Below are 144,179 nucleotides of genomic sequence, written 5' to 3'. Positions count from 1 at the left end.
TAAAAATTTTTAAAAATTAAAAAAAAATACATCCATTACTTAATTCAATAGCGTGCATACATTCTAAAGCCTTGACAGGAGGGGTGGGCAGGGAAGAACTTAGAGGTTCACAGCAAGAGCTCTGGAATCAGGATACCTTGGCTGGTTTCCAGTTCTGCCAGTCTCGAGTGACATGGGCTGCATCATATAAGATCCCAGAACTTGTTTCCTCATCTCTGTAATGGGGCTAATATTCTTTTATATAACTGGTATGATAAGTGGCATAATGTATTCAAAACACCTAATGCTGTAGCTGACATTACAGTAAGTGCTTTATAAAATGTGGCTATTGCTATAACTTTAAACTGATTTTAGTTGAAATATTGATTGATTGGTCAAAATGCTTACTGTAACGACTGCGACTTTATCCTGTTCTGTAAAGTCAACTCTTTTATAAAATGAAGTTTTACTTTAGGGACAGTAATAATATCTGGTTTTGCTCTGCAAAGTCCATTATATTTAAAATTTAGATGCTTCTTGAAAAAGATTTTCTTCCCTACTTCAACATGGATCTCAAAAATTAATTGTATCACTGTTTAAAAAATGGTTTATTACTATGTCAACAAACAAAATGTGTCAATACATGACTTAATGCTCTTCGGGGGCTTCCCTGGTGGCGCAGTGGTTGAGAATCTGCCTGCCAATGCAGGGGACACGGGTTCGAGCTCTGGTCTGGGAAGATCCCACATGCCGCGGAGCAACTGGGCCCGCGAGCCACAACTACTGAGTCTGCGCGTCTGGAGCCTGTGCTCTGCAACAAGAGAGGCCGCGATAGTGAGAGTCCCGCGCACCGCGATGAGGAGTGACCCCCGCTTGCCACAACTAGAGAAAGCCCTCGCACAGAAACGAAGACCCAACACAGCCAAAAATAAATAAATAAATTTATAAAAACAAACAAAAACATTTATTAAAAAAAAAAAAATAATGCTCTTCGATTTTTGTTATCTAATACATGCCAGAGGCTCACACATTTGTCTTCATATTCATAATATATTCATGCAGATGGATAAATATGCACATATTTTGATTTGGGAATATCATGTTATCAGTTATAGGAATAAATCAGTGAAACAAAGAGAATGTTTTGCAGGATCAGTCATTTTAAATGTTCAATAAGTAAAAAATAGATTAAAATCTGTTGAATTACAGATACTGACTATAATACTACAGTCAGTGCTCAACTTTTCCCTGGAGACTGTGCTTCAAAGATTGTTCCCTCACCCCAGTGTTTTCCTGGTTTCCATTTGGACCCGTGTGCAGCCCTGCCCCAGTCTGAGCCCTGATCTCCATCACGCCAATGAAGTATTTTGCTGCTGTTTGTTATCTGATTTTCTCCTCCTTCCTCTTCTAAATCCATGCCCCCTATTGTTAATAGAAGGCTAACTGGATTGGAAAATATCAAGGATAGAAGGATTTGTGAATGAGACCAAAGCTCTTGCAGTGTCTGGGCACACAGCTCTCCTGGATTCCTTACTTTTAGCACTTCAACCCGTGGTCTCTTCCCTAGTGAACAGAACTGCACTGGCATAACTTCTTTTTTTTTTTTTAAACTGAAGTATAGTAGATTTACAATGTTGTGTTAGTTTCAGGTGTACAGCAATGTGATTTATATATATATATAATTTTCCTTTATAGGTTGTTACAAGTTATTGAATATAGTTCCCTGTGCTATACAGTAGGCCCTTGTTTTTTATCTGCTTTATATACAGTACTGTGTATCTGTTCATCCCAAACTCCTAACTTATCCCTCTGGCCACCAGTATCTCTCCCCCACCCCCTTTCCCCTTTGGTCACCATAAGTTTGTTTTCTGTGTCTGTGAGTCTGTTTCTGTTTTGTAAATAAGTTCATTTGTATCATTTGTTTAGATTCCACAAATCAGTCATATCAGATTATATTTGTCTTTCTCTGGCTGACTTGCGTGGTCATAATTCTTAACCTGCACTTTCCTCATGGCCCAAAGGTAGAATTTATATAATTGTATATATTTTCTTGCAGACCATTTAGAACTGGAAGTGGAGATGGGGCATGGGCACCAAGATGGCCGCTTAAGTCTCAGTTCTCAGTATGGGGGGTGATGCTGAGCTGGCCAAGTGAGGGGAGCTGAGAGGAAGAGCATGAGTGGGCAGTGGTTCAAATCACAGAGCAGCTCAGCAGTCAAGTGGGCGTGTGATTACAGCCTTGCACTGGGAGGAGGACAGGACATCACTGGAATTCTGGGGCTGATGAAATTATTTGAAATGCTTTGTTCTTGAAATTGGATCTGGACCTGGGCTTTGCTCCTGCTGCTGGTATGAGAGAAATCATTTTCAGGAATCTGCCTTAGAAAACTCTAGGTCCTTCTCTCTGGAGGCTGGGAAAGAGGGACCACTGCTGCCTTAACTGCCCCCCTCAAAGTGGAATTTTCCTTGTATTAGCACAAACACTTCTGTACTGACTTTATTTCCTTTTTTGTTTTTTTAAAGGCATAGATAATTTTATTATGTATGAGCAGTTTGAGAAATAAGGTGAAAGGAACTGAAACATTTAGGACATTTCTTAGAATATATATGAAATATGGACAACATCCTTAAGAATATATTTGACCTTTGATACTCTATTGTCGTCAACTAATAATTATATTGCCATTTTATACTCTTGCACAGATATATCACAAGGCCAGATAATTATTATTTGTATTTTTAAGTTATTTTCTCCCACATAAGTTTATAGAAAAATACAACCCTTGTAACATTTTGAATTTTAAGTTTATACTACTTAACAATGCTACCTTATGGATGTTTTAGGATGAAAATTAAAAACCACTAAATCAATAAAATATTAATTTCAATGAGCAATTTGTAAACCCATCCACCCATTCTTCCCGATCTGTCCTGCATTTTACCCACTCTACTTGTGCAGTGAGGACATACAGTTTCTCAGGTTCTTGACCATATCCATTCTCTATTTTTTTAGTTTATTCTTAACTTTACTTCTTTTCAAGTTTTAACTCCTTGGAATGTCAAGAAAACCACCCTTTTGCTAAAAATCTTAAACACCTGGCCTCCTCATCTTTTCAGAGTATAAATTTACATCACAGCATTGACCACCCACTGCCTTGTTTGCTGTTACAATTTAGCAGCTGAGTGTGAGCAAAGAAAAGCCCACAACCCAGTTGTTCAGAGACCCTAAGATGCTCATAATCCATTGGTTCACTGTGTCATCACCCTCTCCCTTCCATACTCTCTAGAGACTCCTCTAATACCAACCCATACTTCCCTCCAGATTCATTGGTAGGATAAAAGGTATTATCAGCATCTATTGTTTCTGATTGTACATTGCAGTTTCACATCTCTGTGTCTTGTTACAGGTACTCTTTCTTCTTTCAAGTCCCAAAGCAAACGCTCTTCCATGATGCATTTTCTATCCTCCTCAGTAGATGTCAATACTTCTGCTTTGTGTGACTTTTCAAATTCATACATACCATGATATTTACCAAAATCCATTACAGTCACCTCTCCTTCTTCCACAATCTGTTCATTTTGAGAGAACAAAAACTGTTTCTTAATCTTCTTTGTTTCTTTACTACTTAATACAGAAATCACTTAATGTTTGCTGAAGGACTATTGCCATCACAATTTGCCTAGACTGTTCACTGAATGTTTATTCAAAACAAGGTTAGGTATTGAAATTTACTTGGATAATTTTTTTTCTTTAAGACCAGAAGCTCTCCAGACATTCTTGATCCTTTCATTTAATAGTACATACTGAACAAAGTTAGTGTCAGGAGATAGTTTGAAATTCAGATAAAGACACATATGGATTTGGAGACCTATGGAGTCCTTTTGCAATCCTTTTAAGGAGAAATAGGAGCTTATTCACTTTGTGGATACTGTTCTTTTGTACTCCCGAGCCAGTGAAGTAAGCACTTGAAGAGACCTTCGGCACTGAGGTCAGGACGGAACTCTATTCAAATCCCAGCTCCGCTTCCTAAATTGGAAATTTGAGCAAGACAAGGTACTGAGCTCCTGGTAGGGCAAGTCTTGTCGTATGTAAAATGAAAATGACAGTATCAAACTCATAGCACTGCTTTGAGGATTAAATCTAAATTTGTGAAAAATCTGCACCTGGACTAATGAATAAAACTTTAGAATGGAAAATTTATGGCCCATTTCACCTCAGTGAAATGTCTTTTTTTCTCTACATGGGTTTTCCAGTCTAACCTGTATCACACCCTGAAGACCACACCCCAGGGGATTACCTGACCACCAGACCCAGAGCACCTGAGCAGGAATGTGTTAAGACAAATACTGCTCCCCCGATGTCACCATAGTCAACCCTAATACTCTGTGAACATTAGAGAGTCTGGGTGAGGAGACCGGTTGTCTAAGAACATTCTAGAGTATAGCAAGTTCTCCAGAGCAGTTCTACACAACAGAAATATAATGCTAGTTAGAAATAAAAGTTTGTCTAGAGTAGGCACGTTTGAAAAAGTGAAGAGAAACAGGTGAAACTAATTTCAATAATATATTTTATTCAGCACAAAACAACCACAATATTATCATTTCAACATGTAAATAATATTAAAAATGGTTAATGAGATATTTCACATTCTTTTTCTGAGTGCTAATGTAATAGCTAAGAACAAATCTGACCCCATGTTAGATGTGTTTATTTTACTTTAACCTTTGTATTCTATTATTTCTGCTTCGAGTTAAGGATGTTGCCCATAGCCTGAAATATACAGGATAGCCCATTCTCAAGGCTTTGACCTTTAAAGGTATAACACTTTTCCCTTCCTATAGAGATAAAAAATTGCAGAACAGAGAATAACATTGGTCTTGTTGGAGGTTTACAGGAGTATCATGACCTGACCTATGTGGACAGCTGCAAGAACAAAGGATTCGAAACCAAGAAGTTTGTAACAACCAGCCACAGCCTCTCCCCTTTTAGTGTAAAAGTAGCCTGGTTTCTGACTGGGGTAAGATGATTCCTTAGGACACTAGACCACCATCTTCTCGGTCCACTGGTTTTCGGAATACAGTCGTTATCCCTTCTCCCAACAACTTGTCTCCCAGTTTATTGGCCTGTCGTGTAGTAAGCAGAAGGAGATTGGACTCGGTAACGCTAAGTCTTCAAACTATCGTGTGTATGCTATACGCATAGCACATCTTTATTTAGACTCCTGACATTTCAAATGTTCATGGGCCACATGTGGCTACTGCCTACTGAGTTGGACAATGTAGTCTAGAAGGCTAGAAACTGGAGAGTTTCTAGCCTTGCCCAATCTAGGAAAAAGGGCAGGAGAAAATGGGGTGCTTTGTCCCCCATGCCAAGTATCATGGCCCAGCATGCACACGAGGGCAAGTTGGAGGCAGTGCGTGAGTCTCCTCTCTCGTTGCCACCATCCTTGTCTGCTGATTTTCACAAGCTCTCTCTCGCACTATGTATGCTCTCTTGTCAGTGACATCTGGGCACTCATCCTTCAGTGCTGTTTTTCTTTCTTTTCTTTTCTTTTCATGTATCTGATTTGTTCATTTCTCAGCATCATTATATGCCACTGAAGCTCTGTTTTGACAATGAATTCATCTTTGCCTTCTTCAGTAAATTGATCTAAGCTTTTGACATACTCTAGTGCTGGCTCCATATATTTGCCTGATTTTAGTCGATGACCATGGGGAGCTCTATGTTGGGACACAGAATTCCAACAGCTGACCTACTCCTTGGATGTTCCCATCTTCCCCCCCTGGGGATCGGGAGAAGGTTTTAGTAATCTTGACCACATGAATTGCCTAGAAAGGAGAGAAGTAAGAAGCAGGGATACAATGAAACAAGAATGGAAGTAAAACCAGAGACAAGGCTACTGTGGATAAACCCTTGATACAGGCGGTCATATAATCATGGTCATGAACATGATTCCTCCCCAGCATTGGAGGCTCACTGTTCAGCAGGCCCTCTGCTGGCCCCTCATCATCTCCACAGCAACCTTTTGAAGTAATGCTTGTCTTTCTGCTTCTACTTGGGTCAGTCATGGTTACATTTACTAAAACAGGCACTCAGTTTGATGGAACCCATCCGCTCTCACTTCTTTTCTTCTAGCATTGTTTGGAAGCTCTTAGAATTAAATCTGTTTATCTTCTGTGAGGATTTCTTCCAAATGACCATAAGGAGACATATGGAGAGGCCAAATCTTTACCCTAAAGTCATATTTACTCACATTCTTAAAACATGCTGACCATATGTCCAGTATCTGGCTGGCTGTGCCACCAGCTGATGTGAATGTCCTCACCGCCAGTCCTTAAGTGAGCTGGGCCCTGAGGGGACAAAGCAGTGTCCCTACTGCCATGGCCACGGTCCCTTTGCCTGAACAACTCATTTCCTCGAGCCCTGGCATCAGCCCTCTCCTTCACCAGTGCTTCCAAAGGCTTCTCTCTCTCTCTCACCAATTTTACTTTTATAAAAATTATGATAAAAGAAAGGGGAAACCAAAAAGAAAATGGCAAACTCTCTGAGTGCAGTGACTAATGCTGTCAAATGGAGCTAAACTGTGTCTTGATTGTAAAAGAGAAATCAATTTAGAAAGTACTGACTTGGAAGAACTTAATTGCTCATAAAATTAATTTATGGATGACTTTATTTGATGTTTGGAAACAAGAATACAAATGAACCAACTCTGATGTGTATGAATTTCCACACTAGCCAAGAAGAGGTAACTGACAAGAACAGAAAACTGTAACAGATGAGAAGGTAATGGTGGTTTACCCTCCCCTGGAAATATCCCATATTAGGCTGTAAGCAGTGGACAGTTATAAAACAGTTCAAAACTATGAGTTTTAGACAAGTTTAGAATTTTAAAAAATAACTATTTAAATTGAATTATGTTATAAAACTTCTCTGTGACTGATGTCTTAAAATCGGGGTAGGTACATGTGAGTTTATAAACAAAATTAAAGGAAATAGTATCTTCAGAAGAAGTTATAGGATAAATAATAAGAAATTTGTTAAGTCCCCAAGAGCCATCAAAACAGAATATTCCTGCTGAGATAGCAGAACTTTATTGTAAATTATCATGTAAGCAGAGAAGCAAAACCACAGCAACAGAGATTGCAGAATGTGTATACACACACTCACACACACACACACGTATATATATTTCCATCTTTGGCAATGAAAGAATTCACGTGGATATGATGACCAGTCTATAGGAACAAAAAGGAAATAGAAGAGCTTTCTATCACACATATATATATAATATATATAAATAACATTATTTATATTTAAAATTTTCATAATAAAATGTAAATGAAATAATTATTTATTTATCTTGAAAGCTTAGGTCAAATGTCTATTTATATTGGGGGAAAATGAATGATACTGTGGTCGCTCCTTACAACGCATAGATTACAAATAAATAATTGTTAATATTAACCTTGCCTATGGTTGATATTTATTGGACTGATTGGTGCAGTTCTTGTATTGTCTTCTCCCTATCCCAGCTTAAGAAGATTTTTCCATGCCTAATTCGCCCCCATGCTATGATTGGGTGACCTCTCTTCATGATCCCTGAACATGGAGGGCTCATGTGGTCTAGTGTCCTGGGGAGTTTTGAGAACAGCCATCGAAGGGCAGGTGAAGGTTCATGCCCGGGGCATTGTTCCTCTCACGGGTAATTGAAATGCAATGGGCAAGGGTTTGGGGAGCAAATGGTGTGGAGTCGGCAGGCACCTCACTCCTATGAAGCTCCTGGGCATTCCCACAGCATCTTGGCCAGGTTGCTCTGGGTGGAAGTCTTACCTGACACTTCTCTGTGGCAGAGTCCCTCTCAGGCCAGGTCCAGATGAAGCCAGCCACCAGCCCCCATTCTTCACCCTCTATAGGCAAAACCCTCAGGTGCTTCTTTCTTACCACAAGGGCGTGATGTCACTTTAAAAGGTTTTCCCTCTCTCTAGGTGGAGACTAAACCATTCAACTACATATAATGTATCTTCCCATTACTAAACTAGAGAGAAGGAGTGATTTTCAAGAAAAAAGAAGCCTCATACAATACAAACAAATACACAGTTCAACAACACATGCACACATACATACACAATTAAAGTCACACTAAAAAGGAGATTAAAAAATACAACAGAGAAATAACATTTACTCAGCTCCCGCAGTGTGGAAGGCCTCCTATAGACTTTTCCATGTATGTTGCAAACTTGAGTCCTCACAAAAATCCCATGTTATCCCTTCTATTTTACAAATGAGAAAAATAGGATTTTGGAAGTTAACATACTTGGCAGAGTCAGGCTTGAAGATGCTGTGCCTGACCGCATGGAATTCCATGCATGTGTGCTTGTCTGTGTTTCCTGCAGACCACACAGCCTCGGGGAACTACACTGCAGAAAGTAGCATGAACTTGGGTATTTACATCCCTTATCATCCCCTTATCCTTTACAGTACTCCACTCAGGTTGCAAGACTTGTTTGAATAAATGAAACACATCATTTTCTACATGCAAATGAGGCAGTGTGTGTGCCTGTGTGTGTGTAGTGTGTGCACATATACACTTATGCCCATCACAGATAAATCAATACAAGAAGTGAGGGAAGAAGCGAAAGCTATGTTTATTTATGTTTTTTAAAAGAGTATGACTATAAATTCAAATTCTAACTATTGTGAATATCCAGAACTCCAGGTATTTTTTTTTAACTATTAAAGGCTTGATATTTATATTTTGTATGAAATCTGTATAATATTTAAAGTGATATTTGGCCATAGGACATATTCTGTCTTCCAAAATAATAAAACAAGGTATTATTTTAAACCTAGTATGTGTAATTTACCACGTTAGCTATCTTAATACTGCTTAGAAAATAGAATTTTAAAACAGTGATACAGACTTCCCAAATGAACCAAGGTGATTTGAGAAACAGTAAATATGTAACATAATTAAAAACAATCAAGTGAAGAAGAATAAAACAGCAAGAGTCAAGAAGCAAAGGGGAGCTCATGGGATAATTATATTTAAACCCAAGATTAAGGATAGTTTCTATAATTAAGTGAAATTTTATCTCAATCCCTTAGTGCAGCGGTTCCCAAATTTTTTGGCACCAGGGACCGGTTTCGTGGAAGACAATTTTTCCACGGACGGGGGAGGGGGGAATTGTTCAGGCGGTAATGCAAGCGATGGGGGTTGGTTCAGGAAGTAATGTGAGCATTGGTTCAGGTGGTAATGCCAGTGATGGGGAGCCGCAGATGAAGCTTCGCTAGCTTCCCCGCCGCTCACCTCCTGCCGTGCGGCCTTGTTCCTAACAGGCATCAGACCAGTAGCCATCCGTGGCCCGGGGCTAAAAGAGCACCACTCTATTTACAGAGTTTTAAGAGATTAATTAAAGGCCAAATTTTTCAAGGTAAAGGCTCTACAAAATCAGGGAGGGGGAAATCCTTACCATATGTGTCTCTTGGTTGTGTACAGTGCAAGATGTAAATGATTATATCTCATATGGAAATGTTATTTGAAAATCAAAAGATTCCAAATGTCATTATTTATAATATCCAAGGAAATACTGTCTCTATACTCTATCATGCATACTGTAAATACCAGATAAATATCTAACGTTAAGAAGACATTGTCAAATGTTTACTTTAAGCAAAGACTCCAGTACTCTCGTTGCATGTGTCAATGGCATGATCATCGGTTCCCGTGCAGTCAGGTGGAATTGCACATGTGGAGATGAGATGTCTTAAAGGCCCTAATGTAAATCAAAACCACAATAAGATGTCACCTCACACCTCCTAGGATGGCTGTTATCAAAAATATAAAAGATAACAAGTGTTGGCAAGGAGGTGGAGAAAAGGGAACCCATGTACACTGCTGGTGGGAATGCAAATTGGTGCAGGCATTATGGAGAACTGTATGGAAGTTCCTCTAAAATTAAAAATAGAACTATCATATGATCTAGCAATCCTTCTTCTGGGTATATACACAAAGGAAATAAAAGCAGTAGCTCGAAGAGATATCCGTGCTCCCATGTTCATTGCAGCATTATTCACAATAGCCAAGATATGAAAACAACCTAAATGTCTGCTGATTGATGAATGGATAAATGCATATACATATAACAGAATACAATTCAGCCTTAACAAAGGAGATCAACCTGGAGGCCATTAAGATAAGTGAAATAAGCCAGTCACAGAAAGAAATATACTGCTTATCTCACTAGTGGAGTCTAAAGAATTTGAATGCATAGAAGGGGATTAGAATGGTGATTACTAGGAAGGAGGAAGTGGGGGAAATGGGAAGATGTTGGCCAAAGGATACAAAGTTGCAGTTATGAATGATGAATAAATCTAGATAGAATGTATAGCACAATGACTGTAGTTAATGTTACTGGAAATTTGCTAAGAGAATAGGTATCAGATGCTCTCACCACACACACGAAAAATGGTATTTATGTGAGTAGGTGAAATGTGAATTAGCTTGACAGTAGTAATCATTTCACTATGTTTCAGTAAATTAAAATATCATGTTTTGTACCGTAAATATATATAATTTTATTTTAAAAAAGAACAAATATTAATTTCAAGATTCAGTTTTCATGCAAGGGTATGATAGGAATAGACTCAGACTAAAATTCTCTTATTTAATTATCTAAAAACTATCATATCCTTTCATTCTTTTTTGATATATAATTCACTAGTTTGAAACCATTTTAATTACATAAGTATTTAGATAGACAGAATTGAATGTGCAAAAATTAAATTAGCTCTTCTAGTATCTAGTTTTGCATATTATTTATTTCTCTGGTTTATCATAAATATATTTTTGAAATATTCTGGATTCAGTAAATTCGATTTAAAATCCAACCTGCTCCTGACCACCTCTGTGGCTTTGGCAGGCAAGTCAACCTCTCTAAGCTCCAGATGTTTCTTCCGTAAAACAGAAAAAAAAAAGTTAAACAGCCTTGAATAGCCAACACTTTAATAAGAAAAAATGTTCATCAACTTTATAAAACTTAATTGATATAACTACTTCTTCACAAATGAATACATGATTTGTTTTCGTTTTCATCGATTTTGTACTTATATTTCACAGTTAGTAAAATTGTAAATCTAGACATTTTAAGTTTCTCATTTTCTTGAGAAATGAAAGAAATTGCTTGGATAGGGTAGAGTTAAAATATCTATTGGCAAGTTTCTTTCTGAAAGAAAATAGTTATGGTTGAATATTTGATTTTTCAACAAAAATTTACATATAATAGTAATACGCTTTTAATATTTTTTCCTAAGTAATAGAGATGAAAATATTAAATTCTTATTTTAATTTACATGTATTTGGTAATTAATGAAGTAGAATGATTTAAAGCTCTTCTTTTCCCTTTTATTTTTAAACATCACATTAATAATGCATCTTTATTTAAATAATCAACAATACACATGTAAGTGGAGTGAAAATAATGAATGCCCCCTCACTTCACAAATCTATCTACCCAGAGCTAATCAGCTTTGTCTCCATGACAGCATGACATTTTTATTCATTTCAAATTTTTACAACTTGATAAGATATGGTATACTAGGCTATAATAATCAAATATTATAAAATAATTATAAAAATAGAACTATGAAATTTGTGTTCTACAACATATTTTTCTGCAATTTATAAAACATCAACTAGTTTTATATTCAACTTATTATTTTAATAGCTGTTTGTATTTGCAGGATATTACTGTTCCATAATTTTATTCAATGTTATTTTATTTATAGAGATTCAAGTTGTACAGTTGGTAGAAATGCATTTGACTGCGAGAAACAGAGTAATGTATTCATGATGACTTAAACAATAATATACATTATTTTTGTAGAAAATCCAAAAGTGGAGAGTCCAACATTTTCTGCAGAGACTCACCTTTATGTCATGGACTCTAGAAGCAGGTCATCCTAAGATTTGTCCCAGGACAATGTGAAATAGGCTTCGAATACTTCCTGTACCTGGGAGAAGATGTGGGTTCTTAGATTTGCTTTTACCTTCCGACAGACTTCAAACTCCTCTCTCTTGGCACCCAGGACAGAAAATGGTGACCTGATCAAATGTCAGCAGGTTCATTTTGCCAGGTGGTTATTTGCTCAGCGGGCGACAACAGAAAGAAATCAGTATGGATAGTGGAGTAAAGTTTGGTTTTAGTGTGCTGGTTCCGCTGCCTTGCAGACTGAATAGATCTAAAGCTTCTCTTCTGGCATGAATGTTCCAAGAGTTTGTAGATCTTTATCGCCTTGGCAGGCTCATTGTAAAGTTCCTGCTCTGACCTCCCTCAAATGGTTTTGCAGTTGTTGTTTTTGTTGTTTATAAGGAAAAAAAACATTAACTTTAATTTATTCCATATGAAATCATATGAAATGAACTGCTGGGCCAAGAAGATTAATGAATTGGATCATAATTGATTAGTTGAGAATGTAGCTGTCAGTTATGTCCCAGAGGGAAGGCAAGAATCAAGGGTAAACCCAATGGATGTGCTCCCCAAATATACATGTTGGCCATTTATTGTTCTTTTTTATTGATGAAAATAAATGGGAGAATTGAAAATGACCTAACTGAGCTCTTGATGCCTCAAAGAGCGCTGTATTTTCATACAAAGTCTGATTTGCAGAAGGATGCCAGGCAGTTTTGTGTATATAGCAAGACGAAGAAATAGTAGCTTAATCAATCTACCAGATTAACAATCTTTGTTTCCTCTGGAAATCATACTGACTACTGCCCATCAAGGGGATGACTAATAGGATATTCTGTAAATTTCACACATACTTTTCTAGCAACTGGGTTGTCTACTTCCTTAAAGTCAGCTGTATTTATTCCTAAAACTGTTACGCCACTTGTACTTTTAATGATAATTATATAATTTAATTAAGCTGCTAAATGATAATGGGAAAATAGAGTTATGTTTTTATGAAGCCTAATTTAAATAATTTAGAAAGACTTGATAAATGCGACTCACCAAAAATATTTCTCAGTGCCTAAACTATAACAAATTATTTAAATAAAGTAAAACTTTACCTAGATCCTTCACTGAAGTTATTTCAAAAGTGTCATTATGTTCTGGGTAGATTTCTAAAAATATTTTTATTAAAAAAAGAATGAAACATTTATAAAAGTAGAAAAATAATATAATTTACCCAGCTTCACCAATTATCAAATAATGAAAAATATTGTTTCAACTGTATTCCTACAAGTTTCACCAGTAAATATTCCAAAATATATCTCAAAATATGACAATGTTTAACCTACCTAAAATATCTGAATCCCATCTAAAAATTAATAAGTGCTTAATATCATTACATTGTGTTTAACTTTTTTGTTTATTTCATATTTGTTTTTATAGTTTGTTTGAATCAAGAACCTATCAAAATAAGGTCTACATACTGAAATTGGTTGATACATACTCGATCTTTTTGTAATATGAATGATGATGTCTTTTTTTCAAATTATTTTTTAAAGAACCCGAGTATTTTCATCCTATAGCTTTTATTACAGCCTGGATTTTACCGACTGCATCACTGTGGTGCCAATTCTTATGTTCCCCTCTCCTCTGTAGTCGTTTATATTCATGATTGGATCTAGCACCTTACTCAGATTCAAGTTCAGTGTTTTCACAAGAAAATTTTATAGTTGGTATTCTCTCCCTTTCCAAAGGAGACAGTCAATGATTGGTTGTCTCCCTTATGTATATGTAATCATTCATTGATGACCATTGACTAAATCCATTAGTTCAATAGAAGTTGCAAATGGAGATATTCTAATTGCTTCATTCATTCTTCATTTATAAACTAAAATAATTTATAGAAGACACATTTCTTCATCAATTATTTGGTTACCCACATCTCCTCCTCAAGCATTTTGGTTAGTCTGATATAAAATTTGAAAAGGAAAACCAAGATAAATGATATATGCTTGTTTTCCTTTATATAGGTAATGAATTGATTAGCAAAAATCCTTCAAATGGGAAAAATTAAGGTGTAAGCAAGTGGACATGAATGTTAGTCCACTAACATGCAATATGCATGCACACATGCATATTTTTGGATCATTATAAATTAAATTTTTAAACAAATCTAGGAAGTGTCATGCATCACAGTTATTTTCATTGGTCTGTTATTCTGGTTTTGGTCACTGGGAGCCTCATCCAGTTAGCTATTGTTTCCTTTTGGCGTCACTGAAAGATTCCTTGCCTTCTGTCTTCAGATCATGTAGGCTTGTTGTGCACATTTCCTGTACCAGACATGGACTTGGACACTTTCCTACAGAACCCTACTGAATTTTAGTGGAAATGTCATTTAAAAATTGTCACCTAGATGCTGTGGATGCTTTTGCTGTGTTGGTCCTTGCTTGTAAGACTTTTGGTAGAAAATTTGAAGTTGATTTTAACAAAACAAAATAAGAAAGCATAGATACATTAGATTTTTTATACTATTATGAGTTAAACAGATAAAATGTGTCTTACCAAAATATAAAGCTTACCAAAATATAAACTTAAAAATTAATATAAATTGAAATCTGTGATAAGTTTTATGAGAAAAGTTGATGCAAAATTTGACCTTAATATATATGCTTATTTTTTTCAAAATTTTAAGTATACATTATTTATAGCCAATTCAGGAGAATTTCCTTTACTGGAACTTTAGGTGGTTTCTGAATCCCATAAATAACATGTGCAAAATTATGTTAACATAATTACTTTTCTGAAGCTAGATCTCTTTCATTCTATGCTGGAATTCATGACTCAATAATTTAAGAAGAACTCCTCTGTCTCCATTTAATTTCTACTTTATCATCCAATAACTGAAGTAATTATTATATAATAATTCAATTTGACATGGGGATACAGAATTTAGATATTCTTTCATCTATTTCTGGCAGACTTGATTTTGCTTATTTTTTTTAACATATTTATTGGAGTATAATTGCTTTACAATGATGTGTTAGTTTCTGCTGTATAACAAAGTGAATCAGCTGTACATATACATATATCTCCATATCTCCTCCCTTGTGTGTTTCCCTCCCACCCTCCCAATCCCACCCCTCTAGGTGGTCACAAAGCACCGAGCTGATCTCCCTGTGCTATGCGGCTGCTTCCCACTAGCTATCTATTTTACATTTGGTAGTGTATATATGTTCATGACACTCTATCACTTAGTCCCGGCTTACCCTTCCCCCTCCCCGTGTCCTCAAGCTCATTCTCTACGTCTATGTCTTTATTCCTGTCCTGACCCTAGGTTCTTCAGAACCATTTTTTTTTTCAAATTTTTATATTCCATATATATGTGTTAGCATATGGTATTTGTTTTTCTCTTTCTGACTTGCTTCACTCTGTATGACAGACTCTAGGTCCATCCACCTCACTACAAATAACTCAATTTTATTTCTTTCTAGGGCTGAGTAATATTCCATTGTATATATGAGCCACATCTTTTTTTTTTAAACATGTCTATTGGAATATAATTGTTTTACAATGGTGTGTTAGTTTCTGCTTTATAACAAAGTGAATCAGTTATACATATACGTATATCCCCATATCTCTTCCCTCTTGCAACTCCTTCCCTCCCACCCTCCCTATCCCACCCCTCTAGGTGGTCACAAAGCCCCGAGTTGATCTCCCTGTGCTATGTGGCTGCTTCCCACTAGCTAACTATTTTACATTTGGTAGTGTATATATGTCCATACCACTCTCTCGCTTTGTCCCAGTTTACCTTCCCCCTCCCAGTATCCTCAATACATTCCATATATATGTGTTAGCATACGGCACTTGTTTTTCTCTTTCTGACTTACTTCACTCTGGATGACGGACTCTAGGTCCATCCACCTCACTACAAATAACTCAATTTCATTTCTTTTTATGGCTGAGTAATATTCCATTGTATATATGTGCCACATCTTCTTTATCCATTCATATGTTGATGGACACTTAGGTTGCTTCCATTTCCTGGCTATTGTAAATAGAGCTGCAATGAACATTGTGGTACATGATTCTCTTTGAATTCTGGTTTTCTCACAGTATATGCCCAGTAGTGGGATTGCTGGGTCGTATGGTAGTTCTACTTTTAGTTTTTTAAGGAGCCTCCATACTGTTCTCCATAGTGGCTGTATCAATGTACATTCCCACAAACAGTGCAAGAGGGTTCCCTTTTCTCAACACCCTCTCCAGTATTTATTGTTTGTAGATTTTTGATGATGGCCATTCTGACCGGTGTGAGATGATATCTCATTGTAGTTTTGATTTGCATTTCTCTAATGATTAATGACGTTGAGCATTCTTTCATGTGTTTGTTGGTAATCTGTATATCTTCTTTGGAGAAATGTCTATTTAGGTCTTCTACCCATTTTTGGATTGGGTTGTTTGTTTTTTTGATATTGAGCTGCATGAGCTGCTTGTAAATTTTGGAGATTAATCCTTTGTCAGTTGCTTCATTTGCAAATATTTTTTTCCCATTCTAAGGGTTGTCTTTTCGTCTTGTTTATGGTTTCCTTTGCTGTGCAAAAGCTTTTAAATTTCATTAGGTCCCATTTGTTTATTTTTGTTTTTATTTCCATTTCTCTAGGAGATGGGTCAAAATGGATGTTGCTGTGATTTATGTCATAGAGTGTTCTGCCTATGTTTTCCTCTAAGAGTTTCTAGTGTCTGGCCTTACATTTTAGTCTTTAATCCATTTAGAGTTTATTTTTGTGTATGGTGTTAGGGAATGTTCTAATCTCATTCTTTTACATGTAGCTGTCCAGTTTTCCCAGCACCACTTATTGAAGAGGCTGTCTTTTCTCTATTGTATATTCTTGCCACCTTTATCAGAAATAAGGTGACCATATGTGCGTGGGTTTATCTCTGAGCTTTCTATCCTGTTCCATTGATCTATATTTCTGTTTTTGTGCCAGTACCATACTGTCTTGATTACTGTAGCTCTGTAGTATAGTCTGAAGACTGGGAGCCTGGTTCCTCCAGCTCCGTTTTTCTTTCTCAAGATTGCTTTGGCTATTCAGGGTCTTTGGTGTTTCCATACAAATTGTGAAATTTTTTGTTCTAGTTTTGTGAAAAGTGTCAGTCATTGGTAATTTGATAGGGATTGCATTGCATCTGTAGATTGCTTTGGGTAGTATAGTCATTTTCACAATGCTGATTCCTCCAATCCAAGAACATGGTATATCTCTCCATCTGTTTGTATCATCTTTAATTTCTTTCATCAGTGTCTTCTAGTTTTCTGCATACAGGTCTTTTGTCTCCTTAGGTAGGTTTATTCTAGGTATTTTATTCTTTTTGTTGCAATGGTAAATGGGAGTGTTTCCTTCATTTCTTTTCCAGATTTTAAATCATTAATGTATAAGAATGCAAGAGATCTCTGTGCATTAACTTTGATTTCCTGCTACTTTACCAAATTCATTGATTAGCTCTAGTAGTTTTCTGGTAGCATCTTTGAGATTCTCTATGTATAGTATCATGTCATCTGCAAACAGTGACACGTTTACTTCTTCTTTTCTGATTTGGACTCCTTTTATTTCTTTTTCTTTTCTGATTGCTGTGGTTAAACTTCCAAAATTATGTTGAATAATAGCAGTGAGAGTGGTCAACCTTGTCTTGTTACTGATCTTAGTGGAAATGGTTTTAGTTTTTCACCATTGAGAACGATGTTGGCTGTGGGTTTCTCATATATGGCCTTTATTATGTTGAGGTAAGTTCCCTCTATGCCTACTTTCTGGAGGGTTTTTTTCATAAATGGGTGTTGAATTTTGTCTAAAGCTTTTTCTGCATCTCATGAGATGATCATATGGTTTTTATCCTTCAGTTTGTTAATATGGTGTATCACATTGCTTGATTTGCATATGTTGAAGAATCCTTGCATTCCTGGGATAAACCCCAGTTGATCATGGTGTATGATACTTTTAATGTGCTGTTGGATTCTGTTTGCTAATATTTTGTTGAGGATTTTTGCATCTATGTTCATCAGTGATATTGGCCTGTAGTTTTCTTTCTTTGTGACATCTTTGTCTGGTTTTGGTATCAGGGTGATGGTGGCCTCGTAGAATGAGTTGGGGAGTGTTCCTCCCTCTGCTATATTCAGGAAGAGTTTGAGAAGGATAGGTGTTAGCTCTTCTCTAAATGTTTGAGAATTTGCCTGTGAAGCCATCTGGCCCTAGGCTTCTGTTTCTTGGAAGATTTTTAATCACAGTCTCAATTTCAGTGCTTGTGATTTGTCTGTTTATATTTTCTATTTCCTCCTGGTTCAGTCTCGGAATGTTGTGCATTTCTAAGAATCTGTCCATTTCTTCCAGGTTGTCCATTTTATTGCCATATATTTGCTTGTAGTAATCTCTCATGATCCTTTGTATTTCTGCAGTGTCAGTTGTTACTTCTCCTTTTTCATACCTAATTCTATTGATTTCAGTCTCCTCCCTTTCTTTCTTGATGAGTCTGCCTAATGGTTTATCAATTTTTTTTATCTTCTCAAAGAACCAGCTTTTAGTTTTATTGATCTTTGCTATTGTTTCCTTCATTTCTTTTTCAGTTATTTCTGATCTGACATTTATGATTTCTTTCCTTCTGTTAACTTTGGGGATTTTTGTTCTTCTTTCTCTAATTGCTTTAGGTGTAAGTTTAGGTTGTTTATTTGAGATGTTTCTTGTTTCTTGAGGCAGGATTGTATTGCTGTAAACTTCCCTCTTAGAACTGCTTTTGCTGCTTCCCAGGGGTTTGGGTCGTCGTGTTTTCACTGTCATTTGTTTCTAGGTATTTTTTGATTTCCTCTTTGATTTCTTCAGTGATTTCTTGGTTATTTAGTCAATTATTGTTTAGCCTCCATGTGTTTGTATTTTTTACAGATTTTTTCCCTATAATTGATATCTAGTCTCATAGCATTGTGGTCAGAAAAGATACTTAATATGATTTCAAATTTCTCAGATTTACCAAGGCTTGATTTGTGACCCAAGATATGATCTTTCCTGGAGAATGTTCCATGAGCACTTGAGAAGAAAGTGTATTCTGTTTTTTTTGGATGGAATGTCCTATAAATATCAATCAAGTCCATCTTGTTTAATGTATCATTTAAAGCTTGTGTTTCCTTATTTATTTTCATTTTGGATGATCTGTCCATTGGTTGAAGTGGGTTGTTAAAGTCCCCTAGTATGATTGTATTACTGTCGATTTCCCCTTATATGGATTTTAGCATTTGCCTTATGTATTGAGGTGCTCCTTTTTTGGGTGCATAAATATTTACAATTGTTATATCTTCTTCTTGGATTGATCCTGACATTATGTAGTGTCCTTCTTTGTCTCTTGTAATAGTCTTTATTTGAAAGTCTATTTTGTCTGATATGAGAATTGCTACTCCAGCTTTCTTTTGATTTACATTTGAATGGAATATCTTTTTCCATCCCCTCACTTTCAGTCTCTCTGTGTCCCTGGGTCTGCAGTGGATCTCTTGTAGACAGCATATATATGGGTCCTGTTTTTGTATCCATTCAGCCAGTGTATGTCTTTTGGTTTGAACATTTAATCCATTTACATTTAAGGTAATTATCGATATATATGTTCCTATTACCATTTTCTTAATTGTTTTGCGTTTGTTGTGGGTCTTTTCCTTCTCTTGTGTTTCCTCCCTAGAGAAGTTCCTTTAGCATTTGTTGTAAAGTTGGTTTGGTGGTGCTGAATTCTCTTAGCTTTTGCCTGTCTGTAAAGTTTTTAATTTCTCTGTTGAATCTGAGTGAGATCCTTGCTGGGTAGAGTAATCTTGGTTGCAGGGTTTTCCCTTTCATTACTTTAAATATGTCCTGCCACTCCCTTCTGGCTTGCAGAGTTTCTGCTGAAAGTCAGCAGTTAACCTTATGGGGATTCCCTTGAATGTGCTATTTGTTGTTTTTCCATTGCTGTTTTTAGTATTTTTTCTTTGTATTTAATTTTTGATAGTTTGATTAATATCTGCCTTGGCGTGTTTCTCCTTGGATTTATCCTGTATGGGACTCTCTGTGCTTCCTGGACTTGATTAACTATTTCCTTTCCCATATTAGGGAAGTTTTCAACTGTAATCTCTTCAGATATTTTCTCAGTCCCTTTCTTTTTCTCTTCTTCTTCTGGGACCCCTATAATTCGAATGTTGGTGCGTTTAATGTTGTCCCAGAGGGCTGTGAGACAGTCCTCAATTCTTTTCATTCTTTTTTCTTTATTCTGCTCTGCAGTAGTTATTTCCACTATTTTATCTTCCAGGTCACTTCTCTGTTCTTCTGTGTCAGTTATTCTGCTATTTATTCCTTCTAGAGAATTTTTAATTTCATTTATTGTGTTGTTCATCATTGTTTGTTTGCTCTTTAGTTCTTCTAGGTCCTTGTTAAATGTTTCTTGTATTTTCTCCATTCTATTTCTAAGATTTTGGATAATCTTTACTATCATTACTCTGAATTCTTTTTCAGGTAGACTGCCTATTTCCTCTTCATTTGTTTGGTCTGGTGGGTTTTTACCTTGCTCCTTCAACTGCTGTGTGTTTCTTTGTCTTCTCATTTTGCTTAACTTACTGTGTTTGGGTCTCCTTTTCACAGGCTGCAGGTTTGTAGTTCCCATTGTTTTGTTGTCTGCCCCCAGTGGCTATGGTTGGTTCTGTGGGTTGTGTAGACTTCCTGGTGGAAGGGACTAGTGCCTGTGTTCTGGTGGATGAGGCTGGATCTTATCTTTCTGGTTGGCAGGACCATGTCTGGTGGTGTGTTTTGGGGATGTCTGTGACCTTATTATGATTTTAGGCAGCCTCTCTGCTAATGGGTAGGGCTGTGTTCCTGTCTTGCTAGTTGTTTGGCATAGGGAGTCCAGCACTGTAGCTTGCTGGTCGTTGAGTGGAGCTGTGTCTTAGCGTTGAGATGGAGATCTCTGGGAGAACGTTTGCTGTTTGATATTATGTGGAGCTGGGAAGTCTCTGGTGGACCAATGTCCTGAACTCGGCTCTCCCACCTCAGATGCAGAGGCCTGACATCTGGCTGGTGCACCAAGACCCTGTCAGCCACACAGCTCAGAAGATAAAGGGAGAAAAAAAAGAAAGAAAGAAAGAAGTAAAATAAAATTAAGTTATTAACATAAAAATAGAAAATAATTATTAAAAATAAATAAAATTAAAAATTAATAAAAGAAAAGAAGTAAAAAAAAGGAAAGAAGAGAGCAACCAAACCAAAAAACAAATCTATAAATGATAACAAGTGCTAAAAACTATACTAAAAAAAAAAAAAAAACAGACTGAACCCTAGGACAAATGGTAAAAGCAAAGCTATACAGACAAAAGCACACAAAGAAGCATACACACCCACAAAAAGAGAAAAAGGAAAAAAATATATATATCTTTGCTCCCTAAGTCCACTGCCTCAATTTTGTTATGATTCGTTGTCTATTCAGGTATTCAACAGATGCAGGCACATCAGGTTGTTGGTGGAGATTTAATCCGCTGCTCCTGAGGCTGCTGGGAGAGATTTCCCTTTCTCTTCTTTGTTCGCACAGCTCCCGGGGTTCAGCTTTGGATGTGGCCCCGCCTCTGTGTGTAGGTCGCCTGAGGGCATCTGTTCATCGCTCACACAGGACGGGGTTAAAGGAGCAGCTGCTTCGGGGGCTCTGGCTCAGTCAGGCCGCGGGGAGGGAGCGGTATGGAGGAGGCGGGGCGAGCCTGCGGCAGCAGAAGCCGGCGTGACGTTGCAGCAGCCCGAGGAGCGCCGTGCGCTCTCCCGGGGAAGTTGTCCCCGGATTACGGGAGCCTGGCCGTGGCGGGCTGCACAGGCTCCCGGGAGGGGCGGTGTGGAGAGTGACCTGTGCTCGCACACAGGCTTCTTGGTGGCGGCAGCAGCAGCCTTAGCGTCTCATGCCCGTCTCTGGGGTCCGCGCTGATAGCCGCGGCTCGCGCCCGTCTCTGGAGCTCGTTTAGGCGGCGCTCTGAATCCCCTCTCCTCGCGCGCCGCGAAACAAAGAGGCAAGAAAAAGTCTCTTGCCTCTTCGGCAGCTGCAGACTTTTCCCGGACTCCCTCCCGGCTAGCCGTGGCGCACTAGCCCCTTCAGGCTGTGTTCACGCTGCCAACCCCAGTCCTCTCCCTGCGATCCGACCGAAGCCCGAGCCCCAGCTCCCAGGCCCCGCCCGCCCCGGCGGCTGAGCAGACAAGCCTCTGGGGCTGGTGAGTGCTGGTCGGCACCGATCCTCCGTGCGGGAGTCTCTCCGCTTTGCCCTCCGCACCCCTGTGGCTGCGCTCTCCTCCGTGGCTCCGAAGCTTCCCCCCTCCGCCACCCGCAGTCTCCGCCCATGAAGGGGCTCCTAGTGTGTGGAAACCTTTCCTCCTTCACAGCTCCCTCCCACAGGTGCAGGTCCCATCCCTATTCTTTGTCTCTGTTTTTTCTTTTTTCTTCTGCCCTACCCAAGTACGTGGGGAGTTTCTTGCCTTTTGGGAAGTCTGAGGTCTTCTGCCAGCGTTTAGTAGGTGTTCTGTAGGAGTTGTTCCACATGTAGATGTATATCTGATGTATTTGTGGGGAAGAAGGTGATCACGTCTTACTCTTCTGCCATCTTGAAGGTCTCTCTCCTGCTGCAGTTTAATCTAAATGAAAGATTCAGAATTCATCTCTCTTTCATACATTCTAGTTTTCCTGAACACTTAAGTATGAATTGGTGACACATACTGATACTTCTTTCATTTCAGTCAAATTAAGTCACAACTAACCAAGCTGCAAGATTACTTGGTGTCTATGTTTAAACTTTTATGAAGCATAACTACTCTGAAGCATAACTTCCAGTAGTACAGTAGCATAGCTTGTAAACACTTGGGGATGTGTAAAAATATGAACTAAAGTGTATTACATGTCATTATTTCTAAAATCGAATTATAAATTTGTTTCTGTTTTCAAATAAAGGTAAATAAAATCAGGTTCTCTGTGTATGAAGTGGAGCCTTCAGTATAAAATATGCAATTAAAATATATAAAACTTAGGTATAGATGGAGGAGCAGATGAGATACTTTATTTTCTGAAGCCATTATTATTTATTACATGTCATTTCTTTCTCAAGAATGTATCTTGACTCTTTCTCTTCTATCAGGCTGCTTTGGCTGCTTAGTCTTGGCCACGGCCATTTCTTACCTAGATTGCTTCAATAGCTTCTTAAATCTTCACCCTGATTCTTCTCTTGGCTTTCTCATCCAATCAGCCTGCAAACACGTCAGAGTGATATTTGTAAATATAAGTCAAATTAAGCCATATCTGATTCTAGCCCTGCAATATATAAGGGCTTCATGCTGCTGTGCTCTGCTCAACACCCACTATCCACTTCCAATATCTGACTCTATCATAAGTTTAATGTGGTCACTTCCAGACCTCTTTCTATAGTTATTATGTTGCAGCAAATTAGAATAATGGCCACGACTTGTTTTCAAAATGATATTCCAGGATTTTAAGCAGTCTTGTAGAAAGAGACCATGTAGCCCACAGAGACGGTGGAAGAAGTCTACCGAGAAAGCTGGTTTGGTAAACGAAGTTAAGATGGGAGCATATTCTTATGGAAGAAAAGGTAAATGCACGAAGTTAAGATGGGAGCATATTCTTATGGAAGAAAAGGTAAATGCACGAAGTTAAGATGGGAGCATATTCTTATGGAAGAAAAGGTAAATGCAATCAAATTAAGGTGACTGCTAGCGTTCCTGCACCACATCATCTGGGATTTCAGAGTGTGATCTTTCTGTGGCTAATTCATTACAAGGTTTTGGAATTCAGATGAAGAAAATCAAATAAGGAAATAATGAGAGATATGGGTTTAAGTGAATTAAGTGATAACAGAATTAGTCAACACTTGGTTAGTCTTCTCTTCACCCTGTGCCAGGCTTTGCTATAAATGCTCTGTTTGTGTCATGCCAACCCTATGAGATGGACTTGTACCAATGATTTATCTATAGTCTCTCAGCTTTGAGGCCATCTTTCTATATTACATGCTTTGATGCTGCTGCTGGCAGTTTGCAAGCTGCATTGCCCGTCCTCCATGGGCTTTCTGCTGGGTTCTTCCAGTGGGAGGTCCTTTTGTTCCCCCAGTCTTAGTGGGCATAGATGTTTCCTGGGACTATTAGCCTCCAGGTTTCTTTGGTATGCACTTATTGATTTTTCAGCCTTCCAATAATCATGTAACATGTTTTCCATATTAGATTTCCAAAGCTTGAAATACTTAGACTGGTTTCTTCAGTTACAGTATTATTTTCGCTTCTGTTTTATTGCTGAGAAAATTCCAGGACAAGAGGGTTGTCACTTGCCCAAGGTCATATAGCTAGTAAGTGGCAGAGCAAGGATTAGGACCCAGGTAGTCTGGATTCAGAGTTGGTTTTCATAACTCTGAACTATACTGCATCTTTATTTCATGTTTAAAACCATACTGTAGAGCCTCTTAAAACATGGATAATGTAAGGAATAATATGAACAGTATATATAAATTTGTACATATGCATATATAATTTCTTCTCATTAGCAGCAATAAAAAATCAAGTTTTTAAAAACTAGAGAAGTCAGAAAATAACCATGATATATATTTTGGGCAAAAGATTCAGGTTACAAAACAGTATTCATGATGAGATCATAACGTTGTTAAGAGAGTAATATAACGTGTTCATGCATAAAAAGGGTCTTGGTAATAGAGAAAATGGACAGTAATTTAAATTTTAAGTTTCCTTGAATTATGAGATAAAGAAAGACAGTCATGCAGTTGGAACATATTTAGTATCTGGATTGGCATGATTTCAATTTTTTTGTTTTTAATTTAACATTTGATTTTCTTTGTTTTCTAAATTCTTCAATGTAAATATATAACAGATAAAGGGCCAATAATGTTTTTAAGATTATTTCACAGAATTTTATAACAGGGAAATACTGCATAATATAATCATTGAAAAAGGGAGACTCAAAACTGTATATAAGTTTCTCAATTGGCTAAAATGTATAAAACATTTAAAAAAATATAGTAATAAAAATAATATGTCATTAAGGGAGGACTATGTTGAACTATTTTTATATCTTTGTATTTGTCTCTATTGTGCTTTATAATGGTGAACAATGAAAACTTACAGTAATTTTCAATTGTATTTCATAATTTCCCATTTTTTAAAGCAACTCATAATTTACTTAATAGTTACTCTCTTTTAAAAAGTTTAACCACAGCTTTAAATATTTTCCTTCAAATAAATTTTTAATGTAAGAAACCAGCTAGCATGGTTTGGTTACATTTTTTATTCCATGCAGACTTGGCCAATTTTAAATACATAGTCTTCTAATTCCTTATTTTTTTACCACCACCACTTTTAGGCCATAATGATAAGTTCACAAATGGTGCCATTGCAATCGACTGTGGAAGCACAATGTGCAGGGCTTCCAGCCTCCTACAGACCAGTCAGAGGAAGAGGCTGGCTGTCTCTATCCATCCAAACCCCACTGTGCTGGCAGCTGGAGCTGGCTCAAGGGTATCTGATTTCCTGTCTTGTTTCTTCTCCACATCATGAGAAATAAAAAGGGAACGTTGTTATCTCTGCATTACCAGCCTCTCATCTAGGGCTTAAAGCCCTAAATGATATAATATACTTTTTTTTTTTTTTTTTTTTGGCCATGCAGCACAGCATGCAGGATCTTAGTTCCTTAACCAGGGATTGAACCTGTGCCCCCTGCAGTGGAAACACAGAGTCTTAACCACTGGACCACCAGAGAAGTCCCATAAATGATAATATATTCTGAATGAATGAATGGTGAATGAAGAAAAGAACTTTCGGGTAAAATTTACACTTATTCAGGTGGGAAGCATAAGGCTCCTTGGTGAATGAAAGAACACTTCTAGAAAGAGTGAAATAATGAATGTTCTTCAGCCACTGTGACCTTCCTAGGATTATGTATTTCCCTGTAGATGATATTGAACTCAGTTTCAGCTGCTCGCCACTCAAAAACCATAATCGAGGGGCAAGTGTCGGTAGAAAGGAAAGGTGCTTAATTCAGAAAAGCTGGCAATCTGGGGAGAAGGTGGATTCATGTCGAGAGACCAACTCTGAAGGTTCTTCTCAGCCATGACTATTTTTAAAGGCGAAGGGGGAAGTAATCTCAGTTAATCATTGAGGCAGAAGGTTATATTCTCCATCATTTTCTACTGTGTGCAGGCTGATGACTTCGGATCTTTCTTTGGATGTTCTCTTGCCCACGTGGTCTCCATGGGCCCACAGGGTCTGCCTGTAAATTTGCTAAGGGGAAGCTAGGGGTAGAGAGTCAGTCATTCTTTAACTACTTAATTCTTCATTCTTACTCCTTCTAATTCAGGAAAGGAATCAACAGGTTAGACAAGGTATTGTGTACATTCAGTAGAACAGAGATCAGGAGTTAGGTTAAATGTTACCTAGTGATCTTATTTTTATGATTAAGGTTTAAGGAAAACAGAGATGAACAAACAGAAAAAGGGTAAAAGAACTGCTTACGAATCCCCACTGTCAGACATCATTCCATTTCTATGGGATTAAGGGCGAAGGTCCATCTTCTATAACTGCTTCATGCTGAGACAGGGAATCTGTTGAGGCCTTAGAATGAAAGATGTCAACATGGTAATGTAGCATCTCTTTGCTGACGATTTTAGTTGCCTGCTCACCTATATGGGCAGAGCAAGCTACAATTATTCTAATGCCCAAAAGATATAGATTATTATGAGCAATAGAGTTAATCCCATTATTTCATCAGACACTGAGTTCTATGACTCTATTGTTCTAATCATTAACTGCTCATGCCTCTCTTTTGTGACTCTGAGAGGCCTGGGAGACTTCAGCTTTTCTACAAACAAGAGGCAGGAGACATAGAGGGGTTTTGTGCTTGGGAAGGGTGCCCAGCAGTGTTTTGCCTGGTTCCATAGAGCATTTACTCTGGACACAGGCCCCTACCACATCCCATAGTCTCAGACAACACCCTTTTTAAAAATTGAAGTATAGTTAATTTACAATGTCGTATTAGTTTCTGGTGTACAGCAAAGTGATTCATATAAATATATATGTATATATATATATATACATATATATATTATTTCTCATATGCTTTTTCATTGTAGTTTATTCAAGATCTTGAATATAGTTCCCTGTGCTATCCAGTAGGACCTTGTTGTTTACCTATTTTATATATAGTAGTTTGTATCTGCTAATCCCAAACTCCTAGTTTATCTCTCCCCCAATGATGTTTTTAATCTCTAAATTATCTCTCTCAGGTTTCCCTGGTTACTCCAAATAAGACAATATATGCAGAAGCCCTTAAAAAAAACTATGTAAATTTAGGTAATTAGGACATTTGTTTACATGTCAAAGCATTTTTAAAAAATATGAGTGAAAGTCTCTGCAAGGGACCAATCAAACAGAGAGATCACAACTTTTAAACTAGCAGGTTATGCTTCTAGGGCGTAATGTGCAATTTGTCATTTTAATTATAAAACCCTGTCAAATGATTTTAGTCTGTGTCCCATAGCTACATATGTGTGTCTCAGTATAAACTACCCAGCAGAGAATGAACTATAAACTGGATTGAAAATTGCAAAATAGATTACTGTATTTTAGAGAGGTCCTATGCACATGAATTGTAATAATACTTCTCTCAATTAGTTACAGCTTAAAATCAACCTGCTTCATTAGGTTAACTGTAAAGTTGTAAAAAAAAAAAAAAATCCTGCACTATGGCAGAATTAAATTAAAATGTCTTAAAATTGAGGGTAAATCTGTGCAGTTCATGAAGATAATATTAAACTTGCCTGAGTAAGTGCCATCTCAGAAAGATAGTAAATCATCAAAATGTTAGTAAACCAGCTACCTTTGAATATAATGATCAACTTAATTCAAATTTCTGTGCTAATTATCGTTATAACTACAGTCTCTAGGGAGTTTTTTAATATTTGTAAATAAGCTTCCACTTGCTATTAACTAGAAAACATAGTTTACAGAATCAGTGTTATAAAAGTAATAAATTAATATGACTAAGGTTTATTTGGTTAGTGAAATTTTACACTGGTCAAGAAAAAAATTTGTGGAAATGAACCATTCTACTGCATTCATTTTTTAGGGAATAAAGGAAGAAGTAGGACATTTATACTCAAGGTCACTCAGCTAGACTGTGGCAAAGCTGGAACAGAACTACATGTCTCTTTAATCTTCGTTTTACGGCTGCTCAAAGCAAGCTGAGAGTGGTCTTGTCCTCGTGCTATCAGGAATGTTCAGAAGACTGATAAGACATTTGGCCAGAGGCATACAGACATAAGAATCAAAGCAGGGAACAAAGTAATGGTGACGGTCATATTTTAGCAATAGTAAAAGTGACTTTTGCTTAATTTCTCCAAATCTGGTCCCAAGTAATCCTCTCCTCTCATATTTTCTGTCCTCAACACCATCAACCAGGAAAAGGGCATCTCATTCTGTGAAAATGCATGGTGAACATTTATCTTTGCATTATAAATGTAATATATAGATTCTTTGAATTTGGAAATTTCAAAAAGAAAACAATATCCAACCACAGTTCCTTATTAACTCCTCTTTTCCAGCACCACTCTATGGGTTCTATCGTCAATTTTCCCTTTCATATTTTACTAATTCTGTACATTTAAATTTGGACTCATGAGTTTTATTTATCTTCCACATGTCCCTTTATTATTTATTTATTTATGTTTGTTTGATTATTTTTTTCTACTTTTCTGTTCATACTTCGCCTTCAGTCTTCTGTCATTATCTTAAGTTTTAAGGTAAATAACTTATGTAACAACCTACTAACTTGTTAAAATTCAGTTGTTCTCAAATTAAATGGAATTAATTACAGTCCTTAAAATGTGCTTCATTTTTTTACACGAAGAGCCCTACCAATTATTATTGTCACCACTGATTTATAAAAGTAATATGTAGCATATGAGTTTTACTATATCTTATAGAATTTGACATTTTATAATTTTAAAAACTTTTAGTAATATATGGAAATAGTACCATCTTATTTATATTCACTTTACCACTCAATATTATTTTCAATATCTTAAACTATTAAATAGATAATAAGATTTTAGAAAGAATATAATAATAAAGTATTTTCTTTACAAGCTAGCAACTTCTGATAAACTTCTCCTAAATTTCTACTAAAATATCTGTAATTTTCACAAAAAAATGTGAAAACTGACAACCATGAAACAAAGGCATGCAGTCAATCTATTGTCAAAATCTGAAAGAATTGTCTTGTTGCAAATGGCTGATGTAGCTAAAATTAGAAATAATTTGTAGTGAAAACAAGTTTCTCCCCTTAAAGTAGAATGGTAGGAGAAACTATTTTCCCCTCTTGTTAAGTATTGTCTATTATTTTTTGGAGGCTTATAAGGCACATAGAGAAAAGTTCCCAGAACCCAAATGTGCATCCTGATGAACTGAAAGAGGGTGGGCACTGTGTGACCTCCACAGAAATTAGGAAATCCATACTTTGAAGACCTGGCAGGACCCCTTATGCATCTGACATCCACTGCTTGTGCCTCCTTTCAAAGGAACCACTATTTTATTTTTAATCATATGATTCAAATTTTCCTGTTTATGAACTTTATAAAAAAGCTTCCTCACCAATCTTCCTTTGAATTTTTTTTGCAAGTTTATTGTGTCATTGTGTTTATGTTTTGCTTTTAACCCTGGCATAAAGTTTTTTTTTTTTAATGTTATGAATAAAGACAACACGGACATAAGCAACAACATATGTCTCTTCTGCACATTCTCATTTCTCTCGTTTGAGGTATATGCCTAGGGTGGAATTACTGGGTTATAGAGAATACAAATATTCAATCTAGCTTCCAAAGTGATTATACTAATTTACACTCCCACCAGCAATGATGATAATTTCTATTAGTCCAAGTCTTTATCAATATATGCAGTAGTGTCAGAAGTTTATCACTAATTTTAACCATTCTGTTGGGTGAGTAGTAGTTTCTTATTTTGGTTATTCCTAATAAATAATGATGTTGAGCTGCTTTTCAAATATGCATTGAATCCTTGGATATTAATTATCTATCTGTGTGTAAGAAATTATCCCAAATTTAGTGGCTTAAAGCAAAAGACATTTATCATCTCACAGTTGCTTTGTGTCAGGAACAGGGTTGTAGCCTAGCCAGGGTCTTTGGTGGGTCTCTTGGAGAATAAGTAACATGAATCCAGGAACAGGAAGTAGATGAAGATGAATATGCGGTATTCAGAAATAAGAAATGTAGAAAGCCCCACTGACACAAAATTTGGAAGCCCATAAAAGGCATACACTGCTTGCACTACTTGTCAAGAGATGTACTTATTTATGACAATATTTTTAATGTGGAAAAACACACATGACATAAAATTTATCTTTGTATCCATTTTTATGTGTACAGTTCATTGGCATTAAATCTGTTCACATTGTTGTGTAACCATCACCACCGTCCATCTCCAGACCTCTTTCATCTTCTGAAATTAAAACTCTGTACCATTAAGCGATAACTTCCGCCTAGCCCCTGGTAACCATATTACATTATCTGTCTCCATGAATTTGACAGTTCTAGGTACCTATTACAAGTGCAGTTATATATTTGTCCTTTTGCATCTGGCTTACTTCACTTATTAGGCTGAATAATATTCTGTTGTTCATATAGACCACATTTTATGTATCCACTTATCTATTGATAGACATTGGTGCTGTTTCTACTTTTAACTATTTTTGAATAATCATGCTATCACCACTAGTATACAAATACCTGTCCAAGGCTCTGCTTTCAATTTTTCAGAGTATATACCAAGAAATGGAGTTACCGGATGACATGAGAGTTTTGCTTAATTTTTTGAGGAACATCCATACTGTTTATCACAGAGGCTGCACTGTTTTACTTTCCTACCAACAATATGCAATGATTCTAATTTCTCCATATCCTCACCACCATTTGCTATGTTCTATTTGTTTGATTATAGTCATCTTAATGGGTGTGAAATGGTACCTCACTGTGGTTTGATTTATATTGTCCTAACAATTAGTAATGTTGAACATCTTTTCATGCACTTGTTGGCATGTCTATTAGAGTCTTTTGGCCATTTCTTAATTGGGTTGTTTATTTGTTGTTGAACTGTCATAGGAGTTTTTTTTTGGCCGTGCTGTGGGGCATGTGGGATCTTATTTCCCTGACGAGGGGTTGAACCCATGCCCCTTGCAGAGGAAGCGTGGAGTCTTAACTACTGGATCACCAGGGAAGTCCCGGGAAATTTTTAACTGTATCTCGAAATTGCCAATTTTACTGGGTTGCCAGATACATTAATTAAATTCTCAAGAAAATTACTAAGCAGGACATTTTTTTTCCAGAACCCTACATACAGGTTTCTTTTTGTTTGTGATATTAAAACCTATTTATTTTTGGAAAAGAAATTTCTATTTATTTTATTCTAACATCTGTATGTTTTTGTGATGCAGGAGTGTTTGAGCAGTCAAAATAGTTAATTATTCTGCTGGTATACAATTTATGATTTCTTATTCACAGTCAACATTACACACACGAAATGTGGATGTACTGATGATAAAATGTCTCCTTCTTTTTGTTTTGTATGTATTCCTTCTTCAAAAACTTGGCATTTTATGTGAACTAATAAAACGTAGCTAACTGGTTATGGTACTGAGATAAAAGCTGTTAAAATGGCTGAATAAATTCCCAGAGGCTTGCAGTCCTATCCACTACACACCAGTGGTTTAGCGACTTTCTTGTTAAAGGTCACACTTGACACAAACTCAGAGAAAAATGTTTTGTAAGAGTCTCAAGCAACTGTAAGACTGTTGGGATGTAGTTCTTTGTTGTCAGTTTCAATGCTGAGTAGACAAACTTTCAACAAGTATCTATTTGATTTTGACTATTTTTATTCAGGCATGGACAGAGAAGGCCTACTGATGTTAAATTACTAACAACATATATTCTTAGGCGCTGTCACTGTGTCTGGCACACAGGTGTGACCTATGCACAAAGTCTTTATGGAAGCTTGGAGTCTTGCAGGGAAGGAAATTATAAAATAAACACATACATGCATGAATAATTCTAAATATTGCTAAATTATCTGACAGACAAGAAAATGGCTCCGTTAGAATGAGTAGTCAGGCACTACTTTATATTCACTGGAGATACCAGCCTTGTGCAGAAATGAAAAAACTTGGGGACAAAATGATAAAACAATAAAGTAAATTTCAATTTATTAGCCTTGTTAGCATATATTGATTGGTAATATCTTGACATAAAATTCAAACTGAAACATAATAAATATAAGCAGTAGTGTAGTTTTGTTTTCTCGTAACTAATCCTTCATTCTTCCACCAGTAGGAATATCACAGCATGTAAAAGATTTGGAGCATAAATTAATATGTCATGGGGATGATTACCTAAGTAAGTTTATTGTTATTTTTGCATAATCTATTTTTCCCAAAGGAATATTGGAACCAAGGAACCTTTTGAGAGAGATTAATAAGTTATGAGTGTGATGGTGATTACAATTTTCCAAAAAGTATTCAGATGCCACTCTGGCCAGAAATAATTGTTTGCTTTTCTGAAACAAATTATTTTTCTGCAAAACAATCTACTTCACCATAAGTATTATATTACCCAAACGTCTCTGTTTTATTCTTTTTTTAAAAAATAAATTTATTTATTTATTTATTTTTGGCTGTGTTGGGTCTTCATTGCTGCGCGCAGGCTTTCTCTAGTTCCGGCGAGCGGGGACTACTCTTCGTTGCGGTGCGCGGGCTTCTCATTGCGGTGGCTTCTCTTGTTGTGGAGCATGGGCTCTAGGCACAGGGGCTTCAGTAGTTGTGGCACGCAGGCTTAGTTGCATGTGGGATCTTCCTGGATCAGGACTCGAACCCGTGTCCCCTGCATCGGCAGGCGGATTCTTAACCACTGCGCCACCAGGGAAGCTCGTATTCTTTTTTTTAACATTGTGAAATACCACATATACAGACAATAATAAGGTCACGAAAAATCAAGGTGCCTTAATGATTTCTCAAAAAAAGTAAACACCAATGTGACCACCCAGGACAAAATTAAAACACTGCCACTTGTCAGAAGACCTCTCATACCTTCGATGATCAGTATCCCTCTCATCCTTAAATATTCTACGTTTTATTAATCATCCACCATGTAATTTTACTACATAAACTTGTATTCTTGAACCCTAGAGTGTAGTTTCTTGAACTTTTGAAGTAGAATTATAAAACATGTATTTTATACAGACCTTCGTTGACTCAACATTATATTTCTGTGATTTGACCTTGCTACTGCATATGCCTATAAATTATTTGTGTTTATTCCTAGAGGGTAGTCTGTTGAATATGTATACCTTGACTGATTTATCTATTATAACGTTGCTGCAAATCTGATTTGTATCCAGTTTTTGGCTAATGCTGCTCAGCAAATCCTTGTGTATGTCTCCTGGAATACATCACGGAAGTATGTGTCACATTAGATGACCTATAAGTCTCCAAAATGCAAATATCAGTTCACATTCCTACCAAAGGTGTATGAACGTTCTAAGTGTTTGATATCGTCAAAAGTAATACTTGTTTAGATTTTAAAATTTTAACCACTATGGTGTAAATGTAATGGCATCTTAATGTGGCTTTAATTTTCATTTCTGTGATCAGTAATGAGAAGGAGGATATGTTTGTATAGTTATTGGACAATTAGATACCATCTTTTGTAAAGTATGTGTTCTAGTTTCTTGTACACTTGGATATGGTACTTCCTTTATACTGATTTTTAGCTTTTTGTATATAGAATATAATATATTGAATAGAAGATTTTCTTTGGTTATTTATGTGGCAATTATTTTTTCTCCTAGTCTATACCCTTGACATTTAAACTTTTTAACTCTTTTACATTTTTAAAACCACTTTATTGAGACATAAATCATGTACCATAAAATTCACCCATTATAAATGTATCATTCAATGACATTGTAGTAAATTTCATAGAGTTGTGCAACCATCACTAAAATCCAGTTTGGGAACATTTCCAACATCCCCTAAAGTTTCTTTATACTCATTTTCAGTTAATGCCCATATTCACCCAAGTCTGGATTAGTAAATGTTCTACTTCTATGAATTCACCTTTTTGAGATACTTTATATAAATGGAATAATACAATATACAGTCTCTGGCATCTGACTTCCTTCTCTTAAAATGATTTGAGGTTTATCTATGTTGTAGCATGTATGAGTAATTCTTTCCTTTCCAGTGCTAAAGAGCATTCCATTGTATGGATATCTCACATTTGTTTATCAGCTCACCAGTTGATGGGCATTTGAATTATCTCCAGTTTTTTGGATATTATAAATAATGCTGCTATAAACATTTGATTTATGCATGTATTTTTGTGTGGGCATATGTTTTCTTTTCTCTTTGGAAAATTCCTAGAGTAAGATGGCTAAGTAATATGATAAATTTATGTTTAAGTTTATAAGAAACTGAACTCCTTGCTAAAGTGTCTGTACAATTTTACATTCCCACTAGCAATATATCAGTTTTCCATTTTCTCCACATCCTCACCAATACTCATTATTATCTATCATTTTAATTTCATCCAATATAGTGTGTGTGTGTGTGTGTGTGTGTGTGTGTATGTGTAGTGGTATCTTATTGTGGTTTTAATTTGCTTTTCTATAATAACTAATGATGTTGAGCATATTTTTTCATATTTTTTTAGCCATTTATATATGTTCTTTAGTGAAATGCCTATTCAAATATTTGCTCATATGATAATAGAGTTATTTGTCTTATAATCGAGTTGTAAGAGTTTTTTACATGCTCATGACATGGTCATTAATTATGTATATAATATGCAAATATTTTCTCACAATTTTTCTTTTAATTTATTCTATTAATGTTATGTTTGGAGCACAAAAATTCTTTTTAATGAAGTCAAATTTAATGATTTGTTTTTTTACGTCTGTACTTTTGTTGTCATAGTGAAGAAAACTTTGCCTGTCTCAAGAACACCAAAATTTTCTCCTATGTTTTTTCCACAGGTTATTTTTTAAATTTTAGCCTTTACATTTAGGTCTGTGTTCCATTTAAGCTGATCTTTGTGCATAGTGTGAGGTAATGATCTAAGCTACTTTTTTCCCCCCATGTTTCCAATTGTCTCAGTATCATTTTTGCAAAGACTATCCCTTCCCTGTAGGATTTTCTTCACACTTTTGTTAAAATTCAATTAACCATAATAATAATAATAAATTCATTTATAATAATAATAATTTATTTCTGGACTCTCAATTCTGTCTTATTAATCTCTGTCTATGCCTATCCTTGCATCTATACCACACTGTCTTAATTACAGTGCTTTAGAGTAAATTTTGAATTGGATAATTTAAGTCCCCAACTTTATTCTTCATTTTCAAAATTGTTTTGGCTATTCTAGGACCTTTGCATTTCAAATATATTTTAGGATGATTGTCAATTTCTACCAAAAAAAAAGAGCCATTGAGATTTTTTTTTATTGAAGGATAGTTGGTACAGGAAAGTGATTCAGATATATATAGACATAGATATAGATATAGATACAGATATTTTATATTCTTTTCCATTATGGTTTATCACAGGATATAGAATACAGTTTCCAGTAGGACATTGGGATTTCTTTTTTTTTAATTACAATTATATTGATCTTTGGTTAATTTCAACACACACATATGTCATATCTCTCCAATTATTCAGATCTTTGATTTCTCTGAGCAATGTTTGTCTTTTTTATAGTACAAGTCTTGCACTTATTTTTAAAAAAATTATTCCTACATATTTTGTCCTTTTTGATGTTATTTTAAATGAATTTGTTTTCTTAATATTATTTTCCATTTGTTCATTGCTAGTATATAAAATACAATTGATATTTGTATGGTATTATTGTTTTCTGAGACTTTGCCGAACTCATTTATAAGCTCTAATAGCTGTGTGTGTGTGTGTGTGTGTGTGAATTCCTAGGAATTTTCTACTTTCAGGATTCAGAATTATGTTGTTGGCACTGCTCTCAGCCTCACCTTAACTGTGGGTATGCCAGCAATTGACCCTGGAGTCTCTCAGGCATTGTTTTCACCAGGCCACCAGCGTAGAGCCACTGAAGTCAGGTTCCAAGAATTGCAGTAATTATGGATCTGGACCCGCTGTGGGTGCTATGGGGGCAGCTCAGACTCTGGCCTGGCCCAACCCCCATGTGTATGTGACCATAAAGTCTACAGCTGCTAAAGCTAGACCTGTCTTGGCTGAGGGAACATTCATTGTCCGTTCAGATGTTCTGTAGGCACTGAGTTTACAAAGCTGGTCATGGGGGTGTAAATTTGCAGTTTGTGTAACTGTGAGGAGAGATTTCAGCTTTTCTTCCTTAGTTGCATAGCTCCTGGGGCTCAGCAGTGGTTTCAACCCCACCTCTGCGTGTGGACCATCCACTGGGGTCTGTTCCTGAAGCTGCCCTGGAACACACCCTCTACTCCAGCAAGGAGGGGGCATGGAGGCTGTGGCAGCCAGGGTCGCAGGAGCCCCAGTAGGGACGGGGCACGCGGGGTAGCCAGCAGCCATGGGCAGAAGAGAGCCGGCCCTGGTGGAGGTCCTTCCTGGTGCCTCCGGAGGCTGGGGCCAGCACAGGGGGTGAGAGGCTGCAAAGGTGACCCCCACCCGTTATGCATCACTCAACAATGGCGATTTGCTTCTATGGCAGTCGGGGTTTCTTCCACAAGCATTCCCAGTTGCGGATTTCCTCACTCCCATCCCTTCAGGCAGTCCCCTCCCTGGGTTTGCTCTCCAAACCCCACATTCCAGCACCCAGCCCCCGTCCGCACCTGCAGACACACATCTCAGGTTGGGACATTCAGAGCTGTGTCACAGACAATCTGTGTTGGTCTCACTCTGTCCTGCCTGCCACAGGCCGGTTGTTGGTCTCTCCTCCTATAGCCCTGAAGCTCCCATTCTGTCCCAGGTGATCTCCCTGCTGGTGAGGGCGCTTCCCCAGATGCGGGAACATCTCCTCTCCTTTAGCTCGCCCCAAACCAGGGACTCAGTCCCACTTCCTCTCCTCTTTCTTTTCCCTTCTTATTTCATCCTACCCAGTTACTCAGGATCTTTCTTGTCCTTTTAGGTGTCCAAGGTCCCCTGCTAGCGTTCAGCCAGTGCTCTGTGAGAACTGTTCCATTTGTAGATGTAGTCTCGATGCATTTGTGGGGAGAGAGGAACTCCACGTCCTCCTACTGCACCACCTTGATTTATTGGATAATATCTTACGTGTTTTTGAAAGAATGTGCATTCTGTAACTGTTAGGTGGATTGTTCTCTAACCAATTAGAGTTGGTTAATAGCTTTGTTCAAGTCCTGTATATCCATCTTGATTTTCTGCCTGGTTGCTCAATTTATTATTGAAAGTTTTATATTAAAATTTCCAACTGTTATTGGGTAAATCTGATGTCCGTATATGTGTGAGTCTTATTTTGGACTCTTCATTCTATTCTAATTGTTTATTTGTCTATCCTTGGGCTAAGACAATGTCAATCAATGCAATACTTTCTCAAGGACTGTATATATTACATAACAAGCTATGATATTTGGTAGTGCAAGTTCTTCATAAATGTTTTGGCTATTTTGGGCCCTTTGCAGTTCCATATAAGTTTCAATGTATGAGCTTGACAGCATCAAAACCTTTCATTTTGACTTTTATTTGAATAAATTTAATTCAGAATTTTTTGAGAAATAATAAATATCTTTATTGGAAGAATAATCTAATCCACATACTTTGAATATCCCTCAATCTGTTTTAGCTTTATTTAGTTTTTATCAATATTCTTTCATAATTTTCTATTCTAAGTCTTATACATCTACTTAGGTTTTAATCTGGGTATTTGATTGATTCGTTTCTATTTAAATTAATCTTTTAAAACTTTATTTTCTAATTTGCTTGTTGTTTGTTGTCAGTGTGCTCAGGCTGTTGTAACAAAATCAAACAAACTGGGTGGCTTAAACAACAGAAATATGTTTCTCATGCTTCTAGAGGTTGTGTAGTCTAAGGTCAAGTTGTCTGCCAATTTGATTTCTGATGAGAATGCTCTTCCTGGCTTAGAGACTGCCACTTTCTCTCTGTATCCTCACATAGCAGAGAGACACCTTTGTTCTTTTTAAAGGGCATTAATCTCATCATAGGGCTCCACTCTCACCTTCAAATAACATTTGAGATAAGGGCTTCAAAATATGAATTTGGTGGGGGACACACAATTCAGCCCATAACACTTGTATATTGAAATATAATTAATTTTTATATATTGACCTTGTATCCAATACCTTTGGATAAATTCCCTTTGGTTTCTAAAAATTTATCTGTAGGTAATTTTGGATATCTACATAGAAAAAATTCATCTACAACACAACATTTCATCCACAAAAATTAGTTTTTAATTCTTCTTTACTAATTTGTCATACTTTTTGCCCCCCTCACTGTGTTGGCTATGCTGTCTACTACAGTGAGGCATGGAAGTGGGGATGGAAGGCATTTCTGTCTGGTGTTCGATATTACACCATTGAGCATGGCATTTGATATAGGTTTACTGTAGATAGAGGCAGTTCTTTTCTATTGCTCATTTACTAATTATTATTAGCATGGACTGTATGGGATTTTATTAAATCTTGCATCACATCCACTGAAATGGCCATAGAATATCCTATTAAAGTAGTTAAGTTCAAGTGTTACCTTTTAAATTTTTATTAACTCTCCCTTTCTGGAATTAACATAAATTGATAATGAATTTCAGTGAATGTGTTTTGGATATATTTCTTTAAATAGTATATGGGTTGGTTCAGTTTTCTTATCCAGTCTGGTTATTTAGTCCTTAAAAGCAGTCTTTAGTCCATTTACTATTTTTTTTCTTTCTAACAGCATTATCTAAACAGATGTATAATTGACATACAACAAAATGAACATATTTAAAGTTTAAAATTTAGTGAGTTTTGACATATGTTTATATTCATGAAACTATCATGACAATCAAGGTGAAAAATATTAATTATTCCAATAGTTTTCATATGCCCCCTTCATATTCATCCTCTTATATATTCACTGATCTAGGTTCTATAGAGTAGTTAACATTTTCTAGAGTAAATGGAATCATAAAGTATGTACTATTTTGTATGGCTTATTTTGCACAGCATAATTATTTTGAAATCAATCCATGTTATTGTATGTATTAATAACTCAAGATTTTCATGATGTGTAAAGAAAAAACTTTTTTTTTCTAGGTTTTGGCTGTTACACAAGTATAGCTGCTATGAAAACGTCTGCATAGATCTTTGTGTGAAAATATATTTTCATTTCTCTTAGTTAAATACTTAGGAGTAGAATGTTAGGGTTAGATAATAATTTTTTTTTCTTTATTTTTCTGTATTTTGTACCACAATGTACCTTATTGTATTTGGGAACACTAAAAACACTGCAAAACATTTGTCACTTTTAAATTCCAACCAGCAGTTTATGACAGTCTTAGTTGCTTCATATACTTGTCATTCTTAGAATGATTTATCTTACATTGACTTTTCTACTGGATATATATCTTACTGTAATTTTTAATTGGTATTCCTTGATGACTAATAATTTTGAGCATATTTTCATGTGCATATTAGTCATTTCCATGTCTTTGAAGAAATGTCTATTTAAATCTTTTACCCACTTTTTAATTATATTGTCTTTTTACTAAGTCTAAATGTTCTTTATATATTCTACATGCAGGTTCTTTGTAAATACATTCTCTCAATCAGTAGTGGGTTTGGGGAAGAAAAAGAGAGAGAGTTCTCTCTTTATATATATTCTCTCTTTATATGTATGTGTGTGTGTGTGTGTGTGTGTGTGTGTGTGTGTCTGTATGCCCCATCAGAAATTCATTTTTTATTTAATTTTCATGTAAATTTTTCTACATTTTCATTTTTGTCATTTTCTTTATTTCTTAATCTCTGGCCTTCAATCCTGGATCATTTTACTCTACCATGAATAAATTTATGTGTACTTATCTAACTGTGGTTCAGGTGGTGATAAGTTCTCTCAATTTTTGTTAATCTGAAAATGTCAATATTTCAACTTCATTCTGAAAGAATATCTTAACTTGGAATATAATTTTAGATAGACAATTTTCCCCAGGTATTATAAATTTTATTCTATCTATTTCTAATTTCTACCTGTGAAAACGCAGCTATTAGTTTGTTTTACATTTGAAGGTAATCTCTTTTTTCTGTTTTCAATGTTTACTTAGATTTATTCTTGCTTCTTACTTTTCCACAGTTTATACAGTATTAGATAAGTATGTATTTATTTACATTTTCTATCCAGGTTCCAGGTGTTTGATTTTGTATCATTCTTAAATTTTAGAAAGTTACCAGCTCTTCTATTTTCAAAATTGGCTAATATCCCTTACTATCTCTCCTCTTTCTAGGACTCCAGTGAAATGCACAATTCTTACACTATTTCTTGTCTCTTACCCTTTTTCCTCACTTTTTTTATAGCACTAAGCTATATTTGGACAACGTTTTCTGACCTATTTTCCAATTCACTAACTATTGTTTCAGCTGTGTTAAGGCTGCTGTAAAGTGTATCCATTAGTTCTTAATTTTATTTACTTTATATCTAGTTTTATTATTTTTGTGTATAGTTTTATAGTTTGTTTTACTATCTTCCAAAGTCCTCAATCTTATATTTAGTTTTTTAAGCAAATACATTTTAGTCCCTGTTTAATAATTGCATATTTGGAGCCACCAAAGTTTTTGTTTCTGTTATCTGGTTTTTTCTGCTTTCTTGTTTTATTTGTTTTGTTGTTGCTGTCATAACTTCTCATTTACTTCTGACACTCTGTCTTGTCAAATAGACATTGTGTTTGCAAAATTGTTTGTTAAATTAACTTGAAGCCTACATTGACTTTTATTCCCTCCAAAGAAATTTTTCTTTGCTCCTATCAGGCTCCTAAATAACCAATAATCCAGAATTACCTTGATCAAAGTTCAGAAACAGATCATTTAAACTAAGCTACAATCGCTGCAAGCTACAAGGGCCTGCCTTCCCCATGTTGAACACTAAGTCAGAGGTTTTTCACTTTGAGATTTCAGCCCAAAGTGAAGATTTGAAAAACTCTTCATGGTCCTCACTCTTGGTCAGGTTCTAGATTCCAGTCTCTTTCCTCCTGGCCTCCAGAGGCTGTCATTATTTCTATTCAACCTCTTACCCTTGCAGTTGGACATAAAGCAGCACTAAAAGCTGGGCTTATTACCCTTTTCTTAATCCTCTTCCCGAACACATCCAATCAGCTCTCAATACCTTGTTAGCTCTCCAATAAAATCAAGTAGTATTATTTTCCCAAGATTTTTAGTTACCGTGATTGGAAGAATTGGTTTGAATTATCTATTCTTCCCCTATGAGAAAAAAAAATCCAAAAATGCTTAGAAGGTGCTCAATAAACTTATTGGATGGAAGTATAGAATAATTCTGTTAATTCTGAAAGAAAAGGAACATGTGACCAAATTGATATAATTTTAACTATTAGAAAGAGTAATATATTCAACAGGACCTGGAGGGGCTATAGTTTTGTATTCACTTTGCTACATTTGTCAGTTATTTCTAATCCCAAATGATTCTAACAACCAGAAGAATATCGACTGCTAAGTACAGCAAGTTTTGTGTTATGCACAGAAAGTAATATGAAAACACATGAAAATTAAAGACTTTATTAATGAGAATGGGGAGATAGTATAGAAAGAAATAAAAAATAAGTTCAAAACAATATATACATGGTAGGTACATATTCTTCTCTGTTTCCTATTAAAATTCACACTACGATTTCTCATGTCTCTTTTCCTTCTCAACTATTTAAGTCATTACAACTTCTGTCACCACTTTCTTACCCACCCATAACACCTATTACTTTTGTTCCACCTTCTATTGAAAATTTTCTTTGCACTTTATCCTTAACTTTTGAAAGCATAATACAGAAAAGGTTTCAGTTTTAACATGTGTTACTATTGTGCATGTCCTAATGATATTTACTACCTTTTCTTCTTTTATCTTTTTGATGAATTTAATCCTACTGTTTTGGTTTTGGTGCTTTTTTTTAATATTCTGTCTGTACTTCTTCTGTTATGATTGTGTTCATTAACACAAATTAAAATATTGCCTTTATAGTAATGAATTTATACAAAGCTATCTAATCTTGCTTTCTTGCCTAAACCATAGACACAAATTCCAAATTACCTGCAGAACAACAAATACCATGAAATAGATTTTCAATGAGCTTCTCAGCTTCAACATCCCCAAAATGGTACTGTTTATTAACTGCCACTATCTACTTCCATGCCTGTTTTCTTCCTGCACTACCTGATTTATCAATGCCGCAAAGTCAGAAACATTATTAATATGAATTCAGGGAAGAAGTGAGAATTCAAATTAGGAAAGATTTCTAAAAGAAGCTGGCAAAATACTTGAATACAAGTGGAGTTAAACGAGATAGAAAACTCAACAGTAGGTTTCCAGTTCCACATGTAAGGAGCTTGGAAGTTACCACTCTATTCTAACAACAGGCAAAAAAGTTGAAAAGACTGAAAAAAATTAACAAATCTTCTTCGATCTGTAAGAGAGGTGAGGACACAGGGTAAGCCACTGGTACCAAGACTGGAGAGACAGACAGAGGTCATTTTGTTTTTTGCCATTGTGTTGTGAGTTCTTTTTATATATTATAGTTATTAACCCCTTTTCAAATGTATGGTGTGTATATAATTTCTCCAACTTCATAGGTTACCTTTTCATTTTGTTGATGATTCCCTTTGCTATATATAAGCTTTTTAGTTTGATTTTGTCCCATTTGTTTATTTTTGCTTTTGTTACCTTACCTCTTGGTGTCAAATCCAAAAAATCATTGCCAAGTCCAATATCAGAATGCTTATACCCTATGTTTTCTTCTAGGATTTTTAGGGTTTTGCATCTTATGCTTAAGTGTCTAATCAATTTTGAGTTTATTTTTATGTATGCTGTAAGATATGAATCCAGTATCTTTTTTTTTTTTTGCATGTGGATATACAGTTTTCTCAAAACCAATTATTGAAAAGACTATCCAACAGAAGCAAGAAGAACAACAGTACTGCAGCCTGTGGAATGAAAACCACATTCACAGAAAGAGAGACAAAATGAACAGGCAGATGAAGGAACAAGATAAAAACCCCAGAAAAACAATTAAGTGAAGTGGGGATAGGCAACCTTCAAGAAATAATGATACTGAAGATGATCTAGGATCTTGGAAAAAGAATGGAGGCAAAGATTGAGAAGATGAAAGAAATGTTTAACAAAGACCTAGAAGAATTAAAGAACAAACAGAGATGAACAATACAGTAACTGAAATGAAAAATACACTAGAAGGAATCAATAGCAGAATAACTGAGGCAGAGAACGGATAAGTGACCTGGAAGACAGAATGGTGGAATTCACAGCCACAGAACAGAATAAAGAGAAAAGAATGAAAAGAAAAGAAGACAGTCTAAGAGACCTCTGGGACAACACTAAACACACAAACATTCGCATTATAGGGGTCCCAGAAGGAGAAGAGAGAGAGGAAGGACCCAAGAAAATATTTGAAGAGATTACAGTTGAAAACTTCCCTAACATGGGAAAGGAAATGGTCACTCAAGTCCAGGAAGTGCAGAGACTCCCAGGCAGGATAAACCCAAGGAGAAACACGTTGAGACACATAGTAATCAAATTGACAAAAATTGAAGACAAAGAAAAATTATTAAAATCAACAAGGAAAAAATGACAAATAACATACAAGGGAACTCCCATAAGGTAAGCAGCTGATTTCTCAGCAGAAACTCTACAAGCCAGAAGGAAGTGGCATGATATATTTAAAATGATGAAAGGGAAGAACCTACAACCAAGATTACTCTACCTGGCAAGGATCTCATTCAGATTTGATGGAGAAATCAAAAACTTTACAGACAAGCAAAAGCTAAGAGAATTCAGCACCACCACTACAACAAATGCTAAAAAAACTTCTCTAAGTGGGAAACACAGAAAAAGAAAAGGACTTACAAAAACAAATCTAAAACAATTAAGAAAATGGTAATAGGAACATACATATCAATAATTACCTTCAATGTGAATGGATTAAATGCCCCAACAAAAAGACACAGAATGCCTGAATGGATAGAAAAAAAGACCCATATTTATGCCGTCTACAAGAGACCCACTTCAGACCTAGGGACACATACAGACTGTAAGTGAGGGGATGGAAAAAGACATTCCATGCAAATGGAAATCAAAAGAAAGCTGGAGTAGCAATACTCATATCAGATAAAATAGACTTTAAAATAAAGAATGTTACAAGAGAAAAGGAAGGACACTACATATTGATCAAGGGATCATTCCAAGAAGAAGATATAACAATTATAAATATATATGCACCCAACATAGGAGCATCTCAATACATAAGGCAAATGCTAACACTATAGAAGAGGAAATCGACAGTAACACAGTAATGGTGGGGGATTTTAACACCTCACTTACACCAATGGACAGATCATCCAGACAGAAAATTAATAAGGAAACACAAGCTTTAAATGACACAATAGAACAGATAGTTTTAATTGATATTTATAGGACATTGCATCTGAAAATAGCAGATTACATTTTCTTCTCAGGTGCACACGGAGCATACTCCAGGATAGGTCATATCTTGGGTCACAAATCAAGCCTCGGTAAATTTAACAAAATTGAAATCATATCAAGCATCTTTTCTGAGCACAATGCTATGAGATTTTACAGGGAAAAAACATTAAAAAACACAAACACATGAAGGTTAAACAATACATTAGTCATAACCAAAAGATCACTGAAAAAATCAAAGAGGAAATCAAAAAATACCTAGAGACAAATGACAATGAAAACACAACTATCCAAAACCTATGGGATGCAGCAAAAGCAGTTCTAAGAGAGATTATAGCAATAAAATCCTACCTCAAGAAACAAGAAAAATCTCATATAAACAATCTAACCTTACACCTAACAGAATTAGAGAAAGAAGAACAAACAAAACCCACAGTTAGTAGAAGAAAAGAAATCATAAAGATCAGAGCAGAAATAAATACATAGAAACAAATAAAACAACAGCAAAGACCAATAAAACTAAAAGCTGGTTCTTTAAGAAGATAAATAAAATTGATGATCCATTAGCCAGACTCATAAAGAAACAGAGGGAGAGGACTCAAATCAATAAAATTAGAAATGAAAAAGAAGAAGTTACAAAGGACACCGCAGAAATACAAAGCATCCTAAGAGACTACTACAAGCAACTCTATGCCAATAAAATGGACAACCTTGAAGAAATGGACAAATTCTTAGAAAGGTATAACTTTCCAAGACTGAACCAGGAAGAAATAGAAAATATGAACAGACCAATCACAAGTAATGAAATTGTAATCTTGATTAAAAGTCTTCCACAAACAGAAGTCCAGGACCAGATGGCTTCACAGGTGAATTCTATCAAACATTTAGAGAAGAGCTAACATCCATCCTTCTCAAACTCTTCCAAAAAATTGCAGAGGAAGGAACACTCCCAGACTCATTCTACAAGGCCACCATCACCTTGATACCAAAACCAGACAGGGATACTACAAAAAAAAGAAAATTACAGACCAATACCATTGATGAATATAGGTGCAAAAACCCTCAACAAAATACTAGCAAACAGAATCCAACAACACATTAAAAAGATCATACACCATGATCAAAGTGGGATTTATCCCACGGATGCAAGGATTCTTCAATATATGCAAATCAATCAAGGTGATACACCATATTAACAAATTGAAGAATAAAAACCATATGATCATCTCAATAGATGCAGAAAAAGCTTTTGACAAAATTCAACACTGAATTATGATAAAAACTCTCCAGAAAGTGGGCATAGAGTGAACATACCTCAACATAATAAATGCCATATATGACAAGCCCACAGAAAATATCAATGATGAAAAACTGAAAGCATTTCCTCTAATATCCGGAACAAGACAAGGATGTCCACTCTCACCACTATTATTCAACATAGTTTTGGAAGTCCTCGCTATGGCAATCAGAGAAGAAAAGGAAATAATAGGAATCCAAATTGGAAAAGAAGTAAAACTGTCACTGTTTGAAGATAACATGATACTATACATAGATAATCTTAAAGATGCCACCAGAAAACTACTAGAGCTAAGCAATGAATTTGGTAAAGTTGCAGGATACAAAATTAATGCCCAGAAATCTCTTGCATTCTTATATACTAACAATGAAAGATCTAAAAGAGAAATTAAGGAAACAATCCTATTCACCATTGCAACAAAAAGAATAAAATACCCAGGAATAAACCTACCTAAGGAGGTAAAAGACATGTACTCAGAAAACTATAACACACTGATGAAAGAAATCAAAGATGACACAAACAGAGGGAGAGATATACCATGTTCTTGGATTGGAAGAATCAATATTGTGAAAATGACTATACTACCCAAAGCAATCTACAGATTCAATGTAATCCCTATCAAATTACCAATGGCATTTTTTACAGAACTAGAACAAAAAATCTTAAAATTTTTATGGAAACACAAAAGATCCCAAATAGCCAAAGCAATCTTGAGGGAAAAAACGGAGCTGCAGAAATCAGACTCCCTGACTTCAGACTATACTACAAAGCTACGGTAATCAAGACAGTATGGTACTGGCACAAAAACAGAAATACAGATCAATGGGAAAGGATAGAAAGCCCAGAGATAAACCCACACACCTATGGTCAACTAATCTATGACAAAAGAGGCAAGGGTATACAATAGAGAAAAGACAGTCTCTTCAATAAGTGGTACTGCGAACACTGGACAGCTACATGTAAAAGACTGAAATTAGAATACTCCCTAACAGCATACACAAAAATAAACTCAAAATGGATTAAATACCTAAATGTAAGGCCAGACACTATAAAACTCTTAGAGGAAAACATAGGAAAAACACTCTTTGACATAAATCACAGCAAGATCTTTTTTGACCCACCTCCTAAAGTAACAGAAATAAAAACAACAATAAACACATTTGACCTAATGAAACTTAAAAGCTTTTGCACAACAAAGGAAACTATAAACAAGACGAAAAGACAACCCTTATAACAGGAGAAAATATTTGCAAACGAATCAACAGGCAAAGGATTAATCTCCAAAATATATAAACAGCTCATGCAGCTCAATATTAAAAAGAACAAACAACCCAATCAAAAAATGGGCAGAAGTCCTAAATAGACATTCCTCCAAAGAAGACATACAGATGGCCAAGAGGCACATGGAAAGCTGCTCAACATCACTAATTATTAGAAAAATGCAAATCAAAACTAAAATGGGGTGTCACCTCACACCAGTCAGAATGGTCATCATTAAAAAAATCTACAAATAACAAATGCTGGAGAGGGTGTGGAGAAAAGGGTACCCTCCTACACTGTCAGTGGGAATGTAAATTGGTGAGCCAGTATGGAAAACAGTATGGAGATTCCTCAAAAAAACTAAAAATAGAGTTGCCATATGATCCAGCAATCCTACTCCTGGGCATATACCCAGACAAAACTATAATTCAAAAAGATACATGCACCCCTATGCTCATAGCAGCACTATTTACAATAGCCAAGACATGGAAGCAACCTAAATGTCCGTCAACAGATGAATGGATAAAGAAGATGTGGTATATATTTATAATGGAATATTACTCAGCCATAAAAAAGAATGAAATAATGCCATTTGCAGCAACATAGATGGACCTAGAGATTATTATACTAAGTCAAGTAAGTCAGAAAAAGAAAGACAAATACCACATATATCACTTATATGTGGAATCTAAATTACTACACTAATGAACATATCTACAAAAGAGAAACAGACTCACAAACATAAAGAACAGACTTGTGGTTGCCAGCTGTGAGGGTGAGGTGGGGAGGAAGGATTGGGAGTTTGGGATTAGCAGATGCAAACTATTATATATAGGATGGATAAACAACAAGGTACTACTGTATAGCACAGGGAACTATATTCAATATCCTGCGATAAACCATAATGGAAAGAATACAAAAAAGAATGTGTATATATATATATATAACTGAATCACTCTGCTGTACAGCAGAAATTAACACAACATTGTAAATCAACTATACTTCATAAAATTAAAAAAATAAAAAATCAAGAAATATAAACAAACATATTTGTTAGAGACATGAAGGAAACACCAAAAGAAGCTGCAAAGGTAAAGAAAGCAGATCCCTCTAGTGAGAGGGAAACTGGAAATCAGGAACAGACACGGCCTTTTTAAAGACATAAGCCTTATAAAACTCCTTGTGTCTTCAACCAATGTTTATGCATAACTTTGATAACTTTGATAAAAATAAAAACTCTAAAAAAAGATATATCTTGCACTATTAAATGACAAATTTGAAAATATCTCCAATGTTCTGTAGCAATGATTTTCATTTTTCTACATCCCCCTATATTGTCTACTTTGTAGATTATAATCTGCTTTCCCATACATTCTATCCGTGGTAAAATTAATGCTAGTTCAAAATATAGATTTATCACACTTATGAAAAATGGTAATTAACTAGTTCTGTAACCTTGAGCAAGTAATATAATTTCTCTGGACTTTCCTTTCCTCATCTTTAAAATAAAGGTGTTGGAATAGATTATCTTAAATGCCCCTCCCAGTTCTGCCATTCTGTGATACGCTATAAAATAAACTAACTCACTGTCCGTTTAGGTTTGTCTCCAGGAACATGATATATGTGGCTTCCTTTTATGGATGACTATGACCTTTAATGACCTTGAGATAGCTTCCCCAGATTCACATATTACAGCTAATAGAAGTATGTGTATTCAGCTCCAATTGACATTACAGCATCTGGGGAAAGAAGAATTGGACCAGTGATCCAATTGCTATTTTGATATTTTTGATATTTTACAATCTCTGCTTCTAAAAATCTATACCTTGCAATAAAAATGTACTAAATGCTTTTTTTGGTGCCACTCACAGTTAAAAGTTAGTTTTCGATGATGCTGTCTGTAAAAATAAATTTGAAAATAAAACTAAAAAGATCATAGGGAAAATGTCTGTTTGTATTTCCTAGGGGTGAATCTGCCTGGAAGCTGTTCCTTCTCTCTCAAATCTGAAAAAGCAAATAAAACACCCTTCTGTCATGCTGAGAAGAGAAAGTTAGGGGATCCTTGGGATGTGTGAGACAGAGCATCACTTAGATCAGATGTTTTCATCCAGAGTGTCAGAACTCAGCTGGGAGTGTGGATCAGCTGGGAGGAGGGAACTGGGCACTCTATGTAACAAAAACATATTTTTTTTCTAAGATCTAGCCTGACAGGAAAAAAACAATACAAAACAAAACTTGTACACAAGTAAACCTGGGCATCTCTTCAGAAAAAAGATGGACCAGTCTCTGTGAGGGCCATGATGTTAGGCAGGGCTGAGCAATTACAAACCAGCGGATCAAGCAGCAGAGTTGTCAGAGTGACATGAAAAAAGTACTACCAGGAAGAGACTGGCCACATGATCACATGATGAGGGCAAGGGTCCCATCTGGGACTGGGTTGTGTGTGAACTGGCCTTTGTGACTCTACAGTAAAAGAAAGAAATGTGGACCTAAAATTGAAAGTACAATGCAATGCAGAACGATATCATAAAGGCGAATGGATATCCTTATAAGGGGATGCAATTACAAATCTACAAAGGTCAAAGAGAGAGTTACTCAGTACTGGGAGTATATTATCAATAATAACAGCTTTCTATTGTGTTGAGTAGTAAATCTTTACAATGTGATTATTGTGTGCAGAAGAAATGTGAGAACCACTGCAAACTGTTAGAAGGATCAAAATGGAGCCACAGAATGTGACATTTTTAAGAGTGGAATATAACATAAAAACTCTTTCTCATTTTTTAGAATCTTTATTGAGAAAATAAAATAAACAAGACAATGCCTGTATAAGATAGTGGATCATAAATTTTGGTGAGCAGTAGTATTACCTGGGAAATCGTTAAAGACATGATTGCTGAAGCCCCATAATCTTCCCCCTTGGAGATTATGACTCCCTAGGTGAACACTAGGTCCTGGACCTTTATAAGATCTCCAGGTGCCTTACATGCATTCCAGAGTAAGACCTCTATGACCTGTGTTCATGGTCTCATACATTCACATACTATTTGTATATGGTTGGGTTTATTCTCATAGTGGCTACTTTTTTGAAGGTTAAAGGAATGAACACATGCAAGGTGATGAAAACAGTGTTGGACACATTGTAGTCACTCTTAAGTGTTAGCTGTATATGCTCATAGACATGCATCCAGAGACAAATGTGTTTTATGTATGTGTGTGTGTGTTATGTAAATATTTTTGTCTAAGAAAATTAGGTACACATAAATTAAATGAAGCAGAATGTCCTGGATTTCTCTGTCAAGTAGTATTTTGCTGTTCACTAAAGCTGTGAATTCTTAATATCTTGTCCTGAGACGAGAAGCAGATTATAAAGCTAACAGAGGTCACTGTAATGTAGCTCATGCAGGGACCCCAACAAAACAGAGAACTGCCTGTGGTAGATAGACAAATTACATTTTTCTTGCTGTTTAGATTTGGATAAATATACTGAAATATGGGTGAAGACAAGATCAATTTTCAGTAAGAAAAATTGCTTTGGGAAATCGCCTAACTACTATTAGCATATTAGATCTGTCCTTTTAAATTTTTTTCATCAGTTCCAACTACTGCAATAAAATTCTCATGTGCAATTTAACTGCAACATTAATGAAGTTGATTGGTCTATAACATGCAGGGTCAGTTTTATCACCCCTTAAAACTCCAGAATTAAGATATTTTTATCCCAACCACTGAATGAAAGAACTACTTCATTGGGTGTTTCCTAAGGAAAAAAAAAAAAAAAAATGGAGAAAGTTAGCCTAATGTAATTCTTGATAAGATCTTTAAAGCCTGAATGTCACAAAACGTAGTAGAAAGCCTACTTTTTAATTTAATTTCACAGAAGTAACTGTAAAATCTCTGCAAATTTTATTCACTATGAGTATGATTTTTCCAATGCAGAATATTAAACCAGGGGAATAACGTCCTTTGGAGCTACAATAACTCAAGTTGCTAAGGTATTAAAAATTGTGTCCCCATGCAAATTCCCATGGCCAGCAGTGTAGAGGACTCTTGCTGGTATGAGGGAATCTAGGATTTCAGTTGGAAGGTTAAAAAATAATGTATTAGTAACCATATGTTTAGTGACAGGTAAGGAGACTGAGGACATAAAATTGCTTATAAATCAAGGAAAATCTGCACACAACAAATGGTAATAGCTTTAGCAATAGAAAGGCTCTCTCTTAGTTATCCATCCTTCTCTGCTACTGGAGAAATGAATACAGACACCAATGAGACTTCTTGGGTTTTGAACAACTGTATTGAACATGTGACATGTACCAACTCTGAAAATGAAAGCAAAAAAAAATTTAAGCACGTTTAATTCATGCAGTCTCATATCTTTAGGGTCGTATTCTCTTTACAAATTCCGTTTCCATATAAGTGCAAATGTTAAATGATATTGATCTTAAACAAATAGATTGCCAGTTATTTCTTGAGCAAAAGTCGATTTATTGGTTCAACAAAGAATTACAATTTGGGATCTGCAATCATGGTGAATCACATGCAAATCTCCCCACAGCAGAGAGAGGAACTCTTGCAAATAGAGGACGAGGAAGGTGAGAGGGTTAGAGTTTACCAAGAGTCTGTTTAAGGAATCGAGTGTTTGAAGTATAGAGGCTTTTCACTGATTGAGCTGTGACAGTCTCTCATTGGCTGAGCTCTTGCCAGGCAAGAAGAGGAGTCTTTCTCCTTCCTGCTGGCCTCTGCTATTGTCTTAGAGTATAAGAGCTCCCCATCCTTGCCTCTGGACTCTATTTTAACTGGGATTTCTGTTTATTAATTTTTACATTTCTCCCTTTTGATAGAGATCTTTCTCTGAGAGCATCACTCATCACTCAATGCCAGGAAGGACCTTTCAGTGTGTAGTGTCCCACAGTGGAGGGAAAGTGCATGGATTGGAAACTTTTGAGGTCACATTCAAGGAACAAGGAGGGGTAGGAGGGAGAACTCTCAGGCACTTTTTATTTAACGTCCACGTGTTATCAAGACCATAGACACTGGAGATGATCTGAAGCATATGACATCATCAAAAGTTTGGGAACAAACTTCCAACAAACCAGATCTGGATATCTTGGGAAAGCTCTCTCATTAGATGCCGTCTGCTTCAATTCCAGGGAATCTTTATTTTCAGGTCACAGGATGATGTGCAAGTTCAGGGAGTGTTCAGGGCATTTATAGGTGTGTCATGTGAATCCAAGCGTCTATTCCCTGGAGTTTTGTGTCACAAGCGTTGATTAGCAATACCTGATAGGGACCTTTCCAGTGAGGTTGAAGACAGTCCTTCTGGAGGTGTCTTTTCCAATTGACAAAATTTCCAGATTGCAAGGTGGGATGCTTAAGGTCTTCATCTCCCAAGATCATGCTACCTCATCAACATCAAAAGGAGTTGCAATACCCAGCACATTATTTGCCATTGTCATCATCAGTGAGCCATGAGAAGTCAATGTTACCCAATGGAATTTCCTGTAGATCTTTACAAGGAGTCAGGAGGTGTCCCGTCAGCATTAAGCAATCAGTATTGTCAGTGATGGAGGGGAGAAGAGTAGCAGGATTAAGGTAATTACAATGTGAAAGAGTTATGGGAGGGGCTATTAACATAAAGATTTCATAGGAGTGAGACAGCTGGCTGAGAAATGTTGAGTGTAATGACAATTCAGGGGAGCTTCTACTGCATAAGGTACAAAAATCATTAAAGGGGGTCCCACAATGATTTTCCTGGTGGCCTTAACCAAAAGGGCAGTGGTCATAATGGCTCTAAAGCAAGGGGGTATCCTCATGCCACAGGGTCCAGTTGCTGGCTATTATACCCATGGTCAATGGTGGTCCTTGTGTTTTGGGTGAGTACCCTAAGGGCAGTTCATTTCTTTTCATATACAAATAGGAAAAAGGGAAGCCAATCATTGGGATGTCCAGGGGCAGTTAGGTTCATCAAGCTCTCCCTTAAGGCATTGAAGGTTCTGTTGCCAGTTCTTCCCATAAAATTGGGTCAGATTCTTATTGTTGAGTAAAATATACAGAAATTTGGCTACAAGAGAGAAATTTGGAATCCAATTTTGATACTGGAAAACCTCTCAGTAGGTGCTTAGTTTTGGGCTTGTGGAAACTTAGGAAAGCATGAAGTCTATCTGGATCTAAGTGTAGCCCCTGTTCTGATATCAGATACCCTAAACATCAAACCTGGGTTTGGGCACACTGCAATTTTTCTTTGATGATCTTATGTTCCTTTAAGGCTAAAAGCTTTAGGAAGTGGATGCTCTCTTCCTGTGAAGAGGAAGATCATCTAGACCAACCTTCAGCATTTGTGAGAAAAAGGACTCTTAGTATAACCCTGAGGTGTTAGTGTCAAGGTGAATTGTTGTTTTTTTCCAAATGAAGGGAGAAAAGTATTGGCTAGTTCATCAATGGAATACTAAAGAATGCACTGCATAAATCAATTACAGTAAAGGATTTATTTCTGGTGGGAATGGATGCTAGTAAGCCCATGAGGGTTAGGTACAACAGGATGTCAAAAAATAAAAGTTGTTTATTGCTCAGAGGTCCTGGACAAGCTGAAAGAGAACAGCACCCTATGGAGACTTCCCATGTACAAAAGCCTTTCTATGTCCCCTGTATCTTGTTTGCAGTCCTTCCCTGATTTCAAAAGGGCAGATTTAAACAGTTACTAATTAGGGAAGTGAGGGAATGCAGAAACAAAGGAACAGCCACCTCAAATGGTCTTAAAGAAAACAGCAAGGGCTTGAATTCTTAACACATCATATAGACTCTAAGTAAAGAATAACGTGCCTTGACCATTGCTTTTGCTCTATCCTAGAAAGAAGTTAAGGGATCACAAGACCATGATTTACTAGTTGCTTTGTAGAAACACATAGATCAGTCACAAGTACCAATAACACATCAAGTCACAAGACAATGCCAGGAAGTCTGCAACTGAGGTCTTAATCAGGAGCTGAAATCACAAAGACCTCCTTTTCTTTACCCTTTTTGTCTTTAAAATCCTTGCTCCCTAGCCAGCCTGCAAGATGGGTTTGAAAGGAGTCTAGGTCTCCCATCTTCCAGGTTTGCCTATCCTTGACTGATAAACCTTTCTCTGAAACAAACTCCAGTATTTTAGTTTGTTGGCCTCACTGTGCATTGGGTACACAAACTTGGGTTCAACAACAAAACTTCTACCCTCAGCTCTTAGATGTTCTCTCCGGGAAAACAGGAGGGATTAGTACAAGGGAAAATGAGGCCTTGAGCCTTGTAATCTTGTATCAGGGGCTTTCTGCCCAGAAGGGCTTCTTTATTTACAGGGTACTGATTAATTCTGGGGAGAGGATTTGAGGGGTCTATTTGAATCTTGATGGGAGATGCACTGTGAATTTTGCCAGCATTAGTTGGAGATTTTGCCCATAAGGAGGGTGGTAGCTGATTCAAATGATTAGTGCTTCCAGAATCTGCTCTAGTCCCATCAGATATGGAGCAAATGAAAAATGTGGTAGTATCATTTAATTCAGCTGGTGGACTATTTTGATGACTACTGTCAAATTTTAGAATTATTTCCCCCTTTTGGGAGAAAGAAATCCCAGCATGATACTTCTCTAAGAAGTTTCACCCTAATGAACGTATAGGGGCTGAGAAACTAAGAAGAAAATGGTAGGTATCTCTCAAAAGGTCTAAACAAAAGGCAATGGGTTCAGAGACAGAAACCTCTTGAGGTCCACTGGAGATTCCCCACTATCCTAGAGCTGTTTTAGTTCTCTAACGCAGGGGCTGCTTTATAGTAGTGGGGTTGAGCACTGAGAGTGTGGCTCTGGTGTCAATTAGGACGGAAGAGACTCATCCCTCATCTGGAGAAATGTTTCTCTAAGCCAAATAAGAGGGAGGATTGGAAAGAGCTCCCATAGTTCTTCGGAGCCCCATCTTTGAGAATTGGGAAGACTTGGAAAAGCTGGTTAGAAGGCTGCAGGTCCCTGAACAGCTTAGATTTGTAACAATCTCTTTGCCAATGTCCTGGCTCTTTGCAATAATAGCAGAAACTAAAAGGTTTTTAGTTTTGTTTACTAGTCTTTGTTTGCTGGAGTTGAAGATTAAGAACTTTGGTGATCTTCCTTCAAGGAGACTCATCTGGAGTGTGAGAGTTGGTTTGCCAGATTAACCAAACCTGGAGATTACATGGTTTCCCTTTCCATCCTCATCATTTTTACTAGAGTGAAAAGGTCCTGGTTTAGCCCATTAATAAACAGAGAGTTAAAAGCTATTTGGGCGGAATCAACATCTGAGGGAAGACCAGACTAAAAAAAATAATAACATGAAATCAATTATAATATTCATGAACAGTTTCATCAGATTTTTGTGCATAAGACTGAATTTTGTTCCAACCAACAGGTTTTGGAAAAACCCTAGGAATTGCTTGTTGAAGTCACCTAGCAATTGCCTAAGCCTGATCATATAAGTTAGTGGGCTGGTCTCCTGGTTATAATTCTAGAGACCTTTCAGGATCTTCCCAATGAGTGGTTTTCATCTTGTGCTGGGCCTGGTCTTTGCCTATAAACATATGAACCAACTGATATAAGTCAGAGAAACCAGTTGATAAATTTGAGTGACTATACTAAATTCCTCAGCAAATCTGTGAGGATCTTTAGTTACTTAAGGAAAATCTTTTACTATGGCTCACAGTTTACCCTTAGTCCAGGGAATATAAGAAGTTAAAGGTTTAACCTCTGGATCCTCAGAAGGCTGACTTTTAAAGGGACAGGTTCTAATAGTTTTAGAGGAAAAGGGGGTGGAGAATTTTAGAGGAAAAAGGGAAGTTCAGTGAGGGAATTAGTATGGGAAAACTAAGGGTATGGGGGGAGGTATAAAGGGGAAGGAGGAAGATGGCAACAGAGGAGGAGCCTGAGACAAGCAGACAAGGAAGAGGAGCCTGAGGCTTCAGATGCCACTTTTCTTTCTTTAATCATTTCTTGGCCTCAGTTTATCTTAAAATCTTATTTGGCAGAGAGGCAATATTATGCTCCTGATAATATTTGGAAGCCTCAAAATAGCAATCAAAATAAGTGTTCCATTCAGTTTTAGAAATTTTAGAGCCATGGTTGTCCAGTTCAATTTTAAGAAAAGTAAGTTGGAGGATTTCAAGAGTTTCCTGTAATGACTATTGATGTTCTAAATTGCCTTTGGTTAGGTTGGTTCATTTAGTTAGAAATGGCTATAAGGAAGGACTACAGTTTTCAAACATAAAATTGATCAGGGTCTGTACTGGGCGGGGCACCCTCAAAATAGTTAGGTAACTGGGATCCCATTTCTCAGACATTTTTCTCTACAGTAAAAGAATAATTTTCAAATGACCTAAACAACTCAAAATACTTACAGCTCAAACAGCCTGCAGGCCTAATATCAGTCAGTTCTAAAAGAAAAGTCTTGTCTTGAAGGAGTCAGGGCAAAGGCTTAACTGCACAGCCCCAAGGCAACAGCCCCTGTTCCCAAAGGAATGGGCTAAGGTTAGCCAATTCCAGTTGGTACTGATTTCAGAGAAGTCGGGGTGAAGTGACAAACGAGAACTCATATACAGAACAAGGCCTTGATCCAGAAAGGATAAAGCTTTAAAATGGATCCCAAATAAAACCTCAAGAGTTTCAAAATACAAATGGGACAAAATCTGGGATCTAGGAGAAAGACTCATCCTCAAACTCCAGAGTCCTAAGAAAAGCAGGGAGTCCAGTGTGGGTACCGCATCTGTTCCCTCACCATTCTGTTGTCAGGGGTCTTCTCTGGTCCCCATATGCCCAAAACGTTGACCTACAAAATAGATTGCTGGCTATTTCTCCAGCAAAAGTGGATTTATTCAGGATCAACAAATAATTGCAATTGGGGTCAGCAACTGTGATGAGCCACAGGCAAGTCCCCTCCATAGCAAGGAGAGGAGGAGTCTTTTAAAGAGGGGAAGAGGAAGATGGGAGGGCTGTCGTCAATAGAGTCCATTGGAGGAATTGAGAGTTCTAAGTGAAGAGCCTTTTCATTGGCTGGGTTGTGACCATCTCTCATTGGCTCTGCTCTTGCCAGGGAAGAAGTGTCTCTCTTTTTCCTGTTGGGTTTGGCCTTCATCATAGGTCTTGAGAGCTCTCCATACTGGCCTCCTGACTCTGTTTTAATTGAGGTTTCTGTTTATTAACGTTTACAATTATTTTCAAGAATCTAACATTCCAATTATTCTCTGCTTTAGGCATATTATACTGCTTATTTTCCCTGAATGCTTGGGTCTTTTTCCTTTCCTTTTTTTTTTTTTTTTTGTCTTTTGTGGTTCTATTCTTCTTCTTAAATATCTTCTCCCAACTCTTCTTTCTGACAAATGTTCATTTATGCAGAGGTTCCATTCCAGAGTAAATTAACCTCTCTCTTATAAATCAATAGTAATTTGTATAGCTTACATTTAAAAATTTTAGTTATTATTCTTATCACCTTCTTTTCCACTAAATATGACTTCTACAGTACAAAAAGCCTACCTTAAGTATCTTTATAGCTATCAACATTCTAAAATATATTAGATGCTCAAAGATTAAATGGAACATATTTATCTTGATTAAAAGATACTTACACATTAAATATATGTAAAAGTTTATTAAATTTGAAAAATATAATTAACATATAGTAAATGAGTTTGGTAAAATTTTAATATGCCATCTTTTGAAATTAAAGAAACATGATGGATAATATTCACCACTAACGAGAAACATAGCTCAGTATAAACCTGAGTCACAGTATATTATAATGTTAGCACCTTATACAGCAGAACAATTTGGCAGAGATATGAAGCCAGCAGAACTGTTGGAACATTCCTGGGCTAGCTGGTTACTATGGAAATAAAAGCAAAAGTGAAACAGAGCGTTAAGGGGGAAAATCAGCAGGAATTACTTCTAACTTAAGTTTTGGGCAAAGACATTAGCTAAAAATCACCATAAGAAGTCAATCTATCTTACAATGGTGTTGTGGCCAACACATTCTGTAAGTGTTCCTATTTAACATCTTAACACTCATTAAATACTCAACTTCTATGTAACTATCCAACTAGTCAGAACATTAATTATAATTATAATTAAAAAAAATTGAGATTTGGTTGAGTATCAACCTAATACTTATCTTTATTTGAAAAACATGTACAGAGCACTGTAAAGCAATTATTTAAAATATAGTCATTAAATTCATACTAATTCATTTTTACCCATTTGTTTTACTTGTGTAAGAAAAGTTTTCATTTCACTTAACCTCACACAAATTATAACTCAAGAAAAGCTTCCAGAAAATTCAGCCACAAAATACCTGCTATGCACCCTTAAAACAGTTTATTTCTATCAGGTAATTAGACACCAACATAGAGGGTTAGACTGTAACATTTGAAAAATAAGTTCTATAGAAACAGTCTTAAAATAGATAAAATGTAAATGACAAAGACTAAGTTACTGCATTATTAGCTGTATCAGAGGATGATACAAAATGTATGTATGCTAGTTTTTCTGAAAGATTATTACTTTGCTCTAATGCTTTACAGATTTCATCAATACCTTATTTCCGTTTGAGTGAGAAGATACAATCTGAGCATGCTGTTACTGAAGTTCACTATATAATTCTAGAACTTGTTAAAATGTATTTTTATTTAATTTTTAATTTGCTATGGAATAAAATCTTAATGCAACAAACATTATGGCCCACATTGCCATGATTGTGATTTGGTTTAACATAAATTATATTTACAGCTGAGTTAGAATAATTGTGCAGCATAACTTCAACATTCTTTTCTACTCTTACTGCATTAAATGTTGGCTTTGGATTTGAAATGGTGTTAAACTGATTGTCCCAGCTCAATCTCTATCCTTCCCTTAAATCTAACCACTACCTTCCCTCCAAAAAAAAAAAAACAGATTGAAAACGTGTTAAAGTGTGTAACAAAAAGAAGCAACAAAACACCATCAATTAAAATTATAATTTAACCTACTCTGAGAATCCACTACCTATATGATTATGAGAATAAAGGTAAGAATTATAATAAAATAACAGTACTGCCTGAGTCTTGCCCACCTCACAGTTTGTTCCTCACAGTATCCACTGGGACACATGGTCTCTGCCAGCCAAGCCAAAAGCAACAATCTCTCTGCAGCATAAATGTGGCATTTTGAACCCAGTAGACGGCCCCACACAGAAACCATGTCTGAAAGCTGGGAGATTGAGAATCAGTGAAGAGTCACATCTTAACAAATACTTATCAAGGAAACAGAAGAAAAAAAAAAAACCAATAACTGAAGTGGATTATCATGTTTACTGTATGTGTATCAATGTTTGAGTGTGTCAGAGAACCAAGAATAAGCTAAGTCTTACTGTGTGAGAGCATGTCACATAATGAGATTGAAGTAAGTGTTTAAACACAACTGCTTCCTAGCTTTGGATTTAAGAAGATTCTAATAACAACCAAAAAGCAAAAGGCAGGACCCAGCAGAAAGCAATCATCAGTTATGACTAAATAATAAACACTAAATATGTAGACATATTTATTATAGGTTGAATAAATGAAAAGGAAATTATACAAATTTTAAAAATAAACAAGATGTTTTCTAAAACACAAGAGGAATCCAATCCTCATCCTGCAGAGTCAGAGGAAAGGCTTAGTTCTGAATGTTTCCTAGAAAAATGAGAATGAAATTTATAGTGTCCCAGTATATGCAACAAGAAACAAGACAGGGCTTTTGTGAAAGCAGAACTAAGAGACAAGGTTAAAAGAGGATTATAGTACCTACAAAAATGTCAAGGAAATGCAATAGCAAACCTAAAATTCTTATTTGAAACAGAATAAAAATACATGTTGGACAGTATGGAAAATAATCAACACAGTCAAGAACAATTTCTAGAATTTTCTCCCAGAATGATGATGGAGAAGGGAAAAAATTTTTTTTAATTATAGAAGTTGATGGTGTTGAACATGAGCCTGTGCTCTCGGACAGCAGAGACGGTTAAGAAGCCCCATCCCTGTGTTTCGGGAAATAACTCACTACAGGCAAATCTGACCCAATCAGACTTCAGCGGAAGCTCACCCTTCCCAAAGTCCCTGGACTTTGACCTCTCCTTCAGCTTAAGCAGCAATGGAGAGTGGAGCCACCTCTGCCTGAAGACCCCTCCCAAAAATCAAGTGGACTCCGGGGAAGAAATTCCCCTTTCAATTTACTTATCACACCACCTGCTCAGCCCACCCCCCACATCACGTTCTCTTCAGCCTCATCTACTACTTTCTGTAAAGGAAAGCCCTCCCCCCTTGTCCTGTGAGATGTCCTAGATCTTTCATTTGGAGGGGGTCTCCCTATTGCAATATCTCCTTTTCCCTCTCACAGTAATTGCCTCTTCTTATTACAATAGTCTTTTTGAATAAAGTCTCTCTTACCCAAACCCAGATTTGCTTTTTTAAAAAAAGTTAAGAAAGATCAGAGAAAATTCAACCTAAGAAATTTAGATACTCATAAGGTGAGTGTTAAATCACATAAGATGTGGTATAAAAGCAAAACAAAACACTTTTTTTGAGCTAAAAAAGAAGCTGACTTTATAGGTCTACCTACAACAAAAATATACTCTAATTTGGAAAAATGAATTAAAAAGAAAAATCATAAAAGTACTAGAAGAAAATGTGAGTGAGCATCACACAAAGAGGGTTCAGTCTTTACGTCTATTCTCTCTGCTAATACAGCCTCTCTGGAGCATCTCATTTACCCTAGTGGCTTTACATATAATACAAGTACTGACTGATAACAAATGAATGTTCCAGCCCCAGTTACTTCCCTGGATTCAACTCATGTATCCAACTACTTGCTTGATTTATCCATTTAATATCCACAAAGCACCTTCAACTTACCACTTTCAGAGCAGAACTATTCATTTCTGCAGCTCTTTTCCATTTCTCCAGCAGGGTCTCCAACTGGAGAACTTGGGCTAATACTCTTTACAACTGTTGGGGCAAAATATTCCAGGAGAGATTTTCATTTTTATTTTTATTTTGCAACTCAATTCATCAGCAAATTCTGTCATGTCCATATTTAAGACTTATCCTTGTCAGATACCTTCAGTTACCTCTACCCCCAGGACTTGAGGCCAAGTCATCAGGTGTCTCATCTGAACTAACCTATTGACCTGCTTTCTGGGCTCCCTGCTTCTTTGCCAGCCCCTCCCCCAACTCTTTCCTCCATGCAGCAGACAGAATGATCTTTGAACCTGAGCATCAGATCATGTGACTCCTGTCTTCAAAACCCTCTGATGACTCCTCTTCAGTCACAGAACAAAATCCAAAGCCCTTGTCAAGCTCTGCACTGACCCATCTCCTTTTACCCCAACCTCTCTCCAAAAGCAGGACAGCTTCTGCTCCTGAAATTCGCCTGGCTTATTCTTGCCTCCAAGTCTTTATACGTGCTGTGTTGACATTCCATAAATTCCATGTACAGTTTTAAATTCCTGATGTATCATGTTGCGGATCTTGTATGTTTCATATTTAGGGGTTAAACTGGAAGCAATATAAATAAATGGAATGCTCTCATAAGAAGTTTTAATACTTCAGTGATTGCTGAATTGTTATTAATAACTAATGTAATATTAACCTGTGTTTTCTTCAATGAAGTATACTATACTGAAGAAGTATTGAGCCTTTTAGGAGAAGACTTGCAGTTGTCTATCTATAAAGAAGTGACAACCACCATAAACAAACCAAAGAACAGCAGAGAACAAGCAAATCAGATTATTTTTCTAAATGAATTGCAGTCTACCCTTTCTAGTGTCTTTAGAACAACAAATATGAAATATGTATTTGGATGGAACAGCTGAGAGATATATCTTCTGGGAACAGGTAACATTGTCATGGAATAGAACACATCACACAATAATAATACAATTTAAAAAACAATAGAAATGTTAATTACTGAAAAGCCAAAAATAATTTCCTGCCAAGAACTACCTGGTAAAGTTGAAAACTGCCTTGCTGTAGAGTATCCAGTGTCAGGGGTAGGCAACCTCTAAACCAGCCCAGACACTTAGGTAATATGTCAGAATGTCAGCTCCAAAAAGTGAGAGTCAAGAGTAAAATCCTTGAAGAGAAGAATAGAAAACTGAGCGATCTCCAAGTTGCAAACTTACATTGAGGTCTAGGGGAATGCATTTTATATATAATTAAACTGTAACATTAAAACTAACTTTTAAGATAAGGAATGAGGACCTTCCAGTACTTAATTATGCCCTAAGTTTAATTTACACAATTATGGAAGTACATTAAGTTTTTAAGACAATAATATTACTGCATTTAGTACAAAACCAGGTCTTCTGAGATAATCATGATGTGTATTCAAAAAAGTTTTTTATGTCTTAAACATTTTTATGCTCTCTAGAAGAAATGTTTGCAGAAGAAGATAACACCAAGATGTTGCCCTGGGAGATTGGAGGCATTTTCTTCCTTAAAGGAAGTCATCTGTCAGTATAGATTTTATTTACTGCAAAAATTAGAAAACAGGATTTTTACATATTGCTTGACTCTCCACAAACATGGATGGAATCCTCTACCATACATAAAGTAACAATGTACTTGTGTGTTCAAAAATATTTTCCCAAAACATGTTATGAAAATTGAATTGCATTATAATAGCAAATTACACAAAGGTAATTACTGAACAAAATTACTACCATAATTTCAACCACATTATGTAACTTTTGTTGCTGTAATTGTAAAATGTCTTCTTCAGAGCAAGCTGCTTGTGAATGAAAGAAAGAAAAAGAAACTAAAAAAAAAAAAGTACTAGGCTCAAAGGGTCTGGGATCATTTATTTGGCAGTAAGATAAGACCTTCAAAAATACCAACTGATACCTTTAAAGGATACCAAGGCCTTTGGAGATGGATTTGTCTGATAACTGGAATGAGCATCTATACCAGCTGGAATAATTTCCAGCAAATTTTTAATGTCTTTTAATTCTTCCTACCAACATATCTTTGAACCAAACTGAACAACTTTCATACTGTAATCTAGAACAAAAGCAAACAGTAATTTAATTGGCTAATCCAGGTTATTTTACACAATTATCTGTTAGTTACTATTACTTTATCTGAACAATTTCCCTTTTCCCTTGTCATGAGTATGACTGATGGAGAGTGAGGTGTTGATGATTCTGTATGGACATTGGTTAATACTTAAGGTCTCCTTTCTTCTTTTAGGAAAAAAAAACACAAAACAATCAAACAAAAATCCCAAAAAGTAGGATTGGGCTACATGGTAATGTAAAAACTGGGAAAATACAATGCCACTCACTGTAGCCACCAATCATGGTCTGGTGCCCATCCTCTATTACTTGTCCTGACACATACCCCTCCTGCTCCTTCTTCAGGTCCATTCTTGTTGAAAAGATTGCTTCCAGGGCAGTGTCACCTCCCACTAGTTTCCTTTCTCCTAAGAGCCAGAGGCCATGGAGAGAGGCCAGCTAGTCATTACGCCACTTCCAGATCATCTGACTTGCAAAGACATATTGTTTTTACTAGTATTAAAAAAGCAAGCCTTCCCTCTGGTCTGGTTTGTCAATTAAAAAATAATATCTAATCTAAACTTGTTATGACATCTGTATTTCTTCTTCCAAGAGGAGTAAATCATATGCAGGAAAATTTTGACACTTCAGTTGATAACTATTTTATCTTTATCATCCCCAGCCAGTTTTTTTTCTGATAATCTTAGAGCAAAATTTAAAAATACTTATAAAGTATCTTCCTAGAGATTTTTTAAAAATAAACAAACAAACAAAAAAACAGTTTTCTTTGGAAAGTAATGCATGTTCAATATAGAAAATGGAAGGAAGGAGAATGAATTTCACAAGCCAGAGATGTGACCTATAGAAACCCTGATTTTCTAAAAACCCCAAAGCTGCCCTGTAGATAGAACACTAACCTGTTTCCCTAGGTTCTTAACCACTTATGTATTATTTTAAAAACAAAGTTAAGTTAGGAAACCCTTCTTTGACAGTGTTTAAAATAGATATTTCAATCATTTTATCTACAAAGAAATGAATAATATAAGGATATATAAAACTTTGTTACCGTCACACCTTTTCTAATTATTTCAAAGACGATATCTAAATAATTTTAATATAGAATAATGCAATAACTTTATACTTTGATGCATTCCATTTTCTCCAAACATGTAGTGCTAATAGATTAAACATAAAAAGAGAAAACAAAATATATAGTTGGGCTCATATATAAGAAAATATTCCAGTGTACCATAAACAGAGGAGAAATGCCAGTGGGAAGAGAGCTGATGTGACAGCAGCTGGAATCTGGACAGAGGTCAGTAGGAATGCCTCGGAGTTCAGCATCCGGAGGATACGGGACATACTGTGGGGACCCGAGTAGTCTCCCTGGGAGAGGGATCTCTCATAATGGGGAAAAAGGGAAAAATGAAGAACTACTGGTAACCTATGGCTTAGGTCTATTTCTTCAGAGGAAATTTGGGAATAGGGAAGAAGGACCAAAACAGTATTGAACTAGCTGGCCTGATAAACCACTGTGTTATCAGAGTAGAAATCAGGCTGATATAGAAGACACCATAAAGTACAGTGGCTTACATAAGATGGGAGTTTATTTCTTTGTCTCCTAACTTCTACACTGAGTAAAGAGCTTTATTTACTTGTGTCACTCAGAGTCCAGAATGGCAGGTGTGTTTGGCCATTCTTAGTGTGTGGCTTAAAGCTATGGGTTCAGGGTGGAAATGATAGTTGTGTTCATTTCCCAGCCAGTGGAGAAAAGTGAAGAAAAATCTTAGGGTTAAAATTATCTTTGAGGTGTCAGGGAGGAACATTTCCTCTAACCTCTTAGTTTCAGAGACTGGGTCTGTGTTGAATTAAACTAACAAAAAAAAAAAGATGGAGGAAAGGAGTACAAAGTTATTACTATTTTATATGCACGGGAGTTCACAGGAAAGAAGTGAAACTCAAAGAAGTGGTTAGACTTGAGAGCTTATGTTCTCTTCAACAAATATGGGAGTTTTGTGCTTCAAGGAATGATAAGTAAGAGTTATTTCAGTAAGGTTTATTTATGCAGCTCTTCATCTCTTGTGATAAGTGTTGTTTCCTCATCCTGGTACAGGAGATTGGGGAAATGAATGCTACCTTCACAAAGGGAAATTTATGCCCTGATTTTAGGCAGATAAGAGGAGGAAAGAGAAATCTTTCCTTTATCTGTTGATTCTTAATTGCCTTCAGCTCATAATAACCTTTATGCCAAAGTGGCATATTTTGGTGTGGTATATCTTGATCTCCCTCAAAGGAATTGACCAGACTGTTTCAACTCACATCCCATCTTCTCTAATGTATTCACATACTTACCATTAGTTACCAGAAATGTTGTGGAATTTAGTATCTAGCTTGGCTGCCATGGACCCACCTACAAGTGGTCAGGGTGGACACACCGGGAATGTTCCATTTCTAAAAGGCAGGGGGAGACAGCAGTTTTCACCACAATCTGTCATTCTGGCCACTTGAAGTTTAATTTCGTCACACATCCACACCCTTACTAAGGCTCTGGATGTGGAGTGCTACAGAGGAAAAGGAGTGGATTGGGCAATAGTCAGCAAGAAAACATATTTCAGCCTGGAAAACTGCTCTCCCTAGCCATGCTGTAGCCAACATTTACTAAAATGGTCTCATTAGTGATTTGGAAGACAGATCATATTACCAAGAGAGTCAGACTGTAGAGAAATGGACGCAGAAAAGTAGAATTCTGATGGATGTTGAATGTGCCTTTGCTGCTTTGAGCAATATACCACAAGACAGAGCAACCTAGGCATGCGGGAACAGTTTGCAAACTGGAGGTTGAAGGGAGTTCTGCTGAGAAGGGAGACCCATCTCTGGCGGCCTGAAAGCTAAATAGTCTGTGAATGCACTAAGATGAGGCCTGGTACAGTTAGAAGAGTCAGTTACCTGCTTCAGTAATAGGACCTACTCAGAGCTATTCCTAAAATGTTTCCCTGCCTTTAAGACAAAGAGAACCAGCCCAAAGGCAAAGATTAGGCCCTTTGTTCCCCAACTTACTGTTTCAGGGGTTCCAAAGCTAACCATTAACAAATCAAGGGGGAGTAAGGTGGGCCAATCACAGAAGCCAGTACATAAAAAAAGAAGTTTGACAAGTTAAGATTCAACATAGAGAGAGAAATTTGAGGGTTGTTATTTTTGTTACGAAATAGAATCTTAGGAATATTTTGAAAGACTTGAATGGCACGAGAAAAGAAAGCTTGGCCTAAAAAAGCAAAAGCTCCCAAATGGGAACAGCAAAAAGCGGCTCCCTCCCGGAAGGAGGGCATTTCCCTAAATGAACTTGGCAGGGGCGCTGGAGCAAGTTGGGAAGGGCACTCTTACAGGAATGTCAGCTGCCCTTTTTCTTCCCCTTCAAACCACAAAACTGGAAGCTTCTGACGCCTCCTCTGCTCTCTGTACCATCACAATATCTCACCTAAAATTGATGATTGGGTTGGACCCAGAGCCCTTGAGGACGGTCACAAATGTTCACTCTCCTCCAGCCATACTTCTCAGCACCAGCAGGGCTGAGAAGATGGCTACTGCCTCAATTTTGTTTCCTAATTTCATATGAATTCACCTAATTGCTGGACATATGAGTTGGCCAAAAAGTTTGGTCGGGTTTTTCCACATGATGGTACGAAAAACCCGAACGAACTTTTTGGCCAACCCGATAATTTATATCTAAAAGGCTATGATGGTAAAATAAAAACTAAAGTGATGTTTAAAAAATTGGGAAAGAAAATAACTATGTAGTTTTAAAAGAGAATATAAGACAACATTTCATGAATAGGTTAGGGCATAACTTCTTAAACATGATGCAAAAAGTAAATAAAATAAAATGAAAGATTGTTATGTTTGACAACATTAAATTGCTTGTCCATGCTTCACAAAGACCCCACAAACAGACAAAAGCCAAGCAATTGTCCACAATGAATAAACAGATATGTATTCAGAAAATAGAATAAATATGAACACCTAAACATAGAAACAACTAGAAAGAAAATTGGGCATAGATCATCAATAGTCTAATCAAAATAGCAGGAACCCAAATGACTACTGAGCAGATGTAATGTTCCCCAACTTAACAGCAAGCATGCACATAAAAATAAGCAATGGGATACAACTGGTAATATTTTAAAAGTTGGACTAATAGGGAGAAGAGATGGAAATATCATAGAGATCACATTTCTGGTATATATGACCAATAATTCCAATTCTAGTTATGTATCCTAAAAACCATGGCACGTGATCATGAAGGGGTATGGATGAGTCTATTCCTGGCAACATTATTTGTAAGACAGAAAAATTAGAAAAAAATTGTCACCCATGAGGGAATGGGTAAATATTTTGAGCCATATTCCTAAAATGGAATTGTATATAGCAGTTAAAATAAGCTAGACTACCTGTATTGACAAGTGCCAATCTCAAGGATATCATGATTAGTGAGTAATATGAACTGTATGGTACCATCTTTATAAAATAATAAAATAATTGTACATATTATAGACACATAGGAATATTGTGTGTAATACTAATATATGTGTAAAATACACTTAATATGTGTAATATTTAGTATGTGAGGATGTATAAATCCACAATAATACTTTTCTTTGAAGCAAAGGAGCAGTACACACAGGGCATCGCTAACTCTATTAATGATATTTTTATTTATCAAAAAATAAATAAGGCAAAATGTTAAGGTTGATAAGCTAGGCGGTGAGAATAGTAATAAAGATTTATCACTCTCTGTGAGATATGAATATACCTCATAAGAAAAATAGTAATAATATTGGGACTTCCTGGGTGGTCCAGTGGTAAAGAATCTGCCTTCCAATGCAGGGGACACAGGTTTGATCCCTGGTCGGGACACTAAGATCCCACATGCCACGGGGCAACTAAGCCCACAGGCCACAACTAGAGAGAAGCCCACATGCCACAACGAAGAGCCCGCGCTGCAATGAAAGATCCTGCACGCCTCAGTGAAGACCCTGTGTGCTGCAACTAAGACCCGGCACAGACAAAAAATAAATTAAATAAATAAATATAAAAAAATATTTAAAAAAAAAATAATAAAAATCACAGTAACAGTGATTATTCCAGGAAGTCAGATCCTGGAACTCCCTCCCCAGTCCATTAAACCTGGGTAACCTCCTTGACTTGTGTGTCTTGGGGTCTTCATAGGAGCCTCAGCCACACTTAGATGTTCCTCCACTCTGCTGAGTACATGCCAAAAATAACTGGTTTGACTCTACCAAAGAAAAGTTGACTATAATAATTTGTATGAATAAAATACCTCATATGTTCAGTTGCTACACATTTTTAAATTGAATATGTTATAGAAACAATTTTTTTCACGTTTTTGTTTAAATTTGGAGCTAAAATACATTTCTGTATATTCAAATTGCATGACATTTCAACCGTGAAGCATGATCATCAATTTTCAAATTTAAAACATGAATTTTTTGTGAAGGCATTAATTGTGGATTATGAAAATCATATGTTCTAGAGTTTGGTCTTTTTCACTAGATGCTGGAGAAGAGTCAAAACACAGTTTGTAGAACTGGGAGAGCAGGTGGAGGCAGAGCAAATCAAGACGAGACCTGAGGCTCTTCAGGTCCTGCAGGTGGGCTTTCCAATTGAGGTCACGTGTCTCTGAGGTCCACAGCCGTCTTCCTGGACCTGCAGTGTCAGAGAGAGGGCAATGCTCTTTATTCCAGGGTGTATCATCCTACAGCGCCCTTACTTGTACATTAAATATCTTTTGGAGACGATGAGTTAAATACTCAACAGAAAATTAATTTTAGAAAAACACCTGAGTTTCTAAAATGTAAACAATTGAGCAGTGTATCATATAGTAGTACCTGAGCAGTACATGTCGGTATTAGGTAATCATGCTTAGAAAGCTCATGGATATATCTAAATGAGTAGATATGTACAAATATTGTACTGTCTTAATGTGAAACAATTTATAGGCATACTTTTCAATTTGAACGGAATGATAATTTTTTTCTTCCCTGCTAGAATTATAGTGAAAACTGTGGTAGCACTCTCCACAGTGGCCATCACTGCTACATAATTAACCTTGACCTTCATTAAGGTCCCTGTTCTGCTGGCAATATTTGTAACTAATGAAGCAAGCCATTTTCTTGCTGACATAATAATTTCATGGGTAGTATTACTACCCCAAATGGGAGGACATTAAAACTGACTTCTGGAGGCTTTATTTTTCTTCAAGTGAATCCATTACTGAGAGAATTTAATTCCTTACTGACTCTAGAATTACAAAGCAGAGTACTTATGTGATGCAATTATACTAAACTACTAATTATCTGTGGTACATTTGAAATTTAAACAATTTCACTTTCCTTAATTACTTTTTTCTCATTTTAGTTTCAGTAACTAAATCCACTTGTTAAAATGACATTACAAAGAAATATTTAGGTAAAAAAAGTGATTCCAAAGATTTAACATTAGATTTAAATAAACAATTATTATAGTAATTTAATACTAATATTGTATGATCTGTTGTGCTTATTACCAATGGGAAATTCCCGACCTATATTATAAAGGAACACATTAATTTTCAAAGTGAATATGAATTTACTGAATTGAGGACTCCCATATTTTTACAGTTATTTTTTATTGGAATCAAGTTGAAAAATACATTTTAGAAAGTTATACTAAAGTGTTTTCCATCATCATTTATTGTATTTATATGCAAATGTGCTTTTAATTTATTCAAAATTAAGGGAGAATTATGGTCTTGCCACTTCTTGATAGACTGTAGTACTCACGTTTTAGATAGAAAATTGTTTCTAATCTTGCCTTATGTGTGTACATCCGATTGTTCCTACCATATGACATTTATATCCAAATTTCAGAGTTCTGAGGACTAACTCCACATTATCATGTAGTCATTCTATTGTGGAGGTCAAAATGATTTATTGTGCACATTTTCAGTAAACAGTATATTTCTAGAAATCCCCTCTATCGATTACTGAAGTCCAGAAAACTTTTCATGACATATTCACTCCATTATTTAACAAAAAACAGATTTTACCTTTGTATTAACACTAAATAATTTGCTTTGTCACTAAATAAGGCAAAAAATCCTATCTTTTAATAATCGCCATTTATGAAGTATTTACAATGAATACTATGAAGTATTCATTGCCTTTATATACATTACGTCTCTATTATTTATTTAAAACAACTCATAGGTTAAGTATTATTAACTGTATTTTACAAATGAGGGATTGAACATGCATAAAACTAAAATGAGTGGAGGCCACATAGGTGGCAAAGGGCTAGAGCTGTGAAGAGCACCTGTGTTTACCTGGCTACTGTGTCCCTTCTTCTTCCTCTCCATCACATTCAGCTCAGGACCCAGGGTCAGTCCTAACCAGAGCAGCGGAAAATGATACAAATGTCCTCTCTTCCCCAACACAGTTAAACAGACACAGTGTGGCTCTCACGGGAACTTCAAAGGCAATCTAGGATCTGAAGGAAGTTGTGTGTGTGTGTGTGTATGGGTATGTGTGTGCTTGAACATCACTGAAGGAGTAGAAATACATGTGTGCAATAGTTTTTAAGAAACATTTGGGACAGATCTATTTAAAAGTCATATTTCAACTATCATACATATAATAAATCTCTTTTGGGGATTGGTGGAAGGAGGGCTTTAATCAGACATTAATATTTCTGCAGAGAGGTGTATGAATCTTCACACTTAGCAAGATAAACATTATGAATAGCTTCATCTAATTGTAAATAAGGTTAAACTTCCAAATAAGCTGTTTACAAAACTTCATATTGTCTTTTTTAGAACAATTCAGAATTGGGGATAAGAGAGGGAGTTACTGCTAAAAGTAGGGCTTTGGAAGGAGGGATTAAGAGCAGGGTGTTTATCGTTTGTTATGTGGCAGCATGGCCATAGCTGATTCACCTTGTCTGTACGTCTGTGATACACCCATGGCTTAGGGCATGGTTCAATTACTCCATTTTTGAGCAGATCTAAAATATTTTTGCATATATGGTTACATCTAAATAAAACAATCAAAGCAATAATTTTTCATCCCGGTGTCTTATAAATTAACATTTCCTCAAAATTGGTTTCACATTATAATTTATTATATACATGAATAGCTTATAATGGATATTGCGCTATCACTCTGTTGAAAGCAACTACTTGACGACAGCCTCTCCTTAACCATTCTCTATGGAGACCTAGATTGAGATTACCCACAGATACCCAACGTTGGCTTATGATTTATGGAATGCAATTAGATCACTGAGGTAGAATCTGAATTTTCTTCTGCTAAACTGCACGTTTTCTCTTCTTTTCTTAATCTTTTTGGCTTATTCTTTGAAACAGTCTTTTCTACAACTTGAATTATATTCTCATGATTTTTCTGTGTTGTTCTAAATCATTGGTACATAAGGCAGTAGAAAAATTTGGTGAACGCATATACATATAGGTCCCTTTTAGTCTAACATGTACTCTAGTCAAATATGTTAAAGTTGCTATAATAATGTCTACGGTACCACAGGATGAGATTCAGCATTTTTTGACACTCAATCCATAGTGAGAGCTTATAATTAGTAAATATTATTTCAATATCACAAGGATGATGTGGCATAATATAATTATCCCAGAGTACAATAATACTTTACTATAATAATAAATATACATAATATACAATATTATAATATAATAATACTCTACCGAAAAAAGCTTCTCAGACTTAAGTTTCAGGTTGATGTTTGCAGGCTTTTCAATTAACTCAATTCCCATTTTAAGCACCCAACCTTTTTTTTTTTTCTCATTATATTGACATTATAAAAAGCGAATTTTCACTTTGCTTAATTCTGTATATTTCAAAAATATTTTACACATGTACATACACAACGTACAAGATAAGTTAATTTTATTCCCTCATAGAATTTGAAAAGAACTACTATAATCTACACATGGAGATAATTATCATTAATATTCTCCTTAATGTAGGTAATTGATAATACTGATAATATTGATAATTTTCATGAATATTGAATTCTATACATTTAAAAATTCTATAGAACAGCAACAGAAAACACACCATAGGAAGCAAAAGACTGGGGGACAGACACACAAAAACAGAAACACAATTATGAATCCGAGAACCAAACATTAATTCATTAACTGTGCTAAATTCTGTCACTCAGTTAAGTAACTATAAATTTCTAAAATCCAGAGCCCATCAAGTCTCTTCATTTTACCTTTACCCTGACCTAAGAATCTCTAGTACTTAGTAGATTTTAAAATACTGGAGGAGGGGTGGCTGAGGAGCTATATAAAGTGTAGATCATATATTCCCATAGCTTCCCCTCTTGAGTTTTGCAGTGGGTCTGGCAGTGGATCCCTGACATCAGATACATCCATATTTACATCAATAAATTCCAAAGGCAGTAGACTGTCATTATCCCTCATATTGAGGTTAAAATTGCAATTCTCTTTCCCTACAAAGTTGGCATTGTTGACACTTTGTCCCACACCTCAGGATGTGTTGTTTTGAAGGGACAAGAATGAACACATTGGTTGGTCAATGTTTTCAATACAGGCCACAGTAAATTTAACAATCCAAGCTCTCTGGCTCACATAGGCATTTAACCTAATACCTGCTTCCATTTGCCACAATGTCCAACTAATTTACTAAGCCCCAATCCCCAGTGAGTGATTGAGGATTGAGTATTCCTTAATTTCCACATGCTTGTTCTATAAGTCAACATCATTTCAGTACCAGACCCCGTAGAGAAAGAATGCCTCCAACCTCTTGTTTTTGGCTCTTCACTTTGAGAGGACTATTTCCTTTCATATTTCTCCTTCATGATCATTTACTAACAAACATACCCACGGCTTGGTACGTTAACAGAAGAGATGACTAATGAAATCTAAGGAGTCATAAAAGGAAAATTCCTATGAACTGAATAAACGCATGAATTACAACTGTGATGAATAGGAATAAGATGCTACAGAAATTGATATTGCCAAGCGTATCATTTCAACCACATTTCAATACTCATAACAATTACTTAGAATCAGCAACACGGCACAGCTAATCAACTGCATCTGTTCATCTCCACAGCTGTTATCCCGGAAAAAACGCCACTCTCCTCCCCATGCTGCTCCAAACACACTGGGATTGTAATGAACACCTATCCTGATGAGAAAAACAGCCTAACGTCTTGGAGAAAATTCAAATAGAGGTCCATTTGAACGTCGGAAATATGTAGTTACCAAGGAAACTCTCTGGTGAGGTAATAAAATGGTTAACTTTGAGCTATAGAAGTTTATTTTACATCCAAATCAACTTGCTATTTATTTTACACTTATTCCTCTAAACGCCTGGAAAACAAAATAAAATTATAAATAATATAACCAGACAGACACTTAAACAACTAAATCATTTAGTTATTCATTCATTTTTTTGAAGAAAATATATATTATTTTTAAGCCTTTACTATGCTCTCAGCCACATATACGTATGTGTGTGTGTGTATATATATATATATATATATATGTATAATATATATACATGCATGGTTATTAAGGGGAAACAGAAAAGAATGGCAGGAAAAGACGGAGTAGCAATTAACCTGTTAAAACTACTATAAGCTGTTAAGAGAACATTTAACAGGGAGAACTGACCAAATGAAGAAGTTCAAGGGACATTTGCTTTCTTTGAAAACCTATTAATGAAGCAAGAACTTAAGGGAAATCTTATTAAGAGGATGGGGTGGAGGTATATGAGAAAAGTCTTGAGGTGGAAAGAAGCACAGAATTAGAATTTTTAAGTAAAACAGTTTATGGCCTGGATAGAAATGGTCAAAGGAGAATGGGAAGAGGTCAGTGAGGAGACAGAGCCTGCCTTGCCTATTCATGTTTAAGGATTCAGGGCTTATCTTAAGAATAATCAGAAGTCCATGATGAGCAGAACAGCCATTATTTCAGGGGAACTTTATGTCAAAGACTATACGACCTCTTAGAGGGTAAACAACTCTTTGAATTTCTCCACGGAGTCTGTCACAATTCCTCAGATGCCCACTCTGTATTCCCCTCTCTTTGTCCATCATGTGATAACTTGTGTTGTCTTAATCTCCAGTCTGGACACTGGCCTCTCAAGGTCCCCACAGCAGTAAGTCTGGAATAATGTTTAGCTCTCCTTCCTCTTTCTTCTTGTCTACTCTCTGGGCACCATGTCCTACAGATGCTGTACCTCACAGTTTTCTTAAATATGATCTTCTTAGGCCTCTTTCTACAGCCCTAACTCAGCCCTCACAGCAGGCCTATAGCAGCAGACTTCAAGTTACATAATCTCTCCCTTTGCAGCCTTACCTTTGACCGTGGGACTGTGCCTGCATTCATTTGAAAATCACATTTGATTTTAATCAGTTTTATTTTCTAAGTGTAAAAATACAACAGAACCCCAATACATTTCACAGCGTATGTCTCGAGATCTCTATGCATTTAATGTATTTCTCCAGTCTTGTTTCCACACAATCCCACTTCCCTATGATTTTGTTGCACTTCTTTCAACTTTCTCATCTTTTTCCACTCTTTGCTAATGCTCTCAGCCTGTGGCGATCCTAATTATGCAACATGCATGTTTAATTGTCTCTGGTTTCACATGTAATAAGACCAGCTACCCTTTATTGAGTGCTTACTCTGTGCCAGGCACTGTTCTAAGTGTGCTCTTTCACAATGTGCCCTGTGTGGTTTTTAATACTAACCTTATTCTTACAAACAAGGACATTGAGTCTCAGAACATCACGTGCATGGTAAGCGACAGAACACAGATTCCAGTGCTTAAGCATCACCTCTGGATCCCATATGCTAAACCACATTGCCAGTCATTCTGATGTACTTCTCTGTATATATATCTATACCATTTCTGATACGATTTATACAATTGTCTCTTCCACTAAATTAAATTAGCATCTCTTATTGTCAGCGTCTATATTTTGCTTTGAGTTTTGTTTTCCCCTTTTAGCCTTTATGCAAGAATACAAAGGGTCATTAATAGAAACATGTTGAACTGTATGCAGTAGCATTGCATGTATTAGAAGGATAGCATGCCCCTCAAGTCCCGGCTACCTGGTTATTAGCAGTATAATTTTAGGAACCTTAAACGTTCTCTTCCTCAGTTCCCTCATATGCAAAATAGGGAAAATATCAGGCAGTATAATCTCTCCATAAGTTATTATGAGAGCTGCCACGATATGGAATGAACCTAAGTGTCTACTGATGGATAAATGGATAAAGATGATGTGGTATATACATATATATATGTATATATATATATATATATGTATTTTAGAGGAATGAAATCTTGCCATTTGCAAAAGCATGGATGGCATTATTCTAAGTGGCATTATGCTAAGTGAAATAAGTCTGACAGAGAAAGACAAATATTGTACACTCTCATTTATACCTGGAATCTAAAAAAAAATAAAATAAAAGCAAAAACAAAAACATGAAGATCATAGATACAGAGATCAGATTGGTGGTTGCCAAAGGCAGGAGTAAGGGTTGAGAGAAATGGGTGAAGGAAGTCAAAAGGTACAAATTTCCAGTTATAAAATAAATAAGTCATGGGGTTGTAATGTCACAACATGGGACTATGTTAAACATACTGTATTGCATACTTGAAAGTTGCTAAGAGAGTAGATCTTCAAAGTTATTATCAAAATAAGAAAAAAAATTTAAACTATGTCAGATGAGGGATGTTATTATGGTGATTGTTTAGCAATGTATGCCAATATGGAATCATTATGTTGTACATCTGAAGCTAATATAATGTTACATGTCAATTATACCTCCGTTGAAAAAATTTAAAAAGTTAAATTAAATTTCAAACATAATAAACTTAAATAGGTATGATGAGGATTGAATAAGGGGTGTGTGTGTGTGTGTGTGTGTGTGTGTGTGTATCTTAGAGCAGTCCCTGGTCTGGCTCAAATTAAATGCTTATGTAAGTGTAATTGCCAGCACTATTTGTTATTGTCACTAGTTTCCATACTTGCTTCTAGTTGGGTATTCTCTCAATTAACTCCTATTTCTCTATTTTTTTGGATAATGAAAACAACATTACATAAGGAAGAAATAAGAAATTGCAGATGACGGGCACCCTGCAAAGACTGCCCAGCCTGGAGACACTGAAGGAGAGATGCTCAAACTCAAACTCCTTTTAGTCAACCTGTCCTGGAAGACCTGCCCACCCACGCCCAGCCCCTCTGGCATGCACATATGGATCCTCCACACCTTTGAGGATTTTGCCCTTCTCTTGCATTTTATCCCCCCGTCCTCTCACCTGGTCCCAAATATCGCTGTCCTATACGCCGGAAGTTTCCTTATCAGAACAATACTGCCTCCTTCTAAGGCATCTATGAATAGGACTCGTTCTCAGAAATACAATTCTATTGATTTCCTTTTCCAAAGAAAGTAGGTGAATTTTTCCAGCAACTAAACCCTCTCCTGTTATCTTTCTTATTTCTACATGGCCAAGGGATTCTGAGGAAGACAGCAGGGAGGCAGTGAAAACACAAAACAGGAATATATGAATAAAACCCAGGAGAAGAATACTTCTTATTTCCAATCAAGGAACGAAATAGATAACTTTATGAAAAAGGTGAAGACCACAAGTTTCACAGGCACATTTGCTTTATAACGTCAACATTATTCGATATGCTAGTCTCTTTGCCCCAAAGAAAATGTTTCCCATTTATTTTTGAGTATCCATTCTGCCTGAAATACTGACTTTGACTTTCCCTAATTGGAACAGATGCTAATCTTTCTGGTGGAAGTTCATCTCTCTCCACATTCTCTCTCATTAGTGGCCATAAATAACCAGTATAAGGATAACTCCTCAAATCTCTTTTTCTTCACTCATAAGTTTTATTTGAAGCCCTTTTCAGGTGCTTAAGCAGCATCTCAAACTAAGCTTTGTCCTGAAGTGTATGGACATTTTTAGAAAATACATTTATTGCTACATAATTTGAGATAACAAAACAGTGGATGGAGGAGATCACGTCCTTAGATAATGTTGCAAAGGCCGAAATTTCAAATGGCTGGTAAAGAATGCTACCAAGAGAAGAGGAGGAGCACCATCATCTATGATTTCTCTTCTCTCTACAGATGTTCTTTCCACAGAGCACATGAGAAGGAAATGCCTGTGAAACTGCTTCTGCGGCTTTAGACGTCTGTCATGTTCTGATGCATAAAGTTCCCAAATCTCTACAGTTACGTTATTACCAGAAGCACAAGTGTTGAGTAAACAGCAGTTGAACACAGAGTATGTGTAATGCAACAACCCATCTTACTATAAAGTGTGGGAGATGCCTTCTAAATAAGTTTGAATTCATTGTTTTATACCTCAGTGTAAATCAACATTGTTCAGACACTATGCTCAATAAAATGTAGTCACTATGAACTTTCTCCCTTCCTTTTAACACCAAACCTCTTTAATATGGTGCCGAATTATAAACCCATCTTTTACTTTAATCTGCTTGGACAGCTCCCTCTCTCTTTTCCTGAACTAAAATCTGGCAGTGGGACTGATGTCAAGTCTTCAGATGATCCTCAATCAGGATTGGCTTAATTCTTCACGGCTCTTTGCAGACCATAATTTTCTTACCCTTGTGTCAAAACCCATCCTTTTCCAAACTTCAAGCCAGCCGGTCATGCTGGCTATCCTTCCTCCTCATTCTCATTTTCTCTAAGTAATTGAAGTAGGCATGTCTTGGACATTTCTGAACTGCCCACCTTCCTGTTATATAGATCAATAGTACAATATATGTGGTACCTGCAGTCATGTTCATGCTCTATACTATAATATTTATGCAATCATGTATGTATTGGGCAGTGCTGCTCTATACTATGTCCATAGCTGAGTGTAGTTGGACCAGAGCAGGCTCTCTTGACCTAAGAGGAGCCAACTGATTGGTTCACCAGTGGAAAATGTGTTTTTCTGAAAATTTGAATTAAGTTTGCACAGACTTAAAGAGTGATATAACAATGGATTACAAGGGCAATGGTCTATCAGCACAGGTCTATTCTACTCCCCCACTCCCTGAAATCCTGGTTTTAACCTTTCCTGTATTCAATGCCTTATCTCAATCTCACTTTCCTTCTAACAACATTGGTATATATTCATTCACTAAGTGTATCAATCATCCTTATTCTAACCTTACTTTCCTTTCTGCCAAAAAACTGGCTTCCCTGATAAGTACTACAAGAACCCTGTATCAGGTAGCTACTGCTGTGTAAAATACAACCCAAAACTTTGTATTGTTGAAACAACAACCATTTATTTATTCACAGTTGTTCAAGTTAGTAATTTAGTCTCATCCCAAATGGGACCTGCCATGCATCTCTACTCAATCACAAGTTAGATATGTGGCTTTCCTGACCTTGGCTGTGCTCTCTACACATCACTGAAACAGCTGCTCTGACTTGGGACTGGTTTCATGGTTCCTCATTCCCCATGGGGCTGGCTTGGGGCTGGTCTCATGACATAATCAGAGATCCTGAGAGAGAAAGAGAGAAAGCATGCCAGTTTCCTTGACACCTAGACATGAAACCTACACATTGCCACTTCTGTCGCATCTGTTCAGCAAAGTAAGTCACAAGGACAGCCCAGACCCAAAGGGAAGAGGAATGGACTCTATATCTTAATGGGAGAGGGTGCTGGGTTCCATTGCAAAGGGTGTGGAGTTAAGAGGAGTGTAATCAGTTTGTAATCTACTACAAACTCACCCTTATGCGATCTCAGCTGCTTGGCTTTCTTACTTCTATGCAACATCTGTCCCCCTGTAGGAGGCTGCAGTACAGCTGAGCAGAATCCTTTCACCATAGAAATTAATCTCATGACAAAAATTACTGTCACCATATTGAGATGGGCTTTGCAAAGTCTTCAGACACTCTGAATTTTCCCGTGAGGACTCTTTCAAGTCCCTCATTGTCAGTTTCGAACTCTCTCCATTCTCCTTGAACCACATATACAACTATTTCAAACCTGTGAGAGAAAAAGATCAACACTGTTCATGTGATGCTTTATTCTATAAGTGCAGGTGTCATCACTCTTTGTTACAGCTCAGTAATATTGAAAGGTCTGGGTGGGGAAATATGCCAAATTTTATAAAGAAGGGAGTATAATCTGAAAAATGGCATTATTGTGGTGCCAGTCATCTGCAACTCATAAAATTAATGCATCACTTAAATGTAGAGTACAGTCAACATATCTAGTGTAGAAAACTGTGAAAAAGCCAAAACTTACCTCTCTCAATTATTAGTTGGAAACTGTGGGCAAGACGTTATCTTTTCTGGACATCTGTTTATTAATCTGTAAAATAAACAGGTGGAACAAAATGATTGGTAGGGTTACTTATAGCAAGAAATATATTCAACTAGAGAATGTGATCTGGAGACATAAAAAAATCATAAGTTTAATGCTCTGAAGAAATAAAACAAAACAGACCATTTGATGTTTAATGGATATTTTAAAAACATTCTTCTTAGAGATATTTTGCTCATGTATTTTTAAAACTTCTTTTTTTTCTTTTACTATAAGCACATTTAAAGAAAGACACAATTGTTCTATAATAGATACCCATCTGTTACTTATTTTATACTTTGTTACAATAACATATTTTCATACTTCTAGTATAATCACTTCCCTGTAAACAATGATAAAACCACCATTTAGGGTTGCAGTAATTTGAAGAAATGGAGAGTGTACAGATACAGTAATATTTCCAAACATGAGGAACATAATGCTTCAGCTATCACTAACAGTTAGCTTTCAGGATGGCCAACTTAAAGTTTATTTACATTTCTTGATTTATCAATTTTTAACTTTCTGTTAAATATCCACTCCCTCCAAAGACAGAAGATAGGCTGATATGCTGAGGCTGTATTCTCTTTCTAAGATAAATTTGGTGGGATTCATGGCCAATGCGTTACAATGATACCATGCTGAACGCCTCTACTGCAAAAGTAGAGCTATCATAGAAAATACAGAAAAAAAAAAAATGAGAATGACACACACAGGATTAACTTCACATTAAAACTTCCATTGAAAAATTAGGACTTTTGTAATGAAATCAGAAAGCAACTCAATAACCCCTCCACCCCACACTCACTTCTGCACATGCCCATTTTCAAGGCTATTTCTTCCCATAACATTGAGCTAGATTTGGAGCAGGTTCTATTTTTCCTGTGGTTACACACAGATAATGAAAAATCCTCCAATGTTATGTAGTCACAAAACGGTCTTATCTCTGTAATTAATATGTCCAGCCCCGTGTCATAACTGAACCTAAGTTGGATAAGTCTCTCCCTTCCCCAATGTGGGCCATCGGCTGCCGAGAAAACAAGGTAAGTGGCTTCTTCCTTCGTCCCTCCTGTTGCTTCCATGCCTCCTCATCTCTTTCTTTTTTTCCCCTAGTTTTATTGAGATATAATTGACATATAGCACTGTATAGGTTTAAGGTGTACAGCACAAAAATTTGACTTAACATACATTATGAAATTATTACCACAATAAGTTTAGTATCCATTATCCATCCATTATCTTATATAGATACAAAATTAAAGAAATTAGAAAAGAAATATTTTTTCCTCATTATGAGAACTCAGGATTTACTCTCTACACAATTTTTATATATAACATATAGCAGTGTTAATTATATTTATCATGTACATTACATCCCTCATAGTTATTTATCTTTTTTTTTTTTTACAGTAGGTCCTTGATGGTTATCTATTTTAAATACAGCAGTGTGTACATGTCAATCCCAAACTCCCAATCTATCCCTCCCCACACCCTTCCCCTCTGGTAACCATAAGTTTATTCTCTAAGTCTGTGAGTCTGTTTCTGTTTTGTAAACAAGTTCACTTGTATCTTTTTTTTCTTTTACATTCCACATATAAGCGAGAAGGCAAGGATCGAGAAGATGCAAGAAATGTTTAACAAGGACCTAGAAGAACGAAAGGACAAACAAACAGAAATGAACAATAGAATAACTGAAATGAAAAATACACTAGAAGGAATCAATAGGAGGATACCTGAGGCAGAAGAACGGATAAGTGACCTGGAAGACAGAATGGTGGAATTCACTGCCTCCTCACTGCTTTCTAACCGGTGCTGCGTTGGATCCATGCAAAGTGGGGTTGAGATCAGGGAAGGGAGGGAAGCGAAGAAAGAGAAGCAGGCAAACCCCTTTGTGACTAATACCATGGAGAGCTCTAGTGCTTTCTGTGCTTGGCTGGTATCAAAGATGACTCTTGTCATAGTGTGTGTGTGTATGTTCTTTAGAGAATCTTCCATCTCCTACATCACATTTGTAACCAATAAAGACACCTCTCTACTTGCTGGGCACTAATGACTTCTTCCTTAGCTACCAGCCCTCTGGGGCACACCCCACATCATCTGTGGGTGTCTCCAGCCCCTTCCTGGGCCCTCTGGATCAGAATCTAAGGACACCTCCTGTCAGCTCTCCCACATACATGGCCCGTTTCTGGACCATAGGAGACATTGGTGCACACTTGGGCCTAAAAAATCCTGGCAGCACAAGCCCATCACTAACCAGCTATATCTGCTTTGCTCCATCATCAGGGCTGCAAGCCCGTCGTCACCTCACACCTTTATTTTCCAGAGAAAGTTGTGAGAGCGCAGGCTCTGGGCAGTGCCATGTTCCTGGGATGTGTGTGCATTCTCTGGTGGTCACTCATTGGTTTCCAAACATAAGATCAAAGTAAAATACCCACCCCCCTTTGAACACACAAACTCGTTACAACATGGGGGAGGGCAGGGCTCACACATGGCTGGCTGTTCTCCCCTGATCCACACCCCTAACCTGGAATTACTTACTCAGCGTCTCCAAACTATTTCATAAACTGGACATCAGTTACCAATTAAAGCACTAGTTGTCAAACACTTTATTTTCCTGAAAGGGTGATTACTGACACCTCTATCTGGAATATACCAGCAAAAACTCAGGTGAAACTGGGACTAAAATAGTTATGATTCTATTTTAAACACACTGTTATCGATGTTCCAGACGCAAAACCATGAGTGGGGATTGCAGCCTCAGGCCTCATGAATTTCAGGTGACTTTCAGGTCCAAAGCAGAAGTGGCTGATGAGAAGGCAGATTCAGAAGGGAGCGGATGTCTAAGGAGGTCCACAAGTGAGGACCAGAGCTATGCCCACTGGGGAAGGCTGAGACAGCAGTAGGATTCTGATTCAAGGTTTACTTGAAATGAAGGGGCATAAATAGAGCTGGATCCTGGGAACACTGGCCAGGCAGATGGAAGTTTGGTCTCTATGACGGGTGTGTTTATACCATGGAAATAAGCAAATGCTTCTAGTAGCTGTGTTTTACCCTGGTGACTGGCTGTTAAATATTTACTAGTCCACTAACTGATATAATTATACATGCAATTCAATATAAAAATTAACATGAAACCTGGAGGTGGTGTTTAATATCAGAAAAAACTGGATTTAAGGCAAACTCTTGATATACATATATGGGTAACATATAATGATTCATAGAATGGCACAAGAAAGAATAAAAGTCATGAGCATATATATTAACATGAAATATATACAGGAAAAATCTATAGAAATACAAGGAAAAATTAATAATTCCACAACCTAAAAGGAAATTTTTAATATATTTCTCTTAGAAATAGATTAATCAAGCAGGAAAAATATTAGAAGGTAGATAGACACTTTGAACAAGAGAATTAAAGGGCTACATTTAATGGAAATTATAGAGATAAAATTTAAACAATAGGACATTTTAATGACCAATATTGAACATTATGATAAAAATTTTGATAAAAATCAGCATTGAATACAATTAAATCAGATATATATATTACCTAATACATTTTAAGCTGTAAGAAAAATTAAAACAATGTGATATGATTATTATTTTTAATTTGTGTTTCCATTTTCTAAGGCTGTGGTCAAATTTTTCCATGTACCTTATGTTTGCAGATACCCATATTCTGTAGTGAAATCATCAGACTTCAAGTCTCATTTTAAAACACTCAAAGAATTTCATGCAAGTTGATTAAAAATTTTAAATCAAAGTAGAAGGATTTTCAAGTGTCCTAGAAACTTATGCTCAGTGTGACAGGGAATGAAAATTCATGAAACCTGTTTGTACCATCATATTTAATTTCAAGGGCCAGAGATGCTGAGATAATTGGAATGACACATAGCAAAAATTCTGTCAAAGAAAAGGTAAAATGGATAATCATAGACAAAGCAAGAAATTGATTGATAAGACATGCTTGTCCAAAGGACACTGTGCACAATAGAATTAGAGATACAGCCAAAAATTTAAGTTCACTATTTCAGTTGTAAATATTAAAAATGCAGTATTATCCATTATCCACTGATGAAACTATTGTTGTGAACCCAGCAGTTTTTTGGTAATTACCAGCTTGGAGGTGTAAAAAGAATCCCTAAAGTCACAGTATACTGCAAATATTTGCTGATTTATAGAAATGGAGATAGAATTTTTAAACAATATTGTACACTGGCAGCACGGCACTTGCATAAATAAATATAGGGAAATGCAAAGATTTGTCCAATAAGAGACTTTCATCCACATTTCATAGTGTGATGTAAAGAAGGGTGCTCTGGCCAATGATGTATTATATGAAAAATTAGGAGATGTTGTTAAGGCTAGGCAATTGCCAACCATATTAAGAGCAGGTCATTGAATATTTGTTATTTTTTCTCAGCTTTATGAATATGGGGGTGGAGAATAAATTAATTCTTGCTTTATTCTGAAGTTCATTGATTTTTACTACGGGAAAGTTTCTTATTTTATTGACATTGTGAGAACTTTAATAACTTTTAATGAAACCTTTCAATATGAAAGATTTATGCTAGGCACAATATGATTGTTTTAAGAGACAGCATCTTGAAATGAAAATGTGTATATCAATGATCATTTACACTATTTTGTCTAAGAATATATGGTCTCAGTGTTCAGACTTCTCAGGAAATTCATTAAATCTTTTTGCTGTTTTTACTAATCTACACATCTGTGTTTGGATCCTCTAGGTGAAGAACGATTTTCTTTTAGACATAGAACCACTATGGCATGTTTATCCAAGTAATACTGGCTAAATATCCCTTCATTACTGAATAATCATAAATATTACAAGACTTCTCATTAAAGGACTTTTTTTTTAATTAATTAATTTATTTATTTTACTTTTTTGGCTGTGTTGGGTCTTCATTGCTGCGCACGGGCTTTCTCTAGTTGCGGCGAGCGGGGGCTACTCTTTGTTGCGGTGCATGGGCTTCTCATTGCAGTGGCTTCTCTCGTTGTGGAGCACAGGCTCTAGGCACATGGGCTTCAGTAGATGCAGCACGTGGGCTCAGTAGTTGTGGCTCGCGGGCTCTAGAGCGCAGGCTCAGTAGTTGTGGCGCACGGCCTTAGTTGCTCCACGGCATGTGGGATCTTCCCGGACCGGGGCTCGAACCCGTGTCCCCTGCATTGGCAAGCAGATTCTCAACCACTGCGCTACCAGGGAAGCCCAGGACTTCTTTCCTAGCGAGTATTTTTGCAATATTTGAATGTGCTTTTACAATTTATTGTTTATTTTTATTTCACAGTTTAATCTTTAATTTAATAAGGTTGTTTTGTTAACTTTTATTTATAACAAGTGTTACTGGTTTTCCATTAACACTAGTGATATAAAACTTTCATTTTAAGTATATTTTGTAACTAAAAATTGAGTGTATATAAAACAAAATAATATTAAGTAGATTATAATATATGTTGTCAACAGTTATTGCAATATACTTGGTAAATAAATAAATGAAGCTTGGGTACCATTTTGTCATATAATAATGAGTTGTAAATATTTTTGTGTTCCTTTTATATAAGAAATTATACAAGAAAGAAGAGAAAGGAGACATTTTAAAAATTAAAAAAATATTGATTTTCTAATCTATGTTGCGTGCTATAGTTGGCACTTTGGACACACTATCCTGTTTAATTCCTATGAAAATCTGATATTGATTTCTTTATCTCTAGTCTAAGATCAGAAAATAAAGCACAAAGTGACTAGAAACATAATCAAAATTCTTAATAACAAATTCTATGTAGCACATTTGAATTTCAGGCATTCTCACTGTGTAGTATTCTGCTTCAAGTGCATATATTGAATGGGACAGTAGATATAAACAATATGATTCCTTCCCCCAGAGCATACACAGAAGAGATGGACATAATAAAAAATGATGTTTCCAAAGCACTGTGAGTCCTGTGTAGCAACATACAAAGGGAATGCTGCTCTGAGCATCTACAAGACATGGAAAAGGAAGTGACTAATGCTCATGACCTGAGGATGGGCTGGAGCATTCCGACAGAAGAGAATAAAAGGTCAGTCAAAGTAGAGAGCTGAGCGGATGGACAGAAAGGAGTATATCATAATGCATAATGACCTAATAAGCAATTCCAAAATTAATTATAGATGCTTCAAAATGAAATCATAAAATTTCTCTGCAGCAGAGACTGCAGTTAAGATGTTTGTTCCATGTGCTTTCTCCCTGCCACATGCCTGAAGGGGAGTCCTTGACTGATTCTATCCAATTGGTTGAGAGAACAGAGCATGTGGTTTACAGGCTGGTGAATTTGAAAGGGCGCACCAACCACGATGTGGTTCTCTTTATCCCACCGTGGCAACATATAAAACTTTATGATGGCCGTGATCACGATCAAAGTGTCCTGTGTGCCTGTTCTTTATTTCATATTTGTCATGGAGGATTGTATCACCTGCATTGGGACCTGTACTGTTGATATAAATAAACCTTTAGTGAGTTAGGTCACTGAGATTTAGGGATCAATTTGTAACTATAACAAACCATAGATATTCTGACTAATACAAACACAATGAATAAAATTGCAATTAAAACGATAAACTGGAAAAATATTTGCAAAATAAGACAGAGGCTAAAATCAATAATGTGAAAAGTTCACACAAATTAATTAGAAAATGATTAACCCCCCTATAGACCAAAGTCTCAGAATATGATGAATTTGCAACATAAATAACTTCAAATTATATGAATAGATGTTCTTTATTCATTGGTAATTACAGAGATGAAGATTTAAACAATCACAGCATGCCAACTACTTTGTTTTCAAAATTAGCTAATATTCCAAATGATAAGGCCAGAGACTTGAAGAAAACACCACAAAATGTGGCAGGGGCATTCTCCGGTTGGCAGAGCATAGCTTCTCTTTGTTTTGGACACCTCCCATACATTTTCAATAAGCATGCAATGATTTTGTTATCAGGAAAACATTATCATTCAAAAACTAAAATCATTAAAAAAATCAGAATTATTTAAAATAATATTAGGTTAATATCTATATGGTAAAATCTCTTATAAGTATAAAACATTTCAAGAACTCCAAAAGAATATATCTATGAATTTAAATATATTTTAAAAGTACTTGGGTCATTAAGCTGTCATAAATAAATTGAAAAGTACAAAATGTTTTGTGTGAACATGAAACAAGATTCAAAATTTACAAACAGAGAGCTAAGATTATTCTAACAGCCTATAAATATCTAACTGTCAAGATAGGTAACAGAAGGACACAGAGACAGTAAAGAAACTGGTTCTGGTCCTGGTCCAGATCTGGGGACTCTGCCAGGGCTGGGGACAGGTGGAGGTGGAGCCCTGTGCCCACACAGTTCTGGATTCACCTGGCCTGAGCAATGAGCCTCAACCTTCACAGCAGCTATTCCTCCTGCACCCTTAAGTGTGGGAAGCTCTCTGCAGACAGTGACCTGGCAGCACTTCTTTTGTAACTAAAATGTATCCTACGGAGATGAGAGTGTAATAAATTGTCATCTTTGTCATAAAAATATGACCAGAAGGGAGGAGTCATGTCTTGAGTGAACGTCACACATTGAAAATGTCACAAGGGAGTTCTCTAGTAGCTGTGGAAACTTTAAAAACAGATTAAGTTCTAGCGCAAGAGATATCATTACAAATTTTATTAAAAAGATCAAGACGGATACAACACTACTTCAATAATTCGAACCACTCAGATCTCTAAAGGTTCAGCAGGGACATGAAACAAGCATCCACAACTGACGGCATGAAAACTCGCAAGGGAATACTCTATCTTCTGAATATCACATTTAAAAGTCTCTTCCACTGAAAGGAAATTTTCTCAAGATGGCTTTTACCTGAATACTATAAAAGAGATCTCCAACTTACTTAGACAGGCCATGCAATGCATCTGCATTGTTTCTCACTCGTGGGGAAGTTCTGAGCAAAATATTGAATGTTTTTAATTAATTTAATTTCTAAACTGTTTTTGGTTATGGAAAATGTGTTAGTCTCCAGTTTGAAGAGGAGACAAAATAAGACATCTGTTAAAAAACCATACCAATTAGGCCTCTGTCAACAAAAAGGACCACAAACTATAAAAAGCAAAAAGGAAGTTTATTTGGCATCTTAGAATTGCAATTCAGGGATCATAAATTCCAGAGGAAACCAGAAGAGTGTGCTACCAGAGGAAAATGGGCAGGGTGTTTTACAGAAAAAGGAGGGAAGTTAACACAGGCTTACACAATTTGTTTGAATCAGAGGGTAAGATTATTCTATACAGATGATTGGGTTATGGCATGAATATAGATCATGAACAGTTCCATCAGGCCTTTCTGTAGTAGACTAGATGTTTCCTGTCAGTAGAATGGTGCAAAGACTGAGGAACTGCTTCTTGAAGGGCTCAAGCTACCTGAGAAGCTGGTATTTCCACACCCATGTTCTTTCTCTGGAGTTTGCCTGTGTCTGGCTTGGCCTTCTCCAGCTAAGCTTGCAGGTTAGTTGATATAAGTCAGAGATGGCTTGGATCATAGGTCTGTATCGCAAGGTTAAATTCTTCTACAAGGTGGAGGGGTCCTCAGTGACCTTGGGAAATTACTTAGCTAGGGACCATAAGTCTGCAGGGACCTAAGGCTTCTGGTCTTACAGATTGTGGGTGCCATCAGGGTTCAAAGCAGTGACAAAGGGAAAGGTTTTTACAGGAGAGCTACTAGGTGGGGGAGATTTTGGAGGAAGAATAGGAGAATCAGAAAAATAGAATGGCAGCTCGGCAGGTTCTGGGTAAGCTGGAGTGAAAGGAGAATGAGGGGAAGAGGAGACCTCTTGAGGTTTTCCTGGAGTATTTAGATGAGATTAGAGATCTTTATTTGCAGTGGTGAGCTTGGAAACAGTACCCTGAAGTGAGGCAATTTTATTTTATTTCATTTTATTTAGTTATTTATTTTTAAACTTTCTTTTATTTATTTATTTATTTTTGGCTGCATTAGGTCTTTGTTGATACGCGCGGGCTTTCTCTAGTCGCGGTGAGCGGGGGCTATTCTTCATTGCAGTGCGCGGGCTTCTCATTGCAGTGGCTTCTCTTGTTGCGGAGCACGGGCTCTAGGCGCTCGGTATGCAAGAACCATCAGGAGTTCATCTTTGCCAAATCCACACTGGAGTGGAGGAAACAAATCCCAAGGGCAGAATTTACTTGTATCTGATAAGGAGCTCTAGACCTCCAGATAGCACTGTAAAAGATAAAAGCAGGTCACCAATGGGTGAAGGATACAGAGAGGAACTCATTCTTGTCTCAGAATTCTTCACAGCAACAATCGATGACAGAAGAGCAGAGAACTGCATTCACCAAACAAATCAGGAAATCAAGTACAATGATATTCATATATATAATAATATAAATAAAATACTTTAATTAGTATTTTTTAATTTTATAAAATATTTGTAATAATATATATACCCAGTCAGGTTACTATATACATATAACACAACAGTCAGAGATCCTCAAAGAAAAAAGCAAGCAACAGTAACCAAGTAAATCTGGGAAAATGGTGCCAAAACAAACAAAAAATGACTAAATGAAAAAATCCAGCCAATACAAGATAAATCATAAGAAAAATCTCAGAAATACAGAAGTTGTTGCAGAAAGACAAAATAAGTATTGAGTCAATTTAACTACAGAATCACGTCTACCCAACTGGAAGGGTTAAGATTTCAGACAAGACAGTAAATATTATGTCTTAGCAATGCAAAACAGTGAAAAACAAACACACAATTTGCAGGAGAAGCAGTATGGCCAAATTAAATCCCAATTATGCAATTTTAATAGCAGATATTCATCAATAATACTCTAAGAAATTTTCAGGGTTTATAAAATATTTTACCCCAAACCTTTGTGTGTATGGGTGCCTATAGAGTGAAACCGAACAGGACCCCATGGGACCCTATCGGGTATAAGAGCCCCACCGTGTCCCCTTTTCCTTAAGTGAAAGGCTTTTCTTCAGGCCTCCGCTGAGTTTCAAAAGGCTTGCTCAAGAGTTAATGATTAAGAAAATGTAAATGTGTAGTAACAAAGAATAGCTGTTGGGTGGGAAACTGATACCAATTTAAACAATAGATCAGCCATATAACATTTTTTTTTTTTTCCTGTATTTTTTACTTTCAAAATCTGGACGTTATCCCAGCACTGGCAATGTACTTGGGGCTCAAAACTATGCTTGAATTCATCGTTAAGTGGATGTATAATTTGTAAGTGAATGATAGGAGGTAGTATAAAGCAGTAGGAGGTATTCTGTTGCTTGTTTTTACATTTGCAAATTTGTTTGCCATTTTAAAATCTATCTTTCCTTTGCATTTCTCTTCCTCCTGCATTCCTTTCTCTTTATCATCCTCCTCTTCCTTCTTCTCTCTGATAATTGTGTGTGTGCATGTTTTACTTTTATTCCCTCTTTTTGTGAATTGCTATATTACATCCTTTACCAATTGTCCTATAGGTTTTTAACTTAAACTTGGTGCTTTGCTAGCCTCTTAATGCAATATACTAACTTTTGTGCAAATATTTATGCTATACTTTGTCTTTTTTATTTAAACTATTTTCTGGATTTTTTGAACACAATTTTTAACATTCTATTCAGTCAATTTCAAAAAGAATCAAAGTATTAAAGAGTCTATCAAACTTTTCTGTATGATTTTTGCCATAGCATATGAAAATATTCTTGTTTAGCACACAGTTACATAAATGTAAACAAATTCCTTTCATGGTTTTAATTATTTTATATTCAAAGTTTTTATTAAATTAAAATAAATTAATTTGAATATACTAAAGTTCTAATTTCAGTTATTTTCAAAACATTAATAACTTAGCTGAGTTGCCACTAATTAACTAAACAATCCCATTTTCATTTCTGTGGAATGCTACTTAGTCTCTCCATCCACGCTTCTACCATTTATTTCTATCTGTCCCATTCTGCTATGCTCTAGTACTTGAGGATAGGAAAGCTATTTCATCTTAAAATATTAATTTATTTTTGCAATTAGTCAACTCACTGAGTACTTATGTTAGTTTATGTAGATTTTCAGATTCTTCATAAAGTCAAAAATTATATACAAATAATATTTATCTTTTCCCTTCTGATAGTTATATCTCTATTTTAATTGATTTGGATAATTGTAGTAATTACTACAAGTTCTTCCACAACATGTATAGTGTTGCTGATAAACATCCTTTTTTTAATTCCTTGTTTTAACAGTTATGATTCCAATTTCTTATTAAATAAGATACTATATTTGACATAAATATCTTTTAATATCTTAAGGAGTTATTCTGTTCAGTTTCTTAAAGCTTAATACATTTAAATTCAAGGTTGCATGTAAAATCAATATTGGATGTTGAATTGTAATGTATTTTTTACATTTTCTGTACATTTGTAAAACATATTCATGGTTTGAATGGCTTGTCAGTTGTATATATAAACATTAATATCCCCTGTGTGTCATTCAATGTTTTTCTTTCCTTACATTATTTATTTATATCTTTTAAATATTTTGATTAATCTGTTTACAATCTCTCTCTAGTTGCCTGAATTTAGAGTTAATTTTTTTTTGCTTTAATGCAATCCAACAATTTGGTCATTTAATAAGGATAAAACATTTTAATCTCTTTAAGTATATTCTCATAATTAAATAGTATCTTTTAACATCTTGTTTCATAAATTTGTATGCTGTTTAGATATTTCTACTCTTTGCTACTTCAATACACTTCTTTGTGTATTTCTGTATGTACACATGTTCATAGCAGACTTTTTTTTTAACATCTTTATTGGAGTATAATTGCTTTACAATGGTGTGTTAGTTTCCGTTTATAACAAAGTGAACCAGCTATACATATACATATATCCCCATATCTCCTCCCTCTTGCGTCTCCCCCCACCATCCTTATCCCACCCCTCTAGGTGGTCACAAAGCACCTAGCTGAACTCCCTGTGCTAAGTGCCTGCTTCCCACTAGCCATCTACTTTACATTTTGTAGTATTTATAACTCCATGCCACTCTCTCACTTCGTCCCAGCTTACCCTTCCCCCCTCCCCGTGTCCTAAAGTCCATTCTCTAGGTCTGCGTCTATTCCTATCCTGCCCCTAGGTTCCTCTGAACCATTTTTTTTCTTTTTTCTTTAGATTCCATATATATGTGTTAGCATACAGTATTAGTTTTTCTCTTTCTGACATACTGCACTCTGTATGACAGACTCTAGGTCCATCCACCTCACTACAAATAACTCAATTTCATTTCTTTTTATGGCTGAGTAATATTCCATTGTATATATGTGCCACATCTTCTTTATCCATTCATCTGTTGATAGACACTTAGGTTGCTTCCATATCCTGGCGATTGTAAATAGTGCTGCAATGAATATTGTGGTACATGACTCTTTTTGAATTATGATTCTCTCAGGGTATATGCCCAGTAGTGGGATTACTGTGTCATATAGTAGTTCTATTTTTAGATTTTTTAGGAACCTCCATAATGTTCTCCATAGTGTCTATATCAATTTACATTCCCACCAACAGTGCAAGAGGCTTCCCTTTTCTCCAACCCTCTCCAGAATTTATTGTTTGTAGATTTTTTGATGATGGCCATTCTGACCAGTGTGAGTTGATACCTCATTGTAGTTTTGATTGGCATTTCTCTAATGATTAGCTGTGTTGAGCATTCTTTCATGTGTTTGTTGGCAATCTGTATATCTTCCTTGGAGAAATGTCTATTTAGGTCTTCTGCCCATTTTGGGGCTGAGTTGTTTGTTTTTTTGATATTGAGCTGCATAAGCTGCTTGTAAATTTGGGAGGTTAATCCTTTGTCAGTTGCTTCATTTGCAAATATTTTCTCTCATTCTGAGGGTTGTCTTTTTGTCTTGCTTATGGTTTCCTTTGCTGTGTAAAAGCTTTTAAGTTTCATTAGGTCTCATTTGTTTACTTCTGTTTTTATTTCCATTCCTCTAGGAGGTGGATCAAAAAGGATGTTGCTGTGATTTGTGTCATAGAGTATTCTGCCTATGTTTTCCTCTAAGAGTTTTATAGTGTCTGGCCTTACTAATACATTTTGAGTTTATTTTTGTGTATGGTGTTAGTGAGTGTTCTAATTTCAGTCTTTTACACGTAGCTGTCCAGTTTTCCCAGCACCACTTATTGAAAAGGCTGTCTTTTCTCCATTGTATATTCTTGCCTCCTTTATCAAAGATGAGGTGACCATATGTTCGTGGGTTTATCTCTGGGCTTTCTATCCTGTTCCATTGATCTATATTTCTGTTTTTGTGCCAGTACCATACTGCCTTGATTACTGTAGCTTTGTAGTGGAGTCTGAAGTCTGGGAGCCTGATTCCTCCAGCTCCGTTTTTCTTTCTAAAGATTGCTTTAGCTACTCACGGTCTTTTGTGTTTCCGTACAAATTGTGAAAATTTTTGTTCTAGTTCTGTGAAAAATGCCATTGTTAGTTTCATAGGGATTGCACTGAATCTGTAGATTGCTTTGGGTAGTATAGTCATTTTCACAATGTTGATTCTTCCAATCCAAGAACATGGTATATCTCTCCATCTGTTTGTATCATCTTTAATTTCTTTCATCAGTGTCCTATAGTTTTCTGCATAAAGGTCTTTTGTCTCCTCAGGTAGGTTTATTCCTAGGTATTTTATTCCTTTTGTTGCAATGGTAAATGCAGAGAAATGGTAAATTCTCTTTCAGATTTTTCATCATTAGTGTATAGGAATGCTAGAGATATCTGTGCATTAATTTTATTTCCTGCTACTTTACCAAATTCGTTGATTAACTCTAGTAGTTTTCTGGTAGCATCTTTAGGATTCTCTATGTATAATATCATGTCATCTGCAAACAGTGAAAGCTTTACTTCTTCTTTTCCGATTTGGATTCTTTTTATTTCTTTTTCTTCTCTGATTGCTGTGGCTAGGACTTTCAAAGCTCTGTTGAATAATAGTGGTGAATGTGGACAACCTTATTTTGTTCCTGATCTTAGTGGAAATGCTTTCAGTTTTTCACCATTGAGAACGATTTTGGCTGTGGTATTCTCATATATGACCTTTATTATGTTGAGGTAAGTTCCCTCTATGCCTAATTTCTGGAGCGTTTTTATCATAAATAGGTGTTGAGTTTTGTCAAAAGCTTTTTCTGCATCTATTGAGATGACCATATGGTTTTTCTCCTTCAATTTTTTAATATGGTTTATCACATTGATTGATTTGCATATATTGAAGAATCCTTGCATTCCTGAGATAAACCCCACTTGATCATGGTGTATGATCCTTTTAATGTGCTGTTGGAATCTGTTTGCTAGTATTTTGTTGGGGATTTTTTCATCAGTGATATTGGCCTGTAGTTTTCTTTCTTTGTGACATCTTTGTCTGGTTTAGGTATCAGGGTGATGATGGACTCATAGAATGAGTTTGGGAGTGCTCCTCCCTCTGCTATATTTTGGAAGAGTTTGAGAAGTATAGGTGTTATGTCTTCTCTAAATGTTTGATAGAATTCGCCTGTGAAGCCATCTGGTCCTGGGCCTTTGTTTGTTGGAAGATTTTTAATCGCAGTCTCAATTTCAGTGCTTGTGATTGGTCTGTTTATATTTTATATTTCTTCCTTCTTCAGTTTTGGAAGGTTGTGCTTTTCTAAGAATTTGTCCATTTCTTCCAGGTTGTCCATTTTATTGGCATATAGTTGCTTGTAGTAATCTCTCATGATCCTTTGTATTTTTGCAGTGTCACTTGATACTTCTTGTTCATTTCTAATTCTATTGACTTGAGTCTTCTTGATGAGTCAATTTTGTTTATCTTCTCAAAGAACCAGCTTTTAGTTTTATTGATCTTTGCTATTGTTTCCTTCATTTCTTTTTCATTTATTTCTGAGCTGATCTTTATGATTTCCTTCCTTCTGCTAACTTTGGGGTATTTTTTGTTCTTCTTTCTCTAATTGCTTTAGGTGTACTCTTAGGTTGTTTATTTCAGGTGTTTCTTGTTTCTTGAGGTAGCATTGTATTGCTATAAACTTCCCTCTTAAAGCTGCTTCTGCTGCATCCCATAGGTTTTGGGTTGTCGTGTTTTCATTGTCATTTGTTTCTAGGTATTTTTTGATTTCTTATTTGATTTCTTCAATGATCTCTTTGTTATTAAGTAGTGTATTGTTTAGCCTACATGTGTTTGTATTTTTTACAGATTTTTTCCTGTAATTGATATCTAGTCTCATAGTGTTGTGGTCAGAAAAGTTACTTGATAGGATTTCAATTTTCTTAAATTTACCAAGGCTTGATTTGTGACCCAAGATATGATCTATCCTGGAGAATGTTCCATGAGCACTTGAGAAGAAAGTGTATTCTGTTGTTTTTTGATAGAATGTCCTATAAAAATCAATTAAGTCCATCTTGTTTAATGTATCATTTAAAGCTTGTGTTTCCTTACTTATTTTCATTTTGAATGATCTGTCCATTGGTGAAAGTGGGGTGTTAAAGTCCCCTACTATGAATTTGTTACTGTTGCTTTCCCCTTTTATGGCTGTTAGCATATGCCTTATGCATTGAGGTTCTCTTATTTTGAGTGCACAATATTTACAATTGTTATATTTTTTTTTTGGATTGATCCCGTGATCATTATGTAGTGTCCTTCTTTGTCTCTTGAAATAGTCTTTATTTTAAAGTCTATTTTATCTGATACAAGAATTGCTACTCCAGCTTTCTTTTGATTTCCATTTTCATAGAACATCTTTTTCCATCCCCTCACTTTCAGTCTGTATGTGTCCCTAGGTCTGAAGTGGGTCTCTTGTAGACAGCATATATACGGGTCTTGTTTTTGTATCCATTCAGCCAGTCTGTCTTTTGGTTGGAGTATTTAATCCATTTACATTTAAGGTAATTATCGATATATATGTTCCTATTCCAATTTTCTTAATTGTTTTCGGTTTTTTATTGTAGGTCCTTTCCTTCTCTTGTGTTTCCTGCCTAGAGAAGTTCCTTTAGCACTTGTTGTAAAGCTGGTTTGGTGGCGTTGCATTCTGTTAGCTTTTGCTTGTCTGTAAAGGTTTTAATTTCTCCATCAAATCTGAATGAGATCCTTGCTGGGTAGAGTAATCTTGGTTGTAGGTTTTTCCCTTTCATCACTTTAAATATGTCCTGCCACTCCCTTCTGGCTTGCCGTTTCTGCTAATAGATCAGCTTTTAACCTTATGGGGATTCCCTTGTATGTTATTTGTTGTTTTCCCTTGCTGCTTTTAGTATTTTTCTTTGTATTTATTCTTTGACAGTTTGATTAATATGAGTCTTGGCATGTTTCTTCTTGGATTTATCCTGTATGGGACTCTCTGTGCTTCCTGGACTTGATTAACTATCTCTTTTTCCCATATTAGGGAAGTTTTCAACTATAATCTCTTCAAATATTTTCTCCGTCCTTTTCTTTTTCTTTTCTTATTCTGGGACCCCTATAATTTGAACGTTCGTGCATTTAATCTTGTCTCAGAGGTCTCTAAGACTGTCCTTAATTCTTTTCATTCTTTTTCTTTATTATGCCCTGAAGTAGTTATTTCCAGTATTTTATCTTCCAGGTCACTTATCTGTTCTTCTGCCTCAGTTATTCTGCTATTGATTCCTTCTAGAGAATTTTTAATTTCATTTATTGTGTTGTTCATCATTGTTTGTTTGCTCTTTAGTTTTTCTAGGTCCTTGTTAAACGTTTCTTGTATTTTCTCCATTCTATTTGGAAGATTTTGGATCATCTTTACTATCGTTACTCTGAATTCTTTTTCAGGTATACTCCCTATTTCCCCTTAATTTGTTTGGTTTGGTGGGTTTTTACCTTACTCCTTCATCCGCTGTGTGTTTCTCTTTCTTCTCATTTTGCTTATCTTACTGTGTTTGGGGTCTCCTTTTCACAGGCTGCAGGTTCGTAGTTCCCATTGTTTTTGGTGTCTGTCCCCAGTGGCTAAGGTTGGTTCAGTGGGTTGTGTAGGCTTCCTGGTGGAGGAGACTAGTGCCTGTGTTCTGGTGGATGACGCTGGATCTTGTCTTTCTGGTGGGCAGGACCACGTTCAGTGGTGTGTTTTGGGTTGCCTGTGAACTTATTATGATTTTAGGCAGTCTCTCTGCTAATCGGTGGGGTTGTGTTCCTGTCTTGCTAGTTGTTTGGCATAGGGTGTCCAGCACTGTAGCTTGTTTGTCATTGAGTGGAGCTGTGTCTTAGCATTGAGAAAGACATCTCTGTGAGAGCTTTCACCGCTTGATATTTCATGGAGCTGGGAGGTCTCTTGTGGACCAATGTCCTGAACTCGGCTCTCTTACCTCAGAGGCACAAGCCTGACACTGGCTGGAGCACCAAGACCCTGTCAGCCACACGGCTCAGAAGAAAAGGGAGAAAAAAAGAAGGAAAGAATGATAAAAATAAAATAAAATAAAACAAAGTTATTAAAGGGACTTCCCTGGTGGTGCAGTGGTTAAGAATCCGCTTGCCAATGCACGGGACACGGGTTTGAGCCGTAGTCCAGGAAGATCCCACATGCCGCGGAGCAACTAAGCCCGTGTGACACAGCTACTGAGCCTGCGTTCTAGAGCCCGCGAGGCACAACTACTGAGCCCGCGAGCCACAACTACTGAAACCCACGCACCTAGATCCGATGCTCTGCAGCAGGAGAAGCCACTGCAATGAGAAGGCCACGCTCTGCAATGCAGCGTAGCCCCCACTCACCGCAACTAGAGAAAGCCCGCACGCAGCAACAAAGACCCAACACAGCCAAAAATAAAATAAATGAGCAAATAAAAGCAATCATTAATAAATAAATAAAGAGGATACTTAAAAAAATAAAGTTATTAAAATAAAAAAAATAATAATTATTTTAAAAAATTGAAAAGTAATAGAAAAAAGAAAAGAAAAAAAAGAAAGAAAGAAAAGGCAACCAATCCAAAAAGTAAATCCACCAATGATAACAAGCACTAAAAACTATACTAAAAAAAACAAACAAACAAAGAAACACAGACAGGCAGAAACCTAGGACAAATGGTAAAAGCAAAGCTATACAGACAAAATCACACAAAGAAGCATACACATAAACACTCACAAAAAGAGAAAAAGGAAAACAATATATTTATCTATATATAAGAAGAAAAAAAAAGGAGTAAGAGAGCAACCAAATCAATAAACAAATCTACCAATGATAATAAACTCTAAATACTAAACTAAGATAAACATAAAGCCAGAAACAAATTAGATGCAGAAAGCAAACCCCAGTTCTATGGTTGCTCCCAAAGTCTACCGCCTCAATTTTGGGATGATTCATTGTCTATTCAGGTATTCCACAGATGCAGGGTACATCTCGTTGATTGTGGAGATTTAATCCGCTCCTCCTGATGCTGCTTGGAGAAATTTCCCTTTTTCTTCTTTGTTTGCACATCTCCTGGGGTTCAGTTTTGGATTTGGCCCTGCCTCTGCATGCAGGTCGCCTGAGGACGTCTGTTCTTCGCTCAGACAGGACGGGGTTAAAGGAGCAGCTGATTAGGGAGCGTCTGTTCTTCGCTCACTCAGGCCGGGGGGAGGGAGCGGTACAGAATGTGGAGCAAGCCTGCATGTGGCAGAGGCAGGCATGACATTACAACAGCCTGAGGCATGCCGTGTGTTCTCCCAGGGAAGTTGTCCGTGGCTGATGGGACCCTGGCAGTGGTGGGCTGCACAGGCTCCTGTGAGAGGAGGTGTGGATAGTGACCTGTGCTTGTACACAGGCTTCTTGGTGGCTGGAGTAGCAGCATTAGCATTTCATGCCCGTCTCTGGTGTCTGCGCCTGTTGCCACAACTTGCACCCATCTCTGGAGCTCTTTTAGGCGGTGCTCTGAATCCCCTCTCCTCGCGCACCCTGAAACAATGGTCTCTTGCCTCTTAAGCAGGTCCATACTTTTTCCCTGACTCCCTCCCAGCTAGCTGTGGCACACTAGCCCCCTTCAGGCTGTGTTCACGCAGCCAACCCCAGTCCTCTCCCTGTGATCTGACTTCTGAAACCTGAGCCTCAGCTCCCAGCCCCCACTTACCCTGGTGGGTGAGCAGACAAGCCTCTCAGGCTGATGAGTGCTGGTCGGCACCAATCCTCTGTGCAGGAATCTCTCTGCTTTGTCCTCTGCACCCCTACTGCTGTGCTCTCCTCTGTGGCTCTGAAGCTTCCACCTCCCCACCCAGCCCCTGTCTCCACCAGTGAAGGGGCTTCCTAGTGTGTGGAAACTTTTCCTCCTTCACAACTCCCTCCCAGAGGTGCAGGTCCTGTCCCTATTCTTTTGTCTCTGTTTTTCCTTTTTTTCTTTTGCCCTACCCAAGTACGTGGAGAGTTTCTTGCCTTTTGGGAATTCTGAGGTCTTCTGCCAGCATTCAGTAGGTGTTCTGTAGGAGTTGTTCCACATGTAGTTGTATTTCTGATGTATTTGTGGGGAGGAAGTTGATCTCCACTTCTTACTCCTCCGCCATCTTGAAGGTCTTGCCAGACTTCTTCTTAATAGTCAAAAGTTGTAAGCAGTTAGAGTATCAATTAATAGCTGGACTAATGAATATATTGCAGTATATTCATACAAAGTTATAATACATGAAACAAAAAACTAGAAAATAAACTAACTGATCTAGGACACACAAGTTAATAAAAATACATATTTTCTTTTCAAACTCTTCCATGGTTATTGTTTGGTATGTATTGTTGCTCTTACTGTTTCATATTTGTCTTTTATCTCTTGTCTTAAATTTATCAATTGTTTTATGATTTTCCAAAGCACACATTTAAGGTGACATTTATTTAGTGCCTACTGCATAGCTTTGTAGTAAAGATACTTCATACCTTCAATTTTTATAACCTACACAAACTAATAATATTAATAATAATAATAACTTTACATTGTTGACTGTATACTTGACTCCTTTATGTAATTAATACAGATAATTCTCCCTAACCCTATAACATAGATATATTTTTATCCCCCTTTTACAAATGATGTTGAGGACAGAGAGGTTAAATAACTTGGCAAAATTATACAGCTAGTAGGGATGGAGCTATTAGCTGGAGATGTAATTTCTGAGAATGAAGCAAATTATGTTATAAAGCACTTACCCCAAAATGTAATAAGCAATCAAAATGGTGGATTATTTTGGCTGACAGATGATCTATAATAGTCTTATTACCATTCCAGATAATTTCTTATCACTTTGTGTTAGCCTGGAGCTAATGTTTTTCTATCTTAGAATCTACATACAGATAAACCTGTTTGCTTCAATAACTCTGTTATAGGGTCATTATTATATTAAACTCTACTTCATTATACTAAGCAAATTATAAATGACCTCCCTGCATAGTGAGGTTTTTGTTTTTGTCTTTTAAAGACTTAAAGCATAAGGGCTATTATTTTTTTAATCCTCATAGTATCTCTAGGTATCTTTACATAGTATCTTTATTTTCAGGAAGACATTTGGATAAATATTATCTAAAAATCTCAGTAGATAAACAAGGAATTTAGAAATTGGAAGCTGTTTATTATCTATTCATGAGAAAATTTATAGACATTGGACATCAAGGGAACATTGTTATGACACAAAATGTATTTCAAACAGATTAATTCTGTTTGAAATGCCCATTCTTTTATTAAACAAATATTTATTTATAGGCAAATCTCTGCTGTTGTGAAATTTATAATCTAGTGAAAGGAGATAGACAAAATATAAGTAAATACTTAAATTACATAATATATTGGACGAGCTCTGTGAAGAAAACTAAAGCAGGCGAGAAATACAGGTAACATGGGGGGACTATGATAGAAATACTAAATACATAGGTATACTAATGTGTGTGTATATTACATATATACATATATATAATGTGCGTATATATACACTATATATACATATATATTGTGTGTGTATTTATATATATATATATACATATATATATATACAGCAATTTTGTAAATGCATTTATCAAGGAAGATAGGTTATCTCTCTAAAGTGTTTGAATTTTTCAGAAATTGTCATTTTTTTCATTTTGGTAAGAACTTTTCTAGATAACATCCTCCTGATTTAACCATGTTGCACATGGCAGAATTTCATTTCTGTTGTTGTTGTCCTACGTTGACAAATTATAATCACCTCCAGAAAATTTATTTTCTCTGTACTAAAGTCCTGTGTGGTCTTCCTATTCATTCCTTTCTCCACCATCCCCTGGGAATTACTGATTTTTTTACTGTCTCTATAATTGTGTCTTTTCCAGAATGTCATGTATTTGGAATTATACATCATGTAGCCTTTTCAAATTGACTTCTTTCACTTAGTAACATACATTTAAGGTTCCTCCATATCTTTTCGTGGCTTGATATCTCATTTCTTTTTAACATTGATTAATATTCTATTGTCTGGATATACCACAGTTTATTTACCCATTCACTTACTGAAGACATCTTGGTTGTTTCTGAGTTTTGGCAATTATGAATAAAACTGCTATAAATATCCACATGCATGTTTTTGTTCAGTCATATATTTTCAACTCCTTTGGATGAGCATGATTGCTGGATTTATGGTAAGAGCATGATTAGTTTTGTAAGGAATCTTCAGACTATCTTCCAAAGTGGCTGGTGTCATTTTGCATTCTCACCAGCAATGAATGAGAGGACCTATTGTTCTACATCCTTGCCAGCATTTGGTGTTGTCAGATTTTAGCCATTCTAATAGGTGTATAGTGGTATCTTTGTTGTTTTAATTTGCATTTCCCTCATGACATGTGATGAGAAGCATCTTTTCATAGGATTTTTTGCCACCTGTACACCTCCTTTGGTGAGATGTCTGTTAAAATATTTGGTCCATTTTTTGATTGAATTGGTTGTTTTCTTACTGTTGAGTTTTAAGAGTTATTTGTACGTTTTGGATGACTGTACTTTGTCAGATGTGTCTTTTGCAAATATTTTATCCCAGTTTTTGACTTGTGTCATTTTCTTGGGATTTAGTTCTTTTTTAATGCTGAACACTATTCCATTGTATCTATATACCACATTACTTTTATCATCCACTGATTGACATTTAGGCTGTTTCCATATCTTGGCCATTGAGAATAATGCTGCAGTGAACATGGGAGTGCAGACATCTTTTCAAGATCCTGATTTTAATTGTTTTAAATAAATACCCAGAGGTGGGGTTTCTGGATTCTATAGTAGCATATTTCTAGGACTCTCCATACAGTTTTCTATAATAGCTGTGTCAGTTTAAAATCCTACCAACAGTGTGAAAGTGTTTCCTTTTATCCATGTCCTCACTAACACTTACCTTTTTTTTAAAATAATAGCCATCCTAATAGGTATAAGGTGATATCTCATTGTGGTTTTGATTCTAATTTTCCAGATTATTAGTAATCTTGAGTAACCTTTTCATATACATTTTGGCAATTTGTATGTCTTTTTGGAAAAATGTTTATCAAGTCCTTTCTCTAATTTTTAGTTGGTTTATTTTATTTTATTTTGCTAGTGAATAGTAGAAATTCCTTATACATTTTAGAAATTAACTTCTTATCAGATATATGGTTTGCAAATATTTTCTCCTTTTCTGTAGGTTGCCATGTTGCCTTGTTAATTGCTTCCTTTGCTGTGAAGAAGCTTTCTAGTTTGATGTAACCCCATTGTCCATTTTTGCTTTTGTTGCCTGTGCTTTAGGTGTCATATCTAAGATATCATTACCAAGATCAATGTCGTAAAGCTTTTCCCCTATGTTTTGTTCTAAAAGTTTTATAGTTTTAGGTCTCACATGATAATGACATTCAAACCTTATATTTAGGTATTTAATACATTTTAACTTATTTGTGTATGATGTAAGATTCCAACTAAATTATAAAAAGCTTTTAGAAAATAAACACTTTGTTTTCTCCCATTCTTTCCTACCTGTATGCACTTAGTAGGAAGATAGAACCACATTCCCTGAAAAATTAGAAAAATTAAATGATTAAATTAGCAAAGTTACTAGTTTTTTCTAAAATTAAATCAAAATAGCCCTCCCAGCACAAACTCTGAAATTTTCAAACACATAAAAGTGCCCATACCATCTTAACCCAAATGGCAATCTCTTTCCCGTGCTGCTAAAAATAATTAGTTGATTTGTGGTCTTTATGAGTGCTTTTTCACTCCATAAGATAAATTTTTTTAAATCCTTTCTATATTGTAATTTTTAAGGAATATGTGTGTAAAAATCTGAAGTATGTTTGAGCTATGTAAGACTTCATTTATTACCACCCAATAAATTTTGATAAAATTTTAACTCATTAAAAATTAATTATAAAAATGGAAAAATTTAAATGGAGGATAATTTTAAGAACTGTTTTCCTATTTTCTAGCAAATTTAAATTCATATTTTAATCTTGCATAATAAATTGTGGGCTATCTCTCCTACATCTTCAATCATTTTTTAAGGTTTTTTGGGATATAACACTAAGACATTTGGAAAACATCAATTATTTGTTATCACATACCACATTCAGAATGCATAGAGTTTTTAATTCTTACTTTAAATTCCACAGCATGGATGTACTACTAATTACCTTCTTAGAACCTTTTGCAAGATTTTCCTTTTTCCAGTATTTTTTAAATCAAAAAACACTTCACATATAATTCTTGTATCTGCAACAACACACACATACACACACACACACACACACAGTTGACCCTTGAACAACATGGGTTTGAACTGTACTGGTGCACTTATGCACAGATTTTTTTTTCAATAAATACTACTGTATTACATGATTGACAGTTGGTTGAATCCAGGGATGTGGAACCACAGATAGGGAGGGCCATCTGTGGAACGTGAGCATCTGCCAATTTTGGTACCTGTGGAGGGTATTGGAACCAATCCCTCACAGATTTTGAGGGATAACTATATTTATTATTTCAGTGAGTGAAAAATAGCCATTTAGAATTTTATTTTTTGTATATGAATTTGAAAATCTTTTTCTCTGTGTATTAGAAATGTATAAAGCCTTCAAAATTTTTCTTATACTATCAAAAATATCACTGTTTACTTTAATGGCTTAATTTCATTATGTTTAAATCATTAGACCTCTGGGATTTACTTTGAAATAATGAGGGAGATATAGACCCAGACTTTTTCAAATTGGTAGCCAGTATCCCACCTAGCATTTACCAAGAAAACCAATATTTTCCCTCTGATTATAAATGCCACATTTTATTAAATCCTCTTATAATATGGAGCTATCTTTAGACTTTCTTGACTTTTCTTCTGTACCACAAGTTTTTAGTCATTATCATTTCATAATTTATTAAATATTTGATAGGGCTGATTTCTAATCATAACTCTTGATTCTAGTCTTTTCTTGGCTATTTGTATTTATTTATTTTTTCAATTAAAAAATAAATCAAATACATAGCAACTATAGACAAATTCCTATACAGTAGACACTTTTTCACAATTGAGTCTGAGTATATAAGAAATTGTATGAATTGTAGGTATTCTTATTAATTTGAGTCATCTTTTATGTTTCTCCATGAAGTGTTGCAGTTTTATTTAAAAATATCTACACATTTTTGTTATGTTTATGCCTACATACTACTTTTTAACAGAAGCAACTTTAAAATGCAAATTACATCTAATCTTCATATATCATAAATGAATTGTTTTACAAGAGAGAAATATGGCATAAATGTTCTAAATAATCTGCTAAACAGAAAATTAATTTTTGAGCTTATACCCTGTGGTGGAAAAGGTGATAGCCAATTCCAGTGGGTAAATAAAACAGAGTTGTGCCCTCATTGAGCTTACAGTTTAATGGGTGAAATAGATTATGAAAAACTAAGCAATAAAAAATAAACAAACAACCTCAGGAACAGAACTGATCTTTTGTTGCCAACTCCTGAGCATTTCCAACTACTTCACACGTCATCATGTTTTATGTCCAGCATATGGGCCTTTTAGTGCTCTCATCTGTCTATTAGAGTAGCCAGAATAGCCAGCATGGTCATGCTGCACACAGCTAATTGAACTGGGAGCATGGCTCAAGTTTAAATGTGCAATGTAGAGTAGAGAAGTGCACAATTGCTCAGATAAAGAATAACAATATTAAAGTTGTTGAAGCAATACTGTTTACTATTTGAAGTGCATAGGTAGCTGATAATATTTTTCAGTAGCATTGGATTAGTGTGTGTGTGTGTGTGTGTGTGTGTGTGTGTCTACAGGAAATGCACCCATGGGGACTGCCATGTTGATATAATTGACTGGATCATGAAAATAGCAATCAAAACTGTTCAGCCCTCTTTTATATGCACAAGCTACTCATATAATTTTATTTGAAGAAATAACTCATGATTAATTTTAAGAAGAATAAAGAGATAAGCAATTCTATGATTAATACTTTATCAGTATTTATAGTATTAAACTTTACAGTTTATCAAATATTTTCCACTTATTGTTTTAATTGGTCCTCAGAATAAATTGTTAAAATCAGAAAGCCATATTTTTATTTATGTATTTTGTGATAAGAAAATTGTAGTTTAAAAGGCACAATGTTTTGAATAAGTTTCCATTGCTACAAAGGGGTTTGAGAGTAGAACTTTTAATGTAATAAAATTAGTAACATAAAAGTATAGTGTGAGTATCAAAGCATATTACATTTTAAGGGTTAAATGTCTATCTTTGCTGTTTCTGCTAAGCTACATAGACAGTTCTTTACATGTTCTTCCACCATTGCTCTGCTTATCCAATTGATAATGGTACTGAATAGTATTTTTTACCTTTTTCAGATCAATAAAAAAGTGTGTAAGACTTTTATGTGTGTTAAATGTGTAGTCTTTTCTATGCATAAAATATTTTATTTGAAATGAGGTGTTAGTTGCATTTGAGAACCAACAACAAAGAAAAGCCATACTCATATAAATTTTTATATGAAGTAAATCATGCATTTCTATCTAAAAAATCTATGAGATTAAGAAGACAATTTTCTGATATAGTAATAACAAAAATAAAACAATTTGCTTAATGTTTTGTTCTTACTGACTTTCATTTCCATGAAATCTGTAGAGTTCTTTGAATACAAACAATTATGGGAACAAATAGAAGACCAGTGTAATAATACCTCCAACACTCTAGAAATGACAAATAAATATATTGTGCTCCAAATGAAAATTCAATATTCTCTTTGTTGTGTTGCACAAAACTGTGTAATACAGGAAACAAATCTAAAATACAATAATATCACATCTGTTTTCTATATCTCTTGAATAACTGTAGTGTTCTCTCATCTAGTGCAGAAAGTGAAATTTCCAATTTTCACTTCCAAGGTGATTCATCTTTAGATATTCTATTCCTTTTGAACCAATTTTCAGATTATACTATAGGCCAAGACAAGGTTTCTAATTTATATAGGAGAAGCATCTTGTTTCTCAACTTAGAAAGTTACATCTAACTGAAACCATTATTAGTGAAAGGATAACTTCGGAAATGATACCACATGGCCTCTTCCTGTGAGAAACACCTCAGGCATTTGCTAAAAATAATTATTTCAATCTATAGTTTGAGGCAGATATTATATATTGCAACATATGTGGCATATATTTTGAACTATAGTTCCTTCTGAATTTCATTAGGTAGAACACTGTCTAAATAAATTATTACTTTGTTTTTCAATCTTATGTCATCCAGGTTGTGCTGTTATTTATATCTGTGTGTGCACTCAGAAACTGCTTTCTACATTTTTCAACTTGTTGCAAAATACTGAAAATGCTAAAAATCATTTATATGCAAGTCCAAGTGTAAAATTAGTTTCATTACCCTTGACCTGAGTCACTAATGAGTATAAATTCTTATAATGGACTGTATGATTCCTCGAATTTACCTTGAATATACTTACAAGGAAGGCATGAACTAGCTAGAATTACTTGCATGTATGTAACATGCCAGGCATTGTTTTAGCTTTTTTGCACACATCATTTTTCTCTAATCCACCTAACTACCTTATGAAATAAATAGTATTGTTTTTCTCACTTTAGAAACATATGGGGTTTGGCTAAATAAAATAACTTGACCAAATTCACACAGTTCCTCAGAGTTGAAGCAATGATTCTAACTCAGGTCTACCTAGCTGAACCACCCTCTGTCTCCACTGTCTTACTGATCAACCTTCAGGTAACAATGTCTTCCTCCCAGAGGATTTGGTATTCTATTCATGCATCCTTGCAATAAAAATTTCTGCCTCTGGTCTCTTTTCAACCTGTCACATATTCAGTTCTATTTTGCTCTGAATTCTCAGCTACCTTGATTGGTAATATCTATCAGTATCATCTCAAACACTAAGAAATGAAAATTAGGAGTCCAATAAGGATATATTTGACATTTTTATATCAGTTTATTTTAATGTAGCCTTAATTAATGAATATACTTTGATTGTGGTAGAAACCTGGTTCTGAGTCCCTGCTCCACCAATTAACCATGTGATACTGTGGCTGTTGTACAAGAGCCATTCCCAGTGGCCACACACGAGGGTTCAGAGTAAACTGTGCAATGAGAGAGACATGGATTTTTTAAAATAAATAAATAAATAAATAAAAACAAGCTGTACTGAGCAAAGAGTAATGTTCTAAAGTTTATTCAGCAGAGACTAGAAGAAATGGGTCTCCCACCTTCCCTCCTTTCACAGAGACCTGCACTGTGGCTGACCCACCAGCAGAGGAACTGTAACACTTTTGATCTCATGTTCTCATAGGGCAAGTGTGAGAAAGCAGCCTTGCAGCAGAGGAATTAATGGACTGTTTACTGCTAAGTCATGTTGTTTTGGGGTACTATGGTAAGCAGCTCCTTTGCCCCTTTTCTGTGTGTTCATCTTTGTTTGCCTCAGAGCTTAATCATAAAGATAAGGTCACTAAGCAACATTTAACCTAGCTCCTGATTTCTGCTTTACTAAATATACACAACACCTTACCTAGCCAGTTGATTCCTTTCCTGAATTAGAAGGAGTAAGAATGAAGAATTAAGCAGATAAAGAATGACTGACTCTCTACCCTTAGCTTCCTCTTAGTAAATTTGTAGGCGGACCTCATGCGTGCAGGCAGACCATGTGGGCAAGAGAACAGCTGATTGAGGCAGACCACATGAGCAAGACAGCGTCCCATGGGAGATCAGGAGAAGTCAGCAGGTCTGCACGCAATGGAAAAATAACAAAGAATCTGACCTCCTGCCTTAATGATTAACTGAGATTGTTTCCCCCTTTTCTCTTTAAAAATTGACATGGCTGAGCAGGATCTTCAGAGTTGGTCTCTGCACACAAGTCCACCTTCACCTCAGATTGTCAGCTTTTCTGAATAAAGTGTCTTTCCTTTCTACCACCATTTGTCCCTCAATTATTGGCTTTCAAGTAGTAAGCAGCTGAATCTGAGTTCAGTAACGCCACATAATGGAGTTTTATGGGAACATGATCTGCTTGGCCCTAAAGACATTGGAGATGTCGGGATGTTAGTGCAACGTGGCTGGAAGGAAGAATGTACACACCCCGAGGGAAATAAGTGAGCTCCAGTTTAGCTCCAACCCTGGAGAAAACGGTTCCAACTCACAGGTCTCCAGGGCAATCCAGGTGTCACCCTGAACCATTTCCAGATAATTTTGCTCTTTGAATCACAATGCCTCATTTATTTCATCTGCAAATGGTGCCAGTAATATTAGCTACCTTATAGAATCATTAAGAAAATTAAATGAGTTAATTTATAAACAGGTGCCTGGAATATAGTAAAGGAGATGTTACTTAGTGTTATTACCAATTTATTCTATGAAACAGGTCCATCATCCCAGGCACAGGGTCCAGACAGTTGCATATAAATTGAATACAACCCTCAACACACAGCAAATTCCAATGCATTTAATGAAATATTTCTCTATTCTTTTTTTTTTTTTAACTTTTAATTATTTATCTGTTGACTATTCAGTGGAATATTTTTTGCAAATAGTGACAGAGAATTGGTTTTAGAAATTGAATGAGGGCTTTGGAGTCTGGCAGACTTGTTTTGTATTGAATTTGCTTCACTTACTATATATGAGTGGCTTTGGGCAAGTTGCTTAACCACTGTGAGCCTCAGTTTCTTCATTTGGAAAATCAGTTAAAACTTATATCCTGAGGTCATCAGGATGATAAAAGTAGATAACACTCAAATGCTGTCTGACATATTACGGGTGCTTAATTAATGCTAATTCCTTCCCTTGCCCTGCATAGGATTAATAGTCTTCTCAAATGTAAAGTTTATTTAAAAAAAAAACAAAATTAAGGTTTATTTGATTTTAAGATTGCTAAAGAAGACAGACACTTTGGCTATTTAGTTGATTCAGCTGTCTGGTGGAGTTCCTTAGAATTAAAGTAGTATTATTGCTTGTGAATTTTTTATGAGATTGAAGTTACTTACATAACAGATGCTGTGGCCTAAAACTATAATGTTAATAGTAAGTTATGCTCCGTTTCAGAGGCTTTCAACAGATTTAAGCACTTTTGAGTAGGATGCTTTGTGTTTTTGTAGCATTCCAAAACAGTCAACCAAATCATCTAACAATATCTGAATGTTGTGAATTTTGAAGACAGTTCCATTGTTCACATTAGGAAGGGGGATACTAAGGAACACCCCTTCACAGCACCATTTAGATAACAAACGATTCCTTTTTTAAGGCAAAAAAGTCACTGCCCTTTTAGACTCACCAACATGTGACAGCATAGTTACCCTGCTCTCCCACCAATACACACATACCCAGGCTCTCTGGAGGAAGGAAAATTACAAAGGATAATAGAATCATCAAACTTGAGCATACACTTCTCTGCAGCTGATTCTCCTATTGCCCCATTAGCCCAAGTGGCTGCACTAACTCAAGCCTTCAGCAGACTTCTCTGACATGACAGAAATGGTCTCCCAGCCTCCATCCTGGCCTTGAACAAAGGATCTCCATATTGTACTCATGTGCTCTTTCTCAGACTCGCCACCTTTCATTTCTCCTTATAAGTCAAAAAGTATATTCATCGTGTGTTGGGGGACCATAACATGTTCTCACCAAAGCTGGACACTTTTGAGGGTAAAATATAGTTCTATTAGAAATTACACCAAGACAACAGGAGTCCCCAGGAACTCTTTTGAACAAATATGGGCATCTGGGTTTTTCAGGAAATCATCATGCTTGCTGTCCCTGAGCTTTATCTCTTATAATTCTTGTCCTTATTTCTATATGTTCTGGCTATATTAAATTGGTATAGAGCTCTGAAAGGGCTGTTTTGTCCCTTTTTCTCAAAATTAGATAAACCTGGGTGATCTATCCTCTTAGATCAAATCATTGCTTCTTTGATCTCATCTTCAATTCTCTGTTTAAATCCTCATCCAGCCTCACTGGCCTTCTCACTCCTGGACCTGCCAGGCTCACTAGTGCTCAAGGTTTTGCATGTGTTGTACCCTCTACCTACACTGTGTTTCTCCTAGAGCACCATGCTCGCTATTTCCTCTACATCTTCACTCAACATCACCTTCTCAGTGGGACCTTCCCAGTTTACCTCAACTGAAATGGTGATCCTCCTCTTCACTCTATTCCATACATCCCTTCTCTGCTTTATGTCTCCCTTACTATTTATTTTCAAACAAACTCTACATATATAACTTGTGTATATATTATTATGTTCACTGTTATACTTCCAGCATGTACGATGTTCATCACATAGTGGTAAATACATATCTGTCAACTTGAGTGTGTCTCTGCCCTTGAACCACCCTTTGTCTATATCATCCCATCCTTCTTTCTTTGTCTGGTGAAGTTGTATTTATTCTTAAAAATTCAGCTCAGTTGTAACCTATTTTAGGAAACCTTCCCTCACCTCCATGTTTGTCACAGGCACATTGCTCTGAACTTGCATCATACTTATTATGTGTTCTTCAACTTACCTAGCTCACCCTTAGACTGGGAGCTATGGCAGATCAGGGAATGGCATTTATCCTTGTTTCTCTAATGCAATACAATGCCTGCAATGCTGAGTGGATGATTAATTACACACTGTGTTAGTGTGAGCAGCTCCTTTGCTTCTTTTCTCTTTGATCATCCTTGTTTTCTCTAGACCTTAATGATAAAGATGAGATCATTAGGCAACATTTAACTTAGCTCCTGATTTCTCCTTTATAAAATATACCAACACCTTACTTAACCTGTTGATTCCTTTCCTGGATTAGAAGGAGTAAGAATGAAGAATAAAGTAATTAAAGAATGACCCTCTACCCTTAGCTTCCCCTTAGTAAATCTACAGGTGGACCTCGCGGGCATAGGTGGACCATGAGGGCAAGAGAACATCCAATTAGAGGCAGACCCTGTGAGCAAGACAGTGTCCCATGGAAGACCAGGTGAAGTCAGCAGTTCTGCATACAATGGAAAGATGATGAAGACCTCCTGCCTTAATGATTAACTGAGATTGTTTTTCCTTTTTCCCTTTAAAAATTGTCAAGGCTGAGCAGAATCATCAGAGTTAGTCTCTGGACATAAGTCCACCATCTCCTCAGATTGCCGGCTTTTCTGAATAAAGTACCTTTCTTCCCTACTGAAGCTTGACCCTCAATGTATTGGCTGTTGAGCAGCGAGAAGCCAAACCTGCGTCCTGTTATTATACATTAGGAAAGTCACTACATTTAGAGTCAATCCAATTCATCTTTAAATGGTTCTAATGCTCACACCTTTCTCTAAAATTTCTTGATTAACAACTAGCCATTCTTATGCATGCCTAGTACTCTCTAGGCTAATCACAATTCAATGTGACGTTTTATAGCATTGTGCATTTAGTGTCACACCTAAGAAATCTTTATCTAATCTAAGGTCAGGTAGATTTTCTCATGTTTTCTTCTAGAAGTTCTATATGACTGGATCTTGTATTTAGGTTTCTAACATATTTTGAGATATTTTGTGTGTATGGCATGAGGTAAGGGTGAAGATTTTCCTTACCCTTGTCTTCCTCCTCTTCTTCCTGTTTCTCCTCCTCCTCCACCACCTTCTCCTTTCCCCCTCCCTCCTCCCTCTTCTACTTCTTCTTTCTCTTCTCCTCCTTCTTCTCTTTCTCCCTCTTCTTCTTTTCTTTCTCTGTTTCCATGGGTATATCCACTTGTCCTGGCATGATTTGTTGAAAAAACAATTCTTTCCCTCATTGAATTATACTGGCACTTTTGTTAAAAAGCAGTTGACCATGAATATAAAGATAAACTTCTGGACTCTCAATTATGTTCCATTGACCTAGCTTATTCTTTTGCCTATAACACAATATTTTGATTACTATAACTTTATAGTAATTTTTGAAATTTGGTAGTATGTGTGCTCCAACTTTGTTCATATTTTCTAAAACTATTTTGTCTTCTGTATCTTTCATTTCCATATAGTTTGTGAGTCAACTTTCAGTTTATACAGAAATGTATACAGGGATTGTGACAGGGATTCTTTAAAATGTTCCAATCAATTTGGGTAGAAAATGATGTCTTAACAATATTGAGTCTTCCAACTATGAATATAGAATATCTCTTGATATATTTAGATATTTAATTTCTCTCAGCAATGTTTTGTAATTTTCAGTGTACAAATGTTACACTTCCTTTGATAATTTATTCTTAACTATATGATTCTCTTTGAATGCAATTGTGAATGGGATTGATTTTTGTATTTTGATCTTGTATCTTGTGACCTAGCAAACTTGTTTATTAGTCCTGATAGAATTTTGGAGCTTTCATTTATTTTTCTTTTTAGCATATGCCATGTGAAATTTATATTGCATATATTATTGTATATCTTAATCATCTAATATCCTATCTGCATGTTTATTATAAACTAATTAAGATCGATTTTCCACCTCACAGGTCTTAGCTACAAGGCAAACTTGCACATCCTTAGGCTTGTTTCATTTACTTCATCAAGAAACAAGAGATCACTATAACCAAATAATTCTTCCTGCTGCTTAGGTGAGCAATATGAAGTCAGGTTTGAATACAAAATAGTGATATCTCTCAAATATCTTTTGTTTAGGTATTGTTTTGCAGTTGTCATATTGCTTTCCCACATGTTATCTGATTTGATTTGTACATGAACCCTATAGAGAGAACAAGTCACATTCAGTTATTTCCCAATTAAGAAAAGAGCAGTGTAAGACTCAGAAGATTATGTTTCCTCGTACTTGGCAAAGTTTCAGAAAAAATATCAGCAATCTCTGACCTCTCTCTTGAGTTCTTTCCATGAACCATATAATATATTTATTTAGGGGGCAGCATAAGAAAATATATACAGTTCCATTATTTGGTAAGGTGCTTCTTTTGATGATGCTTTCTTTCCTGATGACTTCAGAATCTCAAACCATACTTCATCGTCTGTGGTAATTATTCACAAATCAAAATTTTATTTTCCATGGAAAAATGTATCAACTTTTCAAAAGTACCAATGACTTTCCATAAAATACTCCTTGAACTTATAAAGGTCTATACATTTATTTTTACAAAAGTCAAGTTTAGAAAATAGACAATGCTTCTAATTTATATTCAATGTAATCGTCTGTTATCTATTTAAACCAGATAAAGGAAATAGGCACCAATTTACACTAGCTATTAACTCTCCCAGGGGTATGCTATTAGACCTAAAAAAGGTTTGTTGAGATTACCCTTCAATTGAATTTCATTTAGAAATATCACTAATGACCCCATTAAGGACATTAAAAGTTTCCTTTTCTGATCAATCTTGAGAATATTGAACTCTATAAAGTATCTATTTACTAATCAGCTAAATAAATCAAGTTCACCTTTAATATGGCATCCTAAAGCTGATTGTGGGTATAAGACTTGTTACACAACTCTCATCCAGAGGTAGCTATTTCCTTTAAACCCCAGGATCACAGAAGATGAATTACTGCATTTGCTTGTTCAACAATCTATTTTGAGGGCAGGTTTACTCAAGAAGACTTCCAATAAATTGGCAGGAAAATTTGAGGTCATAACTTTTTCAAAATGCAGCATCTATCTCTTATATCTCTGTTACATCCAACATTTGGATGTTTACAGTATAAAAGTTTGCAGTCTAAAAGTGAGTTACATAAGTTTGATCACAGTTTTGAAATTCAAAGTTAATATTTTTCTTTCTCAAAAAATAGTTTATCTTTCTCATATTTAAGAGTTCTTCACTGTATTTCTCTTTATTTTATATCAATGTACTTCTCTTTATTTTACAAAGAAAGACTAAGTATTACATAATTTGTGGATTATAAAATATGTATTGCTCTGTTGTCATTAACATGAATAGCTACCATGATCCATTATATTGAGCTTGTATGATCTAAGGACAAATATGCGGGATATCAATAGAATTTCTCAGCAGTTTAGAGCTAGAGGGGGCCCAAATCAAATAACAAATGAGTATAAATTACTCATTTTGTAAGGGAGGAAACTGCAGTAGGAAAGTCTTTAGAAAGACTTTTTCTAAATAAGATTAATTGGTGGCCTAAATAGGTCTTGAATATACTTCTCCTCATCCCCAGATGATACAGTTGGGTTTCCTGAAAAGCAAACTATGAGATCAATGTTCAAATGTTTGTGTGCAAGAAGTGTATTGAAAAGTGCTTTTGGGATGAACGTGTCATCAGGCAGGAAAGAACCAGGATTGAGCAGAGGAGAAAGTGAACTGCTTGGCCCTCCCACAACTATCCCAGCCAACCCTTTTCTCTGGGGAGCCCTAAAGCTGGAAAGACACTCCAGTTTTGTCCCAGATGGGGCAAAGCAGCTGGCCTTTATCCCCCTACATTGGTCAGTCATTCTGTGTGGGCTGTCCCTTGGGAGGAGTCCTGACCATGGGACAAAGTGGCTTTCTTCAACCAAGGGGAAATCTCAGAGAGGGACTCAGCTGAGAGCTGCCTGTGTCAACCCTCCCAGCAGCTCTGGAATGAGTGTTTCCTCCTCTGTGGGATGCCTAGGAGGTGCACCACCACATATGCTGCATTGAAGTCGTGCATTTAACTGGAAGACAGGGTCTCCTATTTTGTCAGGAGTGAGACACTGAACGAAACTGACCTAACAATCACATTAAAAATGATTCTTTACTACGTATTTTTCCCAGTAGAAAAATACTACATTGAAAAGTAATATTTGGAAATAACTTTTTGAAAAGTAATTTATTCTACAACTTGGGGAGATTAATATCTTTTATATTGATTTAGAAATTAGATTATGCAAAGTTTCTAGAAATAAAAATGGAAGTGGAATAACATTTACTACTGTTTTAATGTACCTGGAATATTTTATATTTGTTTCCTGAGGCTGCTGTAACAAATGATCACAAACTGGGTGGTTTTAAAACAACAGAAATGTATTCACAGTTCAGGAGGTCAGAAGTCTGAAATCAAGGTGTCAGCATGGTTGATTCTTTCTGGAAGTTCTTTGGAATATCTGCTCTGTGACTCTGTCTTAGTTTCTGCTGGTTGTCAGCAGTCCCTGACATTCCTTGGCATGTGGCTGTCTCATTCCAATCCCTGCTTCTGTTGTCTCATGGCCTTCCTCCCTGTGTTCATCACTGTGTGTCCTCCCCACTTTGTATAAGGACACCAGTCCTTATATTCAGGGCCCACGTAATCCAGTACGACCTTATCTTAACGAATTACTTCTGCAAATACCCTGTTTCTAAACATGGTCACGTTTTGGGATTCCATGTAGACAATTATCTTTTGGGAACACTGTCTGGCCCACTACATATGCATTAAATATTTTCCTTGTCATTGCAGTTAGAGAAAAGAATCATAAAACATCAAATTTTCCCATGAATTTGAAAATATATTTGAGGTTCATTTTTACTATTCATTATTGCAATAGCATGTATCCTTATAGTAAATATTGAAAATGACTAGATTGAAAAGAAACACAAAAGTATGCTCTTAGTATCATCCAAAGGACATTAATACTTCGAGTTTATTCATTGTACTTAAGACCTCATGTACTATAAACAGAGGGATACAGAAAGAGCACATAAAATATCCTGAACGCCACTGTACGTTTGGTATGAAATAAACATAAGAGGAAAAATAAACTTCCATTAAAATTTAACAAACATATATTGATTGCCTTGGAAGTAAGAGAGCATGGGAAATGATTTAAATGAATTACATTTCTTTAAAATACTACATGCAGAAGTTTGATCATGTGTATTTTTTTTCTGGCTAAACTTTTCTTTTTTCTCTAGAAGCAGAGACATTTTAATGCATTCCATTGATCTTAGGGCTACCTCATAGTAGTTTTCTAGACATTTCATAAATGCTTGTGGTGCTCTCATCTTCATGATGATGATTTTTTCTTAGTGATATTTTTAAATGTAAGGCCTGACCCAGCATTTCTCTCTACATTTGCTCTCATTTCTCAAGTTATTCAACGGTGACCTCAATATCTTACTCTTGAAAAGTTACTAGGAATCTGGTGCCTACCATCCAGTTGATAAATAAATCAGCTTTGTTGGGCATGACAAGTTGCTATTCAATTAACTCTTAGGTGGCAGAGAAGGACTGAATCTGTAAGACACTTTAACAGGTTGGAAGAACAGGCAACACAATCCAGCAGGACTGCCTAAGTCAACCAAAACACATTTACTCAGGATCAAAAGGCCTCTTAAATCTTCCAAGAATGTTTAGCAGAATTTGGCTGTACCATGCTATTCTCTGGCCTGCTGGTTCGATGGGTCTCTCTTTTTCCTTTTCTTTTTCTTTTTGTTCAAATGTTCTTGAATTCCTTCCCAAACTCTCCACTGCAATGCAAGTAGATTACTTTCAAAGTAGAAGTTAAAATTCTTTCTTTAGATGTTTTAAATATAGATGAATGAATATATAGAGAGATATGATAGAGAGATAGATGATAGATAGATAGAAAGAGACGATAGATGGATAGATGATAGATAGATGATAGATAGATAGATAGATAGATAGATAGAAGGATAACAGATAGATAACCTCTTTATAAGAGTCTACAAAGGTAAAGAAGAAATTAGAACATCAAAAGACACAGATGACTGAAATGAACTACCTGAGGTTGTACTGAGTGTTAATGCCAGAAACAACACAAAGTATCCTAGTGACTCTTCTTTCCACCCTGGCATGCACCCTGAGGGAAATGCCACTTCCTGCTGAGAGATGTATGTGACAATGAAGAGGGCTGTATCTGACAATCCAAGTCTTTAAGTTTGGGGATGTGGGTTTGTAGTTTTTAAAAAATAAATTCTTCCCTAGCGAAAATGTGGGAACAAGGGGGTCACTGGAATTAAGAGATTATGGGATTGATTAGTGGGAACTAAAGTTAAAGGGAAATTGAAACAGCAAGTATTTGGGAGCAAAGAGAAGCAAAGGAGAAATGGGGTCCCACCCATGACATGGAAGTGGACAGCAGTCAGCAGGGAGTAACTGGGGAAGTGCTTATGGCCCCAAAAGTAAAAAGCTATCTTGAAAAGACTGATAATCAAGAACTTTGCTAAAGACTTCCAAGAAGGAATAATGGGAACAAGATTTACCCTCTCACCTGAAACAAACAGAATTTGACAATACCCATGAAACAATGGGTTTAAAGACACTGGGCATAACGCAAAAAGGACAGCAATCTCTGACAGATGAGAACCAAATGAGGTGAGTCTTATGATTGCCTCAGTTCATTATCTTAGAAGAGTTCCAGGGCAAGATACAGGTATGGTAGTATGAGTCAAGGTTCTCTAGGGAAAGAGAACCAATAGGATAAAAATATCAATCTATTTCATTAGCAATTGTCTCGTGCAGCTGTGGAAGGACATGGCAATTTGAGATCTGTAGGACAGGCTGACAGCTGCAAACCCAGGAAAGATCTCTATTTTATAGTCTTGAAGCAGAAGCCTCTCTTTTTGGAAACCTGCATTTTTGCCCTTAAAGCCTTCAACTGATTAGATGAAGCCCACTCACATCATCAAGAGCATCCCCTTTACCTAAGGTCAACTGTTTGTACATTTTAATCACATCTACAAAATACCACCTTCACAGAAATATCTTTAGTAGTTTTTGACCAAAGAGCTGGGTAATATAGCTTAGCCAATTGGATGCATATAGTTCACCACCATAGAGGGAAACCCATGAACACATTGACAGACTCGCTGAATTAAGGAGGTAGAACTGAGAGCCTAGGAATACCATGGCAGCTAGAGTTTGCTGGGCAGAATGCCAGGGAATAGCAAACTACATCTAGAGAGAAGTCTGGTGATCTAAAGAGGGTCTTCCCTGAATATTTAGCGCATGCATGTGAGAAGACTACATGACACTAGGGAAAGAACAACCCTGAAACATTAAAGATAAAATTCCTGTGCTCTCTCAGATCAGGAATAGTACCTGTAGTCATCAACCAGACTTAAATTCATTAACGTGGGGTACTGTATTCAAGAAACTTGCTTCACTAGTGGGAAATAATTAGCTCTAAACTGAATACTGCTGTGGACTTTTCTAACAAGTCATAAAACTAAAATCTGAAAGGATCAAACTGTTTCCAAGTAACTTCTCTCATACAACCACAAAGCTTAAGAAGATTTATAGGAATACAAAGATATATAACATCCCACAAGGTAAAATTCACCATGTCTTGCATCCAATAAAAATTTTAACCCACATACAAAGAAGCAGAAATAAAATTAATCAATATGACCTTATTACTACTGTGATGTTTCCATTCACAACACTTCTGACACCAAATGTGTGGGTTTTCCACACCAAAAAATTATCTCTTTCTCTGTGGATACCAACTGCATGTCCTTAAATTTTATTCTGACACTAACTACCTGGACTTAGCACAGATCCCACAGGTTAAGGACTCAGCATCATAAGACTGCCTCTTACTTCAGATGCCAATTGCAAGTAGTGGGTCCCCAGGTTTCCCACATTTCTGTCTGTTTTGGTTACAAACTGGAGGTTCCTATGATCCCTTCCTCAGTTTCAAAAATTGTAATGGCTCACAGAACTCAGGGAAACACTTTACTTACTAATATCAGTTTATTATAAAGGATATTGTAAAAGATACAAATGGAAAGTCAGATGAACAGGTACATAGGGCAGGGTCAGGAAGTGTCCTGAGCCCAGGAGTTTCTGTCCCCATGGAGTGTAGGATGCACCCCCTCCCAGCATAAGAATGCATTCACTAATCTGGAAGCTCTCTAAACCTTTCATTCAAGAGTTTTATGGAGGTTTCATTAGGTAGGCATGATTGGTTAAATCCTTAGCCATTGGTGATTAACTCAATCCCAGGCTTCACTCTCTTTCCCAGAGGTCAGAGTTAAGGTGAAAGTTACTACTCTCTAATCACATGGTTGATTCCTCTGGCAACAAACCCCCATCATGGCTCTGTCTAGGGCCTGCCAAGAGTCATCTCATAGACCTAAACTCAGGAATGATCGAAAGGGTCTCACTATGCATAAAAAGTGATGCTCCTCTCACCCTGTCGTTTAGAAAATTACAAGTGCTTTAGGATCTCTGTGCCAGGATCTGGGGATAAAAACAACAACAACAACAACAAAATATATATATGTACACACACACACATATACATATATATATATAATATATAATACAATAATAATTAATATATATATAATAAATATATAAATCTTATATCAGAGACTGAAAACTGGCATAGATTTTATAATTAACAGAAAAGGATAGTGAGATATTTTAAATATATGTACTGCAAATATGGGAAATGGTAAGTAGAAGCATGGAAGACATAAAAAGACCCAAATAGAACTCATAGAGATATGAATTAAGATGTCTGTGATAAAAAATATGCACCAGATTAACCCTTGCAAAAATATTTAGTCGAGCTGAACACATAGTAATATAAAATATTCAAAATAAAACCCAAAGAGAACAAAACAACTCAAAACAAAACAAAACAAAACAAAAAGTAAGCAGAACAGCAGAGACACTGTGAGATAATATTCAGCAGTGTAGCTCCTTGATCAGTTGGTGTATTTGCAGTCTCCAAAGGAGAGGAAAGGAAGGACAAAAAACATGTGGAAAATATTACTGAAAATATTCTAAATTTGATGAAAATTATAAATCCACAGAACCCAAGCAAAGAATAAACCCCAAGAATAAGCAATATGTAAAAAACTACACTTATATCATAATCATATTGCTCAAAACCAGTGGTAAAGAAACAGAAATAAATGAAATGAAGAAAAAGAAAAACACGCTATTGCTATGTACAGAATAGCAAAAGTAAAAGATAGTGCCAATTTGGAACTAGAAAAAATGCAAGTGAGAAGAAATAGGTCATTATCTTCTGAAATATTAGTACTGAGTTATCATTACTGAAAGAAAAACAAAGCATAAACCCATAAACTTAGAATTCTATATCCAACAAAAACCCTTTTCAAAATAAAGGTAAAATAAGTACTTTTTAGTCACAGAATAATTGAAAGAATTAATCACAAGCTGACCTGCACTGTAAAATATGAAAGGGAGTCTTTTAGTCAGAAGAAAGATTTTATCAAATGGTGATATAAATCAACAGAAAAATTAAGAACATTGGAAATGGTAACTACGTGGGTAAATGTATAAGATTTTTCATATTACTAAAATGTCTCAAGATAAAATTAAATGCTACATATATTAACAATGCAGTTATACATAATTAATATAGTATGGGGTTTATAACATATGTAATGATAATGTAACATATAACATATGTAGTGAAACAGAGGGAGAGAGAGAGAATGTGTGTATATATATATATATATATATATATATATATATATATATATATGTATACTGGGTAAATGTAAAATGTATGACAACTATAGCACAAAAGCTGCAAATATAGAAATGGAAGTATACAATTGTAAGGTGCTTATACTATAGGAATTGATGGACTATAACATAAAAGACTGTAGTGGACATTGCAGTAAGTTAAAGATGTATACCATAAACCCTAGAGCAAACATTAAAATAACAAAACAGTGTGGTCAGTAAGCCAACAAACATTGTATTGAATTGTGAAAAGTAGTCAATTAATGAACAGAGAAATTAAAAATTAATGAACAGAGAAATTAAAAATTAATGACAAGAGAAAAATGAGAACCCAGAACCAATGGGACAAATAGAAATACAATGGGCAAATAGAAAATAAATAATAAGATGATAGATTTAAATGTAACTATATCAATAATCATATGAAATTTAAATAATCTAAACAACTCTTCATTTCAAAAGGATAGTTTTGCTGGATGGAGAATTCTTGATTGATAGTATTTTCCTTTTAGCACTTTAAATATAGCCTCCATAGTTTTTGATGAGGAATCAGCTGATAACTATATTGCAGATCCATTTTGTGTAAGTCACCTCTCTGATCGTTTTCAAGTTTCTTTTGTATTTATATTTCAACCTTTTTTTTTTTAATCATGTGAATGTGTTTGGATCTCTTTGTATTTATACTATGTGAAATTTTCTGAGCTTCTTGGATGTGTACGTTCATATCTTCTATTAAATTTGGAAAGTTCTCAGACAATAATTTTTCAAATATTCTGTTTTCCCTTTTGTCTCTCTCCTCTTATTCTATAGACTCTCTTATGCATAGGTTGCTGTGCTTTATAGTGTCCCACAGTTCTCAAGGCTCTGGAATTTTTCTTCATTCTTTTTCTATCTGTTCCTCAGACTGGGTAATATCAATTGACCTATCTTCAGATTAATTGGTTATTTCTTCTGTTAGCTCAAATCTATGGTTGAACTTCTCTCATGAAGTTTTCATCCATTATTATACATTTCATCTCCAGAATTTTTATTTTGTTCATTGTAATTTTTATGTTTATTGATATTCTCTATTTGGTAAGACATCATTCTCATACCTTTCTTTAGCCTTTTGACACAGTTTCCTTTAGTTTATTGAACATATTTAAAAGAGCTGATTTAAAACCTTTGTCTAGTGAATCTAACATCTTCATTTCTTCAAGTACAGTTGATATTAACTCCCCCTACCCCATCCCGGTTTCCATTTATAGGCCATACTATTTCATTTCTTTGCATACATTGTACTTTTATGTTGATAACTTGACATTTTAAAATAATATAAAGTGGCAACTCTGGAAATCAGAACCCTTCTCCCATGCAACAAGGTTTGTTGTTGCTGCAATTTATTGTCTTTGTTGTTTGTTTATTTAGTGGCTTTCCCTAATTAAATCTGTAAAGTCTGTATCCTTTACTATTTAGTGCCATTAATTCTCTGCTTTGCTGTGTTACTAGTCAGCAAATTATTGGGCAGAGATTTCTTTAAAGGCTTGAGCTTCCACGTTTCCCACCCTTGGCAGACACTCCTTGTGTGTTGGGGTACCCCTTCAATACTCATAGAGGCAGTTTACAGTGATCAGTTTACTTTCACTTCCTATTGTACAGAGCCTCCAGTTTAGCCAGAGGCCTGAGCTTATGTCCTTCTCAGGTCTTTCTTGGGCATGGGCACATCCCTGCCAATATACATGAACTTCTGGATTCCCAGTAATATGTTGGAGCTTTTCAAAGTCCCATGTGAATACCATATTCCCCAGCTTATCCTTTTAAATTTTCTGGTCAACTCCTCTTTGCCATAACTGTTATTACTGCCTCAGGCAGTTATGATATTAAACAATTGCCAATGAATTTTTTTTCCACAAATACCCCTGGGAAAAAGTTATTTGCACTGAAGGATCTCTGAATTAGGTCACACAGAGAAAAGTCTGTTAATTGGGGGTTTTCAAGAAACTGCCAGACAGATATAATAACTATGTCAATCAATGAGAATTACTCTAAGTATGTCCTGCACCCTTAAGTGCCTGTTAGGCTGCTGGTTTTCACAGTGATTGTGAAGTTGTTGGTTTTCAAGGCTCCTGGGGATCTAGAGAGATTTGGATAGGAGTAGGGCTACTCAAAGTGCCACAAAGCTTGCTGTGTTTATTGCTACTCAGCCATTTTTGTTGAATAAACAAAAGAAGTTTTGAGAAAAAATTTATTGTTATTATTATTACTGTGAGAATTATTCTGCATTACACATTTTGAATTTCTATCTTCCAGCATAGTGCTTCGAATTCTGGTGAATAGGAATTCTAGCTGTGGCTCTGCTGCTTACTGGGTAATGTGACATTTCCAAGCCTCAATTTTCTTATATATAAAGTGGGGACTATCATATCTACTTTGTAGCTTTTAGTCACTATGGAAGATGCCTGTTTTATAGATGCTATTAATCAAGAGTTGGGATGAGGATAGAATGATTCAGAGAAAGTGTGCAGAGTGAAGAGAGCCACTGAGGACAGCACAGGTGGGGATGGAAAAGAGAAGCCCGTGTAGACAGATAGGAGGAAGGAACCCACAACGGTACTGCCTAATTTAAAGGACAAGACAGCTTGGAAAAAAGGGATAAGGAATGAAAACTAATCTATGATGTGGAAATAAGGATGAAAATGCCCAGTGAATTTTGTTACAGTAGGTTGTTGTTTTTGATCAGTTGATCATAGCATGACTCATGAGCAAGATTGATTATAGTTGATTTATCAGTGGAAGCCATGAGTGTAAAGTATTCCTTCAAGAAACCTACTTGTGAAGGGAATGGTGGGGGACAACAATGAGAAATCAATAAGCAATAACTGCCTGGGGCTCATATAGCCAAAAAAGGGCATTTTATTTTGGTTTGATTTATTGCTGCTTGTGATTTTTCTTTTCTTATTGTTTTGGCTTTGTTTGGCTTGGCTCTTCTTTGTTTTACTTGGAAATAACCTGAGTGTGCTTACATGGGGAAAAGGACCCTGTTGAAATGACAGGCTATAGGGGAAGTGACAGTACAGGTGGAAGGATAAACTTAAGCCTTAGAGATAAACCTCTGAATTGGAGACAGAAAGGAAAGAATGGATGCAGGTATGAGTTTTGATTTGTTTGTTATGATTTATTTTTGTTTTATTTACTATTTTATCCATTAGATTGTTTTTGGTATTTGTTTTATCTGCAGTATGCTGCTGAATATAATACAGGGCAATGGTTAAGAGCATGGACTCTAGGGCCAGACTGCTTGATTTTAACCACTCTCCTGCTTTGTGACATTAGGCCCTTTATTTAATCTCTATGTGTCACAATTTACCTGCTTATGAGATGAGACAATAATAGTATTATGATGTAATGTAGTACATGATAGTATGATACTACACTTCAAAGACTGGCGTAAGAGTTAGTTGGTATATATAAAATACTTAGAATAGTTCTTAGCAATAAGTAATTGTACTATTTTATTCCTGAAGAGGTTTCTACCTACTGGCCTATATTTTTTCTATGTAAGAGTAATTTCTTAATCCACACGCCAAATGCTTAACTCCACTTCTCATTGTTTATTCTGAGGTTTCCTACCTTTGCCTTTACCCTCTTCCTGGGCAATTTTCTCCCATTTTTCACTTACACAGTACTCTGGAACTTCAAGAGTACCATCTCTTTGAAGGTTTTCTGATGACTTCTTACTGCTCAACTTTCCTGAACTTTTTTCTCAACTCCTAGAAGACTTAGCAAAGAAAATAAAGGATCAGAACTAAAAAGGTGACCTTTGAGTCCAGACTACTTTGGCCCACATCTCAGCACCATGACCTCCTAGCTTAATCTCCTCAGTACTGTGACTGTTTCCTGATCTATAAAATAAGGATCATAATCTTTCTCATACGCATATTGTAATGATTAAGCCGGTTAATACAAGCTGTAGTAGACCTGTATTTTCCAAAAGGGCCACAAACATACTCCCATCCCACACAATATTCCAGCACCAAAAGCTATTTCCGTTTACTATTTCCAAGTAAAACCCACCCCAAATTTGGTAGCTCAAAACAAAATATATCATTTATTTCACTCACAACTGTGCAGTTTGTGTCAGGTTCTGCTGTATAAGGCTTCCTCTAAGGCAGCTAGAGTGGAGGATGGCGCACCCATTTTCAAGAAGGCTGACACACATGGCTGGCGGCTCATGGTTAGTGCCGGGGGTCAAGCAGAAGTCCATCCCAGGGTTGGGGTTAGGAGCCTTCAGGTCTCTCCATGCTTCCCTGTTACTGAATTAAGTCTTATGGATCTTGGCCAGGCCCTAGCCCAACCAAGGCACTCTGTCTCAGTAGGGGAGGGTTCTTTTTCAGCAGCCTCATAACAAACCAAAGCTGAGATTGACACAGCACAAGTTTCATTCAGTGGCAGAAGAACGGAGAAGTGGGAACTAAGTTCACAGATCAACTTCTCACCGATCTGGCAAGAGGGATTTAATTTGAGAGAATAAAGACAAGGGGAGGAAGAATGAAGCTAATGATAGGGAGGCTTATGCATTAGTCTACCGGGGAAGGGGCAGGGCTTTTTGAAGGGTTTGGGGTGTCACCCCCTTTCTATCCTTTTTGGTTCTTAATGTCCAGTCATGGCCACCTGTAGTTGTGGCATTTAATATGCTAACGTAGGACAATCAATGTATAATAAGACTCAGGGTCTGTTGGAGGTCAGATTCATCCCCATCTTGATCCCAGTTGGTTCCATCAGGTGTTTTTTGTTTGTAGCTTCCTTTCTTATCTCTGGACCCTTTAACTTAAAGATTTATGTTAACTCCTGCTAAAGCTTGATGCTGATGGGTCTTGAACAAAGACCTGGAGCATCTCTGGCCACATCTCCATGGCTACTTGGCATTCCTCTTGGCGTGGTGGATGGGATGCAAGGAAATATGCCAAGAATGAGGATACTGAAGATGCCTAGTTCTTCAGGCCAGAAGCACAAAACGTCAGCATCATATTTAACATGTTCTCTTAGTCAAGTAACCGCAGAGTCCATCTCTCAATGGGAGGAATGACAAAAACTTGGTGAGTATTATTTAAAATTGCCCACAAATAAATACTTTTTATTTTCCATGCTCTAAAATGTTCAGCTGATAAGAGCATTATAAATCTTAATATTTACATTTACTTAGAAATTTAAAATATATCCTGTGACCTCAGATATGTTGATCATTATATAACTTCATTTATGAACTATATTCAAGTTTTCCATGAATATAGGATAAAATATGTATTATAAAATTACTTTGTCTCTCTATATTTATATATGTATACATGCGTATACATATTTATATGTATATTATACATATTATAAAATATACTTCCAGATCTTCTATAAGTCATCTCTGATTAAAAAAAAAAAAAACTATACCTATCTTTCTAAACATGTTTCCATTTCCATCAATATTCTCCCACCAACCCAAATAAATTTTTATAGAAAAAATTTATGTCTGTGTAAATGCATTATATTCTAAAATTGTGTTAAACTAGAAAATTCTTTTGAAAAGGCATAAACATGTATTTTGAAGCCAAGTTGGGAATATTGGCAAAATAAAAAGGCTCCCCTCTTTTTTCTTTCTCCCTCCAGATAATGTGCATTCACCATCTTCTGGTCACTGGTTGCCTGTGATTTATTCTAGCCTTATAGGTAAATGCACACAAACACTATTCACTCTTTTGTGTGAGATTTAATATTTTAACATCATAGAGGTGGAAAGAGAAGAGTGTGTTACAGTAAGTAGGATGGTAAGAATAATGTGATTTCAGTGATAGGTGTTTAGGCTGGAGGAACAGTACTGAAGACCCTGCTGTTCTCATTCTTTTACTTCAGCAGACCAGATGGCCAAGATGAGAAACATTTACCCGAGGGTTTTGGTTGTGAAATTGAATAACATATGTTTTCTACTGAAACTTAATTTCTTCCTGGTCACTGGATAGCTTGCATACAGTGGCAGTTAGATATAAAATTCCTTAAAATTAAACAGATAAATATTACATGGAACTTTTAACAAGTTTTGATTCTAAAAAATGTGCCACAAATAAGCTAACACTCTTTTCCAAATGTTATTTGTAAAATGATTATATAAAATAGTACAGGCTCGTAAAGGGCTAGATACACAGATGCGTGTTTTAAAAACCAATAAAAACAACATTTTCCTAACACTTAGATTAAGAAACATCTCAATATTAGACTCAGTGAATCACCCTGTGCTTCTTTTGGTTTGCATCTCCCTCCTTTTCTCAGAGGCACTCTCATTCCTCAACTTACTTTGTTAATAAACATTTTCTTATTGTTACTCTGTCTGTTGGTCCGTCTCTCTCTAGTACTTGTTTCTGTAATTTTGCCAGTGTTGATCTTTTGTTTTAATTGAAAACATACTGTAAATATTATTCTGTAAACTTTTTTCTCTCTTTCCATATTTACACTTGAAATTCATCCAACCTAAGGAAGTAATTTTTTTTTTTTCATTTCCACCGCCTATAATATTCCACTGTATGACAATGTCTCAGTGTAGTGATCTACTCTGCTGATGGATATTTGAACTCTGGTGTGCATGTGCAGGGGTTTCTCTGGGTTATAATTCTAGCAGTGGACTTCCTGTATCAGAGAATGTGTGGATTTTCAAATACACTAGCTGTGATGGTCAATTCTGTGTCAAATTCACTGGGCCAAGGGGTGTCCAGGCTTTTGGTCAAACATTATTCTGGGTCTCTCTGTGAGTACGTTTCTGGATGATTTTAACATTTCAGTCAGTAAACTGAAGCAGATTGCCCTCTCCAAAGTGTGTGGGCCTCTTTCAATTGAAGACCTGATCAGAACAAAAACTGAGTCAGAAGGAACTTTGCTTGCTTGCCTGTGGGGCTGGGACATTGGTCTTACTGGAACTTACACAATTGGCTCTTCTGGTTCTCAGGCCTTCAAACTCAGGCTGGAACTTAGATTATCATCCCTCCTTGGTCCTCAGGCCTTGAGACTCAGACTGGAACTAAACCACTGGTTCTCCTGGGTTTCCAGCTTGCTAACTGCAGGTCTTGGAATATCTCAGATGCCATAATCATGTGAGCCTATTACTTATAGTAAACTTCTATAATAAATCTGTATGTGTACACCATATATATAATTTGGTTAGATGTGTGTGCATACATAAAATATCAATATTTGTATATTTATATATTTCTGTGTCTTGGGAGAACCATGACTAACACACTAGATAATGCCAAACTCTTTCCCATCTTTTTCTTATGTGTTCTTAGTTTGCTGTCAATTCCTCAATACCACAAAGAACACTAGAATGAACAGCATCCTCCTGTATTTCCTCTTACGAACTTAAAAATGAGTTGACTATATATTTTATCTTCCAAATCAGGAAGCTTTTAAAAGTAAAAGAGGATGCTAAAATGACTAAAATTATTAATTTTTTTGAATGTATTTAGGTACACTAAATGCGTATTTATTGATAGACCTAGAAAATTGCCCCTTTCCAATCTTTTTTTCAGAAATGAAATCCTTTATAATATTTTTTTTTAAATAAAATTAAAAGTGTGTATTAAGTAAAATTTACATTTTCTAAAAGCAGAGTATGTCTGTATCTTCTTTTCAGAAATGTCTATTCAGGTCCCTAGCTCATTTTTAAATGAAGTTCTTTTTTTTTTTTTCCTCTTGACTTGTTTGAGTTCCCTGCATATTTTGGATTTCAAGCCCTTATCAGATGTATGGTTTTTAAATATTTTCTCACACTCCATAAGTTTTCTTTTCACTCTGTTGTTTCCTTTGTTGTCCAGAGATTTTTAGTTTGATGTAGTTCCACTTGTCCATTTTTGCTTGCTCTTGGTATCAAATTCAAAAAAAAAATATTGCCAAGACCAATGCCAAGAAACTTTTTTCTATGTTTTCTTTTAGTGGTTTAGAGTTTCAGGCCTTATATATAAGGTTTTAATCTATTTTGAGTTGATTTTTATATACGGTGTGAGACAAGACTCCAATTTCATTCTTTTGCATGTGGATTTTCAGTTTTCCAACATCATTTATTGCAGTGTCTGTTCATTCACCATTGCATGCTCCTGGCACCTTTGTTGAAGATCAGTTGACCACAAATGCATGGGTTTATTTCTGGCTCTCCATTCTGTACCATTGGTCTATATATCTGTCTTTATGCTAATACCATACTGTTATAATTACTAAAGTTTTGTAATATGTTTTAAAATTAGGAATTATGATTTCTCCTTTCAGGATAGCTTTAGCTATTCAGGATCTTTTGTGGATCCATGAATTTTAGGAAATTTTTTTATTTCTGTGAAAAATGTCATTGGAATTTTTATAGGGATTGCATTGAATCTGTATATCTCTTTGGGTACTATGGGCATTTGAACAATATGAATTATTCCAATCAATAAACATGGGATGTCTTTCCATTTATCTATGTCTTCTATAATTCCCTTCATTGATGTTTTATAGTTTTTAGTGTAAGATCTTTATATCATTTGTTATGTTTCCCTCTTGTAATTAATTTCTAGTTTCGGACACTTCTGGTCACAAAGGATCTTTAATATAATTTCAGTTTTTATTTAAATCTGTTCAGACTTGTTTTGTGGCCAACAAATGATCTATTCTGAATGATGTTCCATGTGCCCTTGAGAAGAATGTGTATTCTGCTGCTATTTGGTGAAATTTTCTGTATATGTCTGTTAGGTCCATCTGATCTAATGTTTAGTTTAATTACAATGTTTTCTTATTGATTTTCAGTCTGAATGATCTATCCATTGTTGAAAGTGGAAGATTGAATTCCCCTATACAGTATTGCTGTCTGTTTCTTCCTCCAAATCTGTTATTATTTGCTTTATATATTTATAATCTCTTATTATGGGTATATAAATAAGTACAACTGTTTCATCGTTTTGATGAATTGACAAACTTATCATTGTATAATGACCTTCACTGACTCTTGTTACTGTTTTTGGCTTAAAGTCTACTTTGTCTGAATAGCCACCCCTGCTCTATTTTGGTTTCCATTTGCAAGGAACATTTTTTTTTTTTTCCCATCCCTTCACTTTCAGTCTATGTGTATCCTTTAAGCTGCAGTTAGTGTCCTGTAAGCAACAGAATCTTCTTTTTTTTCTTTTATTTTTATCCATTTAGCCACTCTATGTCTCCTCATTGGAGAATTTAGTTAATTTATATTTAATATATTTATTAATAAGTATGGATTTACTATTTCCATTTTGTTAATTGTTTTCTGGCTGTTTTGTTGTTACTTTGTTCTTTTCTTTCTCTATTGCTCTCTTCCTTTGTAATTTGATGATTTTCTACCGTGGTATGCTTTGATTCATTTTCCTTTATCTTTTGAGTATTTACTCTTGGTCTTTGCTTTGTGGTTACCTTGAGGCTTACTTAAAACCTCTTATAACCACTATTTTATGGTGATAATACTTTATCTTTAAACAGTTACAAAAGCCCTACATTTTTAAACCCATTCATTTTATGATTTGATGTCACAATTTACATGTTTATATTGTCTATCCATTAACAAATAAGTGTGGTTATTGTTATTTTAATACTTCTTTCTTTTAACCATTTTACTAGAACTATAAGTGATTTAGTTATAAGTGATGTAACCACCAACATTACAATTCTGAATTAAACTATATATTTACCTTTACCAGTGAGGTTCATACTTTCATAAGTTTTTGTGTTACTAATTAACATCTTTATTTTCAGCTTGAAGAATTCCTTTTAACATTTTTTGTTTGGCCAGACTAGAGGTGATGAAATCCTTCAGGGTTTTTTATTTGTTTGTTTCTTTTTCTGGGAAGCTCTTTATCTTTTCTTTAGTTCTGAAGGACAACTTTGCTGGGCAGCATATTCTTGTTTGTTAAATGATGTTAAATGATGCTAATTTTAAATCGTCTGATGCTTCAAATTTAAAAAATAGCTAAGTACAAAAACAGTTGAAATATTTTTCATCCAATTTATAAAATGAAAGAAATATTTTGGAAATTCATTTAGTCAATTCAGAGGTTACAATATGAGCTATTTTTGTGAATCCTATTTTGAATTTACTTTAAATGTTCAGGAATTGGTTGTTGGAAATCATGAGTTAGAAAGTTAACTCAGTGTCAAATTATCTCACAGAAAGGGGCAAGTTTTCTCTCTAGAAAGTAATAGTAGAGTAAAATAGAGGTAATGAGTCAAACAGCTTTTTACACGTTGATTAATACTGTTTAACATTATTTTGTGTTTAATCATTTATATTTTTAAGTTCATTCATGAAATCAACCTGTAATTTTCCCTTCTCATACTCTTTTTTCCTGGCTATATTTAAGGGTATATTTTTCTTTTTAAACTATTTACATTGAGAACAATTTAACCAAGTAATGTCCTGTTTTGTTTTCTCCAAATACCCTTCCTATCTCCATCCTCCAGATTATTTTGCATCAAATGTTGTACATATATTATCATTTTTCTGTAGCTATTGCATATGTGCACCTAAAAGATAGACTCTTTTTGCTAAACATTACTATTACACCATTATCATGCCTAGAATCTAGCAATAATTCCTCAATATAATCAAATATCCAGTCAGTGTATGCAGTCCCTAAATGTGGATTGATGTTTTCTAAAATAACTCATCTTAAATACCTATTTTTAAATTTTTTTTTCAAACGTTCTCTTCTCATTGTGGTTCAAACACATTTCCAAACAATAACCTTCAATTTTAGGTGAGGTGATAATACCTAGAATGGGAAAAACTTGTAGCAGATTTATCTTTTTCTCCTTAATGTGCTGAAGTCTATGAGTTTGATTGGTCTTTGTAGTTGTGCTCTCAGCAAATGGAGAATTCACCAAGACAGGATGAGGGATCAATGGCCTGAACTCTGGTAAAGGGAATGGAGGGAGGGTCCAGCTCTTCCCTCTAGCTGGCAGGAAAAGCAAGCATGGTAGATGCCTCATGGGGTGGTTCCTCTTTATGCCGAGACCCACCAGAATGCTGTGGACATGGGAACAGGGTCAGTGTTTTGCACAAAGGTAAAATTTTGAGTAGTATAAATAAAGTTGCTCTTGGCCAGAAAATCATAATGGGCTCTAATTAATGGGGAGAAAGGACGATTCTTCCAAGACCAAATGGCCCAGGGTGGCCAGCTGAATCAAGCTGCTTGATTCATTATCTCTATCTTACGCTTCTATTTACATAATGTCACAGGAACTGGAGAGAAAATTTCATCCACTGCTGCACATAAAAAAGATGTGGTGCCAGAAGGACACACAAGGAAACTTCCATGAATTTGGTCTTCCAGTGTGTTGTCATAGGGTTCATAAATTGATTCAGCTACCACTGGATCAGATTATATTTTTATACATGATGGCAATTTTTTTTTTTTTTTTTTGCAGAATTAAAAGACGGTAAATTCTACCTAAAATTCTGGGGACATAAACAATTTTTCTGTGGTGCTATGAAACAAGCATTTTCATAAATGGTTATAAGAATGTGATGTAACAACCTCAGAAACATACAGTAAAATGTAATTATTAGATACCTGACAGGCATCTGAGTTTCATCTACACATTTCAGCATGTTACTGTGGCTTAAGGGAGCAGCCCATCTACCTGCCTAACCACTCTTCATTTGCACGAAGAAAACTCCCAAAACTGAACAGAGGCCTGAAGTTTTCATCACACCTGCTTACTGAATCAAACTCTGCCAAGAACATGGGTTGATTGTATACCAAGTCTCTAATTAAGGTACATTGTTGGAAACAGAAGAATAATTACACCAAGCTATTCTACCAGTCATTCCATCAGGAGCAAGGGAAGGAAGACAGATCATATTCCGTATACAGAAGTAGATGGGGTGCCTTGTATACATCACTAAAAGTTCTAAATGATTCCTTTCAGGATAAACTGCTGTAAACTTAATTACATGAAAGATATCAGATTTAATGTACTTAAAAATGTATTTAATAAATTGCAACTTTTGTCATGAAACAAAAAACCTAATTTTCATTTACTTTCATATGAATGAGTTTAGCTAAACTTTTCAAGGATTCTTCACAGGTTTGGAATTAAGAGTACAAATTATAAGAACAAAGTTAAGGGAACAATATTTGACATAGATTTATGATTTTAGTTATTAAGTAATGTATCAGATTTAAATAGCAAAGAATGAATTCAGAAACCAATATTTACTTTGTCAGTGTCTTAGATAAATGTGCATTTGCAAGTCAGTTTCATGTTTACAGAGCAAATTTGGTTAATCATAGATAAATTTACATATTAAAATGTGACTTCTCTAACTGATAGAGCTTTAGTACAAACTATAGCAGTATATGAGGAAATTTGACTCGGGTATGTGTAGGTGGTGGTTCAAATTGACTGTCTCTCATCATTTAATGTGTGAGTTCACATCCTGTAGTCCTAAGTCTGTGTATGTCCTCATCATCTATCAAATTGATGATCACAACCTTCACTTAACTGAATGCTGTCTCAAGTTCTTTCTCAAATCTACCCTCTACACAGCTACCTGAATGATCAGCCAAAAAGGTATGTCCCACATTTCACAACAAAATAAGTTCCAGAATGATGAAAAATTGAATATAATAAGGGAGACCATGAAAGTAGGAGAAAAAATTCATAAGAGTTTTATTTTATTTATTAATTTTGGAGTGTGGAGTTTTTTTTTTTATAATTATGAAGAAAGTAAAAGCCATTAACTAGAAGATTGATAAATTTTTCCTAGCATTTTTAAATTCATGGAGAAAAATATTAGAAAAAAAAATTAAAAGCAAATGAAAAGCTAGAAAAATATCTGCAAATCTTAAAATACATAAATTATAAGTTCCTTAAAATATAAGAAAATGTATACAAATTAACAGCAAAAGTAACAACTCAATAGAAAACTGATAAAGGGTACAAATGTGTTGGGGAAAATAACATGACTTTTAAAAGATTGAGGTAAATTGGTTTACAACATTACATAAGTTTCATGTGTACAACATTATAATTCAACTTGTGCACACACTACACTGCTCACCACAAAAAGTCTAGGATTCATCCATCACCATACAATTGATCCTCTTTATCTATTTCACCATCCTTCCCCAGCCCCCTTTCCCTCTGGTAATCACCAATTTGTTCTTTCCATTTATTTTTGTTTTGTTTTGTTTGTTTATTTATTTGGTATTCTTTATATTCCACATATGAGTGAAATCATATGGTATTTGTCCTTATCTGACTTATTTCACTTAACATAATGCCCTTGAGGGCCATCCATGTTGTCCCAAATGTGAATATTTTATTTTTTTTATGGCTGAATAATATTTCATTATATATATGTCTATATGTAACATGATATGTATGTCATATATAATGTGATTTTATATATATGTGAGATATATATATATAACATCTTTTTTATCCATTCATCCATTGATGGGCACTTAGGTTTTTTCTTTCCATAGATTGCCTATCATAAATAATACTGCAATGAACATAGTGGTGCATTTATCTTTTTGAACCAGAGTTTTTGTATTCTTCAGATAAATACCTAGAAGTGAAATAGCTAAATCATACGGTAGTTCTATTCTTAATCTTTTGAAAAATCTCCATTCTGTTTTCCATAGCGGCTATACCAATTTACATTCCTACCAAGAGTGCAAAAAGAGTTCACTTTTCTCCACATCCTCTCCAACACTTGTTAGTTACATCTTTTTGTTAATAGCCATTTTAAAGGGTGTGAGGTAATAACTCATTGTGGTTTAGATTTGCATTTCCCTAAATTAATGATACTGAACTTTTTCCATGTGCCTGTTGTCCATCTGTTTGTCTTCTTTGGAAAAATGTCTATTCAGATTCTCTGTCCATTTTTTAATTGAGTTGTTTGGTTTTTTTTGTTGTTGTTGAGTTGATGAGTTCTTTATATATTTTGGATATTAAGTCCTTATTATATGTAAGATTTGCAAATATCTTCTCACATTTAGTAAATTGTTTTTGATTGTTTTATTGATGGTTTTCTTTGCTATGCTGAAGATTTTTAGTTTGATTAGGTCCCATTTATTTATTTTTGCTTATGTTTCCATTGCCTGAGGAGACACATCCAAAAATATATTGCTAAGACTGATGTCAAATGCATACTGACTGTTTTCTTCTAGAAATTTTGTGGCTTCAGGTCTTACATTCAAATCTTTAGTCCATTGTGAGTTATCTTGGGTGTATGGTGTAAGACAGAGATTTAGTTTAAATCTTTTGCATGTTAAATTTTCCCAACACCATTTTTTGTCTCCATTTTTTTGTTCTTGGCTCCTTTGTCATGAATTAGTCATCCATATATGTATGGGTTTATTTCTGGGCTCTCAAATCTGTTCAATTGATCTGTCTGTTTTTCTGCCAATACAATACTGTTTTGATTTCTATGTTGCTTTGTAATACAGTTTGAAATCAGAAAGCATGATGCCTTCAGATTTGTTCTTATTTCTTTTTGGTGGATGGAGGTAAAAAAAAATGTGCCCAAGGAACTGAGAGTTTATCTTGAGACTGAAAAACAAGTCAGGTAGCTCCATATAATCAATGAATCAGTTTATTATAGGGTAACTTATTCATAGTGTGGGATTAGGCTGACAACAATCTGAAAGCATTCACAGCTGCACTCTATGCCACCAAGGGGCCATTGGGAAAAATTTATAGTTAACCTAGGGTATGAGAATATGTGATTAGAAAAAGGATGTGCATTCCTAAGTCAAAATTTACAAATGGGTAACTATTCTCATGTGCACTGGAAATATGTCAGTGAAGGTCTTCATCTTTGTTTCGGGACTAACAGAACATAGAGACAGTCTGGTCTTAATGATTATTAAACGATATCTATTAACTACAAAGCTCTTGATGATGGAGAAGTGATTTATCGCACCATACAGTCCTGGGTAAGGTCAGCAGAAGGGGGAGGAAATATACATGCCCAAGATGGTATCAGTTATGCTAACAGCCATACATTTCTCAAGATTGTTTTGGTTGTTTAGGATCTTTTGTGGCTCCATACAAATTGTAGAATTGTTTGTCCTATTTCTGTGAAAAATACCATTGGAATTTTGACAGGGATTGCATTGAATCTGTAGATTGCATTGGGTCGTATGAAGATTTTAACAATACTAATTCCTACAATCAATGAGCACAAGATATTTTTCCATTTCTTTGTGTCATCTTCAATTTCTTTCAACAATGACCTAGAGTTTTCAGTATACAGGTATTTCACTTCCTTGGTTAAATTTATTCCAAGTTATTTTGTTTTTTTGTTGCTATTGTAAATGAGATTGTTTTCTTAATTCCTCTTTCTCTTAGTTTGTTGTTAGTATATAGAAACACAATAGAGTTTTGTATGTTGATTTCATACCTTGCAACTTTACTGAATTTAGTTATTATTTTAAATTGTTTTTTGGTGGAGTCTTCAGGGTTTTCTATGTATAAAATTATGTCATCTGCAAAGTGTCAGTTTTTCTTCTACCTTTCCAATTTGGATGTCTTTTTTTAAATTTTTCTTGGCCCTGGCTAGGACTTCCAATACTATATTCAATAAGAGTGGTGAGAGTGGCTATTCTTTTCTTGCTACCAATCTTAGGGGGATCAGTTTTTCACCATTGGGTATGATGTTAGCTGTGCATTTCTCATGTATGGCCTTTAACATGTTGAGTTATGTTCCTTCTGTACCTTTTTTATTGAGAGTTTTTATCATAAATAGATGTTGAATATTATCAAATAGTTTTTCTGCATCTATTGAGATGATCATATGGTTTTTGTTCTTCATTTTGCTAATGTGATGTATCATGTTGATTGATTTGCAAATGTTGAACCATCCTTGCATCCCTGGAATAAATCTCACTTGATCAGTAATCCCACTTGTATGATTACTTTAACTTATTGTCATATTAAGTTTGCTAATATTTTGTTGAGGATGTTTTCAGCTATGTTCATCAGGAGTATTGGCCTGTAATTTTCTTTTTTTGTGTTATCCTAGTCTGTTTTTGGTATTGGGGTAATGTTGCCTTCGTAAAATGACTTGGGAAGTATTTCCTCTTCTTCAGTTCTTTGGAAGACTTTGAGAAAGATATGTATTTAATCTTCTTTGAATGTTTGATAGAATTTACCAGTGACACGGTCTGATCCTGGAATTTTGTTTTGAAGGGTGTTTTTGATCACTGTTTCAGTATCCTTACTAGCAGTCATGTATTTAAATTTTCTATTCTTCATGATTCAGTCTTGGAAGGTTGTATGATTCTAAGAATTTATCCATTTCTCCTAGGTTGTCCAATTTGTTGGCATATAGCTGTTCATAGTATTCTCTTATAATCTTTTGCATTTCTGTATTATTCATTGTAACTTCTCTTTCATTTCTGACTGTATTTATTTGATCCTCTTCTCTTGTTTTCTTAGTGAGTCAAGGTAAAGTTTTCTCAATTTTGTTTATCTTTTCAAAGAACCAGATCTTAGTTTAATTGATCTTTCCTATTGTCATTTTATTCTCTAATTCACTTATTTCTGCTCTGAGCTTTATTATTTCCTTCTTTCAACTAATTTGGGATTTATTTTTCTTTTTACTAATTCCTTTAGGTATAAAGTTAGGGTGTTTATTTGAGATTTTTCTTGTTTCTTGAAGTAGGCTTGTGTCACTATGGACTTCCCTTTAGAACTGTTTCTGCTCTATCCCGTAGATTTTCATACGTCATTTTAATTTTTCTTCAAGTATTTTGGATTTCTACTTTGATTTATTTGTTGACCCAACAATTGTTCAGTACCATGTTGTTCACTCTCCACATATTTGTGATTTTTTCCAGCTCTCATCTTACAATTGATTTCTAGTTTTGTATCATTGTGAATGGGAAAGATGCTTGATCTGATTTCAATCTTCTTAAATTTATAGAGACTGGTTTTGTGTCCCAACATATGAGAAAGTTCCATGTACACTTGCAAATAATGTGTATTCTGCTGCAAGTAGATGGAATGTTCTGTACAATTATATTAAATCCATCTGGTCTAATATTACATTTAAGGCTGCTGTTTCCTTTTTGACTTTCTGTCTGGATGATCTATCTATTGATATGCGGGGTATTAAATTCCCCTACTATTATTGTGCTGCTGTCAATTTCTCCCTTTAGGTCTGTTAATAATACATTTGGTATCCTATTTTAGATGGATATATATTAATAAGTGTTATATCTTCCTGATAAATGGTCTCCTATATCATTATATACTATCTATCTTTTTCTCTTGTTAACTTTTTTGGCTTGAAGTACATTTTGTCTGGCATGACTATGGTTACAGAAGCTTTCTTTTTGCTGCCACTTGCTTTGAAAATCATTTTGAACCTATGTTTGTCTTTAGAGCTGAAGTGAGTCTCCAGGAGGCAACATAGAGTTGGGTATTGTTTTTCCATCTATCCAGCCACTCTGTGTCTTTTGATTGGTGAGTTCAATTTATTTACATTTGAGTTGATTATTGATAGTTGAGGACTCAGTAGTGGGATTTTAATTTTTTGTATGCTGGTTGTTCTATATCTCTATTGTTACTTTTTCCTTGTGTTTCTGTCTGCTGTTGTAGTTTAATGGTTTTCTGTGATGTTTTTCTCAGTTTTCTCTTTTTTGTATGTGTGTCTCTGCTCTAGATTTTTGTTTTGTGGTTACTATGAGGTTTGTATAAACCATCTCATAGATACAATAGGATTTTCCTGCTGATAGCATCTTAACTTCATTTGTCTATTCAGGATTTGACCCTTTCCTCTTCCGTTTTATGTTTTTGTTGTCACAAATTGTCCACTTTTATGTTGTGTTTGTTACCAAATTGAAGTAGCTGTAGCTATTTTAAATGCTTTTTTCCCTTTAACCTTTATGCTATTCAAGTGTTTAATTAATTATGCTAGTTTAGTGTTTAACAACTTGTTCTGATATAGAGTTTCAATTTTCTGATTCTGTCTGTCTATTTACTACCTTTCTCAAAGTTTTGCCTTTTTATTTCTGGTAGAAGAGCTCCTTTCAACATTTCTTGTAAGGCAGATCTACTCATGGTGAACTCCTTTTGCTTTTATGTCTGGGACAAGCTTTATTTCTCTTTCATACCTGAAAGGTAACTTTGCTGGATTGAGTATTTTCAGCTGACAGTTTTTATCTTTTAAAATTTTGAGCATGTCATTCACTCTCTCCTGGCCTGTAGGGTGTCTGCTGAGAAATCTTCTGATAGCCTAATTGAGGGGGGGGGGTGGAGTGGGTACCTTTGTATGTTACTCTCTTTTCCTCCCTGGCTTCTTTTAGAATTCTTCCTTTACATTGACTTTTGACAGTTTTAACATAGTGTGTCTTAGAAAATGTCTTTTTGCATTGAGATGGTTAGGTGTTCTATCAGCTTCATGTACTTATAGATCCAGTTTCTTCCCCAGGTTCAGGACGTTCTCAGCTATTATTTCTTTAAATAAGCCCTCTGCCCCCTTCTCTCACTCTCTTTTTTCCTGTTATCCTTATGTTGCTTTTTTTTTAAATAGTGTCATATTGTTCTTGTAGATTTTCTTCATTTTTTTAAATCTTAGTTTTCTTTCCTCTTTTACCTGAATCATGTCTAGATTTCTATCTTCAAGCTTGCTAATTTTCTCTCCCATATGGTCTGCTCTATTTCCAAAGCTTTCTAATGCATTCTTCATCTCATTTATTTAGTTCTTCTGTTCTAGAATATCTGTTTCTTTTTTAGAACTTTAATCTCTTGAATAAAGTGTTCCTTCTGTTCATTAATTTTATGCCTGAGCTCATTGAACTGCCTTTCTAAGATTTCTTATAGCTCACTGAGTTTCTTCATGACAGCTATTTTGAATTCTCTATCAGTTAGATCACAATATTCCATGATTTTGAGTTTGGTTTCTTGAGAATTGTCATTTTTTTATGATACTGTGTTGTCATGGTTTTTCATAGTGCTTTGTGAGTTGTTCCTCTGCTGGGGCCTTTGAAGTAGCCAACATCTTTCTTATTTACATAAAGTTTGTTTACTTTGATTCTAACTGTTCAACAGGTTGGAAATTAGAAGGTTTTATTTTGTTTTTCAGAAGATGCACTCTAGCACAAGTTTTTGTTTTTGTTTTCTTTTACCTAGGCTGCCTCTTGCTATATTTGAGATGTAACCCTTTTCACTTTCCACTGCCTCTGCTCAAAGTGTTACCTGTCCCTTCATCATTGCTGCTTGTGTTGCCAGGGTTACTGCTGTCTTGTGGCTGCCAGTGTGACATATGTCACCACTGCTGTGGGGGAAGGGGAAGGAGAACCAGGGATATGGGCATCTTTACCACATTCAGGGTTATCAGATTTGTGGACACCACTGCCATAGATGGGGGTGGTAGAGTTGCAGTCATCACTGTTGCTGGAGGGACTGGGGTCTTGGGCCCTGTTGCTGCTGCTCTCCGTTCCCTGTAGCTGTGCACAGTGCTGTGGCAGGGAGGCCAGAGTAGGGTGTGTAACCTCAGCTGCTGTACTGGGTTCTCTGGGGCTACAGGTTCAGCTGCTGCAGCTGGGGTTCCAGAATTGTGGGTACTGTCTCCATTATTCCCCCAGCCTGCCCCCTCTATTCATTCTAATCCACCCACATTCAGATGTACAGATGTGTGGATCTCTCTAGCATCCTGGTGTGTGGCAGGGGAACCTTTGTTGGGTTATGGATGTCTTACTAGTTGTAGATTGAAGAAAGGAGACACAGAGAGCATCTCATGCCTACATAATGCTGATGTCACTCCAACATGACTCTTAAGTATGAGTAACATTATGCTAAACTTCTTGCATAATATAGGAAACACAAATTAAAACTTGAATATATAATTTTCCATCTTAGGCAAAATTCACTAAATTATACATATTTATGTGCATATGTGTATATACTATGTAGATAGATAGATAGATAGATAGATGACAAGAAGAAGAGACAGAGAAATAGAGAGACAAAGAATATACATTTGTACAATCTGTATTAAGAGAAATTTGATAGAAATAATAATGCTAGTTGTTTATACCACTAATAAGCTGATATGTGAAATGGCACATGTACAAATACATTCACATTTTTGATCATCATTCATACTAACATAAGATTGAAAATCCACAACTCTCCATCTGTAGAGCACTGTTAACATCAGTGGTGCCATACTCAATTGTTTTCTTTCTATTAGGACTCTTACACCTGTAATGATTATTTTTGTTATTTTTGTCCTAGTTGTATGTTTGCTTATAACTGCACAGAAATTATGGAACCAGTCAATTAATCATGACCTGAAGTAGGAGTCCTAAGACTTTTTATACCTTTAGAATTTTGCCAAGTATGTTCAATAAATAAAATTATAAAAGTAAATCTGATCATATTATTATGACCCTATTTAAAAGCCTGCAAAACTTTCAGTTTTCTGACACAATATTCAATTCACATTATGATTAGACAGTAAACATATTTCTATTACTTCTGCCCTCATCGCTTTCTTGCATTTTATGCTCTCCCACTGCCTTTGGTTTTCAAATATGCCACATAGTTTCTTGTTCTGAGACTTCACTCCTTTGGTCACTGATCCTGGACCCTACATAATCATTAACACCCACACATTTTTTTACTCTTCTATTATTCTCTTGCTGTGATTTCCTTTCTTCCTGCTCCTATAATCTTTCAACATTACTTTAATCAGAACTTATCACAGAGTAAAATGATTGCTGCATATAAAAGACCTTAATAAATAAAGATCCAGGAGTAAGCCTGATTCAGCCACATCAGAAACATCTATCCGTTTGGAAAATCACTATATTCCTTAGTGGCTAGATGGTGCTTCATTAGTGCTACTGTTTTCATATTTGCACTCCTAGAATAAAAATCAGATGAATACCACTGCAGTTCTACCACTCATTTGTCAGAGTTGTCTAGGTTTTGTTTTGGAAAAAAGAATGAATATATTATTTTAACATTCATCTCAAAGAGGTTGGGTGGTTTGCTTAGCATTGTCATATTCTGCAGAAGGATGAGTTTTGCTCACGTGTTGGTCAGTCTTATGACAGAGGACCTGTAATAGATAAAATATTAAGCTACTGATGGACAGTAGCACTATATGAATATTAAGGTCCTTTTCAGCCTTGAAGTATACTTTTTCTTGGAGATAATATGATTTTTACCACCAATGCATCTAATATCTAAGGGGATTGCAATTTCAAGTATAATTTTAAGTTAACTAACTGAAATATACAAACAGATTAGAAAAAATGGTAAAAAATAAAAACAAGAAAATAGTATTATTATGTATAATTATTCAAAGCATCATTCAAGAGTCTTGTATACATTAGAGAACATTCAGGTATCTATGATCTTGTCAAGAATGATTTCTAATTTCAATGGCTTTGTTTAGGAGGGTGAAATTATTCCATTTTTATGTACTGGTGCAGTTTCCCACACCTACCTCATCATGTATTCCTAGACTTGCCATGATAATGTACTAGAGAACTGGAAGTCTTTTAGAATTTGCAATCCTTTGGCACCATGAATCATCATGATTCACGTTAAAATCAGAGGAACAATAATTAGAGTTTGGCTCAAGTTCAGCTCCAGTAATTTATATAGTATACACAATATAATCAAGCTCTCAAAAATCAAAGACAAAGAGAGAATTTTGAAAGCAGCAAGAGAAAAAGACTCCTGACATACAAGGGAATCCTGATAAGTTTGTAAAGAGATTTCTCAGCAGACATCTTGCAGGCCAGTAGAGAGCAGAATAATATATTCAAAGCACTCAGAGGGAAAAAAAAAACTGTCAACCAAGAAAACTTTTCACAGCAAAGTTGTCCTTAGTAAATGAAGGAGAGATAAAGACTTTCTCAGACAAACAAAAGCCAAGGGATTTTATCATTAGGAGACCTACCTTACAAGAAATGTTAAAGGAAGTTCTTGAAGCTGAAATGCAAGGTTGCTAATTAGTAACATGAAAACATATGAAAGTATACAATTCACTGGTAAATGTAAATATATAGTCAAATTCAAAATACTCTAATAATGCAATGGTGGTGTGTAAATCACTTTGAACTCTAGCATATAAGTTAAAAGACAAAAGTGTTAAGAATAACTATAGCTATGATATTGTGTTAATGGATACATAATATAAAAAGATGTAATTTGGGATACTAACAACATATATTGTGGAGAGGCATGTAAGTATATAGAAAAATTTTAAGCAATTTAAGTTATCAGCATAAAATTGACTGTTAAAATATAAATGTATTATTGATATAAAAGCCTCATGGTAATTACAAAGCAAAAACCTAAAATATGTTAAAAAGTAATAAAGAGAAAAGAATTAAAGTCTACCACTACAAAAACTCAACACACATAGAAAGACAGCAAGAGAGAAAATAATGAAGGAACTATAAACAACCATAAACTAATTAACAAAATGGTGATAGTAGGTCCTTACCTATCAATAATTACTCTAAATATAAATGGTTTAAATTCTCCAACTAAAAGACATTAGTGCCTGAACGGATTAAAAAATACCTAACTGTATGCTGTCCACAAAAGACTCACTTAAGTTTTAAGGACACTCATAGACTGAAAGTGGAGGAATTGAAACAGATATTCCATACAAATGGAAACCAATAGAGATTAGGGATAGCTATACTTTTTGAATATATATTAGTAAAATATCTCCCACATTTTGGTGCATTTCACCATTGCCTTTAAAGTTCAACCCACTTTTATCAAAATCAAAAAGCCTATCTTAAAACCGTTGACTAAAGAATCATTATGAGACAGGAGATTCAGACTTAGAGTCCTTATACTATGTCCAGTTCAGGAATGTTTGCCTGGAGAGTAGTGACCTTTGGTGTACACTAGTTGTTATGGACTGAATTACTTTTCCACTACATATGTTGAATCCCTAAATCCCAGTGTGCTTATATTTAGAGATAGGGCCTATAAGGAGGTGATTGAGGTTAAATGAGGTCATAAAAGTAGGTCCTTCATAAATCGTACCAGTGTTTTCTTTTTCTTTTTTTTTTTAAGGGAATAATTCTTTATTATTATTATCATTATTACTATTGAGTGAAATTTACATATCATTAAATTAACAATTTTATTATGAAAATTCAGTGTTATTTAGTACATTGACAATGTTGCACAATCACTACCTCTGTCTAGTTCCAAACTATTTTCATTGTCACAAAAAGAAACCCTATACACACAAAAAGCAGTTGCTCCATATTCCCCCCACCCCCTGAAACCAACAGTATGTTAATTGTTTAAGTACCTATTTTCAATTATTTGGGGCACATACTTAGGATTGGAATTTCTGGGTCATATGGTAATTCTGTGTAACTTTTTGAGGGTCTGTCAAACTGTTATCTACATTTGCTAAACTACTTAACATTCCTACTAGCAATGTACCAGAGTTTCACTTTCTCTACATCCTTTTCAGCACTCGTTATTTTCCATTAAAAAATAACCATCATAATTGGCGTGAAAGAGTACCTCTTGTGATTTTGATTTGCATTGCCCTCATGACATAATAATGTTTTCAGGTGCTTATTAGCTGTTTGCATATCTTCTTTAGAAAAATGTTTATGTAAGTCTTTTGCCCATTTTTAAT

The sequence above is a fragment of the Eubalaena glacialis genome, chromosome 8 (genome assembly GCF_028564815.1).
Source record: "Eubalaena glacialis isolate mEubGla1 chromosome 8, mEubGla1.1.hap2.+ XY, whole genome shotgun sequence".
In the NCBI taxonomy this organism is placed as follows: Eukaryota; Metazoa; Chordata; class Mammalia; order Artiodactyla; family Balaenidae; genus Eubalaena; species Eubalaena glacialis.
The sequence above is the reverse complement of the archived record's forward strand: the minus strand, read 5'-3'. Positions refer to the sequence as shown.